This window comes from Meriones unguiculatus, chromosome 5 (assembly GCF_030254825.1).
Source record: "Meriones unguiculatus strain TT.TT164.6M chromosome 5, Bangor_MerUng_6.1, whole genome shotgun sequence".
Taxonomy (NCBI): Eukaryota; Metazoa; Chordata; class Mammalia; order Rodentia; family Muridae; genus Meriones; species Meriones unguiculatus.
In genome coordinates this window covers 14,229,666-14,347,285 of record NC_083353.1, presented here as the reverse complement: position 1 = coordinate 14,347,285, position 117,620 = coordinate 14,229,666, and the positions used below count along the sequence as shown (strand labels likewise).

At 43.3% G+C, this 117,620-nt stretch overlaps 2 protein-coding genes across 3 annotated transcripts; one reads left to right on the top strand and one right to left on the bottom strand.

Moving 5' to 3' along the window:
* The first annotated feature begins 22,782 nt into the window (after positions 1-22,782).
* Positions 22,783-26,961, top strand: Cd8a (CD8 subunit alpha). Its single transcript, XM_021658977.2, has 6 exons — positions 22,783-22,933; positions 23,022-23,390; positions 23,867-23,971; positions 24,130-24,240; positions 24,751-24,781; positions 25,656-26,961. Exons 1-6 carry the CDS (start codon positions 22,888-22,890, stop codon positions 25,705-25,707), a joined length of 714 nt encoding a protein of 237 aa, XP_021514652.1. The 5' UTR covers positions 22,783-22,887; the 3' UTR covers positions 25,708-26,961.
* A 9,514-nt stretch (positions 26,962-36,475) lies between these two features.
* On the bottom strand, positions 36,476-93,618 carry Rmnd5a (required for meiotic nuclear division 5 homolog A). Of its 2 annotated transcripts, XM_021658970.2 has the most exons (10): positions 93,033-93,618; positions 79,470-79,612; positions 64,864-64,998; positions 63,880-63,980; positions 47,232-47,398; positions 46,431-46,596; positions 44,998-45,100; positions 42,213-42,367; positions 40,756-40,842; positions 36,476-39,664 (listed from the first exon to the last, which is right to left on the bottom strand). In XM_021658970.2, the coding sequence occupies exons 1-9, from the start codon at positions 93,172-93,174 to the stop codon at positions 40,779-40,781; spliced, it is 1,176 nt and encodes a 391-aa protein (XP_021514645.1). In that variant the 5' UTR covers positions 93,175-93,618; the 3' UTR covers positions 36,476-39,664; positions 40,756-40,778. The 2 variants fall into 2 exon arrangements, with proteins under 2 accessions (XP_021514645.1, XP_060239534.1); XM_060383551.1 differs by having other exon boundaries at positions 36,476-40,842; positions 93,033-93,616.
* Between the last annotated feature and the right edge of the window lie 24,002 nt (positions 93,619-117,620).

Sequence of the window (117,620 nt, the reverse complement as noted above, 5' to 3'; positions counted from 1 at the left end):
GGCTATATTAGAATAGTTAAAAAGTGGTGGTGCAAGGCTTTAATCTCAGCACCCAGGGAGGCAGAGGCAGGTTGATCACTGTGAGTTCAAGGCCAGCCTGATTTACAGAGCGAGTCCAGGACAGCCAAGTGTACACAGAGAAACCCTGTCTTGAAAAACCAAAACAAGCAAACAAACAAAAAGAGCACAACACACAACAGCTTCTATTACTGCTGAAAAATAACCCTTGAAAAGAAAAAAATAAATAAATCACCAAATAAAAAAAAATTAAAGTTAAAATTTTCCAAATTAATAAATGAATTAACCTACTTTTTGTAATCATGTTGAGAGGCCCCCAGAAGGCCTCAATCTTTTTGGCTAATCTGACTCCATGACAGGCTTCATTTTTAACTTTGCTTAACTAGGCCTGAGTTTCTGCTTTTTGGAACATAGAAAAACGGTTTCTGGAAAAACCACAGCTCATAGTCAGTCAGTTTAAAGGTTAACACATGGGCTTGAGCTAATGATTCAGCAAAAGTTCCAAACCTTTAGCCAATTCTAAATCCCCTGAGTCAACCAATCAGATGAAAGATTACCTCACTCCTTCTGGAAACCTCCTAATTGCCTTTAAATTGAGCATGTGTGCTCATTCCTTAGAACGGTGCCCTAAGTGAGCACACACACACACCCCATGCTGGTAAATTTCTGCAGAATAAACGCTCCTTGTTTTTGCATACAGTGATTCTTGGACCCTAGCAAATGTGAAAAACATCTGTGAGTTTAATCAAGCACTTTCTCTTCCCTCCCCTCTCCATCCCCCCCACTCTCTTTCTCTTTGCACACACAGGCACACAAACATGCATGTATATTTGTTGTCAGAGAAGTTTTGCGTCTAATCTCATTAAAAATGGCCCGACGGACACTTACCGACATGGGCTTCATTTCTTGGTCAGTGCCTACGTTTACTAAGCAGCTGTTGTGAGCATCTGCATTTGACAGCACTTCCACAACCAAGCTCTCACAAGCATAGCACTCCTACTGTTTCACAAACGGGACCCTGATCTTTGCTCAGCCACCACCCTGTGCAGGACTTGGCACCAAGGCCACCCACCACCCGGTGGCACCCAGTGGGATGGTCTCTTTCTACCACAAGAGCCGTGGCAGTTTTCCGTCAGGTACCGAAGGTTCACTAGTCATCCCACTGGGGAAGGCCCCAGCGTTCGTGGCCAGTGCACAGAGGCCACCGGCAGGCACTGTCTGCTCTTCATGGAGCGGAAGGGGAAGCACACCCGACTGATCCGTTAGTCCGGAGGTATCGGTCCCTCCTAGAGAACCCCAGTCCACCAGGTTCAGCTTCCGGGGTAATACACAGGCACTCTTTACAGCATCCTGCATGTAAATACCTCTTGTGATGGGGAACGCACATCCCCCGGTGGCTTCCACTGCACTTGAGACCAATGTCTCCGGGAGAACTTCTTGCTACCACAGAATCCGCACTGATGTGCACACACGTGAGCATTTCCAAGGCCAGCGCCCAACCTGCCGGCTGTAATCTCGCCCCTGTGCATTCCATTCAGTGGGTATTTTTAATTGTCACACTTCATATCCAGCCAGTGTCACACGAAGGTGTCCACGTGGGGATGAAGAGGGTGAGTTAGAACTCTTTGTAGCTGGTTCTGGTAATTCATCTAATTTTCCTGTCATCCTTGCTGTCGCTCCTGCTTTCTCCAGAAGTGTATGGGTGGACCCTGACCCAGAAGTTCTGCTGATTACAGTGTTGTTCTTGTGCTCAGATCCGTGGTCCCTGTTTACCAAGTTTCTCCCAATAGTCAACTGTTTGCAACACGTTTTAGAGTTTGTCTTTCTCCCAAAGCAGTTCAGGGTATTGCCAATGCTCGTGGCTGCCACTAGAAAGAAGTAGATGGTGAGACCCTATCGCTGAGGACTCAACATTTTTCCTCCAGGCCGCAGAGGAATCAGTCGGGGACTCCGCTGGAGCCCCCCTCCTGGAGAGCTCTCATAGTGCCAGAAGGTGCCATGCAGGCCGCAGGGGAGACCTGTCACTAAGAGCCTCACTCATCTGCAGACCCCATGTGCCATTCTGCCACCCTGCTAGGCACAATACACCCATTGCTGTAAGGTGGAGCAAGTGTTACAAGGCAACCAGTTACTTTCTGATTACACTTGCAGCCTTTTCTACAAGGGCAATTCAAGCTGCTGCAAGCCTGGGCTTAGGCCCACAGCCGGACATGCAGAGTTCCTAATGGGGATGTTACTTCTGGGTCTTTTGATCAGTAAAGAGTTATTCTTTTTTTTTTTTTTTTCATTATTGAGACTCATACATTGCTTTCATAGTTCCATCAGCTGGCCACACAACTAGTGGCTGTCTAGCTGGGGTGCAGGGGTGATCCCCTCTCTCCTGATGAACCTTAGATGATCTCCTCGCACACCGCATAGAGCTAGAAAGAAAACTCAGGCCCTCTTACTGGCACCAAGGAACACCACCCAAGACCACACTTCCTCCCTGGTTTTCAAGAGTACATTAACATAAGAAAATGACACTTTCTACAAGCCACCTAAAAACAGGGGTACCTCAACCCGCTTGGTCTACAGATTCGTCAGAGCAAGAGGATGCTGTCTGAGATGTTTCCCTTCACAAGCCCCAGTCAGAGATGACTCCGCTCAGGTAAGAGCTTTGGGTCATGACTAAACGATGCTTTGTGTCTCCTGGAGGGTGGGATCTGCCATGGCTCCATGTCGCATGCTTTTGTAGGTGGCTGACAGATGTGTGCCTGCCACAGTTGGGCAATGGCAATAAAACATGGATGGAGGATGAGCGAGGGGTGAGCAGAAGAGCAGGAAACAGCCCCTTCTGGAAGGCTCTCACAACTCCCGTTTGCGTAAGCATCATTTAGACTCATGCATGAGAGGAGAGAGAAAGTCTCAGCACTTTTCTTTGCTGATGTTGAAGATGCATTTTTTTTTCTTTTGGTTCCCCTTCTCACACATGTGGTGTTGGGGCGACGCTCATCAGCTGAGAGGAAATGGACCAGGCTTCAGTACAGGTTTCCAGGTCCACTACAGAGCCCAGGGCATCTACCTGCTGTGTTCTTTCCTACCCAGCACGTGTCCAGGTGCCCCTTGCCAGGGCAGCCATCGTCTGACTCTAGCACAAGCCCAGGGACAGCAAGCCTTCCACAAGCCTCTGCTTGGGTTTGCTGTGACGGTCATCAATTCAAATGGGGCCAGATCAAACTGACCAAGGAGTCCATTGTGCCCTAGACTTCCAAAAGACTTCAAAAATGGCCTTAAAGGTAGTTGAGGGGGACCTTTGAAGAGACAGCAGTTGACTCCTGGGAGTTGAGGGGAGTCAGGCAGAGCCTCTGTCCCCCAACCTCAGGCTCCCAGCTGCACACCTGCGCCCTTTATTGTGGGGGTGCTTTACAGAGTAGCTCTCCACCCTACACCACCCCAAACCTTTGTGCTTGTTGAGGCAGAGGGAGCAAGCTCAGAAAGGCAGACACACCTGTCACCCCATTCGGTTGGTTTCCAGCCCTCTCCAAGCACCCAGGCCAACTCAGGCTCATTCTTTCCTCTCTGCTGTTCTAGTTTCCTCTTCCCCACTGTCCTGTCACCCTCAAACCCTCACACGAGCTTCCTGAATACTATTCAACCCAACCCATCACCACGCAGTGAGTGCACAACAGATGTCAACATCAACCGAGCGAGCGTTCTGTTTAAAATAAAAGCAAACAGGAGTTTGCGCCTTGTTATCTGAGAGTCAGGTGTGCTTTGGTTTGGTTTGCTTGAGACGGTGTCCCAAGGCTGGCCTTGACCTTGGAGGATGGCAGGTTGACAGGCTTAGAGCAACCACAGCCTGTTTACAGAGAGCTCTGTTTTTCTTTTCTTTTCTTTCTTCTCTTTTTCTTCCCTGTTGGATCTACAGCCTCATACACTACCACCTCATCCTCTACCACTGAGCCCTAGCCCTCACTTCAGAAAACGTGAAAGATTAGTCTTGACAAATATATGGTTCTATTCATAGAAGGTACCCGCGGCCAAATTGATGGAAACAGAAAATACAGCAGAGATGAGACACCCCCGAGTCTGTGTTTAATAAATTTGAGTTCATACTTTCTGCTTAGGGAGTTGGAAGCTGTAAGAAACTCTGTGTCCAAAACAAAGCAAAAAAGGCGGACAGCATTCCTGAGGAACAAGGTGGTCCTTTGGCCTTCAAGCATGCACACACACACACACACACACACACACACACACACTCCCAACTTCTGTGGATGAAGCATATTCAAGTTCATGGAAACAGGAAACACAATAGTGGTTTCCCAGGCTTGCGGGGGAGGGGACCAAGTGCTTCATTAAAAGTTTCTGCTTAAGACAACGAAGAGATTCTCATCTGTGATGGACAGAGGTGATGGCCGCACATGGAGGGAGCCAAGCTTACTGTCACTGTGTTACTTGTTTACCACAGTGGAGGCTAATCTTAGTCTCCTGTGTGTGAGTCCAAAAACAAACAGGACTTGAATTGTGTGACAACCTATCAATGAAGGTACTAACACAGCCAGGCAGTACCTGACTGCCGCTCCAGCATCCAGCCCTGAGAGCTACCGGTGGTAGCTCTGCTGCCCGCACAGCAACCTGGGAAGGCAAGAGGCTTCCTTTGCTTTTTCTTCCTTTTATATACATTGTTTCTTCTTGTGAATTATTTCAACTTTTTTTTGAAGTTTCTTTAAATATAATCAAAGCAAATATCAGGCATGGTGGTGAGAGCCGTAATCCCAGCACTGGGCAGGTGGAGGCAGAAAGATCAAAAGTTCAAGGTCATCATAGTTTACATAAAGTTTAAGGCCTAGGCTACCTGAGACCCTGTCTCAAAAAAAAAAAAAAAAAAAAAAAAAAAAAAAGAGGGAATTATAATGATATACATTGTATATCACTTGTAGAAGTTTAGGAATAGAAATAAAAGAGCAAGGGGACATCTTGATGTTTTTATTTCTTATGTTTTAAAAACATTTTCACATCATTGTAACCACATTGGATGTATGTGTTTATAAAATATAACGTGAGCATTTCCCCGCTGCACGCATGCTTTTTATAATTGCAGTATTATCATTCATGTTAGTGTTTCAGATCGTTGTTGCTCCTTTAGGAGAACATTTCAGCTGCTGCCAAGTTCAAGTCTCTGTGCACTCCTCCTCTGCTGAGCCTAGGATTCCTTCCGATACAGCAGACTTCCACGTTGGAATGACTGGGCACAAGGGTGCAAACATCTTTATAGACCGGCTTCATCTTATGAAGTATTTTTGACTTTTAATTAATATAATTTTGGGACACAGCCCACTACATCTCCCCACCAAGGAGTTTCATGTCTCCCTGACTGATCCTTAACTCACAATGTAGCCAAGGATGACCTTGAACTCCTGATCCTTCTGCCTCTGCCTCCTCAGAGCAGGGACAATAGATGCACACCACCATGCCGGGCCTGTCTTCCATGGGCTAATTTGGAGTTTGCTGCTGAGCGGGTTGAGTTCTTGGTGCTTTGGGTAGTGATCCCTCGCTGGACTCACTGCAGTTACTCTCTCCTGTCCTGCAGACTGCCTCCTCATCACTCTCTGTCAAAGCTAATTTGTTTAAAATAATTCATTTGTCAATTTTTAGTTTTGTGGCCTGTGTCCTGGGTGATATTAAAAAAATATCCCCCCATTTTTGTATTATAGACTTTTGTTGTGTGTGTGTGTGTGTGTGTGTGTGTGTGTGGTATGTATGTACGTATGTACAAGTGTGCCACGCACCTGTGTAGCATCCGGAAGATGACTTTACAGTGTCGCTTCTCTCCTTCCGCCTTTGTGTGGATTCTGGGGATCAACCCCAGGTCCCCAGGCTTGTGCCTCAAGTACCTTTACCTGGTAAAGCCGCCTCACTGGTCCTAAGTTGCAGCTTTTTAATATCTGCTATCAAATTGCTTTTCTGGGAGACTATCACTTCCTCCAAGTGGGAACTGCCTTTTCAGCGCTGATACTGCCCTATATAAGACTGTCATGTCTTTCCCTCCATTCTTTAAATGATCAAATACGCATTGTACAAAGTAACAGCTTTCCTTCCGGCATTTTCATGTTTGTATCATGTTCTTTGGTCTTCCCATCCTCCACTACCCTTCCTCTTTCCTTATATAACCCCTTCTCTTTTCATGTTGTATATTTTCTTTTTCAAAAAAAATATAGATTCCTCGTGTTGGCACAGACATATGGCAGCATCTCTCAGAGCCTAGCCTTTTCCTTTTAACGTGATGGTCTCCAGCTCCATCCACTTTCCTGAGAACAGTGTAATTTCACTCTCCTTTAGGACTGGCCAGCACTCCACTGTATACATATGGAGCACGCTTCTTCATCTGCTGCAGCACGTGCAGGTTGCCTCCATATCTTAGCTTCTGAAAATGCACATTTCTGTGTTGCACTGAGGCACATTCCTTCAGGAATATGCCCAGGACTGCTGACACTGAAGCCATAGGGTAGCTAAACTGTTAGTGCTTTGAGAAATTCCCATTCTGCTTTTTATAATGGCCGTCAGCTTTCACTTCTATTAATACTGTATAAAAAAGGCTCCGTTCCCCCATATTCTAGACAGCACGTGCTTGCTTGCTCTTGCCATTTTTTTATATTTTATCTATTTATTCAGCCTGAGTATGTGTGCATTAGCACACCATGGCCCACACGTGGAGTCAGAAGACAACTTGTGGGAGTTGGTGCTTCCCTTCTACCATGTGGGGCCCAGGACTGGACAGCAAGCTTCAGAGCAGGCACCTTTACTGGCTGGGCTGTTTTTCCCTGCCCTTCTTTTTTCCCTATCTTTTAATTTCTTTCTTTTTTTCTCCTTTTTTAATTTCTCTTTTGTCATTTTCTATCTATCTATCTATCTATCTATCTATCTATCTATCTATCCATCTGAGTCAGAGTCTCTCTATGTAACTCTGCCTGTCCTAGAACTCACTATGCTTAGTATGTAGACCAGGCTGGCCCCCAAAGTACAGAGATCTGTCTGCATCTGCCTCCCACATTCTGAGATTAAGTGCATGTGCCACCATGCCTGGCCCTTTGTAATGAAACCCATAGAGATAAGAAAGATGGTGTCTTAGTACAGCTTTGATGGATAGATTGACAAAATCTTAAAAGGGGAACATTTCCCATGTGAACACCCTTTACTTTGAACACACAGACTCATGTGTATAGAGCTAAAGCAGAGGGTTTATGCTTTTAGGCTGTAAACATGGCAGGAACTCGAAATCCAGGCCCCCAAAGTGCTAGTCTGTCCTGTGACATGCTCAGGGACAAAACAGAGCATGGTGATTCTGGGGACAATCTAAAAAATGGATTGTACAGAGTTGCCAAGAGAGGTATGGGCTCTGACCCAAGCCATGAACAGAGCCTGAGGTAGTACCCGAGTCATCATCAGCTTTCCCATGAGGAACAGAGCTGGCCCAGCCCATGACAGGGAGAACAGGCTTTGGAACAAGCCCACCCAGCCAAGGACCCACTATTTGGAGACTTGTGCATGTGGGGGTTACCCCTGTGCTTATGAATGAGCTGGGGTCTTGCTAAAAGAGAAACTGGTTTTCAGAGGGCTCCGAAGGCCTTTGCTTCAGGAGGGCAGCTGTTCCACTTTGGGGTCCACACTGGCTTCACACAGAGCCTCTGCTTGCTCTCAGCTTCTGAGGCCCCTTAGTTGCCTCTGCTGCCTCCATGTGCCTGAGGTTACAGCAAGCCACAGCATGCTCCAGTCTAGGCAGAAGCAGTATGAAACCAACATCAGTGTGACTCACGTGACCCTGCAGGCTTCCCGGTTGCACCCTACCAAAGGAGCTGCTTCCTTTCCTCCCAACCAAATGAGGCAGACTTCATCGATTCTTTCAGCAGATGAGGAACAGGATCAGAGAGGCTCGGGGCATACTGGAAATCACACAGCGTTAATAAACTGCAGAGCTAGGATTCAGCCCCAGTGGCCTGACCCAGGAGTGGCATGTGACGGCTCAGGAGTCCATAAGTCTCATGAATGTGGGAGAAGGCCAGTGTAGCCTTAGGAAAACCTGGAGTTGCTGGATTTGAGGGCAGTAACACAAAAATGTAGTCAATCTCTTCCAGAGCCTGTGACTCAAAGCAGATGGTCAGAGAGAGTCAAAGGCTGCACGGTGCACCTGGCTGTAAGAACAGAGGCAGGGTGCCTGGTGAGATCCACCCGAATGAACAAGGTTGAAGAGTCAGAGAGGATGAGGTCTGACTACACACACACACACACACACACACACTCACACACACACACACACACACACACACTCACACACACTGGAAAAAATGGAAAAAGTCATGTTTAAAAAGACACAATGTATAAATCACAGAGGTATAATTAAACGTTATTTTTTAAAGACTTATTTATTTTATGTATATGTTTTCATGTGCACCAGAGTAGGAAGTCAGATTCCATTACAGATGATTGTGAGCCACCATGTGGTTGCTGGGAATTGAACTCGGAACGTCTGGAAGAGCAGTAAGTGCTCTTAACCACTGAGCCATCTCTCCACTAATTAAATGTTATTATACTGGCTTTTTTTTTTTTAAGTATATAATGTGGCTGGGGCTATAGTTCAGTAGGTCAAATATGCATGGAGGCCTGATTCCCATCCCATAGGGCTCGCTTGCATGATGCAGCACAAGGAGCCCCCTCCTGTCAGGCACTCTCTTCCAACTGAGCTACAGCCCCAGACTCATAATCCTTGTGTTACTTTTTATTTGAGACAAACCTTCAGGATTTGCCCAAGCTGCTCCTGAACTCAAGTTCAAGGTCCAGACAGGCCTTGAACTTGCCATCCTTCTGCCTTGGCGTCCCTTATAGCTGGGACAGCACCACCAGCCCCAGATGAAATGTTCTTGAACCCAAATAGCAAGGACCACCTTTGTGCATGCCACACCGACATTAGCCTTGATTAAGCACAGTGTTGAGTATGACGCTGCGGAAACCAAGCCTCTGGGTATGTCCTTGTTCCCAAAGAGCTTTGACTGAGGAGGAAATGTGCACCAAAATCTGGAACCAAATAGAAGAAGTAAACAGGGCGCAGGTTCCCTTTCTCTGCCTCCTACTGCAGACCCCTTCCATCTCCCACAGCTGGCCTTCCCCAGCCCTCAAACCACAAGCCGAAACACAAACCCTCCCCTGAAATTGCCTTTGTCAGGAAAGATGACCGAGAAGGAGCCCAATGGAGTCAGGGCCTTTTCCACCTCACGTGCACCTTCTCTCTGTTGGGTACACCACAGAAGTTTGAGTTTGTGGTTTTCTCTTCTAAGAAAAGTTAGAAGAAACAGGGTTTCTGGCTTCCTGGTCCTGAAATGAATGGGTTTGGACCCGAGGCCCCCTGAGCGTTCTAGTCCCATAAGGAAAGTATTGCAATATCCTCGCCTATAAACTACAAACATTTACTAAGAAAATGTGCGGGGTGGTGGTGGTGCCCTTAATCCCAGCACTTGGGAAGCAGAGGCAGGCAGATCTCTGAGTTCAAGGCCAGCCTGGTCTACATAGTGAGTTCCAGGATAGCTAGGACTACACAGAGAAACCCTGTCTTGAAAACCCAAAAACAAACAAAGGCAATAACAACAAAAAAGAACACTTATAGCTTTCTCAGAAATTAATAGCTCTAATAAATAAAATAAGGGCCATTGAGGTGCTCAGCAGGTAAAGGTGCTTGTTGCCAAGCCTGGTAGAGGAGAGAGCTGGCTCCCACATGGCACCCTCTGGCCTTCAATGGGTATTCTCACATATGAATACAAGATTTCCTACCCAATCGCTCACACAAAATTTGCCTAAAGTTGTTTACTGCATCAGTCATCAATCAAAACCTCAGTTTCCAAAAAGCACAAATAAAGCTACTACCTCAGGCTACAAAGAAGCAAAATTATATGTGAAAGGAGGTATAAGCAAGAGTTCAGTGAAGCCACAGAACTGGATCCCTCCATTGGTAGAAAGAAAAATGTATTGGGGATCAAACTGCCAAGGCTGCGGGGGAGAGAGGCAGAGAGAAGCCAAATGGCAGAGAAGCAAGCAGATTTTCCGTGGCAGTCGATAAGGTGGGGTCTCTGAGCTGACACAGGCTGGTCAGTTGACTCAGAACTAGCTGTCCTTGCTCAAGGTAGTTGATCTTTGAGGGCAGGTTACGGAAGGCTCCTGGTGAATGGAAAGCTGCCTTATGAGATCTGCTTTTCCAGCGAAGGGAAGAAGCCTTTAGGCCTCTGTTTGCCAGTCAGAGCCCTGCTGCTTGGGCCGCTCTTCTGCGCTTGCTGGGGGGGGGGGGAGGGGGGCGAGAGGAGGGAGACTGCTTTGGACCTAACAGAGGGAGACATCTATCCACTTGGAAATGGTAAACTTGTTTTTAATAACTCTTAGAATAACTAACAAAAATAAAGACTGCAGACTGTTTCAAAATTACTATACCATAACGAAAACATAGATAGGACCTGAATGGCCACCTAATTGAGCAAAATTAGTGAAATAGTGCTCAATTATCCTTACGAGCTTCAGGAAGACATTTACAGATATCGGCTAAAAACTGTGGTATAAGATTGCTTTTAAAGTAGGACTGAAACTGAAATGTTCACCCCAACGGCTCCCCTTAGCTCTGTCAGATCGACCACATCACTTTCATGTCCTCTTTTTCAGAGTCCAGTTGTGTTAACACTGGTCTCATTTTTGCCTATAGTTGGAGTTATTTTCCACCCCAACTCCAAATTGCCAACACAAATCCAACACGGGCCCTGTAGGGCTGACCGCACTTTCATTCCAGACTGATTACCGCCATGGCGGACACTGGATAACTTGTATACAACAGGTAGAATACTCATTTCCCTGAACTTCTGCATCCTTCATAGCCTTCCTCTTTACCACAGAGCTACAGCGCTCTCTCTCCCTCTCTCTCTCACCTTTCCTGACTCCTTAAAAGGAATAATGTTGAAGTAGGGCAAGGTGGCACACCCTTATAATGTCAGCACGTCTTCCTATTGATCAAGAAATAGGATCAGGAGTTCAAGACCAACCTCAGCTACACTGAGAGTTCAGGGCCAGACCGGGCTATTTTACATACTACCTCATAAGAAAAAGTGTTGGCCTGGATCTTCTCTGAATTCACCCCCAGCTCCATATTCTAGACTCTCTAATCCCCTAGCCCATGGGGCACCCTGGTGATGCCCCTCTTTTCTGCCCTACACCCCCTCTTTAAGTTCCAGTTTCTGCCTTGGTACTGCCTGCGGTGCTCTACCGCCGGAGTGCAGCTTCAGGCTGCCAGGACCTGGCTTGGACACTGTGCCCTGGACAAAAAACTTGAATTCCTGTGTCATAGGGACAGGAGATCCAGGCTCTGCATAACCGGAGGTGGGTATTTTAAACCCCACCAAGGGCGAGCCCAGAGGCCTGATGAACCTTCAAGCACCTCTTCCTGGCTGTTGTAATCCTACCTCATCTCTCCAGGCAACGGGCTCGGTATTTGGTAGCCAAGATCCCTACCTTCCACCTGCCTGGCTAGCCTCTTCCCCTTTCTTGGCTCCACATTCAGTCTGCCAAGGCACTGTTTCTTTTGATTCTGGCTCTGGTCACCAGTCCCGTCTCCTGCAAGGTCTGGAGCCCTCTGGCTGGGCTCCTGTCCACCTACGAGCAACCGCGCACCTCTCTGTGTCATCACGCGTCTCCTTTGCCCCCCTCAGCGCAGAAGACTGCAAATCACGTGAGCGCCCAGCACAGAGCAGCCAGCTGCAGGCGCCCAGTCTCCGCGCGCTGCGCTTACGAAGCTGAGGAGGGGGCTTTGGGAAGGTCACAGCTCTGCCTCCGGACACTGGCAGGGACATCCTAAAGGACCCTGCGTGGAAAATGCAGCAACGGAACTGGGGAACATCCAGTAGAGCTTCCCAAGGAAGCCTCGCTCTCCACCCCAACCAAAAGAGGAAGGCCACTGCCACCAGGGGTACCCAGGGAGCAGCCCCCGTCCTTCCTCTTCTTTCTCCTCACTGAGTTGCTCTATTTCTAACTTCCTCTCGCCGGGTCTCCCAGAGAAGAAACAGGCCACGTGTGGCTCCCGCTGCAGGAGTTAGGCCCATGGGCTCTGGAGGGTAGTGGAAGCAGGGGCCACCGCCCCGTGCTCCGCTGTCGCACACCGTCTTACAAAGCTCGTCTCACAAGACACAAACTGCGCAGGTCCTTTCAGAAAGTCACTCGGGCTTGACTCTCACCAATAATGAGCTCACAATTTATAGACTGAGGAAAGGAAACATTTATGCTTGAACTGAGGTCGCTAGCTGTCTCTTGGCCAGAAGCTTGGGTGAAAAGAACCAAGTTTCCACTGACTTTTAAAAGTTTCAATTTGGAGTTAACTGTTTCAAAGACGATGACTTACCTCCCACACAACAAAGAAGAAAGACTGCAAAGAGGGCGCCCTGGCAGGTGTGTGTGTGTGCATGTGTGTAAGCGCGTGCTTTTGTGTGTGTGCGCACGAGCGCGTTCTTTTTCCTGGTGTTGTTTGCCACAACTGTCAGTTGACAGAATTCCAAACAGCTGTAAAACTAAAAGGAAAGTTGAAGACTCATTTATTTGGTTGTAGAAATTAGTGATACACTTGATAGGAAAAAAAAAATCAGATTCGCTAACCACCAAGAAAATTCCTCTTTGGGCTGGGCATGTTGAGACAAACTTGTAATCTCCACACCATCCAAGTTCCAGGACAACCCGGGTGACAGAGTAAGAAAAAATAAAAATAAAAACAACTAAAAATACCACATTTCCATTTTAAGAGCTTTGAATATGGAAGGTATACCTCTATTCAAATATATATCCAGTATGCAAAGGCTCTTCAGATCCTGTTGTCCTGCTGAGACTCCACCAAGCAGTGGGCAAAGGATTCAAAGAGGTGATTTGCGGAAGAGGAAGGCTGAGTTGCCAACAGACAAGTAGCGATATACCCAGCTTGTATCTTGACATACTGGGGAGGTGCAAGTTCAGCTATCCACTCAACACAACCTGTAGTCGCGTGGAAAGAGGGACCATGGCCTCCGTGGGGTGGCCTGTGGCTTGTCTGTGGGGCGTTATCTTGACTGAGGATTGATGTGGGAGCGCCCACCTCATGGTAGGCAGCACGGTCCCTTGGCAGGGACATCTAGGCTGTATAAGAAAGTTACCACAATGCAGACCCGGGAGAAAGCAAAGAACACACCTGACTGCCCTCTGAGGTACTGTCTGGACGTGTAAGCCAAATGAACTCTTTCTCCTCAGGTTGCTTTTGGCCAGGATGCTTTATCACAGCAGTGGGGTGCCAACACAGACAGAACTGAAAGGCAGGAGGAACTGAGCAGTGAGACATGTGGAAAGCTACTCATCCACAGCTTTCACTTAGCGCCATCCGCAGCCTGAGAAACTCTGATATTTGAACCTAAGTGACACAGGCAGGGTGTTGCTTGCAGCATGGTTGTGATGGTGAAAACTAGAACCAGCCCCAAAGATCTGTCAGAAAGGAGCAGGCAGGGGTGGCTGCTTCAGAACCCTCTTGTTTTTGCATTCCGCCTGCCGCAGACTTGAAAGCTCATGCAACCGTTTAGTTATATTTTAAAAAAATGATTTGTGGTGCCAGGCATGGTGGCACACGCCTGAGAGGCAGAGACAGAGGCAGGCAGATCTTTGTGAGTTCAAGACCAGCCTGGTCTACAGAGTGAGTACAGGACAGCCAAAGCTGTTCCCATCCCCATATGGTGGTCCACAACCATCTTTTCTCCAGGTTCTGGGAACCCAATGTCCTTTTCATCTATCTATCTATCTATCTATCTATCTATCTATCTATCTATCTTTAATAAAATAATTGTGGCAAGAACCTGATGTCCTTTTAATTAATTAATTAATTAATAATTAATTAATTAAATGAAATAATCGTGGCAAGATACCTACAAGGTCGCTGTCCTCAATGTTTTGAACTTGGATAGTTAAGCAGCAAACAGACCTACACTGTTACTCAGATGGCCACCGTCTTCCTGGAAGCACTCCTCTTGCAAAAGTGAAACTCTGCCCTGTTGAATGATAACTTCCCACCCCACACCCTGCCTGACCACTACCGTCCTATTTTTCATCTGATGTTGACTACATTGGAGCCATAAGGAACTCAGTCATCTCTTGTGAGTAGTTTATATTACATAACACGATGTCTTCAAGAGTCATCCATATTGAAGCACAGTCCTGAAAACCCTTCCTTCTTAAAGTCCAACGGTACTGTGTATTTTTATTTTATGTGTATGCGTATTTTGCCTGAATAAAAAGCTCTATCTTACATGTAACTGGGAAGAGTGATCAGCTCTTAAGGAAATTGGTAGATCTTCCAATAGGAAAACTGTTAGTATTTATTTAAAAGTGCCATGTATATACAACAGATCTGATATGAATGAGTTTTATTTGGGGGAAGGGAAGCAGAAGAGAGTAAGGGCCTGAGTGAGCAATGAGGGCAGAGAGAGAGAGAGAGAGAGAGAGAGAGAGAGAGAGAGTTAGAGATGGGGTAGGGGGCTCCCGACAGAGAAAAAAAAGCAAAGAAAGCAAGAGAAAAGAGTAGAGAGAACAAAGGTTGGTGGTTGGTTCTTTTATATTCTGGTGCGCAGCTGACCTGCATCTGACAGGTGCATCTGCCACACACCTGGTGGGCAGCACCTGATGACATCATAGGTTGCTAGGCAACCCGGAGGCAAGCTCTAACATTAACATTCCATATTTCCACAGTGAGACTGAGCGTAGCATCTGTGGTTTCCCCTTTTGTTTGCCACGTGCTGTAAGCTCTGAAAATCTCAGTCCTGCACGTAAACAGTTGCTTTGTTACAAGTCACTAGTCTTTTGACTTTTGCCAAATTTTTTGCAAGAAGGGAAAAAGCAAGCATAATAGTGGTCTCTCTTCGAATTTCACTTAGCTTTATTTGTTTATCCTTGTATGCATGTGTGCACCTGTGCACACATTTGGTGTGCTGCACTTGTGGAGGTCAACAGGACAATTCTAGGAATTGGTTCTCTCCTTCACACTGGGCTCCAGGAATCCAACTCAGGGCTTCAGGCTTTCAAGGCAGGTGCCCCTAGACATAGCATGTCTATAGCTGTCAGAGGACAACTTGTAGGTCCCAGGGATCAACCTTGGGTCATTAGACTTGACATCAAACATCTTCATATGCTGAGCCATCTCACCACCACCCCCTGAATAACTATGTCTTGAGGAAATAGTGTGGTACCCGGTATAAACATGAACATGGTCAGGTCTCTTCTTCTTCAAGGGGCCATGGGTCTGGGAGGGGGCCAGGAAGGCTCAATGTCCAGGTGACACGGAGCAGGGCATGCGTGGTCTTTACAGCATGGAATTGGAAATAGTGGGAAAGGACCACTCAGTCTGGGTCTTTGTTTTATTTTGTCTTGCTTTGTTGAGATGGGCTCTCAGATAGTTCAGGGTGGCCTTGAACTTGCTGGTAGCTGAGGGTGACTTTGAACTCCTGATTCTCCTGCCTTTACTTTTAGTGTGCTAGAATTGACAGTTGTGCACTGAAATATAGTGCTTGAGCCGAGTCTTGAGGAAGAGTTTGCCAGCAGAGCATAGGACATTCGACGGCACTGAGGCAGAGTGGATACCAATCCTAGTGAAAACGTCGACTAGGAGAGAGAGCAGAGATGGGGCCATGGGACAAGCGCTGCAGAGCCTTACAGGCAGCATATAGGAGCAGCCAACATTCTCCTAGGGACCATGGGAAGCCCTTTTGGTCCCATGTACTGAACGAGGAAGATGGACTTTCACTGGAAGAGACCAAAATAAAAGTAGGTTGATTATTTCAGAAACAAAGATCCAGATCTAAAAGCACCTAGTTGAACTTAGGGGTCCCAGGTGGGGGAACGTGAAAAGGAAAGAAGCAAGGTTGTTCTTTTTATTATGTGTGTATATATATCTGTGTGTATGCATGTATACATGCATGTGTGCATGATAATATATATCCATGTATATAATGTACGTTGCGTGTGCATGCATGTATGTGATATATGTGTGCATGTATGATATATACATACATATACATATACTTATATGTGTGTGCTATTTTAATTAGGTTTCTATTGCTGGGACAAAACACCAAGACCAAAAAGCAATTTGAGGAAAGAAAGGGTTTATCCAGCTTACACTACCAGGTCATAGTTCATCACTGAAGGAAGTCAGAACAGGAACTCAAGCAGGGCTGGAACCTGGAGGCAAGAGCTGATTCAGAGGCCGTGGAGGGGCTCACTGGCTTGCTTTTCCCTGGCTTGCCAAGCCTGCTTTCTTATAGAACCCAGGACCCCCGCCCAGGGGTGGCCCCACAGTGCCACCAGCACCTCCCCCATGATCACTGATTTAGAAAGTGCCCTGCAGCTGGATTTTATGGGGGCATTTCCTCGACTGAGGCTCCTTTCTCTGTGGTAACTCTAGCTTGTATCGAGTTGACACACAGAACCAGCCAGCCTGTGCATGTGCGTGCGAGTGTGTGATGTATTCTGAGTGTAGTGCAAGATCTCACGAGCAGTGAGTGAGCACGCTCCACAGAGCCTTGGGCTAAGCCAAGGGCTATCCTGGGTCCCTGCCAGGCATTTTATTTAATATTTTTGTTTATTCTTTGAGAAATTCATACATGGGTACAGTGTTGTTCTGAGTGTTATCACCACTCCTGCCCTCCAGCTCTCACAGGCGCCTCCATTCCCCTCTCCCAAATTCATGTACTCTTTTTTCTTTTTTTAATAACCCATAGAGTGTAATTACTGCTGCCCACGTGCACATGGGAGTCCGCCCTCATTCAGTGGCGCATGGTCACCCTACCGGGGCCACATCCCTGAAGGAACCTGACGCTCCCTCTCCCAGTGGCCATCAATCGCCCGCAGCACCTACACTAGTTGTGTGGCCTCGGGCAAGCGCCCCTCTCCCATTAAGCTGGATCATCGTTGATTTTCTCCAGGTCTTGGGCAGGCAACCACAGCTGCCATGAGCTCAGAAAATTGAACTCATAAGGAGAAATACAAATGGCTAAAAGATTTCTTAATCATTGTGAGAATATATATTAAAAGTACGTTGAGATTTTCTCGCACCCTGGTGAGAATGGCTAAAATTAGAATAAATAAATAAATAAACAAACAATGACAAAAATGCTACCAAGGATGTGGGGACGGGGGAATCTTTATTCACTGTTGGAGAGAATGTGAACTAGTGCAGCCACTAGTAAATCGTATACATATGATTTATAATATATATATGATTATTAGAGTGGCTTATAGCCCCTGGTCTGAGCATGCCATCAATAGCTGTCTCCTGACAGAAAGGCAAAGGATCTGGCAGTTGTTCAGTCCAATTAGACTGGTGTCTCAGCGGTCCCAATATGGTGCTGGAGTCCCAGGTGAGTTTTCAGACCAGACTGGAATCCTGAATAAGCAGGTGAAGGGATGGCTCAGGAAAAGAATAGATGAACTTGCCAGTGAAAGTGAGGGCAAGCAGGCAAAAAGCAATAGCTTCCTTCCTCCACGTCCCTTTGTAATGGTCTGTACCAGAAGGTGTGGCCCAAATTGAGGATGGATCTTCCACTTCAAGTAATCCAACCAAGAAAAATCCCTCACAAGTGTGAGGAGGTGATTGGATTTAGTTAATTCCAGCTGTAGTCAAAATCACAAACGAAATCAGCCATCACAGTCACCTCTACTGCTTGTGGGAATTTACCCAGAGGATGATACATCCTACTGTAGAGGCATTTACTTCTCCATGTCCAGGGGTGGTCTGTTCCCAATAACTAAGATTTGGGAACAGCCAAGACGTCCATCAACTGATGAATGGATGCAAACATGGCATTTGTACACAGCAGAATTTTGCAGATAAATGCAGCTCTCGACTCTAATCAGAGAAGTTCATACAGGGGAAGGTGGTTAACACGGAGACTCCCGAGCAGTCCAAGTGAGTAAGTGTCTGTGGAGTGCCCAGCCAGAGGCGGGGCCAATATTTCACACACCCTCCCTGCAAGACTCAGGGGCTGTCATGGGAGAGGGGAAGAGAAGACCCCAAAGCCAGAGGTTTCGGAACCAGTGTCTTCTAGATGTAACAGCACCTGTGACAGGTATCTGTGACTGAGATCAAATGAGGTCCCAACAGTCGAGTTACCGGCACCGTCTCTGCAAACCAGAAGTACTGAGGCAGCTCCAGAGGCCTGAGCCCAGGTTGTCTCTCTTGTCTGCGGCACAGAACCCGGTGAAGGTTGATGACAAGAATCTTTCCCTCTGCTGCACTCTGACTTGCAGATGATTTCACGCCCAGGTCTTAAGAACATATAGACAAAGCTCACACAAGGGTGCCTTAGTCACTTTTCTATTGTTGTAATAAAGCACCATGACCAAGGCAACTTATAAAAGGGAGGGTTTATTTGGGGATCAAAGTTCCACCAGGATGGGAGTCCATCCCATCATGGTGGGGATCAGAGTGGTGCCCAGGCGGGCATGGAGTTGGAGCAGGCGATGGGAGCTCGCATCCTGGTCCACAAAGAGGAAGGCGAGAAAGGACACCCTGGGAAGTCTTTTGTAACTTCCAAGCCTTTGCCCAGTGACACCCCTCTCCCCCAAAACCATTCCTCCTAACCCTTCTCAAACAGCTCCACCGCCAGATGACCAAGTATCCAAACAGAGGAGCCTATGTGCTCATTGTCATTCAGACCAGCAAAAGGGGCCACTCATCTACTCTCTCCATCAGATCCCAAGAAATAAAGGGTCATCTATGGAGCTTGTCTTTAATCCCAGCACTGGTGAGACGCAGGCAAGCAGATCTCTGAGAATGTGAGCCTCGCCTTGCCCACCTGGTGAGTGAGTTCCAGGCAAGCCAGAGCTACACAGTGAGAACTTGTCCTTTAACAATGGGAGGAGACACTGTGTGACAGAGTACAATCATTCCTCTTTGTGCCACCCCTTTCTTCCAACTACGCCATGTGAGTACCACAGGATGGGCGCAGGAGATCAGTCACTGTGATGGATTGGCCCAGCCCCAGCCTGCACACCTGGGCTACAGAGAGCAAGCACCTCAGAGCATATGTAGTCACATCAGCTCTGCTGCCTGCTACAGGGCGGATGTCGTTGTGGTTAACATTGAGAACACACCGGCTTCTGTGAAAAATATTATTGGGGTCACGGAACCTCTTTGGTGGGTTTGACATGTTGCTTTGGCATTCCCCTCACCTCGCATGGGGCTCTGTACAGGGGTGGGTAGCTGAGTTTCCTTAGCTTTAAGACTTGAAGACCTCTAAACCAGCTCTTGCTTACTTCATGGAGACTGAATGGAACGAATATTTTCACCCCAAATCCACCCATCATCACACTTGGGGACCTGGCTCTGAAGACCCACATAACTGAAGGTTGACTGTAGCCCTCGTCTAAAAAGGCATACTTTCCATCCTCTTTCGTATTCTTCTGTCTGTGCCCTTTGGCCAGCAGGGTCCTGTGACCATCCTCCTGGAGAAGGAGCAGTGACCAAGTAAAATAGGAAGCTGTCATCTAAGACAAGATTTGTTGTGTGGGCGGCCTAAACCTACCTGCTTCCTTGTCCTCGTTCATGCAATGTAAGTTAAGAGAAGCACGGCGTCTGCCCAGCCACACACACAGCCACATACCACCTGCCGGTAAATATACACACTCTACATGTACTCATACTCACAGCCATGGCATGCACACACCCTCGCTGGTCGTTACAGTGGTTTTCCCTTCTCTAACTCCTCACCTTCCACTTGAAAGCACCAGTGAGGCACCAGTGAGACAGTCACTCGCTGCCAAGCCTGACAGCCTGAATTCAAGCCCTGGGACACACACAGCAGAAGGAGGAAACTGACCCCCAGAAGCTCCCTGTGACCCAGAGTGCTGAGGCATGTGAATGCACACACACACTGAAGAAATAAATATATTTTTTGAAAATGAAAGGTGCTGCGTGAACTTTCTGATTTCAGAGATACAACGTTCCAGGAATAATGTACCTCTTCATGCCACACCTGGAGGGCGCAGTAATCTCACAAAATGGGGAACTGCTTGAAGGCCCACTAAGAGAATGAAATTATGCATCATCTGTGTGGCGTATATCCACGCAAAGGCACGAGGTGCATCTACAACTTCTAGCATGAAACATTTTTTCTCTTCTGTTACCGAGTAAGAAAATTGAAAACATAGATTTGTAACACTAGCTTGGTCATACACATTTGAAACGATAAACAGCTGCGCGCAGACAACCGCCAGCGTGGTTTTGGAAGAGATGCGATCTCTCTCTGTGTTCATGTCTGTGCTGTGCACAGCTGCAGGTGTGTGCAGGAGTGGGGAGGGCCCACGGACCTCTCTTTCATTGCTCTCCACGTCACATACTGGGACAGGTCTCTCAGTTGAGCCCAGAGCTCACAGATCCTGCTAGTTTAGCTAGTCGGCCTGCTTCAGCCATCCCTTGTCCCTTCTTCCTGGCAATGGGATGTCACGGGTGCTGGGGATCTGAACTCAGGACTTCATGCTTGCACAGCAAATACTTCACCCACTGAGCCATCTCTCCAGCCCCTTTATCTAACATGTTTTCAAAATAATAGAACTCAGGAGGGAGGGGACTATGAATAATATAAAATGTTACAGCTACAAAAACAAAAAGCCAATAACCACCTAGAGAGAGAGATCGAGAGAGAAATGGAATAAAGTCTGTAAGACAAAATAGAAACTAAAAAAGAACCAAACAACAACAACAACAACAAAAAAAAAACAATATATAACTCTTGTAATCTAAAAAGCCACTTTAGTGCCGGTGTGATGGTTCGGTAGGTACCTCGCTTGCCATGAAAGCTGGGTGACCTGAATTTGACCCCCAGAACCTATCTAAAAGCAAAAAGAGAAAATAACTCCAAAAATCTGTCCTCTGATTTCTACACTCATGCTGTGGCATATATGTTAACACACACGTTCACACACAATAATAATAAATTTATACTTTAAAAAACTCTAAAGAGTAGGCACTTGGATGCTTTAATAGTAGGGAGCGTTGAAGCCGAGCAGTTTTTAAAAATCCATCCGATACTTGTTTGCATATATCAGCTATATAGAGCTCAGTGGCTCCAGCCTGTAATCCTGTCACCCTGGAGCCTGAAGCAAGTGGATTACCATGAACTCGGGGCCCGCTTGCACTATACAGTAAGTTCCAGGCCAGCCTGGGCTCCAGGGTTGAGACTGTGTCATCATACAGAAACAGCAACAAAAAGCAAACATCTTCAGAGAAGCGTAGTCGGTGAACACAGGTTAGGCTGTGACATCAAAGATACACACCACCCAACACTTGTTCGTGGAAACTGACATGGTGTCTCAAGCCTGCCACACCAGCAGTCTGGAGGCTAGAGCGAACAGATGACCACCGGGCAGAACTCAAGTGTGTCCTAGAGAATGTCAGGCAACTTGCCTCAAACTGGAATCCAGCAGTAGCATGTGAGCTGCGCCCTGTGGGGGATTCTAAATAGGAAAACTTCCCCAAGCGAAAACCGCGGAAAATGGAGAGGAAAGTACATCCCCAGACATGCAGCTTTCAGGACAGTGACAGGCAAGAAGGAATAAAGTACATGTGTGCACAGTCAGAGGAGGGCAAGTACCTGCACCCAAGATCCACCCGGGACACACACAGGCACACACGCGGGAGAGGAACGAGGTCCAACAGCGTGAACACTGTGCTTGCCAGGCAGAGGGCAGCGAGGGCTTGGAAACAGGAGTAAGTATGCAATGAGGGAAACACCTGTCTGAGGCTGTGCCTGCAGGCACATGGCAAAGCCGGAGACAGCAGCTTAGGGAGAGCCAGCACCTACCCAGGCTAGGCCCCAGCCACATCAGGGAGTTGTATTCATCTAGCTGTGAGCCCGTGGGGTGTCAGATTGCCTGGACAAAAAGGATGGTCACAGTATGTGACAGGATCATGGGGCTGGAGGCAGTGTGGTGTGGACGCAGTTGCCATGGTTCTAAGAAAGGATGAGACTGTATGGTGAGTTTTGCCCCTGGGTGGGAGGCCAGGGAAGGAGCTTGTCAGCAGCTAAGAGAGCCCAAGGTTCCAGCTGAACCTCCCCCGGAGATCCCCCCGGAAGGAAGGTGCCACATTCTGGTTAATGCTCCATCTGCTCTGCTGGAATCACTGTAGCTTCTCTTTCCACTCAATCTCCAGTCCTCATTGTACAGGCAAAAAGCACAAAGGAGTGTAAGGGCCAGCAAAAGAAGTGGGAAGCAGGAGGATCTGGAGTTAAAGGCCAGCCTTTGCCACGAAGTGAGTTTGAGGTAAGCTTGGGCTACCCAAGACCCTCTCTAAAACTGAAAGAAGAGTGGGCGCTCCTCTCTCCTCCTGCCCTGTCCCTTGCACTTTAGTTTATTAAGATTTCATCTTTCAGGGTTGGGCATTTAGTTCAGTGGTTGAGTGCTCGCCCAGCAAGTGCAGGGCCCTGGGTTCGGTCCTCAGCTCTGAAAAACAAAACAAAAACAAAAACCAAACTAATCTTTCTCTTTTCTCTTTTAGCCACTCTTGCAATAAAACAATTCCCAGGGGCCCCTTTCCATGCATTTTCTCTCCCCGAAACCCGAGGTTTCCACCTGCTCCCAGCTGCTCTGCAAGGCTTCTTTCTCAGTGCCCTGGCCCCTGGGAGGTGATAACCACGAAAAGGAGGCTAACTTCTTAGGGGGGACTTCAGGTGACATCATATCCTCAACTGCGAAATCAGCTCTGTCTGCAGCTGGCTAAGGGTGCAATTTCCTCACCCACCATGCCCCGCTGCTCCCTGGCCCCTCCCCTAGCGCCCTAGCTTGACCTGAGGTGCTGGCGAGGAGCTCACCATGGCCTCACGGGTGGCCTGCTTTCTGTCGCTGACCCTGCTGCTGGGTGAGTTGATGATCCCGGGGAGGGCAGGGGCGGGAGCACATCGAGGGATGGAGACTCACTACTCAGCCTCCTTACCTGGCACCCGCAGGTGTGCTCCCTGGGCTCCAGGGTTCTGGATCTATCAAAATATCGTCAAAGGAGTCGGCCGTCCAGCTTGGCCAGAAGGTGGAGCTGGCATGTGAGGTGCAGATATCCACCTCGCAGGGATGCTCTTGGCTCTTCCAGGATGGCAGCTCTGAACCCCCTAAACTCAAGTTCATCGCCTACGTCTCTTCGATGGGCCAGCCCAAAGGCATTGATAAGCAGGACGCGAAATACTTCTCTGCCAAGAAGACTGGCGACAAGTACATCCTCACCGTGAGCGGGTTCAGCAAGAAACAGGAAGGCTACTATTTCTGCAGCTCCATCAGCAACGCGGTTGTGTACTTCAGCCGTCTCCTGCCGGTCTTCCTGTCAGGTCTGGACGCTGAGACATCCCCCCCCCCCCCCCGGGCGTTAGGGGTCACATCTGAACATGTTTCACACACAGATGCCCTCCCCCCTCTTAAACGGGCTACCTCCACACCGTGCCCATTTCACAGACCAGAAAGCTGAGGCTGCGTGCCCGGTGAGATTGGAAGTGACTCTTACTGCTCTGGATCTGGGATGGGGTCTGGAGGCGTGTGTCCCCGTCCCTATTGACCCGAGGGCAGAGCCCTGGGATTGACTCCGGTGTTGGGTTGTTGGAGGGCCACGGCTGCTAAGACGGACGCCCTGGCCCAAAGTCACACTTGGCCCCACGTGCGTGAGCAGTAGAGTGGTCCAGCACGCATCCAGGGCTCTCTTCTTCCTTTAGCAGAAAGCCAGGAAGAGGCTCCTGGGTAAGGCTAAGCGGGAAAGGCCTGGTTTGTCCCCCGCTCCAGCCTGACCCGCAGGCACCCTGTCGCCCCACAGAGCCGCGCACCTCTCCGGCGCCGACAACACCCCCGCCAGTTCCCCCTACAGAGACACCCCGGCCCCTGCGACCAGAAGCCTGCCGGCCCGGGGCGAGTGGCCCAGGTTAGGTGACCTCGCGGTTCGTGGCTGGGGTGGGCAGACAGCCTGGGGGTGACTCGCCAGGGAACATCCTGATCCTGGAGGGAGACCTGGACGGGAGAGGCGCGGGGCGGGGGCTGTCTCCGGGCGCTTCTAAATCCCACCCACTCGGCTCTTGTCAGCGGAGCGGAAGGGACTGGACTTCGCCTGTGATATCTACATCTGGGCACCCCTGGCCGGGCTCTGCGGGGTCCTTCTGCTGTCCCTGGTCACCACTCTCATCTGCTACCACAGTAAGTCCTGCGGAGGCCCCGCCGGGAGGGGTCTGCCCACTCTTGTGCGGTGTGCTCGCCCCAGACAGCCCTCGTGGGAGGTGAAGTTCAGGTTGGGGGAGGGGGCTCCGGCTGCCCTGCGGGACCGGTGCAGCTGCTTCTTTCCTGCAGGCTGGAGTCAGCCAGGCCACCCCGCCGCCCTTTCCACCCCCTGGGAACTTAGAGCTCTCTTCCAGGACCGCCTGGAGCAGCTAAGTCAGTAGCTAGCACAGCCAGATGTAGCCCTGAGAGCCGCTGTGATCCTTCTGCCTCTCTCCATGTGGAAGTGCTGGGACTGCAGGCATAGGCCACCAAACCGAATTTAAAATGTCTTACTTTAACTGAAATATGTCTTATGTTTAACTGAAACTTGAGGGCAGCCAAGTAGTGCGCACTCCAACTCTGAAGAGCTGTGATGCTCAAGTGGCTGGAGCAGACGAAGCCATGAGGGTCGCTGGAGACCGCATTCACTCTCTCTTCTTCCTCTTCCAGGGAACCGAAGGCGCGTTTGCAAATGTCCCAAGTGAGTATTCTTTGAATGCCAAGCCTGCTCACCCTGGGCAACCATGGTCCCAGTGGCCCTGGCTGCCCAGTGGCGTGACAGGCGGTTCGGGAGGGGTCGCGGCAGTGAAATCCTGGTGGCAGGGGACCGGGGGTCAGCCAGTCCCTGATCAGGGAGGAGCAGAGGCTGGTGAGGTATTGAAATTCGTTCCTGAGAAAAGGAAGGAAGGAGGGCTCACGGTGGGAGAGCGGTGAGGCTGTGCGTTGTGTTGTAGGGGGATGGACTCAGCATAAAGACAAAAGCCTGTGGCCGGTTTTTATTCTTTTCATGATCTGGAGTGCACTTGGTTGCTTCTGCAAGACAATCACTTACGTTTACTTTTTCTTAACTCTCTTTTTGAAACGTAAAACAGAAAAGCCTGCCCTCTCCCTAAAATCAGAAGCATTGCAAATCAGCTTCCCAGGCCTTCCCAGGTCTGAGTCTCAGTTGAAAGGTCCAGGAGGAGCTACTTGGGTCTCTTACCTAGTAATGAAACAGCACAGTGACCTCACGCGCATGGACTTTGAGGTTCAGCAGAGTGGGGTGCACCTCGCGCCCTTCTGGGTCCTCGGTTTGGGGCTATGGGGATAGAGTCTCACTTTCCAGGAAAGTTGTGTGACACTTTCCAAGAGTTGTGTGACCTGAGGCAGGTACTCTAACCTCCCCTGAGCAGCGCAGCCCCCTGTTTTGGATGCAGGGAGAACTAAAGAAAAGGGTAGCTGAAATCATGCACCCATTCCTGCTGCCGCCCTAGGGACAGGTTCTCAGGGCCGTCAAAAACAGGGTGCATGTGTGTGCTGGTACTACAGTAAAGGTTCTTGCTACAATGATGGTCAGTCCCCTGCCTCTCTTTCAGGCCCCTGGTCAGACAGGGAGACAAGTCCAGACCTTCAGAGAAATTTGTGTAAAATGGCGCCAGGAAGCCACAACTACTACATGACTTCAGAGATCTCTTCTTGCAAGAGATCAAGCCCTCTTTTTTCAGTATTTCTGCCTTCTTCTATACTGTTCTCTGTATTATCTTAGTGGGGGTGAGGTGGGGACAGTCCTTTTTCTGTATGAATTCACTTTGACACAAAACTATATAATGCCTACAAGACACCACAAGGGTGGCAGCACTTGTCACGGGAGCACCACAGAGTAAAGAGCAGACAGTAACACCCAAGCTAGTTCTGTTCTTAGGGTCAGTGGAGCTGGAGGCCTCAGCACCCACTTGATGATCTAAATCCCCTGTCTGCCCATCAGATGGAAAAGACTCAAGGTCAGAGGTGGGACCTGCAGGATCTGTAGGCCAGGAGGGAACCCAAGCTGGAGGAGCCCCCAATGGCTGGTGCAGGGAGCTTGCCTCCACCCACTGAGTTCAGGGATGTGCCTGATCGGTGAGCCTGTAGCAGTGTGCCTGTGGTGTGCTTTTGCCTCATACCACAAGGGAGGGAGCAGTGTGCACCTGTGATCTGCTCAGCACTGGCTGGGAACGTGGGACCCAACATAGCTAAGCCAGGAGAACTGCCTTTCCCAGTGCAACTGAGCACCAGCGCTCCTTGCAAGGAAATGGGAGATGGCAGGCAATCCAAACTCCCCCAAGTGGATGGCTATGGGAAATCCTGGGAACCACCTTCCTCTGCACAAATCGCTGAAGATCATGGCTGTGAACCTCCTGAGAAGCTATGTTTCTCTCAGCCCTTGCACGGCAGAGGGTGAGATCTGACAAATACAGCATCAGGGAAGCTGTAGATAGGCCCTCACCCGTTTTTAAACATGTAGACTAGGCTGTGCTCGTGGGGTCACCAGAACGGTGGGTTCAATCCCTACCAGGGTTCATTTTATAAAACATGAAATCCTTGGAGAGCATTCCTTAGCATCCTCCTGGAAGGCAGATGTGAGGATGAGGCAGAACAGATGTGGGAGAAAGGCTGACCCTCAGCACTGCTGCCCCGCTGTGAAGTTCCTTACAGTACCACATAAGCAACAGAAGCCACGGAATAAAGAGCCTGAAGGAACTAAGTCACCCATGATCTACAGTCTAGCTGCTGTTATTGTGTACCTGGTTATTTCCTGTGCATATGTATGTAAGAAAGGTATACCCCCTGGGGTTTACGATGGGATTGTACAACACTCTTCATAAGTGGATTTAGCAAATAAACATTTATAACATCGTTTAATGGCTAAATAGCATTTCATCATTTCATATTTCATAATGGCTAAATAGCATGGGGCTGTGCCCCATCTACTACATAGCATTAAATTGTTTTAAATTTCTCTCTTCGTTTACACTACTAAACTTTGCACAAATGTCTGGGTTTTATTTTTATTTGTTTGTTTTTGTTGTTGTTCGAGAAAGGCTCTCATGCACTCGTGAACTCCCTGCATAACCTTCAATTTCTGATCCTTCTGAGTGCTGGGACTCCAGGTGTGTGCCACTATGCCCTGCTTGAATGGCGCCGGGAGTATAAGCTACACAAACGTTCTCCCAGCTGAGCTACACCCTAGAGCCCTGACAGGTCTTTCTCTAGGGTATACACCTGAAAGTAAAACTATCAGGTCAGTCTCCTTTACCCTGTACCATGTCACATTGGTCAAAATGGACTGATCAACTTTCCTCTTGCCTTCCTTTTAGTATTTCTCTTGGTGACAGATGAGACAATTTTCCCACCATCAAACACGAAATCTTCACTTTTTGGTTGAGCTAAAATATACATGCTGGGGTGGAGGGCACACAAGTCTTAAGCTCGTCACAGGGTAAGAACGTCCACATCCTCAGAACTGGGTCAAGCAGAAACCCACCAGCCACCACCACCAAACGTAGCGTCCACTACCAGGCCCCCTGCTAGGGATTGCGTCGAGGATCTTACATACCAAGTGCATGTTCTCTACCACTGAAGTGCATTGTCCAGGTTAGCCCCAAACTCCAAGGTCCAAGCGTTCTTGTGTCTCCATAGCGTCCCACCACTGGTCCCTAACAATTGCCTTTCTACTTCCTTCTTAAACTAGCACGTGCAGCGATGCCTTCCTTTTATAACACTGCTGTGTGTTGGAGATGGCATTCTGCTCTGGCCGCTGCAGCAGCTGGAGGTCTTTCTTTCAAAGACCTCCACTCAGCTGAAATTGGCATACTCTTTTTAAAAACTTTTTATTAGGCCAGGCATGGTGGTCATGACTTACTTTAGTCTCAGCACTCAGGAGGCAGAGGCAGGCAGATCCCTGAGTTCAAGGCCAGCCTAGTCTACAAACTGAGTTACAGGACAGCCAAAGCTACATAGAGAGATCCTATTTGGGAAAGAAGTACACCTGTTTTGGTACATTTATGTATGTAAGTATATAAGTATTTACCTTTTTGTGCGTGTGTATGTAGCAGAAGAGCTACATGGCGTCATTGTGGAGGTGAGAGGACAATTTACAGGATTTGGAGAGTCCTCTCTTCCCTTCCACCATATGGCTCCCATGGCTTGAACACAGGTGGTCACATGCGACAAGTGCCTTGACTTGCTGAGCCATCTCACTAGTCCTGAAGTTGCCATTCTTGATTTCACTGCTGAGAAGAACTTCAAGATGGGCTAATATAAAACAGAGTTGGAGTTTACTAGGAAGAGATTTAAAGACAGATGTAAAGGGGGTTAGCAGAAAGATGTGCTCAGAGAGTGGGCGCTGCACACTCAAGAGCAGACATGGACGTCTCCAGATTCACATTTTAGTGTCGCAGAGACCCTAGGCAGGATTTTGGAGGCTCAAAGGATTTTTGTTTTGTTCTAGAGACAGGGTTTCTGTGTGTAGCCCTGGCTGTCCTGGAACTCACTCTGTAGACCAGGATGACCTTCAACTCAGAGATCCGCCTGCTTCTGCCTCCTAAGTGCTGGGTTATAAAAATACCTCTTGCTTTCAGAAAATGATCTTTCACCTGACATTCTGACCAAGTTAATAATATGCCTGAGATCAAGTCTGCTTCAGCTTAACTAGCCTTTAAGAAAACAATGTAGGCAACCTTGCTATGCATTGGACATCTACATAATCCATTTTTTACAATCTAAGCTCAATGCAGAGCTTTAACTTGGAACTATATTCTCCTATGCCCCTGACCCAGAATAAATGTGTGTGTATGTTGTACTAATCATTTACTGAAAGCAGCCGGTTAGAATAAATGCACCTTAAAAACAAACAAGTATCCACCATAAATGTTGGAAGACACCAGTTGTAACCTGTAGTTAGAAGTAATGTTTGTGATTTTGAGTGATAGTCTGGGTCAATAGATAAAGTAACTTCTTTCCTTGTGAACTATAATAAAAAATTAAGAAATTCATTCCTTTCCCATACCATGTTTCCCATGCTGTTCAATAAATATAAAGCAAAGAGTTTTATTAGGGACAGGCTGAAGACAAAGAAGTGGAGAATTCAAATTTGGGCTCACTCTTGGTTTAAATTACTCCAGGAAAAAAAAAATTTTAACCTCTAGTGTGATAGCAGCACAGTGACCATTGATGTAGGTGCTGGGACTGAACCCAGGTTCTCTGAAAGAGCAGCAAGTTATTCTTAACCAGAGGCATCTCTCCAGTCCCCAAGGTAAACAGTAATCCCATCCAGTGGCCTCAGCAATGCCCGGGGATCTCAGAGCCCCAGGATAAGCCAGGACACCCCTGCACACCATCAGAGCTTGGCCTGAGTTGGAGTGAGGTGCTAATCTCAATTACACAGCCCTGCCAGACTTTGTTCTTAGAACAAAAACAAGCTTAGGGAGAAAAATTCCTGACCCTGAAGCCAGAGACCACTTTCTTAAAAACATCATCTTAGAGGGTGTGATTTCTGAGGCCAGGCTAGCCTGCCAAGGTCTCAAAGATCACCACTATGATAGGTGGGCTGTGGCTGCCCACGACAGGAACAGCGTCAAATCTGGCTGCTTCTGTAGCTCAGGCCTTAGCAGCAGCAATAAAACAGGAGAGGTCTGCTTTAAATGTGGAGAAAAGGACACTGGAAAAGTGAACACCCAAAAAGACCCTCCACATGAGGAACCCCAATGCCCCTAAGACAGTTTTCCCCTAGTGCCACAAGGGTTACCACTGGAAAAAATAAAAATAAAAAGACTGTCTCACCTGTTATAATAAAGATGGCAAACAACTAGAGCCTTTGAACTTAAAAAGGGGTCAGCCCTCAGCCCTGTTACTGAACAACAGTAAGAGGGAAAACTGCTTCCATAGAGGCCTTATGGGTGTCCAGCATCTCAGAAGGCTCCGGGACAAAAAGCATCATAAAATAGATAACAAGCCATTAAAATGCCTTACTGATACTGGGGCAGACAAGACAATTTTAAGACAAGAGATCCCACAAGACTGTCAGCTAATCCCTGTATTAGGACCAATGAAAGTGATGATGTGTATAGCAGATTTTATATGAAAGAGGTTTATTAGATGGAGATGAAGAGAGAGAGAAGAGTGAGAAATGATAGGGGGAAGAGAGTGAGCAACCCAATAGAGAAAGGGGAGAGGGCAAAAGCTGAGAGAAAGACAAAGGGGCTGGTTGGTCCTTTTAATATAACCATGCCTGCCAGATGTGGCTACCTGTCCGGTGACACATGATGACATCACAGGTTGTTAGGCAATCCAGAAGCAGGCTGCCTAAATACTAAGATTCCTCCCTTTTTCTATAATTAAAAAAATGAGGAGCTTGGGCTGCTTCTCATGTAAGACAAGTTAAAGTATACAAATTTAGGTACATTGGAAGCAGCTCTTGGTTGCCATGCAAGGGGTTAAGAGAAAGAGAAAAAAATAATAGCAACAAAATGGCCAGATTACATGGTTAAGAGGAGGGAAAGCTCCTGACCTGGAAAGTTTAGGGTAGAGGGTTGCCAGCCATGTAAGGCAGCAGGTGGGGACTGAACAATGCTGGGAGAACCAGGAGCTACTTGTCCTGGGCCTGAAGCACACCATTCCAGCCTTTTGTTAATAATAAGTGAATATTGGGTGTAGATTCTCTTCTAGCTACTTTCTATTGACACTGGGGGCGCTGCAGGGAGGTCAAAAGGCTGAAATGCTGGCCAAGTCCAGGAAGAACAGGCTGTTTTGATGCTGTCCAGGGTCTGTAAGAACATCCATGGCTGGGAGGGAAAGTGCAGGTCCAGCTTGATGGAAGTCTGTGAGGTCAGACTGAACACTTGTGGTAGCTGCTTTGGCACTGTGTGGATGTTGGAAACATCTGTGTCTGGCAGAATACTGGAACATGTATACAGGCAGAAGACAAAGTTAAATAGGTTATGGAGAAAATTCCTTTAGGTGTACATTTAAAACTTTTGGGAGAGCGAACAGAGGTGGAAGGTTTGGATCAAAGAGACTTGAACATGGGAACCTCCATCTACCCAATCACTGGCAGTAATTAAAAAGGCTTTGCTTTGGATCTGTCAGCTAAGGAAATTGAGGCTAAGTTCGGTCACAGAAGTGTGTAAACTTAGAGGCTCTTAAAGTGGGCACTAGGTGTAGAAATCTGAAATTCTCTAGAAGAGAACGAACAAATGGACTATTTCCGTTGGAAGGGTAGGAGTCAGTGACCTGCCAGAGGCATCCCAAAGGCAAGGTTTGGCTCAGTAGAGTATGGTCCTACCTGATCCAACAACTCATCAGCGTTGGCCAGAGACCAAGGGCACAGCTGCCACACAGTTTACCTAGCACTAGGATTTTCATAGACAAGCGTGGGGGGTGGGGGGTGGGGCTGTGCACATAGAAGGGGAAAATAAAAATCTCAACCAAAGGAAAGAGGAAGTCCTAAATGGAGGTCAGCAAAATGGGTCAACCATGGCCAGTGAAGACTGTGGTTGGGGGTTCCTCCATCTCAGAAGGTACTAGGAAATTACTAGACGCTCAGGGGTCAATCTTCTCCTACCAAGAGAGGCGTTTATACTGACAATGAGGGGACCACCAATCCATCCAGTGTTGCATGTAGGAGATAGCAATCAAGTAGTCAGGAAAGGGAAGTCCCAAAACCCGGGAAAGGGGAGGAATCCCACCCTCTGAGATAGGCAATAAGTACTTATCTAGAGCCCAATTGACCTGAGAGGTGAATTCAGGTGGATTTCCTGCAGCTTAGAAGAATTACTTTTAAGTTTTATGAAGGAGATAAAACTTTAGAGATGTTAGTATCGCAACTGGAATGTGCACTGAAATATACATTGTAGAAAAGGCAGTTGACATACACATTTGTGTTAACAGCGTAAGCATTCTTTAAGGTGAGCTCTGAAAAGGCAGAAACCTTTTGTGATGCAAAAGGGGAAGCTCACTTGATCTTAACCTTTAGCGTAAATACACATTATGGAGATTTAAAATCTTGAGCTTGGAACCATGATAGTGGGTGGTATAGTGGAATGTTTTTGTATTAGAGTTAGATTAATAAATCAGAGCTCTATTGATAAAGGCCAAAGCTCTGGGCAGTCAACATAGCATAGCAACAGGAGGAAATATTAAGCCTTTTTACCTATTTAGGATACCTTAAATCATCTTAGCCCTTGCAACTTTTATATCTTGTATTTACCAACCTTAAGACACGTTCTTAGACCCTCAAACATTTAAAACTTGCATTTACCAACCTTAAGACACTTTCTTAGACTCTCAAACACTTACAACTTGCGTTTACCAACCTCAAGACATTTTCTTAGACCCTCAAACAACAATTTTTTTTTTGGGGGGGTGAGCCTTTGTATTTAGTTATTTACCATGAGACATAGGTGAAACCTCTATGAACATTTATGTCCTTTAGCTAAAGGATGGTAAAAGGTTCCATTCAGGCCTGTTTCCTGAGTCTGGCAACAAGGCATATTGTTTCTAGGCCTGACAATAGCAACTCTAGGACTCAAGCCTAAGGCCTGGTCTCCTGCATATGAAGAGAACTGAGAAGGCATCAGAAGTCTCCCAAGACAGAAGTTGGCAACAAGTCCATGGGACCCAGTGTGAGGCCAAAACAGACCTGCAATGTTATCCTGGGCTGGGCGAGGGTGGTAGAGGTCGCTGAATCAAGGAGCCATTTGTCCTCCACCAGGCCAAGGAGCTGGAAGGCTAGAAGTGTCTGTGGCTCTTGTGCTGGCTGAGCCTCCATGTCTGGGCATAGAGGACGAAACTGCATGGGAACATTCTAAGTTCCAGAGGCCAGTCTGCTGGCAGGCACCAAAGCTTGAGGCAGCTGCAGGCCCAGCATCCCCTTTGGCTGCACTGGAAACAGTCACCTGGTGGAATTTACTTTTGGCTATACCCTGGCAGGATGGGGCATTGCAAACCTTGGTTTGCTTTTTGTTTTTTTTCTGTGTGGGAATGCCAACAGCCTCAGAGCAGAAGCCAAGGTCTGAAGCATAGCTTTTGCTGTAGATGAGCCTTTTGGGAAGGCTCTTCCCTTATTATGTTTACCAACTCCTGTATGGTGACTCAAGGACCATTCTCTGCTGTTTATTAAAGATGGCAGTGAGACCATGTTTGTGTCTGTAGGACTATAAATATATTTTTGGACATGTTAGAGAACTTGATCATCTATGAGATGCCTGACGATTAACTTGCATTCACTATGGAGCCTTAAAAGTCATACCTATAGTCCATTAAAGTGAGAGCATAACAGTTTTCTGTATGATTTAGTACATAAAACGTTCATAGCTTATAAGAATCTAAGGTTATACTATAGATTAATAATAATACCATTTTTAGAAAACAAGACCAAGCATATTTTAACCTTTTGATAGTAAAGATATAGCACAACAATCAAGTTTTAAAATAAATAAATGGCTCTAAAATTAATAGATCTTAATTTAGAGTATTGGCAAAAACTTGAACGTAGTAACCTGAGTTATGAGTTTTAAAACCAACAGTATTATAGAACAGTATAAAGCAATTTTAAAATTACATTTGAATTTATTATAGCTAACTTTACTAGCCAGAAAGCCTAGTGGTGAATCTCAATCATAGGTAGCTCATGGCAGGAGAAACAGCACTTATTAACTTAGGAATTGATAAAGACATAGGCAGTTACACATACATTTTAAATTAGCTTAATTTGAATAGAGCTTTATAACTTTGAAATTTTAGCATTATTGAGCCAGGGTTGAATTATATATATTGTAAACCATAACTCTGAATTTTTAGAAAAATCCATATTTTAAAATGAGGCTTATTGTTGTCCTAGAGAATTAATTATGATTAAGGAAGTCTTATAAATGAGAAAATTATATAAATCATTAGACAAGAATTTAAAGCATTTAAAAATATATATATTAAGAGCAGAGTGTACAGAAATCAGGAAGAAAAGATTTTTAAAAGCTTGGAAGTAGCACCTTAGAGGTCAGAAATATTGAGAGCCAGTCTTTAGAATGCATGGCTTGGAGTTTTGTAGGAATAGGGGAGGATCAAGCGCATGGAGGGGCTTCTCTATTTCGAAGTCAACATGGAGGCTTGCCATGTGCAGTGCGCAACTGTGGCGGCACAGTGAGACCAGGTGCTAGCTGGTGGTCAGGGTTGTTTCAGCCTGGTTCAAAACTGTGTGTCTGCGTGGCACAGCTCATTTCAAGTCTGCACAACTGAAACCCTTCCTCTGCAAGATGGCCTCTTCTGGCAGGCGCTTTGCAGGACATTTGAAATATCCCCCTTGGGGCCTGAGGCAGTGATACAGTTTAAAGCCACCTGTGTGTGGGCAGGGTCAGTAGTTAAGTATTGCTTACTTAACAGCAATAGTTTAGGAGCAGGCTGTGTCTGTGCATGAAGCCGCAGTTTCAGTGTCTGGCGTGAGTGTACTCGCTGTTTCCCGGGCCTGGGAGCACCTCGGATGCCAAGTCCAAGCAGCCTTGAGCAGAGGAACAGGTGTGTGTGGTAAGGGCAGGGCAGTTGAGAGAAATCTGTTGCAGGCATCATGGTCCAATTAAAGAGGTCCTGGCATGACCAGACCAGGTGCTACCAGGAGAGCCCTTCATGGCCGGAAGCACCAATGAAAACGATGATGTGTACAGCAGATTTTATATGAAAGAGGTTTATTAGATGGAGAGAGGAGAGAGCAAGACATGATAGGGTGAACGGGGGGGGGTTCCCCAACAGAGAAAGAGGAGAGGGCAAGGGCAGAGAGAGACAAAGTGGCAGGTTGGTCCTTTTAAGGAGCATGCCTGCCAGGTGTGGCTACCTGGCCTGTAACACGACATGAGAGGTTGCTAGGCAACCCAGAAGCAGGCTGCCTAATTACTAACACCCTGGGCCCCAACTTGCAGGCATTCGAGTCTGTTCCCAAACATTCATCACTAAACAAGCTTAAAGACAGGAAGACGCTGTGGAACTACTGGTCTAACATGCCCTCTAACAGCCTACATAGCCACCAATCTTCTAGGAAGAGACATCACAGAAGTTCTAAAAGTGGTTCTCGCTACCCAACCAGGAAGGACTCACAACAGGATAGACGATCATATCCATAAAGAAAATTATACCCCCAAAGCCTTTAAAACTCTCCTCCACATCATCCCCAATTCTTAGGCTGCTGTTAAACAGCAGCTTCTATTCCAACACACTCACTCCTCCCACAGTCCATGGAACACCCCTGTGCTCGCTATAAAAAAAAAAAAGCTCAGGGTGAAGACCACTACAAGATTTAAGGGGAATAAAATCATGCAAGTCTGGGATTCTTCCCAAAGGGGGTGCCCTATGTCAACCATTCCTTCCAATGTCCCTCTATTGGCAATAGATAAAGGACTGCTCGCTCTTTCTTTCTTCCTTCCTTCTTTCTTTCTGGTCCTCTTCTTTCTGGTCCTCAACACTGAACGCTTTGCGTTTTCATTACCCCCATTAACAACTCTGGGCCAGCCTCAAGGTATGGACAGTTCTTCCTCAGGGAATGACTAGCAGCCCCACCCTCTACCAAGAGGCTGTGGCTGCTGTAACTATCAAAGTATTTAATATATACTATTGCATGGATGACATCCTGGTATGGGGAGATTATTTCACAACCTGCTATTTGAGATGTAACTGCAGCCATCTTTGTACTCAGCTCTATTTTGTTTCTAAGTTCAAATTTTTAAACTTCCCAACTCTGCTTCCTAGAAGTGGTTGTTCATAGTTGGCACTAGCAGACCCTGCCAGAGGGTCAAATTGACCTTATATTTTACTATGATTCAATAGTGTCATAACTCATGTCTTATCTATTCACTTAGCTTCCTATTAAACACCTGGCTACACTTTGGATGTACTCTTAGAAGAGCCTAAGCCATGCCTCACCTAAAGGTTAGATGATAACACTTTGTCTATGTCTAGTCAGCAAAAAACATATTGCTTTGTACATTTAGCCAAAATGTGTCACTGCCCTCCCCATGTCTTTTGCATTTGGCTCTTTCTATAAAAACCCTGCTATGAGGACTTGAAGATGTCACAGTTAGGCTCCCGAGTCCTTATTGTGACCCTGGATCAATCAGCCTGTAAAAGGCATTCCAAGGAAAGTTCACAAACTGGTTCCACAAAAAACTTTTTAAATGTGCAATTCTTTAATTTTAAAAAATATACACGGGAGAAGCCATGTGTTTTACATAGGAATACACACACATTAACAAACCATTTCTTATAGTTTTCAAAAACTCTATTGTATAAGTTCAAAATTTATAAATTAAACATATTAAGTTAAAATGAAATCCCTGAAACTAGTGAATATGTTAGACCCCCCCCCCCCGAAAATCAAATGAGCAGAGAGTATCAGTCTGATTTGTTAAATAATGTTTATTGTTACCTTTATTGCCTATAATCTAGAAGATGCAATTTTATTGTGCCTTTGCAAACAGGATACATCTCTTAAAAAACTGATCAAAAATTTCCATACATATAGCTCTATATGATAGATTACAGTGCAACACTATTCATAATTATAGAAACACCATAGAACCAGGAGCACGGGGTAAGCCAAAGGAATACAATCCTGAGCCATCTGAGCAAGATGATCTGGTGAATCCTTAGTGTAGGTTAGAAAACATGGCGAAGAGATACATGCACACTGCAGTCATGAGTAAAACACGACAAACAGCAGTCGCTTGCTAGCTCTGGGGGTGATGGTGAATTTCCACACATGCACACTCACTCACACTCCCATCTCCTTCTGCTTCCCTCCAATCCCAGTACATTCGCTGGAGCCCCTTCCCAAAAGAAATGTTCAGGCACTAACTACTACAGAACCCCACACCTACCTGGCTGTGAGTAGTTTAAGTCTGCTACTAAAAAGTGTAGGTGTCCACCCATACCATGGAGCGAAGCTGTGCTGTAAGCGAGGATAGCTGCTTTTGCCTCTTTGGAAGTAAATGAAGCATATGCTTGCTACAGTTTTAAAATGCCTTAAAAACAAAACGTTCTCTTGCTACATCTTAAAGTAAAATCAACAGTGGAAAATTCACCCTAAAACTAAATGCCTCGTCTGCTACTAATAAAATACATTTGCCACTCTGTTTTTGGTATCTACTCAATTATAATTCAGTATGAAAAGTTCATGACGTCTGTACCTGCTTATGGTGAACTACAGTACCACATACAACCTGTCAGCTGGTAGGCTTACGAAACACCAAGCCTTGTATGTGGTCCTTGCTTAATGCTCCCTCTTCGTGTTTTACTCTAGTGTTAGCAAAGATAACATACAGACAGTTGAATGGTGAAAAATATTTGGTTTGTCTTCACCGTACATCCTAGAGAAGAACCAGAACAAAGCTTGCCTCTATCTTCCCTGAAGAGAACCTGAGTCGGCTGACCACACGGACAGTGCAGCTGCCAGTCCACTGTAGGAGAGCTTGAGCCGGGAAACCAGAGGGCAGGTGCAGTCTACCAGCAGCTTGTGTTGTGTGGATAAACCAAGCACTCTTGGCTTTTGATACACACTGTCCCAAAGGCTGACACCACGGAGGTGGAAACAACACATGACATAAAGATTCGGAATCTGAGCTGTACAGCCTGTGGGACTGGCCACCTGGAGAGGAAGATTGGGGGATCCTCACCCCCACATGATTTGGTGTGGGTTTAATGTCTCCCTACACATTAGCTGCTGTAGAAAAAGTGAAACGAAAAATTTACTTCATAACTTTCTTATTTTCAATTAAATGCTCACACACTCACAAAATACACACTATGAATATGAGGTGGCTCTTTTTCTTCAATTTTTTAAAAATAAAGAGGCACCAATACCCGTTCATTTATGTATTAAGAGTCTCATATAATCATCAATAGAATAGAAATGGCATCTGTGATGATCACACAAAAGAGAAATAGATCAATGAAAATCTTAGCCACTGTGGAGAGGCTCTGTCTATACCAGAATCCAAAGATTTGCTAAGAAGGTTTTATTGGTTTAGCAGAGTCTCAAGGCTGCCTTTGCCCACAACCAGGAAAGGAACTGGCTCTCAAAGAAGCCATTCTGGGCCATTTCCAACGCCTGCTATCTGTGTGACTGACAATCTTTGCCTCTAGCATTACCTTCTCTAATAAGACTCAACAGAGACAAATGGCACCCTCCTGCATGTCAGCATGACACCAGTGATGGCATGGTTCTGTACCACCACGAAGGAGGTTCTAGAGTCAAGGATCCCAATATTGTATGTCAGCATCTTTGGTCAAGGTCTGCCTTCTTCAAATTCACCTCTGCTGCAGTCAGTCTCTCACAGATAAAGTCCACACATTTAAAGAAGAGCTTCAGACCTAATTTCCATGGTAAATTGTAAGGTCAAGTTTCAGTCTGGGGGGCCCTTGCCCTGCCTGCCCATGGGGACAAGACCTCACAGAGGAAGCTGTAAGGTCAAACACAATGTTAAAAATGTTAAAATGTTAAACACAATGTTAAAAATGTTAAAAAATGTTAAAGCTCATTCTTTTTAAAGTTATATAAGCTTCACAAGAGACTGTCAAATGAGACTCCCAGCACCAGGAGGACCAGGCGGAGCCTCTGTCCTTAAAACGGCCTGAGCCAACAGTGTGAAGGGTCTTGCTTCCAGAAGTATTTTCACCAGCCTCAAGAGCATGTCTGTATCACACAAACTTTACATGAAGTCTAAATGTCGTGTATATATTTGAGGTGGGAAGGTAAGAATAAGTTATAGGGGGAAAAAAACCCTAAAAACCAATTTGGCTTAGTTTAAAAAAGATTGGTTTAAAAAAAAAAAAAAAGTCTGTCACTCTAGAATTTAATTCAAGGGAAAAAATATCCATAGTAAACGAGTTTATACCCTCAAAAGGATACTGCCTGGCACTGTGTCCGCTCTCCTGCAGTCTAGAAGTGTTTCTGCTCTTCCTTGCACTGCTTCATGGGGCATGAGGGATTTTACAGAGCATCCCAATAGGGAAATAGAAGTCATTGTGAGCCAGGTTGAGTTTGAACAAAGCATGCACTCTGAGCTGGATCAATCATGACCCCAGCTAACCTACACAGCACACAGTAGCCATCAACATGAAACTGACCACATGGCCATTTCACAGGCTTTTCTGCAAGTATTACACTTTCCCTTCACAAGCAAACGCCAGCCCTCCTAGGTAAACAATTCAGGAGAAACTATCCAGGCTAGTATATAGTACACCACTACGAATGCTGGCAATTTCTAAATATCTTAGCACCAAAGCTGTTACCCCCATTCCCTTAAACCAATTCCGTCTGTAGTTTGAAATAGAAGAGTCACATTTCTTGTTGCTTCCGTGTTTACAACTTTTTTCATTTTCTCATGAAAGTATTCCTATGTTGATGTTCAGACCTACATCAGATGAAATAAAGGTGGTGATGTCTACACAGCACTCTTCTCAAGACGAAGTATTTCGTGGGTTTAAGTCAGAATTACGTCCACAGAAGTCTTTTCCATGAAGTTCCTCATATAGAGAGTAACTCTTACACACGGCTCTTTCTGGGCAGTGCGTTAAATGAAGATACCTCACAAAAGAAAAGATCGTTATCTGTAGCCATCTGATTAATATACAGGTTCACAGTCAATGAGATGGGACACTGCAGAGGAGAGGCATGAACAATGCACTAATTAAACACAAAGCAGCAGGAAGCGAGGTCCGCAGGACACAAAGTTGCTAGTGTCTATCCTTAAGGACCTCAAGTCTGGCAACTGCATGTAGAACTGGAACATGCTTCCTCCCTTCCACAAACACAACGTTTTATGCTGGTGCACATATTTATATGCACAACACTGCATGTCTGTGGTGATAAACTAATGTGATACCAGCCAAATCTTAAAGGCAGATTTCAAAAGATAGGGTGCCAAGACAGAAAGCGTATCTCAACTTAGTAACACCCTAACTTCAGAATTCTATTTATTAAAAAAAAAAAAAAAAAGCACCTCTTGGTAATAAAAGAAAAAAACCCAACAGTAATATCTTTCATTCTCACATCAGCCTGCTAAATTCATGATGGAATTTTAAACAGGCAGCCTACTGGGCTATAGACTCAATTGCATGCGTGCTGACTTTGGAGCAGAGTGGAGCAGAGAAAAACATCAAAAAGCTATGCAAATTTGGAATTTATCACAGCTTTCTTCCTTAAGCCAAAAAGAAAACAACAAAAAAACCCAAATTTGTTTTATGACCACAATTCAATTTGTCAAACTCCTATGAAGAATTTTCATTTAATTATATATACATGAAAGAAAGTTCTTCCACAAACACTCTCAAGCTTACAATTATCAAGAAAATTACAGAAGTAAAAGCAGGAGAAATATTAAACACATGTCAGGAAGGTCAACTTCTGTTTCTGCTTTGCAGTTAAAAAAAAAAATCACCATATAGTAAGTACAAAAACCTGCACTGAATGACATACTGCTGGTGTATTTGCTTGATCAGGAATGAAGACCAAGAGTGAATAAAGCCCTGTGTGACGCCCAGCTGGGGCTCTCCCTCCACGCACACTAGCATGCCGGCAGCTTCTGGAGCACAGCTTATAAACGGGGCAGTCCTTGAAGAGCTGCAGTCAATGGAACACTCTTGTCTCGAATGTACCCATAATTCAGTTTCACTTACAAATTGCAAACAAACTCATTTCTTCAGAAAAATATCTGTTTGGCATCTCCTGGACTCTGCTCCATTGGGCAATATGGACATTTTAATCTAAACACAAGATAAAAAGACTAAGTCAAGGAACAGTATCAGCACTGAGCACCCCATTTCTACTTAGGTATAGAGAGTACATTTTAGTACCTGTATACACACCTACTGCGTGTACAAAGCACAGCTCACATGTTTAGTTTGCCTGGAGGATTAACTATGCTCCTTAACATAACTGCCAGCCAAGATTTGAAGGGTCACAGAAAATAAAACCTAAATCAGATCCTAACCTGAAAGCCTCTTTAATACTTAGTAATCAGTGGAAACTGTTCTGCTGGTAAAATAAAGCTCTACTTTAGAAGCAAACCTAGAGCTCCACTAAGGTTTATATTGCACTGTCCCTAAGTGAATGTCACATGTGTCGACTGTATATGCTCTTAGAGCAAATCTGTTGTGAGCTCCCAACCCTGCATCAGGAAGAGCCCACATGCCTTTCGGTGACAAAGAACATTGGCTCCATGTGAACAAGGTCACGAGTGAGCTGCACTGCCTGAGTTTCTGTACGATCTGGGGAGAGTTATAAACAGTTTCCGTCAAGGAACAGACTTCCCAGGAAAGAGACTTCCCACAATGGGAACATCAGGAAAACTACCCTAACTGCCTAAATTTTGTTTTTGTTTTTTTTTGTTTGTTTTTTTTTTTTTGCTAATTATCTATAAAAATTACAAATGTCTATGTACTCTGAACCATGAGTACTCTGGTAGGAATTTATCACATGGATAAATGGATAACATACTCTGGCACTGTATGCTAATTGGCTAACTGGCTAAGTAAGCTAATTTCCATACTACAAAGTAGTCTACATTTTGGGAGGAGGTGCAGAAATAGGCTGAAACAATCTCATGTAGCTTAGGACCACCCCTCTACCTTGACATGTAGTTGAGGATAATCTTGAACTCAGGGTCCTCCTGCCTCTACCACTCAGGTGCTAGATTATTAGCATGCACCATCATGCCGTGCTATTCTGTTAACTTTAACAAGAACACAAAGAGTTCTTATGCAGCACATAAAAATACCCCAAAATAAATCCCCAAGTGAGAAAAGGAAAGCAGAGAAGGGTGTACACAGTAGGTTATAAATCACATCACCAAATCCTTGAGCAGCTTAAACTAACCAAAGATTAGATGTAATCCACTTTCTGTGAATAGCTAAGAAACTCGTTTTTAAATCTAGTTATGGTTTAGCATGGTGGGGCACTCTGGAGGTCTGAGTTTGAGGCCAGCCTGGTCTACAGATCAGCCAGGACTACACAGAAAAACCCTGTTTTGGAAAACCTAAATGAATGAATGATTTTAGGTGCATTCATTTATCCTTATTACATCTTATCTTCCTGTAAGATGATTTATTTCATGTTTAAGAAGTCACATACTTACTTGCTACCATTAAACATTTTATTCAGGGCATCTCTTGATATAATATGGCCACAAACCAATTTCATGGGTGGATTGTTATCTGTTGTTTGCTGACGAAGAATGGGACAGGCAAATATGGAGTGATACCAGCACTTTTTACCAAGGTCCACTTCGATCTGTTCCAAAAAGAAAAATACACACAGGCTAGTTAAACTTCCAGTCTGCAAAATTACACTAGTTTGTAAACAAATTCTGAGGTCTGAGAGAATCAAACCTGCCACCTCTGAGGTGACTAGGCAGCAACTCACAGCTCGGTCTGTGAGTGACCACCACTAAGCCACATCCTCGCCGGAATACCTTGAAATGTATCAAAATAGATACCAAGGGAGAAACCACCAGACTCCTGGCTGCTCTGTGGCACTCGGTTAGGTGGTAAATTCAGTGCAACAACCCTGCCACGAGCAGTCCAAATATAGTGATCATCTGTGTGAGCTTCAAATCTGAGCTTCCTATGTGATAAGTATGAAATGGTCCAGAGAAAAGCTCAAGCAGGGAGGTAAACCAAGTTATTTAAGGCCAGCACCCCAACCTACCTCCTGACACTCAGCCCCTGTGCATGTGTTCAAGTGTTTTTTTGTTTGTTTGTTTGTTTTTGTTTTTTCTTTTTGAGACAGGAACTCGGCCAGGCCCTGAACTTGTGATCCTCCTGCCTCAGCCTCCTAAGAGCCTGGACTTAGACTTAAGCCAAATCTCAACAGTATCTTTTGTGATATGCACACTCAAGCTCATGGCATGCTATCAGCATCGTGCTTTTGCCAAAAACACACATGAAAATTTGAAATCATCGAGTAGTTCGGCTGCTGTGCACTAGAAACTCTACAAACACACCATTTTTGTATTTTTGTATTTGTATCCCTCCTCCACAATCTACAATAGCTATTATTCTGAAAGTCCATTCCTGCCAGGTGTGAGAGCACACACCTTTGAACCCAGCAGAGAAGAGGGATTTGAGTTTGAGGATAGCTTGATTTGTACAATAAGCTCCATACCAGCCAGAGACAAAGACTATATATAAGATTCTTTAAGGAAAACTGACAAAGAGTAGGGGTTGGAATTCAGTATGCACGGGGAGCCGAGTTCAAACTACACAAACTACAGTACCACAAAGATAGTGGAACACACCTGTAAACCCAGTGCCTGGGAGGATCAGAGAAAACCCAAACTGCACTACTTACTAAGAGTATTTAAAAAAAAAAAAAAAAGCCAAAGCCAAAAGTACATCAAAGCAATCATGAGGAAATTACCAACCACTACCACTTTTTGCTTTCCCAGCCCCAAGTGCACACGGTCAGCTGGGATTCTACAGATTGCTCTGCATCAGTGTGTAAATTTCAGAGATTCTCACAGCTGGAAGCTGGGCACCTGCTTAAGGTATCAAGGGTTTTGTTTGTTTGTTTGTTTGTTTGTTTGAGACAGGGTTTCTCTATGTCACCTTGGCTGTCCTGGACTTACTTTGTAGACCAGGCTGGCCTCACACTCACAGAGACCCACCTCCCTCTGCTTCCCTGAGTGCCGGGATTACAGGTGTATGTCTGAGCAGCTGGCTCAGGAATTGAGTTCTTGCATGTGCCCAAGCAGCAGCAACAGAGCAGAGCGCTGCTTATGCCCTGATCATGTGTAGTACTGGAAAGGCACCTGTGTCTTTAGTCATAGACTATCTTCAACAAGCTCTTGAAGTTGGTGCAACCAACTGACCAGGCAGGCTTACAGCTGAACGAACAAGGTAAATACAGGCAAACCTGTGTGCAGGTACGGTAAAAAAGAAGCCAGCCACGTCAAAGCTTAATTCAGCCCTCCAGGGTCTGTGATACGACTGTGTCAGGAATGGTAACTGCTTTAAAGTCTTGGTGTCCACTGCGCAAGTGCCAAACAGAACACTCGCACCTGACGTAGCCACCACCACGGCGGCCACGGTGCCCTGCTACCTTAGGCTCCAACAGCCCCAAGAGAGGGGCCTCCTGTAGCCACCACCACGGCGGCCACGGTGCCCTGCTACCTTAGGCTCCAACAGCCCCCAAGAGAGGGGCCTCCTGTAACCACCACGGCGGCCACGGTGCCCTGCTACCTTAGGCTCCAACAGCCCCCAAGAGAGGGGCCTCCTGTAACCACCACCATGGCGGCCATGGTGCCCCTGTTACTTTAGGCTCCAACAGCCCCCAAGAGAGGGGCTCCTTTATAGACAAACCGAGCTCAGAGCACAGTACTGTGTGCTAACCGAATGCATGGCTCTCCCGGTTCTGATATTTGCACTCTTCAGCTTGCAACTGCAACTGGAATTCAAAATTTTGAATACAGTCCTCCAATGATGGTCTTCAAGTTGATTTTCCTGTTTAGTTTTTTTGTTTTTGAGACAAGGTCTCACTTTGAGGCCCTGGCTGCCTTGGCACTCACTATATAGGCCAGACTGACCTCAAACTCCTAAAGATCTGCCTACCTCTGCCCTCTGAGCACTGGAATTAGTATCACCCCCTCATAACTATTTTAATTTTTATTAGTTAACTGGCTTGTTTCCTTTTTAGAGTGGTGCTGGGGGCTGGACTCAGCCTCAAGCCTGCTAGGCAAACGGTCTACCACTGAGATATACTCTCAACCTTATTTTTCAGTCATGTTTACGTGCATTAAAATAAAAACAAAAAACCCTGCTGAATGGCTACATTTTTTTTTTTCTGGTTAGGAAGAGCACTTTTATCTCTTAAAACGTACATCTTCTACAGCAGCAAAGGTAAATAACTTGCCAAGAACTCACAGGTAACTCGTCTTTCTGGTTCCAAACTCCAGTGCACTGCCTCTGCTCAATCACAGCCTTGATGTTAATTAGCGCAGGCAGGGCCACACAACCTGCTGAGAAACTGAGGGCAGAAGAGGGACATTAGTGCCAACTCTCAGAATGCCACAGCACAGAACCTGGCAAGTGGATCGCGCAGAGCAGCTATTTCTCTAAAAGAAGAAGAAGGAAAAAGTATTTTCTCCCTGAGCCTCCTGCTATCAGCTATTGGCTACATTTCCTGTAGTTACTAAAATAATCCCTCTACAAACAAAACCTAAAACCTTAATGCTACTCCATAAGTCTAACCAGTATGGGAGACATAAGGAAAAAGAGCAAATTTTAAAAAGATAATTTTTTGATAGGATGGTTTCATTTCTTCTTACTTCCTCGGTAATTTAAAAAAAATTACAGGTTTTGCCTATAAGAAGAGAGGCAGCTCTGGCATTCAGTGCTGAAAGAAAGGAGCCGTCATTATAAGAAGCATGAATCTCATCAGTTCAAGGAGGGCTGAGGAAATTACAAGGACTAGTGTCAGTATGCCTCCAGACACGGTGGTTTTTGCATTTACACTTAAAGAACAAGAAACACTTCCAAGCCTGTCTTTTCTCTGTGTATGATTATGTAAGGGTATATGAATTAAACTTTCCAAAGTTTTCCCTCCAGTTTACAATATAAAAAAACTACATTGTCATTACCAATTTAATCAGAAAAACCTTTACAAACTGAAAGCCAAAAATTTCAACCTGGTCTAAAACCTTGACCTTTATCATTGTATCAAAAAATATACATACTTGGCATCACATGCTTTTTTTAATGTGACAGCTTACGTAAATTAAAATGTAGTGATTAATTCATTTAAAATTGCAATAAACATACTACATATGGAGTGTCTGTTACGAATTAGTTCAAGTAAAAACTGTATCCTGTAACAAGACAGTTCATAACTCACAGCTGCTTTGTCTCAAGACAAGCATCACACTGTGATGGGAAACTAAATGCCTTATATAAATACCTACTGGGTCACACCGAATGCTAAAAAGATAGAGACCCAAATATCAACTTAAAGCAAGTCTTTACTACCTACCAAAGCACTACAGAACCCAGCGAGCATTTCCCAGGCAGGCAGAAGGGTAGCTAGCGAGGAGCTGCTGCAAGTCCTGCTGAGGCTGGTATCAATGCCCCCACAATGCAGACCTTCATACTTAACTCACTTCCATTTCTGCATCATCTGCACGAATGTCAGCAGTGAAAGAGTTCTGGACTCCCTGGTTCCCTGATCACACTTGGAGAACTGCTGCCCCCCAACTGTACCAACTACACACAACACAACCTACTGGTTTAATCACAAAGGCAACAGGAAAAGTTGCCCAGCATAGTGCTCATTTCAGAGCAACCAGGGCCCAGCCCCTCACCTGACACTGAGAGGAGACTCCACGGAGAGCCCCAGGAGGGCACAAGCATCCCGGGTAAAGATGTCACAGATGTCAGCCCACTGGTTTGCATCAAGTAGGTGAACATATGGTGAATTTTCAATCCCTTGTCTCAGGTACACAAGGCTCCCCATCAATATCTGAATGTCTAAAAGAAAAGGCACCAGCAAAATGGAAGTGTGCATAGTCATGTCTAAAGTACATGTGAATAATAGGTTGAGACAGCTAAATTCATCTCTATTCCATGTGGCCTATCCTAAAATAATGTAAACACTCTGGTCCGTAAGTGTAACTGCAAAGTTTCTCCCTCTAAATTAAGGATACCGCATGAAGAGAATGAGAAAAGAAAAGCACTGAAAATACTGAACTTCTAGACTTACGCTGCCACGTTTGCTGCCACGTGGCAGCAGCCACCCCTTGGTCCTGCGGCGTCCGCACAGTAAGGAGTCCCTAACTCTGCGCTCTCTGGCTTCAGGGCTGTGCTACGGCTCCATGTTTCTACTGCCAGTTATCCCACCAATGTTACCTCATTAGAAAATGTGTGTGCGGGACACAAGTGACGGCTACTGGCTCCTTCCAAACCCTAAAGATCTCTACCTCAAGCCATGCTGGTGACGTCATCTGTATTGCTAGCATTCTGGAGGCTGACATAAGAGGATCACAAGTATGAGACCACCCTGGGCCTCACAGACACACTGTCTCAAATCGCTGTGCTCTCCCCACCTTGCCCATGCTCCTTCCACAAAGCACAAAAGAAAAAAAGCTGTCTGACTGCAGACTCACCTTTTTGATGATTTAGGGCAAATGGCTGGAAATTTTTCGCATATTGTAAGGCTTCTCGCTGATTTGTAGTTCCGCCCATTAACAAACTAATAAAATACAGCCGGTGTAGCTTAAATTCCAAGGAGCTGTTTTGGGCTATGAGCATTTCTCGGTTTGATACCGCCCACCTAGAGCAACAGAAAAAGGTTTCAAGAGTAATCAAGGGCATGAACAAGAATTTTAAAAACTGGTTGGCATGTACCATAAAGAAAGTGGGTCTGGTCTGCCATCTTGTGGGAGGCTGTGGTAACATCAACCATTAGGAGATGCATACACAAAGGAAACACACTGTTAGAGGACAATTACTTTTTTAATAAGGTGTTACTGTGAGACTGGCTCTGGCATGTCTCATAATATGTTTGGATTTGAAGAGGGTCACATTCTGTAGTATAAGCCTTGAGATTCACACTTAGATTGCTCAGAGCCACTCTTTTTACTATTAACCAACATGTTTATAGATTAATCAAAGTTCTGAAGGGGAACCTCTTTGTAAATTACAGTCTTCCATTTACTCATGCTTTCATTCTTTCTTGGGGGCACTCACATCATGACCTTCATGTGGAAGTCAGAGGACAGCTCATGAAGTCATTTCTTTCCTTTCACTGTGCGGTGGAGGGCACTGAACCCAGCTGAGGCTTGGTGCAAGTGCCATTACCTGCTGCACTGCCTCACTGTGGCCTGAATCTCTACAGTTACATCTTGGTCAGACTATGCAACTCAGTTTAGCGTTAAGCCAGCAAAGGCAGAGGTTATGGGTGCAGCTCAATGATGGAGTGCTTGTTTAGCTTGTTTAACACAGAAGGGCCTGGGTTTAGCCCTAGCACTGCAGCATAAAAATACAACGGACAGACAAAAGCAGCAGACAGAGATTTCTTCAGGTTCTTGTAGTCTTTTCAAGATTCATCTTCATCTTCTGTGTTTGTCCTGTGTATGTGTGCACACCATGTTCGTGTTTAGGTGCTCTCAAAGGCCACAGGAGGGCAGCTGATCTCCTAGAACTGGAGTTACAGACAGTTCTGATCCGCCATGTAAGTGTTGGGAACTAAGCCCAGGTCTTCTGGAAGAGCAAAAGGTAACCACTGAGGCCTAGTACTTTCAGAAGGAAAAAATAGGATATACACATGCTATGTCCACACATGTAAAAAGTAAATGGATAGATGCAATGTTACTAAGGAAAGCGACAGTATTCTGTTTTGAAACTCTGAAGTACTGTCTGAGTGAGGAGGTACCAGCAGGGACTAACTCATCTTCAACTGGGACTACCATGTAGATAAAAACAGGAACCACCGGCTGTTAAAATCAAATTTCACAAATGTGATAAGGAAGATTCATTTCTCTAAACATTCAAATATAAAACTATTCTTTAACTGACATCTACTTGAATATTTTTCAACTAATCCAACTCACCAAGGACCACTAGAATCTGAACCAGGAATGAATAAAAACTGTGAGTAAGCTGAGCTGGGGATGTAGCTCAGTGGTAGAGTGCTTGCCCACCCAGCATGCACAAGACCTCTTGTTTGATCCCTAGCACAATGGAGGAGGAAGAACAAAATCTGAGTAACTCCTATTACACTGTATGTAATATCACCTTCCTTTTTTTTTTTTATTAATTTATTCATTTTACATCTCAATCGTAGCCCCCTCCCTCATCTCTTCCCGGTTCCACCCCACACCTCTTTCCTCCCTCCCCCTCCGGAAAGGGGGAGCCCTCCTCCCTTACCAACTGACCCCAGACTATGAAGTCTCATTAGGACCACCTGCATTCTCTTCCCCTGTGACCCGGCAAGGGCACCTCACCCGGGTAAGTGACTGAAGACCAGGCACCAGAGTTCACATCAGAGGCAGCCCCCTACCCCCAGGTGACCTACACGGAGACTGAGCTGCTTGCCTGTTGGCTACATCTAAGTAGGAGGCCTGAGTCCTTTCCAGACATGACCCTTGGTTGGTACAGTCTCCACAGAGCTCCGGGGCCCAGATCTGTTGGCTCTGTTGGTCTTCTTGTGGCACAATATCACCTTCCTTGACGAATAATTTTCTGGCAGCACTCTTGTCCCCACCATTAGCTTTTTAAGTTGCCTAACACTAATCAATGAATGATAATTTGAGTGAATGAAACAGAAACAAAACAAACAGACAAAAAACCCAACAGTGTTTTTTCCAGAATCCTTCACCCCAATGGTTCAACCAATTTTTGACATTTAGGCTGCACAATGGTCAAATTCAAATTTTTGTAAAAGTAAAGGCTTTTAATCTAAAGCAGAAGTCAATGTGCCAACCACATATATGTACCCTTTTGACCTTGTGACATGATGTTGTTATATTTAAAGTTCACGCTAAAGAACCAGCAATGGAGGGATAACGTGTTTTGTTTTTTTTTTTTTTCTGAGATTGGCTGATCATGTTTAATATTATATATTCTAAGTCCATGCACTTTCCTGAAAAATTCATAATTTCACCTTTCTTCTATTTATGGTTGTGTGTTTAGCCTCTAACAGCTAAGCCATCTCCCCAGCCCAATTACACATTTCTTTAGAGCTGAAAATATTATACACTATCTATGTCATGCACTTTCAATATTCATTTCTCTTAGACTGGGTTGGTTCCATCTTCTAGCTCCAGTAATAAACATGGGCACAAATTACCCTGTGGTACAGGGTTCTTTGTGTATACGCTCAGGTGTGGAATTCAGGTTTTAAGCAAGTTTACAAATGTTGTGTTCCACACATGAAGCCCAAGGGCTGTGTCAGCTCTCTGCTCACAGCTAAATTTCATCTGAAAGAGACTGAAGCTCCTCTACCTCGATTTTCACTTTACATCACAGCTACCTACAGGCTGAGGATTCACACTAACGTCCCTTTGCTGTTGTCAAAGGACATGTAACTGTCACAACCCTTTAGCTACTGCATTGTCCAGACAAGGAAACCTTCTGGGCCTCTTTCATAAACAGACTTCCCAAATAATGCTACTTAGTGACTAAGTCAGTGGCAGCGCCAGGGACAATCACCCACATCAACATTCTATTCAGCTTAGTGTGTGAAAAGGCTTGGTGCACTTAAGGCTCTGTATGTATAACCTCATAAATACTAACAGGATTTCACTCACATAGTTCGTTCTCCCTCAGGAGTCTGCTCTGCTGCTCCCTCTCCTCTCCTAACTTTGCGGGATGGGTGTCTACTTCTGGTAACAATGAAAGAAAAATGCATCTGACCAAATCTCCCAGCATGTTGAAGGCTACAAATACTCTCCCTTCCAGTCTTCCTTAGGAAGACTTTCTTCACGTTTCCTTTTCGTTTCTCTTGGGAATGACTAATAATACTCAGCCCTATAGGTACTGGCTTAATGGGAAGCTATTAATAGTATACTCCAAATGTCCTTAAAATTCAGAACGGCAAACACCACAAAATCTAATTCAGAAAAAAAAAAAAAAAAAAAGGCAAGCAATCCTGTAACTTCAAAGTGGAGACGATCGATCACTAACAGTTTATTCAAGGTTATCAGCCCAGTCGGTGTGGCCCCAGCCCCTCACTGGCCCTCTCAGCCTTTCCTCCTAGCCCATCCTTTTGTCCTGCTGACCCAACCCACAAAAGCACTCTCAACTAGGGATCCCACACCATTATAATTAACTAGGATCCTGAGAGGGCAACAGCAACCAAAGCATGAAACACCCATCCAAAAAAGACAAGAGCAGATAGCTACACCAAGAAACAACGCCAATAATCCGAACTCTAGATGCCTACTTCAGAGCCCCCAAAACACAACTATGAACAGCAAAGACAACAGGTCCCCTCCATAAACAAACAAACCTGTTGCTACAGGCCCCGAGAAATGTAATGAAAACACCAAATCTACAAATAATAGAAACTGAGGAAGGAGAAGCCTAAATCAAAGGCAAATAAGATATTTTTTAGCAAAATCAAAGAAGAAATTTTCCCCATAATAAAGAAGGTGCCTATCAAAGTATAAACACACAAAGCAACAAATAGACGGGACCAGAAAAGAAACTCCCCATGACACATAACAATCAAAACATTAAACATATAGGAGAAAAGAAAAGATGTTAAAAGCTGCAAGGGATAAAGAACAAATCACATATATAGGCAGGCCCATCAGAATATGACTTCTTAATGGAGACTCTGAAAACCCAAAGGGCACAGACAGATTTCTTTAAACTAAGAGACCACAGATGCAAGCCCAGGCTCCTACATACACTATAACTATCACTCACTACTGACAGAGAATGAGCAACATTCCACAATAAAACCAAATAAGCAATTTCTATCTACCAATCCAGATCTACAAAGGGCACTAGAAAGAAAACCTCAGTTTGCAGAGGTTAACTATATTCGATACACGAAGAATAAATAATCCCAGAACAGTTAACCAAAAGGTGTGGATGGTAAATAACCCACATCATACAACGAATAACGAGAATCAATAAACACTGCTCACTGATAGTTCTCAACATCAATGGCTACAATTCTCCCAATAAAAAGACACAGACTAAGAGACTGGATTCAGTTCCCAGCACCCATTTGGTGGTTCACAATCATCTGTAATTCTAGTTCCTGAGGATTCAATTCCTTCTTCTGACCTCCAAAAAGCAAAACCAAGGATGCACATGGTGCATAGGCATACAGGCAGGCAAAAACACACAAAATAAAACGAGTAAGCCAAAGAGAGAGAGAGAGAGAGAGAAAGGAAACAAGAGAGAAAAAGAGGAAGAGAGAAAGAAAAAGGAAGAGAAAGAGAAAGGAAGAAAAAGAGAGAGACAAAGTGAGAAAGGAAGAAAGAGAAAAAGAGAGGAAGAGAAAAAGAAAGAAAAGAGAAAGGAGGGGAGGGAGGGAAGGAAAGAAGGAAGGAAGGAAGGAGAAGAAAGAAAAAGAAAGAAAGAAAGAAAGAAAGAAAGAAAGAAAGAAAGAAAGAAAGAAAGAAAGAAAGAAATTTCTTTTGGCTGCATCCAAGAAATACACTTCATTAGCAAGGATAGACATCACCCCAGAATATTGGGAAGAAAAAAAAAGGAAAAAAGCATTTCAAGCAAATAAACTCAAAAAGCAAAAAGGTGTTTTAATATCTAACAAAACAGACTTCAAACTCAACCTAATCAAAGAAGACAGGGAAGGAGATTATATACTCGCCAAAGGGAAAAATCCACCAAGATGGTATGGCAATTCTAAACATTTCTACACCAAACTTCATAAAATAAACACTGCTACAGCTAAAATAACATATTGGCCCTCACCCGATGATAGTGGGAAACTTCAATACCCGACTCTCACCAACAGACAAGACAGGCATCTAGACTAAAACTAAACAGAGAAATGTGAAGGTAAATAATGTCATAAATCAAATGGAACCAGCAGACAGCTACAGAACATTTCACCCAAACACTGAAGAATATATTCTCAGTAGCTATTGGAACTTTCTAATATTGAACACATACTAGGAAATAAAGAAAATCTCATCAGATCTCACTATTGAATGGAAAATGGGTTGAAACAGAAATCACAAAGAAAATTTTTGGAACTGAAAAAAAAAAAAAAAAAAAAAAGAAAACAGACCAGGTGTTGGTGGCCGACGCTCTTAATCTCAGGACCACGGAAGCATTTGGATCACTGAGTTCAAGATCAGCCTGTTCTACAGAATGGCAGGGCTACACAGAGAAACTTTAGCCCCAACTCCCCTCGGGGCAAAAAAAAAAAAAAAAAAAAAAAAGTTCTAAGAGGCAAGTTCACAGCCCTCAGTGACTACATTAAAAAAAAAAAAAAAAGCCAGTTCTCATAATAGTAACATAACACCTAAAAGCTCTAAAACAAGAAGAAATAATATTCAAAAAGAGGAGACAACAAGTAATAATCAAAAGGGGGCTAAAATCATGAAACAGAAACAGGAAAACAAATAAAACCTAAAAAAAGAATCAAGGAAATGAAAACTTGCTTCAACTAGAGTGACAAAATCTTGGTCAAATTTACCAAAAGACACAGAAAAGAGAGAAGAGCCAAATTAATAAGATTATAGAAGAAAAGAGGGACATTATCACAGACATTAAAGAAATGCAGAGAATCGTAAGGATATACTCCAAAAATATCTGTACGCCACCAATTTTGAAAAAACTAAAAGAACTGAGTGAAGTTCTTGTTCTTGAAACACAATTTAAACCAAGATCAAATAAGCAACTTAATCAGACCCATAACCCTAGTGAAATAGGAGCAATAATTAAGTCTTACAACCAAAAAGAGCCCAGGGCCAAATGGATTCAGCTCAGAATACTACCAAAACCTTCAAAAAAGAATTGATGCTAATATTCCTCAAACTCTTCCACAAAATGGGAACTAATGAAGATTAATTCTTTTTAGGTTTTGATATCACCATGAGATCATGGTGATATCAAAACCACACAAACGCCCAACAAAAAGAAAAATTATAGACCAATGTTCCTTATGAACAGAGGCAAAAGTTCTCAAATTATTTGCAAACCAAATCCAAGAACACATCAAAAGATTATCCACCACAATAAAGTTGGAGTCATCCCAGAGATGCAGGGATGGCTCAACCTAAATCAATAAACAGAATCCACCACATAAACAGACTGAAAGACAAAAACCACATGATCATCTATCTCATTTTCTTTTAATTCCCCCTCCCATAGGGTTTCTCTGTGTAACCTTGGCTGTCCTGGACTCTCACTGTAGACCAGGCTGGCCTCAAACTCACAGAGATCCACCTGCCTCTGCCTTCCTGAGTTCTGGGATCACAGACGTGCGCCACCATGCCTCATCTATCTCATTAGATGCAGAAAAGGCCTTTGACAAAACCCAGCTTCTCTTCAGGATGAAAGTACAAGAACATACCTCAATACAATAAAGATGAACTCCAGCAAGCTCACAGACAATATTACTTAAAAGGAGAGAAATTTAAAGTATTTCCACTAATATCAGGGATGAGGATGTCCATCCCCCCACACCTGTTCAATACAGCACACCTGAAGGCTCAGACACAGCAATAAGACAACTGAGGGACAGCAAAGAAGTCAGAGTAGCTTTGTCTACAGATGATACGAGTTTATGCACAAAAGTCCCTCAAGACTCCACCAAGAAACTTCTATAGCTGATAAGCACTTTCAGCAAAGTAGCAGGATAAAATAGTAATGCACAAAACCAGCACCCTTCCTATATACAAATAACTGACAGACTGAGAAAAAAAATCAGGGAAATAGGACCTTTCACAATAGCCTCAAAATTAAATAATAAACACACAAACAAATAAATAAATAAAAGAATCTTAGGATAATTCAAGCAAATTAAAGACTTGTATAATAACAAGTTTAAGACACCAGGAGATGAAAATATCTCCATGCTTATGAATCTGTATAATTAATATTATAAAAATGGCCACTCTACTCAAAGCAATCTACAAATTCAATGCAATCACCATCAAAATTCTATCAAAATTGAAAAAAAAAATCTTCAGCTTCATATGGAAATACAATAAACCCAGGATAGTTAAAACAATCTTGAATGAAAAAAAAAAAAAATTGGTAGCGGTATCACCACCCCAGATTTCAAGCTGCATTTACAGAGCTAAAGTACAAAAAACACCATGGTACTGGCATAATAATAGACATATTGATCACTGAAGACCCAGAGATGATTCTGCACACATACAGTCACCTTATTTTTGACAAAGTAAAAAAGCCAAAAATACACACTAGACGGCTGCACACAAAAGTGTGCACTTAAAACCATGTTTATCACCCTGCATAAAATCTAGCTCCAAATGGATCAAGGACCTTAAGACCAGACACCATGAATCTGACAGAAATGGAGAAGAGGGTTGAAATCACAGGAAAGGACTTTCTGAACAGCACAGCAATAACACAGGCACTAAGACCATCAATTAATAAATGAGACCCTATGAAGCCAGCAGCTTCTGGATAGCAAAGGACACCATCACTCGGGAAAAAGTGGCAAGCTACAGAGTGGGAAAAGATATCTTAAACAACTACATATCTGATAGAGTTAATATCTACAACATATAAAGAACTAAAAATAAAACAAAAACCTGAACATCAAGAAAACAAATATCCCAGTTTAAAAATGGGATATAGAACTGAGAAGAGAGTTCTCAAAAGATGAAACACAAATTGGCTGAGATACACTTGTAGAAATGTTCAAACATCCTATTCATTAGGGAAATACAAGTTAAGACAACTTTGAAATTTCATCTTATTCAATGGTCAAGATCATAAAACAAATGCCAGCACATGCTGTCGAGGATGTGGGGAAAGGGGATCACTTACTTATTGCTGGTGAAAATGCCAAAATCGAAGTGGCAACTCCTCAGGAAGCTGGGGATTGATTGACTCAAGATAAAGCTATATCACTCTTGGGCATAGACCTGACTGGCTGGTTTTGTGTGTCAACTTGTAAGAGAGGAAGTACCCTCAGTTGAGAAAACAACGCCATGAGATCTACCTGTCAGCCATTTTTCCAATTAGTGATTAATGGGGGAGGGCTCAAGTCACTGTGGGTTGAAGATCCTTTCTATAAGGAAACAGGCTGAACAAGCCATGAGGAAGCAAGCCAGGAAGCAGCACCCCTCCATGGTTTTTGCATTAACCCCTGCCTCCAGGTTCCTGCCCTTCCTTAGCTCCTATCCTGACTTCCTTTGGTGATGAACAGCAATATGGATGTGTAAGCCAAATAAATCTTTTCCTCCCCAACTTGCTTTTTTGTCATGATGTTTGTTGCAGCAATAGAAACCCTGAGGAGGACAGACCCAAAGAACCCCACATCCTCCTACAGAGACATTTGCTCAATCATGTTCATTATTGCACTATTCATAATAGCCAGAAATTGGAAACAGCCTAAATGTCCATCAGCTGATGAATGGATAGTGAAAATGTGATATATTTACACAATGGAATATTATTCAACTGTTAACAAAGTGAAATTTGCTGATATATGGATGCTAACCAGACTCCAGAAGACAAATATATATATGTTACATGTAGTTGTTAGCATTTAAGCTTGTGATTTGTGTGCTACAATCCAAATAAGCACAAAGGTTAGGTACCTAAGTTGGGCAGTAGTAGCACATGCCTTTGATCCTAGCACTTGGGAGGCAGAGGCAATCGGATCTCTGTGAGTTCGAGGCCAGCATGATCTACAGAGGGCTTCCAGGACAGCCAGGGTTTGTTACACAGAGAAACCCTGTCTCAAAAACAAAACAAACAAACAAACAAACAAAAGTTAGGTACCTAGTAAGGGGCCAGAGAGGATCTCCCATGGAAAGGGATAATAGAATATAGATATAGTATTATGGAGAGACAAAGAGGAGACTAGAAGAGAAACATTAAACAGGAGGAGAGGTGGGAGAAAAGGGTAAAAGAGAATACAGGTTGGGACGACTAACACTAAAAGCCATTTGAAAACCATTTAGAATCCTATTATTGTAGAAGCTTCCTAAAATATATACATACATGAAGCTGGAGCCACCAAATAATAGAGGAAACAATGCCCCAACCAGACACTCCTGCAGTGCCAGGAATGGATTACTTTTTCTTGGGTTGTTGGCCAAAGGGGCTCTATGGAAACTCCCAAACATCACAGCCTATTGCCAAAGCTACTGTTTCTTTTCCACAACATGATGGTAATAAGACTCTATTGCAGAAAACAGGCTTTACTTACATTCTTGAACACAGAGAAATTAACGGGTGCTCTACTACAAACTTCACCCCGACCGACTAACTAGTGGTCATGGCACTGAAAGGTACTCTGCATGCTATGTAAGAACAAAAGTAATCACTAAGAACAGAAGTATGACCCAGCTACAAACCCTGAGACCTACAAAGGTGATCTGCCTACAAGGTATGCTAGTGGAATAACAGCATAAATGTTATAGGTGCAACCAACCATTCCATGAGATTCCGTATCTGATACTGCTAAAATGGCCAAGAATCAGAGAGCTACTACTACTCTGCTACAAAAACAGAGCACTGAAAAGACTCCTAAGAACACAGTGCTATTTACAGATCACTGCCTCACTCAACAGACATCACAGCTCTTTCAGTAGCCAGGAATGACAACAAGCAGACAGTGAGGTAGAAGCCCCAGGACCAGGTGTAGTTAGCCAACACAAAATTTGTCGACTTTTTGTTTCTCTTTGCTTTGTTTTGGCATTTTTTGGCATGTTTTGGCATCTTACTGGTCTTTTGCTTGTTTGTTTAGATTCCTTTTTGTGTTTTGGTGGTTCTTGTGTTCTTATTTTTTGGTTTATATTTTTTTTTAAGAGAGAAAAAAGAACATAATACATGGGTATGGAGGTTGCAAAGATCATATAAAAGTTGGGAGAGGGTGAAAAACATGATCAAAATAGAGTGTATACATTGTTTTTATTTTTTGCAAATGGGATGCGTATTTTCAAACAGTGAAGTCTTGGTTATTGGTTAACTTCATCATAAGAAGAACTAATGTTTTCTTCATCTCAGAGATGATGTGTCTTTGACTTTTTTAAAAAGATTTTTTTAAAATTATGTACATATATGTACACAAAAGTACAGGGTCTAAAAGAATGTCAGATTAGGGGGAGACAGAAAGACCTGAAAGGGACAGGAGCTCCAAAGGAGAGTAATATCTGGGGTCTTTTCTGAGACTGATAATCCAAACAAGGACTGTGCATGGATATAACCTAGAACCCCTGCATAGATGTAGCCCATGACAGCTCAGTATCCAAGTGGGTTTCTCCCTAGTAAGGAGAACAGGGACTGTCTCTGACTTGAACTCAGTGGCTGGCTCTTTGATCACCTCCCCTGAGGGGTAGACAGCCTTAACAGGCCACAGAGGAAGACAATGTAGCCAGTCCTGATAGGCTATGGTCAGATGGAAGGGAAGGGGGACATCCCCTATCAGTGAACTTGGAGAGGGGCATAGGAGGAAAAGAGGGTGGGATTGGGTGGGAATGAGGAAGAAGCTACAGCTGGGATACAAAGTAAGTAAACTGCAATTAATATAAAAAATTAAAATAAAAAAAAGTGTCAGATTCCTGGTGTTGGAGTTACAGATAGTTGTGAGCCACCCAATATAGGGTGCAGGGAATCAAACCTGGGTCCTTTTGAAAAGCAGGCCATCTCTCCAGCCTGTCTTTGTCCTTTTTCTAGATATTTAAGAAACCATAAAGAGGGGCAAGATTACTCAATGGGCAAAGACACTTGCCACTAGAACTGACAATTCAAATTCAATTTCCTGGGTACACATGGGGAAAGGAACAAACTTGCACACGCTCTCTCTCTTTCTCTCTCTCTCTCTCTCTCTCTCTCTCTCTCTCTCACACACACACAGATGAAATAATATATTAACTACTTTTTCTTTTCTTTTTTTCCTCTTTTCTTTTTGTTTTGTTTTTTGAGACAGATTTTTTTCTGTGTACCCTTGGCTGACCTTGAACTCACAGAGATCTGCCTGCCTCTGCTTCCCTGACTTCTGGGACAACAGGCATGCAGCACCATGCCCAGCAATCATTTTTCTCTTAAAGGACTGATAGTTATATGTGGTGGTACATGCTTGTAATCCCAGGCCTAAGGTTAATGTCAGTCAGCATGGGCTACACAGTATTAGTTAGAAATTTAGAAGAGGGAGACTAGAGTATTACACGTGTGTATCTACTTAAAACACAAACAAGTTGGTCACTGATCCCAGTACTTGGGAAATAGAAGCAGTACAGTCAGATATCCAAGGCCATCCTAAGCTCTCTAAGACTGTACCTCATTAAAAAAAAAAAAAAAAGTATTACAACAAAATAGCAACACACACACACTTAACTTTACATGAGGTTCTCAGACATTTAGGCCCACTTTGTTCCAATGATGCTAAGCCCTCGGTAGGACAGAATTAGATAATGTATATTCTTTTCCTGAGGAACAGGCTTGGAACTTCCTATAGCCTTTCAATGGTAGTAAATTTGAAACAGGTGTTATCACCTGGAATGTTTCCTCTTTTCTTCCGGGCTCCCTATTGCATCCTTTTCTGTGACCCTGTCACACCTGGCACCTCTTCACAATGTTTTCTGCAACAGGAAATCAGTCCATCCTGGCCTTGAACTTCCTCTGTAACAGAGGATGACCTTGAATTCCTGATCTTCTCACCTCCATCTTCCAGATGCTGGGACTGCAGGTGTGTGCACCATGCCCCACTCCTTTTAATTAACTTCTCTTTAATTGATGTGCTCTTTCTCTATCATTTAGTGTATAGACAAAATTAGTTTTAAATGGATCACCTTTCTTCTTTTATAGACCAATTAATTGGGTAAGAAGAAGAAAATCAAACTCCAGTAGAAAAAAAATCCAACTTGTTCAACCTTGCATGCCCTTCTTTCTGCCTCCCCAGGAGCACCGCGTCTCCTCTACTGTCTGTGGCTACTGAGAGCTGCCTGGAATGAAGGCTGCACACCTGTGAGAAACTGTGCACCGAAGAGCAAGACATGAAAACCAGAAACAACTTTAAATTAAAAAAATATATTTTATATGTATGGATGTTCTGCTTGCATGTATGTCTGTGTAGCTGTGCATACCTGGTTCCCAAAGAGCCAGAAGAGGAGGTCAAATCCCCTGGACCACAGTTACAGATGATTTTTGGACATCATGTGGGTGCTAAGAACCTCCCCTCCTATCTGTAAGTCACAGACTCTCACCACATAAGCTGTCACCATTAACCTTTTCATGTGCACACATCTGGATAAGTCTTCAATGGTATAGGTATTTTATATATTGAACTCTGCTAAGTTCTAAACCATCTTTCCAGCCTCAACCAGAAACTAATCTTTGTATCCTCAGTTTGTAATTCAAATCTCTGACCAGGTGCTACATTTTATTTATTCATACTAGAGTTTCTCTTACATTTGATGAGGATTTTCTTATCCGTAAGACCATTAATCAAAAATTGTAACATGAAAACACAAAGGCAGTCTCATCTCACATCCTTTTGCCCTTCCTTTCCACTCCTACCTAATTTCTGGCCTGTGGAGACTCAGCAGCTAGCCTGGTACTGTTGATAGCCTGTCCCATAGAAAACCCTACTGTGGCATAAACTGAGGCATCATTTTCCTCTCTCTCTTTATATTTACTTATTTTTATTTTATGTGCATTGGGTTTTTGTTTGTTTGCCTACAAGTATATCTGCATGAGCATGTCAGATCTTAGAGTTACAGACAGCTGTAAGCTGCCACATGGGTGCTGGGAGTTGAACCCTGGTCCTCTGGAAGAGCAGTCAGTGCTCTCAATTGCTGAGCCATCTCTTCAGCCCCTCATTTTTCTCTTATATGTGAAAAATTCTGCAACCTTTACTTTTCTCTCTTCCTCCTTCTATACCATTTAGTTATTTTTGGCTCCTCAAGTTGTACCGTGGAAGGTTTGCAGTAGAAATGCTCTCACAGGTCCTGGGAAATCATTTTATGGTCTAAGATGGTCAGATAGATCAGCAGTAGTGATCCTTAAGATGTTCCCCAGGGTCAATAGGTTAAGTAAAATTCAGGTATAACCTCAAACATCTTTTTTCAAGTTAAACACACTAACACACACACACACACATACACACACACAGTCAAACAGTATGCGACCAACTGTACAATGGACACACACACATGATATATGTATGTATGTGTGCATATAACATTGAAGACTTATCTAGATGGATGCACAAGAAAAGGTTAATGGCGATGCCCTATGTGGTGAGAGACTGGGTGACTGACAGGAAGGGAGGTTCTTCATTACATTTTTACTGTACTGAACTTTTTTTTAAAAAACCTGTCCCGTGTATTTACCTATTTGCAATAATTAACCAAAACACAATGATTAAATATAATAATAAAATATAAACATAATAATTAAACTCAAACATAAAAGTTTCATATAAAACAAAGACTTAATGTAATGTTCTTAACAGATGGTCAGCATCAGGACTTTAACTTGTGAATATTAAAATTTTTCTACAACAATCTCTTGCTGTGTTTCCACACTCATGACAGACACATTAAATCACCTTCCACTTGGAGTTGTCTATGAGCTAGTCTCAGAGCCACAGACAACCCCAAATTCCTAAAAGCCCCGTTCTTAAGTGCAGTTTTCAAAAGAAAATAAAAACAAACCAATTTCTAAAAGTACAAGGCTAAAGTCAGATCCCAACTGCTTCAACTCCACCAAGATAATATTCTTCCTGATGCTGCTCTCTGGACATGACACTGCTTCTGAATGTCAGTTACTGGCTCAGCTTCAGCGTCTACAACCACTTAGTATTTCCTCCTCCAAAAGGAAAGGTTGTGAGTTCACAGCTCCCAACTCGGACTAAAGCAGTTCGCACAGCCACACTGTAGGCAATTAATGCAAGTTAGGCGAACACCCTAAAATACAAATGAAGAAATGAATACCACCTTGAAGAACAACTAATCACTGTAGAACTGGGAACTCAAGACCCTTTTATATCTGGGTTCCCTCACTCTTCTTCATCTAAGAGTAGATGCCAAATTTTGTGCATAAAAGATGCTTGGTTAAATTTAACTCCTAGATATGACATGATCAGAAAACAACCAAAAAAAATACAAACACAAAATATGCCAACTATGTTTATCCCAGCACTTAGGAACCTAAGAGACAAAAAAACCACAAGTTCAAGGCTAGCCATTGCTACGAATAACAACACCCCTCCCCGAAAAAAATCCAAACTAAAACCAATAATCCTCATACACACTATAACACACACCTTGCAAAGAGACAGTTAAAAAGAGACCTCTAAACAGATCACTTATATTTTTAATTTACACACATTAACATACAAACCTTCTATCTGTTCATCAGGGATAGTTCTAGAAATATACGAATTTTCAAAGAACAGTAACCTCCACTACAAACCCAAAATACAAACATCACATGGGTTATTCTCAAACATTAATACTGATTTCAAATATTCCAAGTCTTGAAACACCAAGATGCTTCTCTGATTATCTTGTTCTTTATCTTGACTTTATTGTAAATATCCTGGTAATTGTCACACTAAAATTTTTACAGTGGAGTCAGACTTTTTTTCATGGGACAAACAAATAACTTGCTCCCTTTTTTGTGTGACACATGCCAAGACCAACTACTCTACATTTTTAAAATTAAAAAAAAAATTAGAAAATGACAAAAATCTCATGTAGCCTGAAAAACCTAAAATACTTATGATTTGGCCCTCTGTGCAAAAGTCTGCCAGCTGAGTGACTTCTCCACTGCTGTGAAGAGACACTATGACCAAGGCAACTTGTAAAATAAAGCATTTAATTAGAAGCTTCCTTACAGTTTCAGAGGTGAATTCATGACCATCATGGCACAGACCAGCAAACAGGGAGGCATGGCACTGAAGCAGGAGCTGAGAGCTTTCCTTTGATCCACAACTGGGTAGGATGTAGGCTTTTAAAACCTTAAAGACCACCCGCAGTGACACACCTCCTCCAAAAAGGCCCACACCTCCCCTAACAACACACCTCCTGATCCTCACAAATATGTTAGGGAATGGTTTTGTGCACTGTATATTCAAATGCTGATTTTTGTACCCAGAGATCTGGTTGCAGTCTGGACACTGCCATTGCCATTTCTAAGAAGCATCATCTGTATCAATGTTATATAAAAATTGTTCTCCATCACCTCTGGTTGGTTAATAAAGAGCTGAAAAGCCTATAGCTGGGAGGAGAGTTAAGGCAGGGTTTGTGATCCCAGGAAGAGGAGAGCCAATGAGGAGACTGTCATGGGGACATGGATGGAGTAATAACAGCCACGGCAAGACTAGGTGGCAGATAATGGGGCAGGACACGTGCTTGGGAAATAGGGCAGGCCAGCATAGTCAGGTTAGACCAGAAAATGACCCGTTCACAGTAAATTATCAAAATCCACAGTAATTCACTTGTGCATTACTTTGGGTTTAATCCATTACACCATGCAGACCCAAGAACAGTGATCAGGGCCAGGGGCATGACTCAGACAGTTCTTGCTAGCTTGCTGCAGAAGCCTGATGACTTGAGTTCAATCCCTGGAACCCATGAGGGAACTTATTCCCAAAGTTGTCCTCTCATCTCCAGACATACACTGTGACACCCATGAACCTGCATTACCTTATCTTTGATTCCTGACAGTCTTCTGTGTCTCTATCTCTCTCACACACACACAAAGATCTTTTATTCAGAATTTTTGCTTTGTTCATAAATATCATTAACTCCCATAGCCAACTAAATCATGGATCAGAATGATAGCACAGCACGAAGCACGTTACAGAAGCTCAAATACCACACAGAAATTGCCAACACAATGGTGTTTCAGTTATAATTCTTGTCTACCCAAAGAGGTGTTGGTAAGAAAACCCTTTTCTCTCTTCTGAAAACATGTTCAACTGTTAGGTTAAGCAGGCTTGTGTTCTCTTATTATACAGCCCATATTTCGCTTGACTACAAGAAATATCAGTGTTCTTTCTCAAATCCTCTCAAGTCTACTCCAGGTAAGACAGACCTATCTAAATAGCTAGCATGTATTTCACAAATGAATTTTCTTAAGAGAGATCTCCTCATAGTACCTAAAAACATAACTTACTCAAGAGCAGGCCTCAGAACTCTGACTTTTAATGCTTCTAATATTCGATTTAACTCCACAAATGGTTCTTTCTGACTTGGGTCCACAGACAGACCAGATTCCTGAAAGGAAAAAGCAAAACAACAACAACAAAAAATTGTTAAAAAGTGTTTTCATTCACAGTAGGAAAGGCTGATTTACATATAAAATACAGAGGTGTCGTCATTTCCTTATGACATACACCTCTGTGGCAGAAATGGAGATGGTCCCACCGCTATGCTTCTGTCAAATCTGAGCTAAGCACATGGCCATGGACTACAGCTGGGTGTGGGTGTGGTTCTGCATGTTCAGGCCAATGCATAAACACATTCTTCCCTGAGTTACAAAGTGTAGCTGGAGGTCTGGCCACAAGAAGAGAACACACTGGAAACTGCAGAGCTGTAAGGGGACTTCATGCTGTCCTATCTGACAGAAATAAGATGAGCAATGCCCATCTTAAGTAAATTTTAGTTTGAAATTCATTTGATATAGTTTCACTACATCAGAAAAACATTAATATTTTTGTTTCTTTCCTCTTCTCTATTATATTAACGTTCTTTATTAAAACAGAAAATAGGGGCAGCATAAATGATGCAAGCCAGTAACTGTAGCAATGAGGAGGCTGAAACAGGAAGATCAAGGCCAGCCTGGGTCACATATGAATAGCATATCACTTTTGATACGTTGACTCATGACTAGGAACCAACCTAACAGATTAAGAATAAAGAAACAACACTTAAACTTTGAGTGTAATTTCTTAAGGAAAGGACAGTTCAGGTATTAAACTGCAGTACTAAAATTTCTAAGAACTTAAAAGTTTCCCAGCAAAAGGACTTACCCACGGCAGTTAAAATATTGCAAATCTATCTCTAGTTTAAGGTGCACACAGAGTCCCACCTGCAGACGCTGCGAACTGCACAGCACTACCCCATTGGCTTGTCCTATGCCTCGATGGCTCAGGCTTACCTGGCAGAGCTCCTCAGCTACATCCAGCATTCCTTGTCGGAAGAAATGTTCCACCATCACCTCATTGAGAAGCCTTTGGCTGTCTGCTTGCCAGCAGCCATCTATTCCCACACTGCTAATGTCAGAATCAAAATTCTGGGGGAAAAATACAAAGAAAATCATGTAGAGATGACTTTATTTTTTCACTCCACCTAACATAAAGAAACAAAGGTCTACATCTTTGGTATTATCAGTAAGTACCGAATTCAATTCATCTACACAATCATGGGCAGGAATTTTCCTAGTGTAGCTTTTAAATCTTCACTCTTCGGCATCACTGCTAGAATGAACAAGAACATTTAAAAAGGTTGGAAAACACGCTGGGAAAATATACAGACTTAACCCTGGCTTCAAATAAACCACTTTCTGGGCATTGTACTCAAGCAGTATTTTCAGAAGCATGCTACGGTAATCTGTTAAAAGCATGCTCAATACAGCACTGTATGAGATGTGAAGGACAGAAACACACACACACTCACTCACTCACTCATTCACTCATACACACATCTCCATCAACATAGGACTGCTAGAAAACTGAGGTACAACTCAACAACTGCAGTTTCTGAGGCTGGGACTGAAGAGACAGGTAGTGAAAAGAGCAGCTTACTATCAGTAGGCCTACTCTTGAGCTATGGATACATAGTTCTGACCCCACCAAGCATATTACAGACTTTGAAAACTAAAGTAAGGTAGACTGGCTGCTTAAAAGGACACAATCAAGACAACTGTGGCTGGGCCATAGTTGTCCTTTAATCCCAGCACTTGGGAGGCAGAGGTCGGTGGATCTCTATGACTTTGAGGACAGGCTGCTCTAAAGAGTGAGTTCTGGACAGCCAGGGCTACACAGAGAAACACTGTCTTGAAAAACAAAAACAAAAACAAGACAACTGTGAGCCTAACTGAAACTGCAACCCACAAGAATGGCATTCCCACGGAGGGCAGCCCAAGTTTGTTTGGCATACGAGGAGTCAAGCACAGTCCAAATGATACAGGAGAGGAAGTGAGAAGCACCAAGTTCAAAATGCAAATGCTGAGATCCAAGACTGCCAAGCTACAGAGCCCCTATGGAAGTCAGAAAACAGCTTGTCCTCTTTCTACCAGATGAGTCCTAGGGACAGAACTCAGGCTTTCAGATTCTTTGTGGCCTGAACCCAACCTCAGGGCCCAAAAGTCAAAGCTCTTGAAGTATCAAGGACACATAGTAAAGAATTAGAACTCACTAGAGACACCAAAAAGCAGATACAAGGTTGCAGTGCAAGAAGCCAGCATATGCTACTATACACCTATTATCCAGTTTGAACAACAGAAAAACTAAATTTAGGACAAAACCAAATACAAATGAACAGAGCCCCAACAATCAGGAAAATAACAAAAGATTTAGTATGTGCCATCAGGGAACCAAAGGATGGAGAGGGGGGAAAAATGCCAGGAAAATACGCTCAGATACAAGAAACTTAGGGAACACCAAAAAAGGACAAGCTCAAAGAAATCCCATTCCAGAGCATAAAAATACTAACATCTAAACAAAACAAAAATGAAGCAAAGCCCAAGGCAACCAGCCGAGAAAAATGGCCTGTTGAGCTGAGGAGATGGTTCAGTAGGCCTAAGCCTGGTTTAGATCCCAAGCATCCACGTAAAGCTGAAGAGCAGCACACGTCTCTAATCCACGGACTCCTGTGGCAAGACAGGAGGCGCAAACAGTACAAACTCCAGAAGTTCAAAGGCCAGGTAGCCTGGCACACACAGCAGGGAAGAAGAGACCCTATCTCAAATAAGGTCAAAGTTAAGAACATCTGAGGTTGGTGTGTGCATGTCTAAAGATGTAAAAGAAAACTGACCTGTTACAGAAGAACTATGATGTTAATGATTATTTATTTCTCGACAGAAACTATGGCATTTAAAAGGGTAAACTAGAATCAAAGGAAAAGGTCAGTACTCCAGAATTATATATCCAGTGAAAATATCCTTCAGAAAGGAAGATGAAGCAAGCATCCTCATTTTGGCAGATTTACATCAAAAGCAAAGAAAGAAGCCAGGTGGTGATGGCACATGTTTTTAATCTCAGCACTCAGGAGGCAGAGGCAGGCAGACCTCTGTGAGTTTGAGGCCAGCCTGATCTACAGACCTACTTCCAGGGCAGCCAGAGCTACACAGAAAAACCCTGTCTCAAATTGTGTCATTGTCTCAAAGTTTTCTCTCTGGTTTACTTTTGCCTTCTTTGCCTTGCATAGGCATTGCCCTTAAAGTAAGTCTCTACTGCTTAAATTTTAACTACACAAATCAATGAGACAAGATCATCTGGATATAGCTGAAATCACAATTCTAAGCAACTATTGCTTAACTAGCCCAACCAATGATACTAATCTAATGTACAGAATATATATATATATAATATCTATCTATCTATCTATCTATCTATCTATCTATCTAATAGACAGTAAGTAAACCTGCAACAGCAAAATGCAAGCAACCTATGGTCTCCAATGACCAAAAGAGTGTTCTTTTTCAAAATTGAGCACATTTTTCCATAGTGGTCTTTCCTGGTTTTAGGTGTCCATGCAGAAGCCCAAGTAAACACATGAAAATCTGGAGTCACTCAGGTAAAATGAAAGCCAAAACCACTGTATTATTATGTCTTAATTTTATATCATGTACCTTTTCCTCATTTTTAATTTTTATTTACTCTTTGACAATTCCATACATGTATATATCTATATCATACTCACTGCCCATTTACTCTCTTACTGGTACTTCTGGACCACTTCTCCTAGTAAGCACCTCCTATTTTGCCTTTTCTAATTTTTTCTTATGACCCAGGAATTTAACTGGAGTTATTTGCATGAACTTGAATGTGAGGTTACTTATTGGCGTATGGGTAATCTAACAATGAAGAAAAATGACTCCCCTTCCTCTAGCAGCTACTGAGTGCTAAAAACTCCTCAGACGGGAGTGGGGCCTCGGGAGCCCTTCCTCACTGTTACTTCCTAATAGAAATCTCTTGTACTAGAACTTAACCTAAGCCATGGAAAACACAAACTACCCAGCACTAAAATGATGCACATATGAGCTTATGGTCCACAGCACTAATGAACCACAGTCACCTAGGAGTTCTGAGTTTTACTTCTATATATCAGAGACTATATTTGAGAGCTGATTTATGGCAGGTCATCGGGACTTTCAATCAAGACAATTTATATGTGTGCTGTCTTTAACAACTAGAACATTGCAGTGGCGGTATTTTGCTTTTCTTCTGGACTCAACAAGAAACCCACAGAATGATGGAGCTATTTTGCTCCCCAGAGGCCATTCAAATGAATAAAATAATGGGTATCTACAGATGTAATTTACTTCAGACTCAGAATCTGCCTATAATTCTCCACATGCCTAAACTTACCTAACAAGCAATAACCACACTGACTGAATTACACCCTACACTGATCTGTGAGCAAACACAGCCCCCAGAGTGCTAGTCTAACAATTACTTCTCAGTCTTATCAATCTCCTATAAATTTGTCATCAGGTATTTAATTCCCCAGGAAAGAAAGAAAACAATCATGGAAAATAAAATTGCTTTCAAAGATATTTTTACTTCTTCCTTTTTTTTCCGAGACAGGGTTTCTCTGTATAGCCTTGGCTTTCCTGGACTCGATTAGTAGACCAGGTTGCCCTTACACTCACAGAGATCTACCTGCCTCTGCCTCCCTGAGTGCTGAGATTACAGGTGTGTGGCACCGTGTCCAGCTGTTACTTCTTAATATATATTATCAGTTTGCTTGTTTTTTGAAAACAGGGCCTCATGTAGCCCAGGTTGACCTCAAACACAGTATGTATTAAAAGATGATCTTGAATGTTGTTTTTAACAAAAGGTCAAGCGTTCAATTTTTACCAATAAAGACTCAGGAATGCTATATGCTGGGTTGAAAGCCTGCTAGCTCAGAGAGGCAGAGAAAGCACCTAGCTGACCTTCCTCCTCAACCAAAGTCCCAAAAGGAGCAAAAGGAACCTCTCCCTTTCCACACTGTCTCAAAAACTCCTCAAACTGAAAGCGCCTATCTTCTCTTTCCTATTAGTTTCTCTAGCCATCCTCCTGGTTTCCTCTTAATCTCTATGGTTTTTCTCTTGGTTCATTCCCTGTCAACTGGTTGTTTGCTCCACCTCTTGAACTATGGTTGGTTTAATTTAATCCTGTCTTGGACTAAAGGTATGTGATAGGGCTGACCCACACCACAACTAGAGGTTTTTCCATTAACAAAACAATCTCAGGGTTTACAGTGTGATCAAATATCCTGCAACCCTTGAACCCCTGACCTCTGGCTTTCCTCACATTGCAGAGACTATGAATACACAGACACCATGCCTAGCATACTATAAGAATTTTAATAATTATTGATGATTTCCCTGCTGAAAGACTACATTTCCCAGATTCTCTTGAGTACTCTAGAAGGCATTTCTGCCCACATCCCATCTTCCTCTGTAGGCATTTTGGCCATTCAAACATGTGGGTAATGAAGATGGACTCTTGTCGTGACACACCAAGCCTCTCTCTTTCCTCCTCCTCCTCTCATGCTACAGCTGCTTTTAAAATAATATAACAGTTACCACCAACGATATCTGGTCAAATAATAATAAAATTCTTTGGATAATTAATTTTCTTGAGATACATACTAAAAATACAAGTAGATTACTGAGAACAATTTTAAAAGTCTAGTATTTAACAATGTTATGAAGTTTTACAAGGATGACCTTCATATCTTTACTTTCTTAAAGCTTACTAAGGTTAATACTACATGGGTCTAAGAAAAACAGGACAGCCCTTACAGTAGGAGTCATCTTTAAACACACTGTAACTTTGTAACGTAGTTAGTTGCTCATCTTGGAAAGTAAGCAAGAACAATGTGTGTTTCTGAGCTCCCTTCTACCACTGGATTTTCACTTTAAACAACTAAGAAGGAAGACCGGAAAACCTTTCAGTTTATGTTCTGGTTGCACATAAAAAAAAAAAAAAAAAAAAAAAAAAGCCAAAATTATAAATGGATGTTGAGGGGATGAAGTACAAGTCAAAGTCCCTTTGCTATCACTGCAGCTTCTTGCTCATTATTGCATCAGAGTTGGCATTCCTTCCAACTTCTGGTTACTAGGTGACCAAACACATTTACAAGGCTACCCAGAAATCGGCAACACTGTAAACCAGCAGAGGCACTAATGTGAAGAAAACCTGTCTTACTTTAGCTTTAGTAAAAGCTTTACTTTTTCTTCATATTCTTAAGACAATGCTAACCAACTATACGTAGCACCTGGGAAGAAGGGGTCAGAAGATCTTGCGTTCAGAATCAGCCTGGGTGACATGGCAAGACCCTGTTTCAAAGTAAAAACCAAATAAGCCAGGACTGGTGGTGCATGCCTTTAATTCCAGTACTTGGGAGGCTGAGGCTGGCAATCTCTGAGTTCAAGGCCATCCTGGTCTACAGAGTAAGCTCCAGGACAGCCAGGTATACACAGAGAAACCCTATCTTGAAAAATAAACAATAAAGCAAAGAGAAGCCTGGCAAGATGTTCTTACACAGGGAGGAAGGATTCAAACAAGAAACCAAAAAGGAAAAGCAAAGTGTGTTCATTTGTGCAGGATGCAATAAAGCTTGGAAAAAGAAATACACAACTCACTAAATCTGGAGACTGAAGGATGGAGAAGCACAAAACTTAATCTTGAAGCCATGATACCTAAATAGCCTATCTATGCTCTCTTTAGCCACCTCATGAACACAATCAGCTAGGTTAAAAGAGTGGTTTCATTAACAAATCACAGTTACTGAGCAGTCCACGATAAAATAGTATTTGCTTTAATTCCAAAACACCAACGCATGGTGTTATTTTCAAGCTTCCCAACTACTTTGAAAAAAACCTGGCATATGAACCCACTAATAGGTTACTGTTGCACCTACAAGGAAATGGTTTTCTTTCTCAACATCTAGGTAATCTGGGTTAGTAAGAGAAAGCAGACTTCAAAGGACTCTCAACAGAGTAAGGCGACCTGGACTGGGAGAAGACGACACTTTCACACTCAATTCACAAAGATTACATTCAGAAGAGTATGGAAGTAAACCCTCCAACTGATAAGATAGACAATTCAACAGGAAAACCACAGACAAAAAAGGACATGAAATTGACAAGAGGCTATCCTAATGGTCATATGTGACAAGATGCTCCACCTCAAAAGATAGAAAAGGCAAAGTGAGTTATGACCAAATACTATTTCACAGCCATCTGCTTAATTTTCAAATACTTTAAAATCTGGCAATTTCAAGGGTGATAAAAATAAGGTGTGGTCTGCCACACACCCTGAGCAGGACTGTGCAGTGGGAACATTTGACTAGCTTCTGTGGAGCCGAGGATTAGGTACAGGGCCTCTGGGGAATAAGCCTGTACTCGGGTACAGAGGCAGACCCAGACAGCAGTACTTCACCGCTCTGGCTGGGAGATGACCTGGTGCAGCAGCAGCAGCGGCTTCCTGGTGCAGCAGCAGCAGCAGCGGCTTGGCTGGGGCTAACTCTAGATGCCCACGCTATGTTTTACTGACACCCTACTACCTCCTCTGCACAATACGCATGCTCGCACCTCGGCTTTACTTTTCAAATTGAAGAGAAAGGTAGCCTCATGCTGGTAATCTTTTATTTATGAGCATAGAGACGCGCTGAGCCACACCACACGCTGCACTCCGCGACCTCCTGTCTGCCGCTCCCCCATCCCTCAAGGATCTCATGTGCCAATCTGCTATCCCACTGTTTCTTATCAGAACACAACAGAAATGGCTGTGACATAGTCTCCCAAAGATGGCAAACATCTTTCTCTATCTACACAGAAAGGAGAGAGATTCCTGTGCACACAGCAGGTACTCCTGAGGCACTGAAGAGCACTTCTCCCCAGGGATTCTAGTTGAGAGGGGTTCCTTAAAGTTCAGATCTAAGTTTGAATTTCAGCTCTCTGCATTCGCTCTCTAGCTCCAACATAAACCTCAGTTTTCACATCCATCCTTAGGATGGCAGTTGTTGGGATTCACCTAAACAGTTATTCAAGAAGATGTAAATAATGTACATGAATGTTCTACCAGTATTCATCCAACAAGAAATCTTTACCATGCAAAAGGGGAATGTGAGTCAGTCCTTGCCACCAATTCTGATGCCACATTTAAAATAATATCCACTAGAAAACACGAACTTTCAATATTTTATTAGTGTTGCTGTTGTGTGTGTATGTGATGTGGCTGTGAAAATAGGGGGATACACGTGTCCATGGCACACACGTGGAGGGCAAAGGGCAGCTTATAGGAGGAATCAGATCTCTGTTTTCCATCATGACTTCCAGGGATCAAACAGGGTCACCAGGCTTGTTCATTTGTGCAGTTTTATCTGCTGAGCAATTAGAAAATGTAAACAAAACAACCATATAAAGTGTAACAAATTCACCAGGCAGAGGTAGTTTGAGCCTTTTATCTCAACACTCAGGAGGCAGAGGCAGGTGGATCTCTGAGTTCAAAACCAGCCCAGTCTACAGAGTGAATTTAAGGACAGCCAGGGCTACACAGAGACACCTTGTCTTGAAAAGAAAAAAAAAAATTCCTTAATTCAAAATCACTTAAATTGGATATGATAACAAACCTGTCTAATCTGAGAACTTGGAAAGGAGAGGAAGGAGGATCCTGAGAAGTTCAACACCAGCTTAGATTACAGAGGTGAGACTGTTTATCCTAAAATAACACTAACACTCAGTCCACTTGAATCTAGTTTCAGCCTAGATTTATTTGCACAATTTACTCTACAGGTCTTTTTGTGCCTCTTGGCCTAATGTGCCATGAGTACTAGACTAAACCCAGTACTGTATCTTCAATCTTCCTGATCAGGTAAAGCAGAAATCCTACAGTCCAGAGGAATCCTCTAAACCTGCCTACCAAGCGCTAGGCTTTCTTCTGAGTCTTGTACTATAATACAATCAACGGTTATCACCTACATAATGCAGCTTCATTCAATCTGGAACAGGATTTTATTCATTTTTTAAAACAGATGATGTAATATGACAGATGGCAAAGAAAGTAAAACTCCACTCAGCTTCTCTCTGGAGAGCGGTTTTCAGGCTAAGAGGGGCGGAGGCAGTATGGTTCTACACATGTGCTGATGCTCAGCAGGCAAGGAGCCAAAGACCATCCAGCAGTTAGTCAGGATGCTGGGTCCAGACAAAGACTGCTTTCTACCCAAGCAAACTGGCTTTAAGGGAAGTGGTGGGCAGGAGACAGCTTCAGTCCTTCCTCTCTCTTGGTACCTGTGCTTTGTCTCCCACCTCAGACCAGATTCCCTCCAGGACCACCCTACACTTCTCAGCCTCATATCCTCCAGACTCTGTGTAGAGTCACTACTGCTGAAAGGAAATGCCATGGCCAAGGCAACTTGGGGAAGAAAGGGTTTATTTGGCTTACACCTTCACGTCACAGGCTGTCAGGACTCAAAACAGGGCAAGAACCAGAAGGCAGGAGCTGATGCATAAGTCATGGAAGCTTCCACTAAATGGCTTGCTCAACCAGCCCAGGAGTCACACCACCCACAACTGTTAATGGACTCTCCTCCATTAATCACTTGTTTAGAAAATACCCAGCAGGCTTTGCCTGCAGCTTGACCTCATGGAGGCATTTTTTTTAAATTGAGGTTCCCTCCTCTCCAATGACTATAACTTGTGTCAAGCTGACATAAAACTAGCCAGCACATTCCCTTCCCTAAGGCTCTAATGAAAAACAACAAACCTGAGAGGGAAAAAACCTGAAAATTTCCACAGCACAGTGTAGACATCTGGCTGGGAAAGATCCATCCTCAGATCAAGCACTACGACCCAAGTGGACAAGAAACAGGCTACAGCAGCTCCTACTAAAACCATGTGATTCCAAAAGCAAGAACTTCCATTGTGACCACAAAAGTCAAGGTAATTTACTACACCTTAATAAATCTCAGCATGGCAGAATGCATTTTTTAAAATTACTCTTAGTTATTTGAGGTAGCAGGTAGTTTGGTATGCCTTACTTTATCCTTAGGGAATGCCTTCCTTTCCTCTTTATAATTTGGTCAGCTACCAATTCCCTTTTGCTAATTCTAAAAATCTTTTCAATATATACATATAAAATTACATCTGTACTGCAGAATTCAACTTAGCTTTTTATTCTTAATAAGAGACAATTATCTAGTCATCTTAATTTCCTTGTTTCTCTTCTTAAATAACACTTCTCTACCACAGAAAGATGTATTCATCAGGAACTAGAGCTAATTTAAAGTTAAGTCTATATTCAGGTCACCCACTCATCTCTACCACTGCTTTTCCCTAAGCACAAGATCTAATTGTTGTTACTTTTAAGCTATTCTTGAAACCAGTCATACTGACATAAAAGGCAGTTCCATCTGATTACCTTAACTATTTAAAAATATCACCTATCTCATGTTTTATATTGTCATCCTCTAAGAGAGCATCAGCATTTGCCTTCCCCAATGTTAGCTGCTCCACCTAGTGACAGAAAACCAGTCTGGGCAACACAGTTAAACTTTTTAACCATCATTTCACCCCAATATACTGAACTCACTGCCATACCTGACTGGTGCTTGCTCTTTCTTTCCTTTTTCCTCTTTCCTTCCTTCCTTCTTTCTGTCTCTCTTTCTTTCTTAATTATGTATACAATGTTCTGCTGGCATAGTACACCTGCATGCCAGAAGAGGGCACCAGATCTCATTATAGATGGTTATGAGCTACCATGTGGTTGCTGGAAATTGAACTCAGGACCTCTGGAAGAGCAGCCTGTGCTCTTACCCTCTGAGCCAATTCTCCAGCCCCACCTCACTGAATTTCACGTAACATTTAAACAAATTCTCAGTTAAAACATTTTCCATAACCTTGGTCTGCCCTCCAGGCTGTATACGCAGGGTATGCTGTTTAACGTCTCAGAAGTCAATGAGAATAACATACTAGCATCAAGGGACACAAAATGCAGATAAAGCACTCAACTCAGTATCAGAAATATATTCTACACTAGTGACAGCTATGGCCCCAACCCTGAGGACTCCGTATTTTCATCCTATACATCAAGCTAATTCTCCCGTTTTCACCACCTTATTTGTTTCCTTTTGGTCATCTGTTGGATAAAATTCAAGATGGAATTCATAATCCCTAATTCTTTACCAACCTCATCTTTCCTTAGTCTCAAGAGAGCTTACCGTAACAAAGCCAGTCCTTCAATATTTAATGTGTTGCTCTTTTGTTATCTATCCTAACAGAAAATCTCACTTAATCACTTTCTTCTTCCAAGTCATATTTAAGATACTAACTCTGCAAACCTTAGATTAGCTAAAAGTACAATTTTTCCGTTATCCAAGTGTTCCATGAACACTTTATTTGCCTTTGAATTTTTTCTATTATTTTATGTGTTAAGAAAACCTAGGGGGCTGGAGATGGCTTAGAGGGTAAAAGCACCGTCTGCTCTTCCAGAGGTCCTGAGTTCAATTCCCAGCACCCACATAATAGCTCACAACCATCTACAATAATCTGGTGCTGGTGCTTTCTTCTGGCATGCAGGTGAACCTGCAGATACAACACTCAGACACATAAAATCTTTATAAAAAATAAGAAAAGAAAACCTAGTAGTTTTTACAAGACTAGTTAGGATCCCTAGCATATAAGTAACATATACTACTTTTAGCTCTTGCCTATAAAACACATCATTTTAGAGGCTTAAATCTCAGTATTATTCATTTTAGCCCTCCTTCACCCCCTCATATAACCCTAAACAGAATTTTCACAAAGTAGGAGGTAGAAAATAAAAAACAGCCTAACATACCATTTGGTTTTTTTAAAAAAAGAGTGAATTAAATTAAAAACAAAACAACAATCACAGAATCCAAGGGCTAAAACACTTTAATAGCCAACACATTAAAGTAAAAACGTCAATGTTTTATATTCACAATAATAAACAGCTAGAAAATTCCTTTGATAATACAAACTTCTGCTTACATTTTCAGGGGAAAAAAGAATACTAAAAAGAAAAACAAACCCTTAAAACACTGAAAGTAATAAAATTACCACTTAAGGCTTTAAAGATACACTAAAGTTTCTCACCCCTACCAACTTGTCAAACAAAATATCCTAAGCATACAGAAATACTCACTACAAGTGACACAGGCTTTTGGAAGAAAGGATTTTAAGCTCAACTGGCATTGTCTGTGACTTTGGCTCCCATCCCAAGTCTTCTGAGAAAGGAATCAAAGATTAACCTGAAGGTTCCATCGCAAACTACAATGTCCCAGGTCTTGTTTATACAAATATACATAATACACACTTTGTAGATAATGTCTGCCTGGTTGGTCCTTTAAACGTTCATTTTCCCTTTATGAAAGGCCATAATTTATTTTCCTCTATGTCGTTCCAAGACACTATGTTTTGAATCTGTAAAAATTACAAACTCATTCCTGTTCATGGGGGTTAACAGTCTAATTTTTACCTAGAACTGCTCACTGTTAGTTGCCTTTTAAAGCAATAACAGATCTAGCCTGCTCCTAAGGAGCCAACTATTCCCTGTCACCTTGCAAAGGGATGAGCATGTGTCCATAAAATGGCACTCACAGGCAGCTAGACAGCTTTCCAGTCTATTGCTCAGGTCAGCTTGACTTGATATTCCCAATTTTTTGACCACAAAGGTTTCAGCTTTATCCTATTTACTCACCACCAAAACCTGAATGTACGCCACTTTTACAGCAAGCTTCCCAGAGCCTGCATACATTTGCAAACTTCAAGTTAAGTGTGTAGGACTTAACAAGCCAGCGGAGTCTTATGTAATAACAGCTTAGACAGATTCTTCATATATGCATAAAGCCTCTTCACAATATCTAGGAACATCCACTCGGAAAACAACTTCCTCTCCAGGCAACACAGTGGATGCCAAAAATACAGGGAGTATGTGCTGAAGGATGACTGAAAATTGAGCCCTACCACCTAAGCCTTTTTCCATGGCTCAGAGCTACAGCAAGTAGTTAGAGCAGTCAGGAACTGCTGTAGCTTCCTATGCTGGACGAAAAGAATCTTTGTAACTAGAACCTAAACTACTTTCCTAAAAACATAAACAAATTTCATTAAATAAATTAACGATCCTTTTTCTTTCAGCATTGTAGTCACTTGAAGTCCTTATAACTTCCAAGTACATGAAAAAAAAATCTTGATAAGAAGCATGTTTCAACTATCCTATCCTAACCCAAGTCATAATATAAATTATTAACTATAAATAGTCAACCATTCTCAAACAGATACTCTATTTTTAGCACCAAGTACATCTTACTACTTTGCTCAGACTCGTCAAAGTATTTGACAACCCTTAAGGATGTTTGTAAAAACCTACTTCATCTGGAGGAAGCCTCACACAGCAAGTCACATGCAGGAAAAGGGCCTAAGAGCAAAAGAGAATTCTGACAATAATTATGGTAAGACAACAGAAAGAAGGTAGTTAGCTGGAAACACAGTATCCTGCCATGGTGGCACACATACAAACCTGAGGTCACTGCTGAGACCATCCCCACTGAATCCAAGCACTGGGTTCTTGTCCCAGCTAAGACTGGCCATCTTGGACATTAGCTCTTCTCACTTTCATGACACTCGGGTCTACTGCTCATATGATGCCTGCCCGGTACTAGCTAAAGGGAATAGCAGGTGCAGTGACCCAGCAGACACCCTCAGGAACTTCCAGGACCCCGTCTGAGCTGTCAGAAACACATGTATGCTCTTGTCCATAAAGACCTGAAGCCTCTTAAGCAAACCCAATGGGTCCTCACCCATAGGTGACCTAAGGCTGTCTCTCAAAAACCCACCACTCCACACACACCAAAACAACCACTTTGGCTACCAGCTGACAACTTCCAGAGCCACAACCCTGATGTGATGACAAGCCTTCTACCACAGCTATGTTCACCCACATCAAGTTACCAAACAGGCTTTAAGCTTCAAAGGTTTTTCAGAGCATGCCCAGCCTGTGCTGGTGACTGCCAACACTAATCCAAGACCCGACGGGCTGCTAAACCTTTCCAAGTCACACACTCCCCAGAGTTCCTGCCACTTGCAACCCTGTATACCACACCTACCAGCAAATATCTTTCTTTAGAAGCTGTCCTGATTTAGGCACTACTAAGCCTAGCCTTTTAATTCTTTTACTCTACAGGGTAATCTTTTTTTATATGTATTTTATTTATGTATTTATTTATGTTTTTAAATGGATGAGTGCTGTCTGCATGTACACCTACATGCCAGAAAAGGAGATCAGATCCTTTTACAGATGGTGGTGAGTCACCATATGGTTGCTGAGAACTGAACTCTGAAACCTCTGGAAGAGCAGCCAGTGCTCTTAACCTCGGAGACATCTCAGCAGCACCTCTAACAGGTCATTTCTGACAGTGGGATTGCTTATGGTTTCTTGGACACACTCTCCAGATTACAGAAGACTCTATGTTATGCTGCCATCACTACACAGAGGTTAAGTGACTCCGGCATGTTCGGTAGGTATGTTTGTTATAAGGAGATCTCCACAAAAATTCTGCCTCCTCTTTCAAAAGTTTACAACATATAAACAGAAATGGCCATGGCCAGTCACACTCTCCCTAACAGGTGGAGCAGTCAGAGACACCAGAAACCTTGGGCAGTTCCTCTCGACTGTGAAGACCATGGGTAAAACAGCTTCAAGTGCTAAAAACGAAAACTGCTTATGAGTCAACGAAGGATGTTGACAAGGATGGCTTTATTCAAGAAATGTCACAAGAAAAAAAGAATCACCAAACAAAAGTAGCTCACCTGGCTCCTTAGCCACCAAATCTTGAATAGAAGAGAACACACACACACACACAAAAAAAAAAAAAAAAGAAGCAGCAGCAGCAACTAACCTGCCTACAGAAAGACAAGAGTTAGGGTGAGGTGGGAGGGACAGATACAAGCGTGTTATTCTAATCATCCCACAACAGCGACAGGGTCATACCCAGGGACTCATGTAGGAAGCAGCAAAGCTTACTCCTATAAACAAACTCCCACACAGTGGCTTTCAATTCTTCTGCAACTTTATTCATCAGGACTCTAGCCCTATAAGCAAATGGAACAGTAAAGCTATAAAAGAAAGAATTTTATGGGTTTATTTTTATTTCTGTTTCTCAAACAACAGCAATAGGGTACTTTCAACAAGGATAACAAAGTATACACGACCTGCAGAAGTTATCAGAAGCAAAGAAGAAAGGAATGGCATAAACTAAGTTGAAAGAGCAAAGGGTATCAAAATTCTGGTAAAGAATGTTAGAAACACAAAACAGTTCGTCTGTGGCTAGTGAGCGGGTCATCAGATAAAAGTACTTTCTGCCAATCTTGATGACCTGAGTTTGAAGCCAGGGACCCACATAGTAGAAAATGAAAACAGACTCTCAAGTTGTCTTCTGACCTCTATTTGCATACATATACATACACACAAACATAACAAGTAACTAAAATGAACTTTAAAAACAAAAACAATTTCTTCAATTCCATACCTTATCAATGGCTTTTCCAACTCGAGAAACACTGCTATGGATGTCTTTGTGGTCAGAGGCCAACTTCTGGACAGTGTCCTTTATTCTTTTGCAGCACTGTGTCAAAACAAGTGAAAGTGTCCCTGATAATTCAGCATCTTGACCTATAAAAAAAAAAAAAAAGAAATATTAGTCTCACTAAAGCAAACTCCACAAAGACAAGAAAAATCAGTAACTTTTTTGAAGTCAATGGTCAGAGTCATAGTTGTCATTTTTCAACACTAAGAAATAACTGAATTTATTTTAAAAAAATAAAATTAAACTTTTACTACGAAACAAACTATTTCCCCAATATGAGTACCACAGACTGTGAACTATACCAACTAGTATCAATATTCATGTCTAAGAGAATCCACTATGGGACAGTAAGAAAGCAGTGAAAATGACAATCAAAACTCCTTGCCCTACAACTTACCTTCTGGTGCAAGACACAATGACATAATAAAGCAAATGAGACAGTATGACAAAAGATCACTGCTTGGGGGGCTTGGATAAGAGAGAGGTGTGTGGGATAAATCAACCACAAAAACAAAAATCACAATAAACGGACATGGCAGATTTGAGTAAATGAAATAACTGGCTACCTTTGGAGGAGAAGAAGCATTCCAATAGGCAACAACAAAAGCCCCATTGCAGCTGCATGGTAGATAATGCCTACAACCTTAGCACATAGGTAGGCTAAGGAGTTCATGACTTTGGGCCAACCTAGGCAGCCTCACACAGAATACACATACCTAGAATACTGACAGAGGAGTGAACAGGCTAGTGTGTCTAATGGTGACTTCTGGCTAGGGAAATAGCAAGAAACAGGTCCAAGAGACATGGGCTCCTGCTTTTTGTAGGTTCTCTTTGTGCTGTAAAGACTGATTTTTACCACGAGTAACAGAAGGAATGAGCCACTGCCATGTTTTAAGCAGAGAAGGTAAACATTTTAATATGACCACTCTGATTGATAAGAAGAGTGCAAGAACAGACTCAGGACAGTAAGCTGGGAAGCTATGGCAACAACCCAATTGACAGCTGGCAATGGCTTGATCTGGTACTTTCTGACTGGTTAGAATGAAGGGAACGCCTCAGCTGTCTCCAAGCTTTTAAACTGAGCCAGGTACAAAGATGGTATTTCCTACAAGTAAGATGAAACAAAAATGAACACGTCTGAGTGCCAGGAGAGACAGAAGCTAAGCTGGTAGTCGTTAAGCTGTAGCTGCTGTCCAATGCACACACATGCAGACAGCTGGTATGCAGACCTAGAGGTCAAGGTCAGAGTCAGAACTAGAGACAAGTTGGTACAACTATGGTATACAAATGACTCTTTCGTTGTGTTGTTTTTTGTTTGTTTGTTTTTCGAGACAGCATTTCTCTCTGTGTAGCCTTGGCTATCCTGGACTCATTCTGTAGACCAGGCTATCCTCGAACTCACAGAGACCCGCCTGGCTCTGCCTCCTAAAGTGCTGGGATCACAGGTGTGTGGCCCCAGTGCGGAGGCAGTGACTGAAGGATTGATCCCTGGTGGTTGCTGGCCAGACAGTGTAACTGAATCACTGAGCTCCAAGCTCAGCCTGAGACATCATGCACACATGAAGATGGTTCAATAGCAACGAGCCACCTAGGTGATGATACACAAGGGGCTGGGCCATCTATAAGTACATGACACTGTGCACACCACAATGAAACTCCTTTACATTTCTCAGAACACATTCCTGCAATCCAACAATGCCTGACTATCTGGAAGCTCAAGAAAGTATTATGGGGTAACCTGAAGGAAAGCCCTGTTCAGAGAGGTTCCACTAATGCACTTTCAAATGGATTCAGTGGAAAGCAGCCAAAGATACAAGCAGGCCTGAAAATCACTAAAATGACCAGACTGGCTGAGACAAGATCAAACTTCTAGGATCTAATGGGAGTCTTAATGTTCTTTTGATCTTTCCATGGAAACACGAGCTACTTCTAGAACCTTCCTGTGAAAGAAATTTAGTTAGATTTACTTCCTAGATATAAAAGGGAATATTAAGACAGTATTTTCACCATAATACTTGTCTATGTTGGTCACTTGTCACCCTGGGTGAAGTACTATGTTCACTGCCTTGCAATACGATGGATTCCCTGGGCCCCACATGCATGCAGCGGCACCTAAGGAGGCACTGCTAGCATCTACAGTGACAAGTGCATTATAAGGTCATGTATACCATGACTTAAATGAATAAGCATGAGCATCAATTAGTACATTAAACCAAGCAAACAACCATCACACACAAAATGGGTGAGTTAAAAATCATTTTTGCAGGGATGTAGCTCAGTGATTGGGCACTTATCTAGCATATAGAATCTCCAGTACGGAGATGGAGGAGGTTCTTAAAGCCCCTTGAATGTAACAGAATAGCACCTTTAAAAATAAGTAATATTTGTATTATTATTGTCACTGTCATTGCAGTAGTAGTTTTTAGAAAAGATGTCACTGCAGAACAGGCTGGCCTCACAAGAACTCAGTGACCCTTCTGCCTCAATTTCCCAAGTCCTGCTACCTCACCTGGCTAGCACCTTTTATTTCAGAAATAGATTTTAGGTTTATTTTCAGAAATTTAAGTCAGTGTCTCCTCAGAAACCAGACATTCACCAACTAAACTAGACCTAACTGAGCTGACATCATTTTTGTGATGCCTAGCTAAGAGTCCAAGTCTAGCTGTGGCCTTCCATTTCAGGATTTATGTCCGCTAGTTTCACAGAAACTGTTAGAAAAATGTCTGTTTCATCATTATCCTGTGCTTCCTAATCAAGGCTGTACACTTTGTTGTAAACACCCATCTACCATTCTCTTGAAGTTAACTGAAGATAGAAAGCATGGTATCTAATCTCTAACATTTAACCATGATGACTGGTATTTATTTAACTGGCATTCAATAACTTGTTTTGTTGGTCGTGGAAGCAGTTTTTTTGTTTTGCTTTTTGAGACAGGGTCTTGTTTTATAGCCCATACTGGCCCCAAATTCACATTCCTCCCGATTCTATCTCCAAGAACTAGGATTATAAAGTGTGCATCATAACACCTCTATGCTCAATAGTCCTTTAAAGAATGAATACAAAAATAATAAACGCTACATAAATCTCAATTTCAAGTCCAGCATGAGAAACTCTGTGTGGTATTACCAACATACTCTAACCTGCCAGCAGGTTCACAAACAGCAGTCTGCAGATCCCCTGGCCTCTTGTTCACTGTCTCCTACATAACAGCACTGTGGCCCACATTTTCCAAATGCCAACATAAGCCCAAAAATAATAGTAGAGTCTCCCTTTCCCAGTGAAATCACCAAGAAAACCCACAGAATCTTCACATGCATGCGTGCACACCCCTTCTTTCCTCCCTCTATCTCCTAGAACTATTAGCCTATGTGTGCACAGCAAGTCCTCCTCTCTCAAAACACCTGCTACCATCACGCAGTGGGAATGTCACTTTTGAGTTAGTGTCTTCATTTCTAAAATAAAAATATCCCAAGTTGTGTTAAAGAGAGTCACTCATCTCAGTTTCTGTTTATCGAAGTACATCCCAGGTTGGTGAAATAGCTCAGTTTGTAAAGTGCTTGTTGCCAAGCCTGATGATTTTGATCCCTGGAATTCACATAAAGGTGGGAAAGAAATGACTCCATAAAGTTGTCCTTACCTCAACACACACACGTACACACACACATGCACGGAATTAAAATTTCTTTTAAAAAGTACAACCTAATATCTGAAAATAGTATATATCTTAAAAAGATACCTCAGAAAGCTAACTATAAAATTTCTAGTTATAGCCTGGTTTTGATAAACTACCAATGCATTTTTAGTATTTTCTAGCATTTACTTGTTCTGTATTTCTCATTACTCATCACAAGCTAAGAAACCCATGTGGCCAACTGTGGTAATATTCGCTCACATTTTAACCCACCTAAGTTCAATCAAGTCAAAGATAATAAAATTGACAACTAAATTCCTCCCCAGTGTTTGAACTCTCAAGTTTGTCTGAGGTTTATTTTCCTATGCAGTGGGGTGAGGCTAGCAAAACCGCACAGAGCACGCACTGCTAACAAAATAAAGCGCTCTAGAAGCACGGCGCAGTGAGCGGCATCCAAATGCAGGAGGCTGAACATTTGCTCACCAGCTAACACAGTTCCAGTTAGGTCGATAAAGGCGTTACTGTCCCACAGAGCACAGGCGCCCAGGAGTCATATGAGACAGAGAACACAAAACCTGAGCGGCAAAAAACATACTGCTAATACCCGAGAAAATTATGACTCAGACTTTCAAAAAGTCTAAAATCTACCGCCTAAGACAAAAATATTTTGGTGAAAATAAACTGTAGATTTTCTAGAAATCACAGACCCTTATTTTTATATTTTTATGAATATGCTAGAGGCATACTATAGCTTATACATTTGAACTCTTCTAAGTTATTTGCACTTTAACAAAATGGACAGAGATCTTGACAGAATTAAATATAAAACAAATTAGGAAAAAATTATGATGCAGAGAAAGAAATTACATTTAGAAAACATAAACCTAACTACGCCTAAATGAAAACTCACACATAAATTTGCATTCCAGAATTCAGAAAAAAATAGTTTCTAAAAATTAGAACAAAACAAATTAAAAACTGCACAAGTAAGGAGTACTTGTCTAACATACACAGAGTCTTAGGTTCATGGGATGGGAGATGCATCCACTCATGGTCCTAGCATTGGAATGGAGGTTAGGTAGTGAAGGACAGTCATTAAGTTAAAGGTCATTCTAAACCACCTAGCAAGTTCCAGTCTAGTCTAGAACATGAGACTGTCTATGGATGGATGGATGGATGAACGTTTACAGTGTGAATTCAAACAAGTCAAAAGAATATTGGGTGTCATTCAGGAAACTAGAGGGGGTTGTTTTTATGGTATCCCACTCTTTTAGAATATTTTTTCTTTGAAACCTTGTGTTTTTGTTTTTTTGAGACAGGGTCTCACTATGTAGCTTTGGCTGGCCTAGAACTTACTATGTAAATAAGGGTGGCCTTGAACTCACCCTGGGTGAGTTTAGCTGGGGCTAAAGGTGTGTAACACAATTCCCAGGTTACAGTCTCAGTATTTAAAACTAAAATAAAACCAAAACAAAACCCCAAAAATGTCAAAAGCAAGGGGGAAAATGATGAAATTTAGGTTCAACTAACATTTGAGTGTCAAAGCCTTGGCCAGCAGTGTTCCCTCATCTTACTAGTTTCTAAAAAGATTAAGAACTTTCGGATGTGAACAAAAACAGAGGAAAGACATCAGGATTTATAACTGACTCCTAAAAAGTTACCTGTTGAAGTGAACATGGCCCTTCTTGCAAACTATTGATAGAAACTTGAAAAGCTAAGCCTGATGTTAAAAATAACAAGTGACCATTTCATAGCATTGGTAACCTAAATGTGGCAAGGAGAGCGTTCTTGAGAGCAACCTGAAGGCCTAGGCTACAGATGTTCAATAGTAGGTTTCCAGACCTAACCCAAAGGAAGGGGCAGACTCATTCATCTTTTTTTCTAGATTACACTGGAAACAAAACTTTTAGGGTTATACTCAAGATTAGCAAATCTGTAAGGAAAGCATTTTGGTGTTCAAGCCCTGCCTGACCTTTTAGAACAAGGCAGTGAATTCAGATAGGTATTCTGAGCCAGGGATGTTATTAAAGACCACAACATCAGATCCCAAGTCTAGTGTATTAAAACTAGGCAGGAAAAGTTAATGAAGTTTGTATTTAAAGGTTCAAATACAAGGTACAAACTCAACAGTGTTCTTGGAGCAGAGAACTGACCAAGACTTTCAAGGGTGGGTGTGGGAGACACGACATATGACAAGAACTACAGAGTAAAGGCATGCTGGCACATGTGCTTAAATGTCTTGTAGATGCTTCCTATTTTTTCTTTTTTTTTTTTGATGTTTCCTATTTTTTTTTCTTTTTTTTTGATGCTTCCTATTTTTAAAGACCCCAGTTTCAAGATACAGATACTTACTCTCTAAGTATCTCAAAAATCAATGATTAAACCCACTGAAACTTTTAGATCTGGATTTCATAATTAAAAAAAAAAATCAAGCTCAGGTTTCTCCTCCCACTCTTTCAAGCTTTTTCTTTTTTCTTGGTCCCATAATTATCTATTTCAGGTCCTGCTTAAAACTTTGGATTAACCTTTGATTTTTTTTTTTTCCAACCTTTCCCCCACTCTACCAGACGCCATCCCTGAACAAGTCCTGGCCACTCTCAGACACCCTCCTTCCATTTCCACCACTACTACCCAGAGACAGGCCCATGTCAGCACATCCAACCTCAAGCTGAGTACTATGGGCAGCCCCAACCACGACCCTGCCCCATCCTTACTGAAATGTCACCTAAAAACTCAATGTGTCTTTCCTGTTTCTCTCTTTCCCTGGTGTCCACAGCTTAATACAATGTCTCCAATTTAGTTTTAATGTTTTTCTCCATTGCTTCACCCATTCCCTTTTCTGCACCTTTGTTCTTAATCCCCTCGAGGTTCTCCATCTCATCTTCCCACTTGCCACATTTCCACGTGTTATTAAAAGAAAAGTAGGAAGAACCCTGTCCTAAACGACTCCTTTCTCTACCATTCATTAGCTCATGGTCTATATGGAGGGTCTTGAATTACAAAGCACTGTTTTTGTTAAGATTCATTCCAGTCTCATCTCCCTACCTACATACCACATTCACAGATACTTAGAAGACAAGCTATTTCTGTGTATTTCTGGGATACCCCCTGACCTGTGTTACTATCCAGAATTAAAAAGACACCTAAGAGATAAAATAATCTTAGAAATGGTTTTAATCTAAGTCAAGCATCAAAGTAAGTTAAACAAGTCCCTAAAGGTGCATGAACTGAAACCTACAGACAAGGTCATTTTAGCAGCTCAGTCCCCCGAATGCTATGAATGCATGTGACACAGGGCTAACACCGGGCAGTAAAGGATGGGGCGGTCACCAACACGTCTCAGGGAGCACCACAGCTGACTTAGTCCAGCTCTTCCATTTTCATCAATGCACGATACGGGCAATTTGCCTTTCCTGAGCTCTTCTTCCTGGCTACCTGTCTCCTGACCCAGGCAGGATGAACAGAGCTCAAGGTGACCAGGACCACAGACTCCACTCCAGTTACTGATTAAGAAGAAAGGACACAAAACAAGAAAGTAATACTGGGAAATTTTGCTGGCCATGTTCCTGTCTTTTGCGTGTGATCAGCCATCTTCAACTTTATGTGGGGAAAATGTATCTGAAAATTCAAATAATCATGGAAAGCATAAATAACAGATGACAAGACATCCTGATGGCATCTTTTGTGTCTTAGGAGCCAGCCTTGCTTAACTGGAGCCTATTTAGTCAGAGGTCAAAAAATTTCACTTTAAGGGTTCCCCAATAATAGGAACAGGGACCGTCCCTTACATGAACTCATAGGCTGGCTCTTTGATCACCTCCACCTGAGGGCAGAAGAGCCTTACTGGTCCACAGAGGAAGACAACGAAGCCAGTCCTGATGAGACCTGATAGACTAGAGTCAGATGGAAGGGAAGGAGAACCTCCCCTATCATTGGACTTGGGGAGGGGCATAGGAGAAGAGGGAAGTGGGATTGGGAGGGGTTGGGGAGGGTGCTACAGCTGGGATATAAAGTGAATAAACTGTAATTAATAAAAATAAAATAAAATTTTTAAAAAAGAAAATAATTTACTTTAAGATTGTTACGCTAATCCGAAACACATAAAATACTGGATAACACACAATTCTAAGTGACTAGCATTCCAAATAATGAAGAATTGTTTACTCCATAAGCCTAGACAGGAATGGCTAGCCAAAGTTAAATCCACTTCTAAGCCCAACTGGAAACACACTGACCTTTTGTTTTCCTACTTAAAATACAAGCAGCTTGTAAGCACATCTATTCTGCTTTTACTGTGCTTCAACAATGGCACAATTCTCCACCCAAACTTTTAATTATGACCCACTCACATGCTACTCTCCACACTACGTGTAAGAGCAGACCACACCACTCAATTCAAAGCTCAAAAGTCATTCTTCTCTCAAGAGTATCTTACTAATACTTAGCACAACTTCAACAAATGGAGTCTGGTTATAGGATCTACCAGGCCCTAACTGATTACTTTTACCTGTAATTTATACTTGACACAGGCAGGTCCGACTTAGCACATAACACTTCTACATACAAATACACATACTTTTCAGTATGTATTTACAATGTACACAAATCAGTTCCTAAAATGAAAGCTTATGCACATTCAATCTCCAACCCCTGGTTTCCATCTACTAATACAATAGTATATTAGACCTAAATAGTATACATTTAGACGATGGTGGTCTGAATGTGAGTTTAAAATGTCACATCCATAATTTTTTTCTATTCACTTGCCTAACTACACTCTCAAACTTAAAAAAACAAGGAAGAGCTTTGTCACCAGTGACAAAACTTTGACTCACTATTAATATTAACATCATATTGGAGTCATAGTTTAAGCTTTACAATTACAAGTATACACACTGACACTAGTTCTAAGATGCTACTATATGGGTCAGCAAGAAGGCTCAGCTAAAGGCTTGCTGCCAAACCTGATGACCTAAGTTGTACAAGTTGTCCTCTGTCACCTGTGTTCTGTGACATTCTCCCACACCTACACACACACCACACACCCCAAATAAATAAGTAAATGCGAAAAGTTGCATAAGATTCTTTTATGTGTTATCACTCCAAACACAATAGTGTCTTTAATCAACTCACAAAACATGATTATAGTAAGTGTAGCTACACAGCCAATGCTATTTTAAAAACTGACACATTACCCTACTGCCCCCATTCTCTGAAGTGCTGGGCAAGCAATCTACCACTGAGCCCCATTTTGGATTTTTTTTTAACTTTTCTGAAAACTAGCACCTTTGACTATCAGTTAGACAACAACAAGGTGCTGCAACAAGAACAGTGGGGAAGCGTGTTCCCAGGGAGCCTATTTTATTTTGGATTCAAACAATCTGCATCTATTATCTACTCAAACAAATAAAATTAAGATTAGAAAAAGCACGAGCAATCCTTTTAAGTGCTGGGATATATAACATAGCTCAGTGGTCAAGAGCCTGCCTAGCAGTCATAAGGTCCTGGCTTTGATTCTCAGTACAGCCAGATTCCTTTTGGTAATAGTATAAGAACAACCGAAAAATAATATGCCTCACCCTTAACTCTTCCAAGTATAATTTCCCCAAATATATTTTAGGCAATTGTGAAACTGTTACAAAATTGTTTCAGTCTTTTGTTTGTTTGTTTTGTTTTTTCGAGACAGAGTTTCTCTGTGTAACCTTGGCTGTCCTGAACTTTCTTTGTAGAGCAGGCTGGCCTGGAACTCACAGCTATCAGTCTGCCTCTGCCTCCTGAGGGCTCCACAGCAGTGTGCCACCCAGCCTGGCTGTCAGCCTCATTTTTGCTCTTCATTCCATCACAAAATGCTAACAACAACAAAAATGTAATTTCCACTAGGAAAATGGTAAAAAGGGTGGGGAGGAGAAGCAGAATTATCACAAGCCAGATCAGTAAAGGCAAGGTGTGCTTTTATTACCCCAGTCTATGACCTCACCAGCACCAGTGTCTGGAACGAAGGGTAAATCTACTTAAGTAAAGCCACAAGTCCATGTACAAACTGAGTAAAGCACCACCACATCAGCATCACCCATGGGCCTCCTGGAAAAGACCCCCAGCCAGCATCAACAGTGATATTATGCTGGGGCCAGTTTCTCCCTTCTGAGACAACTTCCACTGAAAGGTGGACACAGCTAAACCCAGGAGTGTGCACCTCTCCCTTCAGGTGAGGATTTGATGAACATGAACTTCAATCAAAAAAATTCAGGCTAAGCAGCAGAGCTCAATACAATTCTTGAACTTCTGACAAAGAAGGTTAAAAAGTGGTTTCACTGTCCCAGCCAAGCATACAGGTCCTTGTTTTCCATTTGCCATGAATAATCATGTCTATCCCTTTCACCTTGGGCACCCCACTGGGGCCCATCCTCCTGCCTTTGTGCCCTATCCAAGGCAACAAAGAGAAGCCTCTGGCATAGGCTTCATGAAAATGAATGGCCCAGTTCTGCCAGATTTCCCTAAGCTCTCTAGCCTCTACTGACCCTTCAAACTGCTATTACCCACCTTAGCTGCCCTAGATCCACCCAAACTCAAAGCCTGCATTTCCTTCTCACAATTCTACTCCAATATTATTCTTCTAGCAGTAGTGGGACATTAAAAAACAAAGAAAAGAATAACAATTGTTCCCACCCCTTTTCCAAGCTGATGAACTAAAGATGTGCCTATCCCAAAACAACCTTATTCTCCTTAAGTATATGCATTTAGAAAGTTACATTTTAAAAAGAGATAGTGGGCTGGAGAGATGGCTCAGAGGTTAAGGGTACTTGGCTGCTCTTCCAAAGGTCTTGAGTTCAATTCACGACCATCTATAATGCAATTTGGTGCCATCTTCTGGTGTGCAGGCATGTATGCAGGCAGAATACATACACCGTATACATAATGAATAAATCTAAAAGTAAATTTTTTAAAGAGATAGCTAACAGAAAAATTTTACATGAATCAATTTTTAGGTTGCAGAGCAGCAATTTAGAGCTCACAGCAGGACTAATTCCAGAGCAGTCCCCCAGGGTGGTATCTACCACCTGTCAAAGAGTTTACTAATTCCATTTAAGTACAACCAGTTTCCAACACAAATTTTCTAACCATATTCATTATAGTTGTCTGCTATCCCTTTTGCCTCAGACATGCCACTACAGACTCAAAGCAAACCTAAGAAATTATGTCTTTAAAGTTGGACTAATCTCCCAATACTGGTAAAAGATGCTTCTGAAACAGGAAGTCGCCTACCAATGATACAATGATCCAATCTGGCAGGTGTTTACAGTCCTCAAGGTTCTACTTTACTCGTGCTCTTCTCTCAGGAATATTACCTACCAGGCATAAGCTTGGAGCATGAGATCCAGAGAAGCCTGACAGAAGACCCCAATCGGAGCCTCTTGCAGATCACAATAGCCTTAAAAGAGGAAGGGAACCTGCTTTCAGGTGTAACTTTGAAAGGTGCATACTTAAAGATTCAATGTGTCCACTGCCCATCACCTGTATGAAACTTTAATTTAAAAACTAACTGCTTCAAGAAGCCCATAGCCAGCCACCCCTGTCCAGTGGTGCATGTCTGTAATACCAGCACTCAGGGGAGGCAGAGGCAGGCAGATCTCTGTGAGTTTGTGCCCAGCTTAGTCTACACAGCAAGTCCAGGACAGCCAAGGCTACACAGAGAAAACCCTGCAGGGGTCAGAGCCCATAACCAAATCCAAAGCATGTTTATCTTCACTCAAAAGAACACCAAAAGAAACAAAACAGACTACCTTAGAAACCGGACCTATTTGTATGTATTTCTTTCATGTTTTTAACTACCTTTCATTACTTAATCCTATTAACTTATTAAAGGAAATTAAGACATGCCATTGAGGACTGGCATTTGTTACACAGGAATGTAACAACAAAAGAGGCTGAAAGATCAACAGAACAAGCACAACTATGTGTTATAATAGCACTGTATACTGTGGCTGCTATCCCTCACACCATAGGTTTTGTGAAAAGTTCCCCTACCAAGCAAAGAGACCTAAAAAGTTGGCAATTTTTACAATCATTTTACCCATCTGGGACTGGCTATAATTTTCCCTAAAACAAACCTCAAAATCACATCTCTCTCCTATTATGTTCTCTCTTCTGGAAGGGACTCTGTTTTCCATCTTTTCTCTCTCAAATAACCCCTCAATCTTGGATCTGGTTTCCAAAAAGAAACAGTTCTTCCACCTTTCCAATTGTAGACCCTATATTCATTCTCTTTCCCTACTGCCGTCTTCCTTTTTGGTGAAAAGACAAAGATGTTCTCTGGAGAAAGATGGTGTCTTTAAGGACTTAATTAAAACCACCTTGGATTGATAGCCTCCCACTTCAGTATGCACTGTATTTTCCTTAGCCTGAAATAATCTGGTTTGTCCATGAAAGAGTCAGGTAGTGACTAAGAAATCCCTCTCTCTCTCTCTCTCTCTCTCTCTCTCTCTCTCTCTCTCTCTCCTTTCTGCTCTTTTCCCATCTGCTCTACCCTGACTGTATTTAGAGCCTAAGATCTTTATCTCAATCCCACGATCTTCTCCACTGTCCTCTTAAAAGCATCTGAAAACTGAGGTGGCGCACCGGTAATCCCAACACTAGAAAGATGAAAACAGGAGGACCATAAGTTCAAAGCTGGCCCAGGCCACACTGTGACACTCTACCTAAGAACACCAGAACACCACACACAATAGAAAACAACCAGTTTTAGTGTCAAATGTACTCCCAAGACATTTACTCTATCTTCATTAAACCCTTGAGCTTTATCAAAAATTCACCAGATTTCCTCATACCCCACCTTTTTCCGTGTGATCAACTGTATCACCACCACCAATTCAGTCCAATAATAGTTTCACATGCTGCCATCAACATGTTTTCCATATATTTATAGAAAAACGATTGCTACAGTTAAAACAGTCCCCCCCCCCGGTATTAATATTTCAACCATAATGGCTTCAGCTTAGCCCTTTCTCAGAGTTCCAAAGTGAAAACTGTCAGAAGTTGTCAGACTCCTTACCTACGGAGGAGCAGTCACCCTCAACTGAAACGTCTGGGAAAGGAAGGTGTAGAGGAGAGAGGCAGGGCTAACATCACCTCAATCTCACCTGCTACGTAGGCATTTCTCCCTCGACTAGCAAACATCCCTTTAATTTCTGTTCTCCCCAAACAAACAAGAGACCGGCCTCTTGAATGAATCACTATATTACCCCTCATTCAGAGAGACAGCATCGTGGCTCCAGAGGACCAGACCTTTAGTATTATTTTTAAAACACGAAATCCTTTCTCAAGTTAGCCCTGGCATCTAAAATCTAGGCACAACACTTTTTACGGAAAGCCCGTCTTCTGAAGGGATTATTAACAAGTATACACTGGACCAGGTAAGGCAAGTAACTAGCAACTCGACAACTGCTGCGCCGGTCTCCACAGAGTGCTGAACGGTTTCCCGGCCGGCTTCCTAGGTATCGGGAGTTCAGAAGAGCTGTCTGTCCGCCCCAGTCCAACTCTCAAGTTGCAGGGGGCGACTGATGCGGAAACTCATCACAGCTAAGAACATCCAACTCTCTAACCCCAGGGCCACCAGGAAAAACTCTCCTGGCAGCGAGGAGGCCTGGGACGGCGCTCTTCCCCGCCCGCACCACCTGCGGCCCGCAGGACCGCGCCAGCCCCCGGCCGGGCGTGAGCAGCCGGGCGCTCCCCGCCCCCAAGGCCACCGCGTTTCCGGGGGGGTCCGCGCGAAGGGGCACAGTCGCCGCGGCCTGGGGACCGGGAGGCGGCGGCGAGGCAGCGGGGCGGCGCGGGCGGACGCCGGCAGCGCCGGGCCCCGACCCCGCGGCCGGCCTCACCGTGGCTCTGCAGGATCTCGTGCTTGAGGCCGCCGGTGTAGTCGATGAGCTCCTCCAGGCCGCGCTCGCACAGCTGCCCGTAGCCCGAGAACTTGTGCAGCACCTTCTCCAGCTCGCGCTCCACCGTCACGCACTGATCCATGCCGGAGACCGCGGCGCCCGGCTCCCCGGCGCCCGGGGGTCCGCGGGGCTCCGGCCCGGGCCCCTCCGAGGCCGCGCGCTGCTCCTCGTCCCCCAAGGCGGCGGGCGGCGCGGGCGGCGAAGGCGAGGCGGGCGCGCTAGCCGCGGCGCCGGGGGAGCCCCGCGCGGCCCGTGCCCGCCCGCCCCATGGCGCCCCGGCCCCGCCGCTCGCGCGCGCTCGCCCGCCCTACCCGGCGCCGCGTCCCGCCCCGGGCCCCCCGGCTCGCCGCGTTCGGCCGCCCCCGGCGGCGCCGCCGATTGTTTTTGTTTTCACGGGAACCGGCCGATGACCTGGTTCTCCGGGCGGCACCAAGAGCCGCGGCCCGGGAGGGGGTCGAGCCTCCCTCACGAGCGGAGGAGGCGGCGCGGGCCGTACCACGCGCGGGCTGGGCGCGGGGTGGCCGGGGCGCCGCGGGCGGAGGCGGCGCCGGCGTTCGGAAGGTGTGGGCCGGACCCGAGGGAGGCGGCGAGGGAGCGGGGCGGCGCGGGCGGAGCGAGCGGCGCAATTGGCCCTCGCGGCTCGATTGGGAACTTTAGCGAGAGCGTCAACTACGCGGCCGGTAAACAAGAGGGTGGAAACCGTCCCCGGTCGCTCCGCCTCGAAGCGGAGGACTGACCAATGGACGCGGCCGCTAGGAGCGAGACGCGCATCTTCCAATCGCTGGCCGAGGCGTAAGGCTTCAGCCAATCGTGGGTGAGGGGCCAAACCAATGCGGTCGCTGTTGGAGGGGGGAGGCCTGCGGCGGGGAGCGCGGAGCTTCTCCTCCCGGGGAGCCGCCTGGGGAAACGAGACCGAAATCCACAGGGCTGTCTCCTTCGGGACTTCGCCTTATTGCAATATGTGTTATCTCCGAATGGCGTCTTGACCAAAGTTTCGGCCCAGAGGCCCGCCTCCCGGGACGGAAGGCAGTCCGGCCGCCTTGAGGCGGAGGGCCCGGGTGGGGTCGCTCCCCGGTGGAAGCTGGCGGCTCTTAGAGCGGCTCCTAACTCCTCCCGGCGCCCCTCGGCCTGCCAGTGGCCCTGCCTGTCGCCGTGTCCACGTGCCTGGCGTCTCGGCGGCGGCCGCGAACAGGCGTTGGCGAGCTGGGCGAGCTGGGCGACCTGGCCCTTGCTCTTTGCCCTGGTTTGCCGCGGGCTTCTGGCCTTGGCCTGTGTCCCCGGGAGCACAGGCTTCTGTCCACGAGCTCTTCAAGTCCCTGCCTCACGGCCTCTGCACTTGGCCATGGCTGGGCCTGGGAGAGGCCGCCCTCCTGGTTCTGAAGTTCCAGCTTGCTTGTTCATAGCATTCCCACCTCCACCATGATTGTGGCACCTCCGCCTTTCCGAATTTTCTCCATCAATCCGCTGTATCTTACGGCGTCATTTTTTTTTCCCCACATCACTTGCCAAAAGCCAAAATAACAATTGTTTGGAGTTTTGCTTGTACCACTTAAGTAAAACTGTGAACTTTGCTGTGGCCTGTTTGTTCCCTAGAACACTTCCAGCACCATAATGGACAATCTTTAGTTCCATTAGTTAAGGTGGTAATCTTTTTGAAGTTCAACTTCTGTTTTTATGATGTGGAAGCAAGTAAGGGAAAAAGCCTTCCCTGGATGGTTAGATTAATGGAATAATGTATATGATGGCCTGTAATGATAACTGGTGCTGGATATTTGGGAGCCTCAGCTGTTGGTATTTCAGGGCTTCTTCCTCATCTTGCCATTTGCTTTTATCCCTCTCGGCAAATGGCCCTGATTCCTGCTTCTTGAAGATAAAAACCGTTTAGCTCCAGCAACCTTGTCATTCTCCTCAAAAGTTTTTCTAGCTACCATCCTTCTTGTGAAAGTGCTCGGGCACCCAAAGGAAAAGAAGGCCTTCGTCCTTTCTAAAACAAGCCCAAGGATGCCTGGCATCGTCTTACTACTGCCTAGAGCGTCCTTGCCTCGCCGTACTTTAGTTCTTCCTGCTTTGGGACTGGACTGAACCCGACTTAGCCCTAAGAATGGACAACCTTCACTTGACTGCTCTGAAGCTGTTTCCCTCTGACTGTAGATTCCACAAAGCGCAGACAAATCTGCACTTGTTCCTCCCCTTTGTCCAAGATCAACTCCCCTTTGTCCAAGATCTCCTTGATAATTTCAGTCACCACCAGCCTCCCCTTTTTTTACACCCCCCCACCTTTTTTTTCTGGAGGTTGCTAGAAAAACTAAATGAGATAATTCATGCAAGCCCTTCAACACAATGCCTGGCGCTGGTAAGAGCTATTATTAGCCACCAATCAAAAATAACAATGACTCGCCATTAACAGCAGCTTCAAATCCAGTGAGCTGCCTGATGCCAGTGTAACCTGTCACAGCCCCAGCCTATTACCCAGCGCTGTCACAGTCAGTGTGAGCAGGGAACAGCTCATTTATGCTCCACCCCACACAGTTCACTTTTCCTGAGCATTCAGCTTTGTCTCTTCTAGAAACAGGACAAAAGGTATTTATTGATAATGCCTGCGCCTGTACACATACACAAAGTGCCAATCCCATGTAGCTACTTAAAATTGATGTGAGATCAAAAATTTAGTTTCTTAACTATATTAACCACATTTCCGACCCTTGGTAAGCCACCCGTGACTAATGGCTACTGTGCTAATGGTATGGAATGAAGATTTTCCTCCCTGTTGAAAGCCTTAATAGTGCTAATTGAGGCCATGAGCACAGGAAAATCACTAGGACTTCATCCAACACCTACATGCATTCTGCCCCACATTTCTAGTGCAGTTTCTAGCTGACTACACCTTGCGTACTGGCCTGTCTAATTTATTGTCAACTTGACAAGGATAGCTATTTGCAAAGAGGAGCCTCAACTGAGAATAATGTGTCCATCAGATCACTGTTAGGCCTGTAAGCAAGCCTAACAGAAATTTTGTTTGTTTGATTAATGGTTGACGAGGGAAAAACCAGCTCACAGAGTGGTACCTAAGACTGAGCTGAGCACGTCAGTAAGCAACACTCCTCCATGGCCTCTGCTTGAGTTCCTGCCTCGGGTTCCTGTCTTCGGGTCATGCTGACTTCCCCCGATGGAGTGTTCTAAGCTGAAATAAACACTTTTCTTCCCAGGTTGTTTTTGTTTGTGGTGCTTTATCATAGCAATAATAACCCTCACTAAGGCATTTATACCTAACTGCATTGGTAGGTCCCAGATCAGAGCTGACTTTTCCTTCTCTTTGAGTTAAATAGGAAAAGTGCCCTCAAGTGTTGCTAAAGGTCCAACTTGAGAAGAAAGATAGTACTTGGAAGGTCGGAGACTTTTATGTTCCCCTTTTGCAGGGGTCTTTTCACCTAGTTCGTAACTGTGTTAAACCTAAACACTGAATTCTTAACAAATGTAAGTGGGCATCATACCAAGAGCTGTGCTCCAGACTGAATAAAAATGAGATGCCAGCTGAGTGGCAGGGCCGTTCTCTCTGCCTGTGGACTGTGACAACAACGTGACAAGCCCCTTCACAGTCCTGCTGCCATGACTTTCCTACTGTATGGCTATACATTTAATTTTGAGCCAAAATAGATCATTCCTTGCATTGCTTTGGTCAATACTTTGTTGCAACAACAAGACAATTAACTAATATAGAGTGGAGAACTTTTGTCTTTTGACCAAATACATATTAGTGTCAAGAAAACTAGAAATACAAATAGGTAAACAAAACTTAGAAATCCCAAGACCTGGGATGGGGGTTTGGAAGTACAGCTTTGGGATGAATTTCCCTGGTTATTCCCATGAAGGCTCCTCCATGTGCATTTTTACCAAAGAGAGATTTCATTATATTTACTGTTTTGTTTTATTGTGAGAAATGGTCTGGTGGGGAGGAATTTTGTTTCAGAACATGGCTGTTCTGGCAAGAGATCACATCCAAAGACCTTCTAGGTCTGTGTGATTGGGCTGGAATACAAACATGCTTTTACTCGAGGAGACAGAGGCAAGCAGATCTGAGTTCAAGGCCAGCCCGGTATTGAACAAGTTTCGGGTAAAAGAAAGGCTTAGATCCAGGTGTGGTGGTACATGCCTTTAATCTCAAACAATGAAGGTAAACTTAGTTTGAAAGTGATGTCTAAATGAGTGGCAGAAAAGGTAACAAATCAGAGAAAGACTTGACAGAATGGGATACGCCCAACTCTCACGAGAAGAGAGAGGAAAAAGGGAAGCTATTTACGGGGCAATGCGGAGAGGAGAAGCAGTTTTACCGAGACAGTGATAGAGAATAGGGTTTCAGAGAGCGAAAACTCTGGTGAAGACCAAATGAGCCACTGAATGATTTTGAAGGAGCCAGGAGATTAGAGCAGAGTGCTTCAGTTAGTTGGAGGCCAAGCAGAGCAATTCAGAGGCCCAGAGAAAAGTCAGATTGAATAAGTTAGTTGGGAGAAGAGTGAGCCAGAAGAGTGAGCTGAGCTGCACCAGCCAGCCCAGAGCTCAGAAAGAACAAGAAAGGGTGAGCTTATTAAGCAGTAAGTCTAAGAGGGTGAAAAACATTCTAGGTTAGATTGTACCTCCTAGAAGCTTCTAGGACTCGGCTTACGTTAGCAGAAGGAGGCAATAAGCCTTCCAGACATCAAGTGGACCAGGAGAATCAAAGTTCCTTTTATAGACAGGTATATCCCAGACTGGACTCAAACTTGTTTTGTAGCCACAGATGAACTTGAACACCTGAACTTTCTGCATCTACGTCTCCAGTGCTGGCACTTCCGGAATTCCACATGTATGCCACCAAAACAGATAACATTTGGTACCCAGGGTTTTCTCCGTTCAACCAACTGAGCCACATCCCCAACTCCATTTCACTATTTTATAAATCGCCTTTGTTGTCCAGTAACAACAAGGAAAAAAAAACAACAGAAGTTTTTGCTTTTTAAATAACTCTTTTGCCTTGTTCAAAACACTTTCTGTACATGCTTGAGGACCCAAGTTTAGGTGCCCACAACCCACATACAGCTGTGTGCAGCAGTGTGTGTCTGTGATCTTGGCACTTCTACAGAGAGAAGGGCGGTTCTACAGAGAGATGGCTTCTAGGAGGATGCCTAGGAGCTCATGGGACAATTAGCTGGTGCACTCAGTGGCAAACCACAAGACCTAATGACGCAAACAAGTTAGGTGAGACCTGACCCAAAGGACTCCTGAATCTGTATCTACATGTGCCATGATATGTGCATATCCTCACACAGGTGAGTACACACATCACACACAACATGTTAAAAGGGGAACAAAATGTCTTTTTTTTTTTTTTTTTTGTCAACTTGACATAAGCTAGGGTTATCTTGGAAGAGGAACTTCAGTTGATAAAAGGTCTCTACTAGACTGGCTGTAGTTAAGTCCTGGTTAATGATTGGTGCAGGAGAGCTCAGCTCACTGAGGGGAGGGTGATGCCACCTCTGAACCAGGGATTCTGGGGTGTCTAAGGAAACAGGCTGATCAAGCCATGGACAGCAAGCATCCTTTCTTCATGGCCTCTGCTTCCCTTCCTGCCTCAGGCTCCTGTCCTGAGTCCTTGCCCCGACTTCCCTAAGAGGAAATAGACCCTTTTCTTCTCAAATTGGTTTCAGTCATGACCTTTAGCAGAGCAATAGAAAGCAAACTAGGATCTAAAAGAAGAGATTGATTAATTCTTAGAATCTGGAAACCAGATAAAAGCAAGACAAAAAAGAGAAACAAAAACTCTAAATTTCATCTTTCAGATTTGAGAAATATCTTTTAAATTTTACTTCCTTAAAAATATTGTTATGCAAAATATACTTTGAGATAAGGATAAGAAAGACCCTGATTCTGATTGTGAACATAAATCAGCAAGGTTTTCACAGACCTTGGAGTAAGTGCTTTAGTTCACAGCTAGAAGGAAAGGGCAGATGACAGCATGTGCTATTAAAAGGTATGTGAAAAATATTACTCTTCAGTATTGCACAAAATCAATTTTCATGGTATTAATTTCTGGAAATTACCAGGAAGACCAGCTTCAGGAGTGAATGAAAGCTTAAGGTCTAGTGGCATGCATCCACAATGTGAATGCTTTCTGCTCCTTGCCTCCGCTGTATAGTCTGGGACGCACTGACATTTGCCAGCTGGATGAATAATACGTGTTTGCATCATGACCTACTCTCTAGGATCAGTGGGCAGTACAGAAAATAACATGTTTCTGCTATGCCAATCTGTCCCTCTTTCTGCTCCACTAACGTTAACAGGCGTTAGGCTGTCCACAGCAGCCGAGCTCTCACTCACAGCACTGCCTTCTGAAGTGGAAATTTCTGGTTTTTTTGAAGACTAAATTTTGTCATGTGACATTTTGTCCAGGTTGGCTTGTGAGAAGGCACATGATATCTTGCTGTGAGCCCTCGGGTGTGAGGGGCGTGACTTTGGCCAGCTGAGACATCCATTGGTGGACTTTGAAAGGACGACATACATAGAGGCCCACACACAGGAGACATCACTTTTCGGATATACATCGCTGTGCTGATCTTCGTGCTTTGACACTTGGCTTAGCCAGAGAGCTTCTCCGAACAATCCAACTGAGGCTTTCGGCTTTCGCTACTTAGTACTGGTTTTTGGACTGGGCTGCTGGTATCCTGGCTATGTTCTGCCCAGTTCACAAACCCCAAAAGACCAGGAATAAACAGACTACGCTGTAAATACAAGAGGTTCTTTTTATTGTAAATTACAAGTTGCAGCTTGGGCCCACACACCCCCACTGCCAAAGCGATGGGAGCCTAGCGTGCTGTGCCCAGGTTAGTTGGGTGATTTAAAGATTCTGGTCCATTCCAGCATGCCCAAGGCAGGGGCAATTCCTGCCTGGCAAGCATCTATTGGTCAAAATGCTACATTTTGAACTGATTGGCTATAGGAAGGTCCCCAGACCATAATGACCTGGTGTCCCTCCCTAGGGGGATGGGCCAGTTTCTTAGCAACTGTTATCTCTAGTGGGTAGGAAAAGAATGCAGTAAGGCGGTCCTTCCCCTTGGGGAATTACTGGACTTCTCCACCCACGTACTTCAGGTCTTAATAATAGCTAATTTATCTTTTGGTCTCTCAGCTACTGAGTCTGGTAATCCCCTAATGACCCATTGACCCTGGTCAGCAGGAAGTAGATAAAAGAAGACTACAGCCATTTTCCCTACTAATCTCCTACCTAAGGTTATTGGGGAGGGCGAGGTTGGAAGGGAGGTAAAGGTGCTTAAGAACCCCAAATAAAGTAGGCTTGGTGGAAAATCTAAGCCCACAGCCTTCACTGCTTTCCAGGCTTTAGTGGTTCTAATCTGGCTAGCATGCAAACACTACTGTCCTCTGACTTCTGTTGAGGATGGCCCCTGGTATCTGGCAGTCAGGCCCTGGAGTGTTTATGCCTTGGGAACCTGTTCCTTTGGGTTGTATTGGTCTGATTGTCTTTCTGTGATCTGAATGTCTTAGTCTCCTGATCTCTTTTTTTGTGTACTTTTCCAGGTAAAGGAAGAGTGCTGACACTGTGACCTTGAAGTAATTCTTTCAATACCTCCCAGCCTCAGTTTCCTTATCTATAAAATGGATAACTTGGGCCAGGCATGGAGACACACACCTTTAATCCCAGTGCTTGGGAGACAGAGGCAGGTGGATCTCTGTAAGGGTGAGGCCAGCCTGACCTACAATGCTAATCTAGGATAGCCAAGGCTACACAGAGAAACCCTGTGTCAAAAAACAAAATAATAATAATAATAATAATAATAATAATAATAATATAAAAATGAATAAAATGGATAACTCAGAAGAGGTCTGTTTGTTCTAACCAACTCTGAACAACTGAGATGTCACTGCTTATTAAGTAACAGGAGATGCTGAACAATGAAATGGGTATGGGAAATTGCATCTTCCCTACTTCTGAAAGCTTTGACTTTGAATCAAGACTTCCTCATTCCAAGAATGTAGTGAAGCCACAGGGGGGTTCTTTGTTTCTAATAATGGCTGCCATCTGGAGAGTGCTTAAACTATGAAATGTGCTCTGTTTTAGATATCTCAGACTAGAGAGATGGCTCAACAGTTAAGAGCACTTACTGTCCTGACAGAGGGTTTGATTCCTAGCACCAATATCAGGTGGCTCACAACTGGCTGTAACTTCAGTTCCAGGAGATTGGATGCTCTCTGGCTTCCTTGGGCACGTGCACATGTGGTTCATACGTGATGAAGAGGCCACATACACACATATGCACTCAAGCATACACACATATGCACTCAAGCAAGCATAAATAACTAAAATAATAAAAATATGTGATTATTTCAAGCAATCATTCAAAGCAAGTAGAAGTTCTATTTTTATCCCCATTTTACAGATGAAGAGAGTAAAGCATAGGATAATTCAAAATTACAAGGTAGGGGCTGGGGAGACATGGCTCAGTCAGTAAGTGCTTGCTATGCATAGCCTGAGGGTCTGGGTTCATATCCCTAAAGACCATATAAAACGTGTCAGGGAGCCGGGCACTGAGGCACATGCCTGTAATCCCAGCACTCTGGGAGGCAGAGGCAGGCAGATCTCTGTGAGTTCAAGGTCACCCTGGTCTACAAATCGAGTCCAGGACAGCGAAGGCTACACAGAGAAACCCTGTCCCATAAAACAAGCAAAACAAAACAAACAAATAAAAAAGTGTGGGGATCCATTTTATTCCTGTCTCTCCAGACTTTTCATCCTACTGCAGTCCCTCCTCCTGTCCTACCCTCACTCTCTGGGGACTCTACCTCTTGGTGCAGACCCCCTGTCCCCCTAGTTCTTTCTCACTGACTCTCTCAGCCTTTCATACTAGCATATCTTCATTGCTTTGTGTCATCCAAAACCCTTAGAAGCACAGAGACCCCAAAGCCACCACACTTTCATAAAATCCATATGAAATCCATATACCTAAATTGGAGCCCAAAACACAAAAATGAACAGTCAAGACAATATCTCCTCTCCAGAAATAATCAATCCTATTGCAATAAGCTCTGAAAAATGCAGCTCAGCTGACAAGGGCTTTAAAAGACTAATTATTGGTACACTAGGTCTTCAATACCAAAAAGAAGAAATGGATAACTCAGTCAAAAAATGTTAAATCCAAAAAGATTCAGGTATAAAACATCCAGGAAATCTGGGACCCTATGAAAACACAAATCTATGAATAATAAGAATAGAGGCAGGGTTCTGGAGAGATGGCTCAGTGGTTAAGAGCATTGTCTGCTCTTATCAAAGGTCCTGAGTTCAATTCCCAGCAACTACATAGTGCTTACAATTCTCTATAATGAGATATGCTGCCTTCTTCTGGTGTGTGGGCATACGTGCAGGCAGAGCACTGTATAAATAATAAATCTAAAAAAAAAAAAAGAATAGAGGCAGGAGAAAAAGCACAGAAAGGCACAGAAAACAAACAAAACAGTAGAAAGAAACAAAACAGTAAAAGAAAATTTTCCCAATCCAAAGAAAGAGATGCAGTGTGGGACAAGAGATGCTACACGAAGCACACAAAACATCAAACAGGCAAAACCAGAAAAGAAAGTTCCCATAATATCTCACAACCAAAGCACTAAACATACAGAACAAAGAAAGGATATTGAAAGCTACAAAGGAAAAAGACCAAGTCACAGAGAAAGGCAGACCCGGTAGAATAGCACCTGACTATCCAATGGAGACTCTGAAAACCAGGAGGGCCTGAACAGATTTTCTCCAAACTCCGAGAGGCCACGGGTGCCAGCCCAGACTACAATGCGTAGCAAAATTATCACTAACAATTGACACAGAAAGAAAAACACAATAAAACCAATTTAAGCAAATTCCATCTACCAATCCAGATCTACAGATGGCACTACAAGGATAATTTCTGTTTTCAGAAGTTAACTACATCCAAGAAGACACAAGGAATAGATAATTCCATAACCAAAAATCAAAAAGCAGGGGTAGGACAAATCCCTACATCATAACAAATAAATCTTCTCATTGATAAATAAACACTTCTCATTGATAACTCTGAATACCAACGGTCTCAATATCCCAATAAAGACACACAGCAACATCTTGGATTAGAAAACAAAATCCATTTTTGAAGGGATAGTCTAGTCACCTGTGCTAGCTTTCAAATAAATGATACAGAGACTTATTAGTAAGCTTTAAGTTCAATAACTGGGCAGATATGATCTATCTTAACTTGTTATGCTAGTCTGGCTATTTCCCAGCCATATGCCCCACGTTACTTGCCATATTGGTCCTGTCTAGGCTGTTTCTGCTCCATCAGGCCACATCCTTTCTCTATATCTTCTTTCTCCCTCACCTTGTGGTCCCTACCAGAAGCCCTAAGACCGGGAATGGAAGTCCCTCCTGTTCTCTCTTGCCCAGCTATTGGCTGTTTAGCTTCTTTATTAACCAATCAGAGTTATTTGGGGAGCAAAATTTACACAACATTTACCAATGTACGTGACAATGCCCTTTTCTGGACTGCAACCAGATCTCGGAGCCCAGAGTTCAGCATCTCGATATACAGAGCACCAGACCAACCCCAACATTATCTTTTTTATGCATTAAAGGAAATTACCACACCATCAAGACAGACAGTACCTGAGGGTGAAAGGGTAGAAAAGGGAATACCAAGCAAACAGACCCAAGAAGCAAGCTGGTGTCCATTTTAATATCTGACAAAGTATACTTCAAACCAAAACTAATTTGAAGATAAAGGAAAGGACACTATATACTCATTAAAGAAAAAAAATCCAGGAGGATATTGTGATTCCAAACATTTATGCACCAAATACAAGGGCACCCAGGTTTTCTTTTTAAAATGTAGAACAGCTAAAACCACATAGTAACACTCACATAGTGATAGTGGGTAACTTCAACACCTCATGTTTGCCAATAAACAGGTCATCCAGACAAAAACTAAACAGAGAAACACTGGAATTAAATAATGGCATAAATCAAATAGACCTAGCAGACATCTATAGTACATTCTACCCAAACTCTAAAGAATATATCTTAGCAGCTCATGAAATTTCTCCAAAACTGGCTACATCCTAGGACACAAAGCAAGTCTCAACAGATGTAAAGTATTTGAAATAACACTCTACATTCTATCTGACCACTACTGGTTGATAAAGCTGGATATAACAACAGCAAAAACAACAGAAAGATTTTTTTGTTTCATCTTTAATTTTTTATTTAGTTTTTATTATTATTATTTTGTTTATTTACTTTACATTCAGATCACAGCTTCCCCTCCCTTTTCTCCTTCCAGTCCCTCTGTCCCCCATTCCCTCTTCCCTCCTCCCCCTCCCTTTCTTCTCTGAGATGGGAGGCCTCCCATGGGTATCAACCCACCTTGGCTTATTGAGTTGGAATAGGACTAGGCACATCATCTCCTATTGAGGCTAGACAAGGCAGCCCAGTCAGGGGAAAGGGATCCAGAGGTAGGCAACAGAGTCAGAGACAGCCCCTGCTCCTGACGTTAGGGGTCTCATGAGAAGACCAAGCTGCACTTCTGTTACATATGTGTAGGGGTTTGGTAGTATCCCAAGCAAGCTTTCTAGTTGGGATTTGGTCTCTGTGAGCCCCTATGGGTCCAGGTTAGTTGATTCTGTAGGTTTCTTGTGGTGTCCTTGACCTCTCTGGCTCCTTCAATCCTTCCTACCTCTCTTCTATGAGATTTCCCAAGCTCCACTTAATGTTTGGCTGTGGGTCTCTGCATCTCTTCATCTCCTGGGTGAAGCCTCTCAGAAGATAGTTATGCTAGGTTCCTGTCTGCACATATAGAAGAATATTAATTCTGCCTAACTGTCAGGGGTAGGTTGCTCTCCTGGCAAGAGTCTCAAATTGGGCAAGACATTGGTTGGCCTTCCCCTCAATTTCTGCTCCATCTTTATCCCTGTACATCTTGTAGGCAGGGCAAATTGTGGGTTGAAGGTTTTGTGGATGGGTTGGTGTCACCATTCCTCCATTGGAGGTCTTGCCTGGTAACAGGTGGTGGCTATTTCAGGTTCCATATCTCATGCTGCTAGGAGTGTTAGCTACAATCACCCAAATTATTGATTCCTGGGGATTTCCCTTGTCCTAGTTCTCTAGCTCAGTCTCATGGACGCTCCACCCCCAGGGGATTCCAGTTCTTCCTAGTTCTCTCTTCCTCTGTCTTCCCATGCTTAATCCCTCTTGATCCTCCCCCGCCTCCCCCCCCTCACCCTGCTCCTACCCTTCCTTTCCCTCCTCATGACTATTTTACTTCCCCTTCTGAGTGAGATTCAAACATTCTCCTTTGAGCCCTCCTTGTCAATTGTAGCATGGTTAACCTGTACCTTGTGGCTAAGGTCCGCTTATAAGTGAGTCTTTACTGGGTCTGGGTTATCTCACTCAAGATGATCTCTTCTAGTTCCATCCATTTGCCTACAAAATGCATGATGTTCTTGTTTGTAATAGCTGAGTAGTATTCCATTGTGTAAATGTACCACAAGTTCTGTATCCATTCTTCGGTTGAGGGACATCTAGGTTGTTTCCAGTTTCTGGCTATTATGAATAAAGCTGCTATTAACATGGTTGAACAAATATCCTTGTATGGTGGAGCATCTTTTGGGTATATGCTCAGGAGTGGTATAGCTGGGTCTTGAGATAGAACTATTCTCAATTTTATGAGAAATTGCCAACTTGATTTCCAAAGTGATTGTATGAGTTTTCACTCCCACCAGCAATGGAGGAGTGTTCCCCTTGCTCCATAGCCTCACTAGCATGTTTTTAATTTTTTGACTGTTGGCCATTCTGAGGGGTGTAAGATGGAATCTCAGAGTCCTTTTGATTTGCATTTCCCTGATGACTGAGGACACTGGACATTTCTTTAAGGGCTTCTCGACCATTAGAGATCCCTCTCTTGAGAATTCCCTGGTTAGCTCCACCCCATTCCCTACCCCCTTTGGTTGTTTGAGACAGGGTCTCTCTGTGTAGCTTTGGCTGTCCTGGACTCACTTTGTAGACCAGGCTGGCCTCAAACTCACAGAGATCTGCTGCCTCTGCCTCCCAGAGTGCTGGGATTACAGGCATGCGCCAACGCACCTGGCTTGTACCTCATTTTTTTAATTGGGTTATTTGGTTTGTTGGTGTTTAATTTCTTGAGTTCTTTATAGATTTTAGATATTAGCCCTCTGATGGATGTAGGGTTGGTGAAGATTTTCCCCATTCTGTAGGCTGCCATTTTGTCCTATTGATGGTGTCCTTTGCCTTACAGAGCTTTTCAGTTTCATGAGGTTCTATGTATTAATTATTAATCTCAGGGCCTGAGCTGTTGGTGTTCTGTTCAGGAAGTTGTCTCCTGTCCCAATGAGTTCAAGGCTCTTCCCCACTTTCTTTTCTATTAGATTTAATATATCCGGATTTATGTTGAGGTCTTTGATTCACTTGGACTTGAGCTTTGGTGCAGGGTGATAAATATTTGAATACTTCTAGATGTAGACATCCAGTTAGACCAGTGCCGTTTATTGAAAATGCTGTCTTTTTCCCATCGTATGGTTTTGGCTTCTTTGTCAGAAATCAAGTGTCCGTAGGTCTATGGGTTTATTTTTGGCTCTTTGATTCTATTCTGTTGATCAACCTGTTTGTTTTTATGTCAATACCAATAAGTTTTTATTACTATTGTTCTGTAGTACAGCTTGAGATCAGGGATGGAGATACCTCCAGAAGTTCTTTTATGTTGAATGGTGGTTTTAGCTATCCTGGATTTTAAATTTTTTCATATGAAGTTAAAAATTGTTTTTGCAAGGTCTATAAAGAATTGTGTTCAAATTTTTATGGGAATTGCATTGAATCTCTAGATTGTAATGGATGGCCATTTTTACTATGTTAATCCTACCAACCCATGAGCATGGAAGATCGTTCCATCTTCTGATATCTTCAGTTTCTTTCTTTAGAGACTTGAAGTTCTTGTCATACAGTTCTTTCATGTGCTTGGTTAGAGTTATGCTAAGATATTTTATATTATTTGTGGCTATTGTGAAGGGTGTTGTTTCCCTAATTTTTTGTATAAAGGAGGGCTACTTTTTTTTTTTCCAGTTAACTTTGTATCCACCACTTTGCTGAGGGTGGTTTATCAGATGCAGGAATTCTCTGGTAGAATTTTCAGATCACTTATGTATACTATCATATCATCTGTGAATAGTGCTTTCTTTCTAATGTGTATCCCCTTCATCTCTTTTAGTTGTCTTATTCCTTGTAGCTCTATTTTTAAAAAATATTATATTTACATTTCTTCATCCTCTTTCTCCTTCCTCCACCCCAATTCCTTCCAAGACTCCAACACCAGGTAGGAGAGAAAGAAGGTTAGGGGGGGGAGAGGAGGCACAGCTCTCTTTGCATACATCCTGCTGTTTAGGGACATAGTTCTTTGGGGCAAGTCCAATCTTCCTTTCAGGTTCTTTTCATCAAACTGCATCAACAGCAACCAGGAGCTGCAGGGGGAGCACCAGCAGACTTCTTTCTTGGAGCCCCTTTCTCTCTCCAGGCTCTGGCATTTATTCCCTCCCCAGAGTCCTCAGAGTTAAACTATCTGCAGCTGGCAAAGAGCCCCTCACAGAGCCCACAGGAGGCAAATAGTCTGCTGCTGTGGACAGTCTGAATCAGTCCCACATCCCACACCTGGGATTAAAACAACAGCATGTTTACATAACATAATTGAGTTCTTAAAACTTGCCACTACAATTGCTCTGGCTAGAACTTCAAGTACTATATTGAATAGCTATGGAGAGAGTCGGCAGCCTTGTCTTTTCCCTGATTTCATTTAATTTGATGTCGGCTATTGCCTTGCTGTATATTGCCTTTATTGTGCTTAGGTATGTGCCTTGTATCTCTGATCTTGTATCTCCAAGACTTTTAACAGGAAACAGTGTTAGATTTTGTCAAAGGCTTTTCAGCATCTAATGAGATGATTTTTTTTCTTTTAATTTGTTTATATGGTGGATTACATTGATATATTTTCGTATGGTGAATCATCCTTGCATCCCTGGGATGAAGCCTACTTTGATCATGATGGATTGTTTTTGATGTGTTCTTGGATTCAGTTTATGAATATTTTATTGAATAGTTTTGCATCAATGGTCATAAGGGAAATTAGTTTGAAATTCCCTTTTTTGTTGAATCTTTTGTGTGGTTTAGGTATCAGGGTGACTGTGACCTCATAGAATGAGTTTGGCAATGTTCCTTCTGTTTCTATTTTGTGGAATAGTTTGAGGAATATTGGTATTAGTTCTTCTTTGAAAGTCTGGTAGAATTCTGTGCTAAAACCATCTGGCCCTGGCCTTTTTGCTTGGGAGGTTTTTAATAACTTCTTCTATTTCCTTAGGTACTCTATGTCTATTGCAGTTGTTTACCTGGTCTTGATTTACCTTTGGTAAGTGGTATCCAGCAAGAAAACCATGCATTTCATTTAGATTTTGTGGAGTAGAGATTTTTGAAGTAAGATCTGATTCTTTGGATTTCCTCAATGTCTGTTGTTATGTCCCCCTTTTTATTTTTGATTTTGTTAGTTTAGATACTCTCTCTCTCTCTCTCTCTGCCTTTCAGTTAGTTCGGCTAAGGGTTTGTCTACCTGCTGATTTTCTCAAAGAACTGGCACTTGGTTTTGTTGATTCTTTGTATTTTTCACTTTGTTTCTAATTCTTTGATTTCAGCCCTGAGTTTGATTATTTCCTGCCATCTACTCCTCTCGGGTGTGTTTGCTTCTTTTTGTTCTAGAGCTTTCAGGTGTGCTGTTAAGTCACTAGCGTGAGCTCTTTCCAATTTCCTTATGAAGGCACTTAGCACTATAAACTTTCCACTTAGCACTGCTTTTATGATGTCCTGTAAATTTGAATATGAAATGACTAGGCATTCATTTTCACTGAATTCTAAAAAGTTTTTATTTTTTTTTTATTTTTTCTTTCTTTTTCTTTTCACTTTGTTTCGTTTTGTTTTGTTTTGTTTTGTTTTGTTTTTCGAGACAAGGTTTCTTTGTGCAACCCTTGGCTGTCATGGACTAGCATTGTAGACCAGGCTGGCCTCAAACTCACAGTCTCTGTCTCCTAAGTGCTGGGATTAAAGTTGTGCAAGGCCACACCCAGCGCTTTAAATTTCTTTATTTCTCCCCTGACTCAGTGGTCATTGAGTAGAGAGTTGTTCAGTTTCCATGCGTTTATAGGCTTTCTGTTTCTGTTGTTCAATCCAGTTTTAACCCGTGCTGGTCTGATAAGATACAAGGGGATATTTTAATTTTCTTGTATCTGCTGAGGCTTGCTTTGTGACCAAGTATATGGCTAATTTTGTAAAAGGTTATGTGAGATGCTGAGAAGGAGGTATATTCTTTTGTGTTTAGGTAAAATGTTGTGTAGATATCATTTAGGTCCAATTGATTCACTATTTTTGCCAGTTTTATTATTTCTCTTTTTAGTTTCTGTTTTGTTGAGCTGTCCATTGTCAACAATAAGAGTGGGTGTTGACTCTCCCACTAATGATGTGTGGGGCTCCATGTAGGATTTAAGCTTTAGTAATGGTTCTTTTGTTTGTTTGGTTTTTTCTTAATTTTTATTAATTATAGTTTATTCACTTTGTATCCCCCTGTATCTCCCTTTCTCCTCCCTCCCAATCCTACCATCTCTCTTCCCCACCTGTGTCCCTCTCCCAGTCCATTGAAAAGGGAGGCCCTCCTCCCCTTCTCTCTGATCCTAGTCTATCAGGTCTCATCAGTAGTGGCTACCTTGTCTTCTTCTGTGGCCTGGTAAGGCTGCTCTCCCCTCGAGGGGAGGTGCTCAAAGAGCAGGCCAATCAGTTCATGTCAGAGACAGTCCCTGTCCCCATTACTATGGAACCCACTTGGACACTGAACTGCCATAGGCTACCTGTGTGCAGGGGTTCAGGCCATCTCCATGAGTGGTCCTTGGCTGGAGTATCCGTTTCAGAAAAGATCCCTGTGCCCAGACTTTTAGGATCTGTCACTGTCCTTTTGGAGCTCCTGTCCTCTGCAGGTCCACTCTGGAAATCAATCTGGCAGTTTCTCAGACAGTTAGGAATAGCACTTCCTCAAGATCCAGGTATACCACTCCTAGCCATATATCCAAAAGACACTCAAGTATACAACAAGGACATCTGCTTAACCATGTTTGTAGCAGCTTTATTTGCAATAGCCAGAAGTTGGAAACAGCCCAGATGCCCCTCGGTTGTGGAATGAATACAGGAATTGTGGTACATCTACACAATGGAATATTACTCAGCGATAAAAAACAAGGAGATCATGAAGTTTGTTTGGTTTTTGAGACAGGTTTTCTCTGTGTAGCCTTGGCTGTCCTGGACTCGCTTTGTAGACCAGGCTGACCTCAAATTCACAGAGATCAGCCTGCCTCTGATTCCCAAGTGCTGGGATTAAAGCATGTACAACCATGCCTGGCTGGTAATGTTTCTTTTATGAATGGGTGCCCCTGCATGTAGGGCATATGTATTCAGAACTAAGACATCATCTTGGTGGATTTTTCCTTTGATGAGTATGAGGTGTCCTTTACTGTGTCTTTTGATTAATTTTAGTTGAAAGTCTATTTATTAGATATTAGAATGACTATTACAGCTTGCTTCTTGAGTCCATTTGTTTGGAAAACCTTTCCCAGCCTTTTACTCTGAGGTAATGTTTTTCTTTGTTGCTGAGGTATATTTCTTGTATGCAGCAGAATGATGGATCCTGTTTTTGCACGCACTCTGTTAGCCTGTGTCTTTTTACTGGGGAATTGAATGCATTGATGTTGAAAATTATTAATGATCAATGATTATTAATTCCTGTTATTTTGATTTTAGTAGTAGTTCTCTTTCTCTCTCTCTCTTTCTCTCTTTATCTCTCCCTCTCTGTGTGTAAAAAACAGAAAGCTTAAAACTAAGGAAATCTGAACAAATCAGCAGTGAATGAAAAGTGGATCAAGACAAAAATCAAAAAGGAAATTAAATATTGTTTTGATCTGAAGGCACCATGAGTGCAGTGTTCACTAAGTTTGGATATAAAAAAAATATATCAGTAATTTACCAACACACTTGAGATCTCGAGAACATGAAGAAATAATGCCCAAGAAAAGGAAGAAATGGTAAGAAATAATCAAACTGGAGCTGAAATCAATGAAATAGAAACAGGCAAACAAACAGAACGTACAAAGAATCAAGGAAAGGAAGACCTGCTCCTTTGAGAAAGTCAACTAAAGTGATAAAGTCTTAGCCAAATTAACAAAAGACCAGAAAGAGAAGAACCAAATTAGAGATGAAAAGAGGGTTGTGTTGGAGTGCATTCTGTGAAGGTTTGTCTCTGGATATTTAACTACTGCTAAGCTGGCAGACAGCTGAGTGCTGTACTACCAGCCACATCTTGGAATTGTTGTTTCTAAGGCCAATTTCCAGCCTCATACTTTGTAAACGTTTGTTCTTCCTCGCTTGCCTATTTGATGTAATAAACATCTGAGCCAATATCTGCGCAGAAAATAAAGGGCAGAATTTCAGGGAGGGGGACTTTGGGAGGAAGAAAGCGAAGGCAGGAGACTTGCTTGTGGGACATGGAGTTACACTGTTAAGAACAGCGGCAGAGAGATACAGAACTAGCCACATGGCGGGCCGAGGGATAAGTTGGGATAAGTTAGATGAATTAACTGAGAGTCTACCCAGAAAAAGGCCTAAGAAGCTCAGCTATAGAAACATTACCACAGACACCAAGGAGATGCACAGGAAAATTATAGACCAATATTCCTTATGAACAGAGATGCAAAAGTTCTCAAATTATTTGCAAACCAAATCCAAGAACACAGCAAAAGATTATCCACCACAATAAAGTTGGAGTCATCCCAGAGATGCAGGGATGGCTCAACCTAAATCAATAAACAGAATCCACCACATAAACAGACTGAAAGACAAAAACCACATGATCATCTATCTCATTTTCTTTTAATTCCCCCCCCCCCATAGGGTTTTTCTGTGTAGCCTTGGCTGTCCTGGACTCTCACTGTAGACCAGGCTGGCCTCAAACTCACAGAGATCCACCTGCCTCTGCCTTCCTGAGTTCTGGGATCACAGACGTGCGCCACCATGCCTCATCTATCTCATTAGATGCAGAAAAGGCCTTTGACAAAACCCAGCTTCTCTTCAGGATGAAAGTACAAGAACATACCTCAATACAATAAAGATGAACTCCAGCAAGCTCACAGACAATATTACTTAAAAGGAGAGAAATTTAAAGTATTTCCACTAATATCAGGGACGAGGATGTCCATCCCCCCACACCTGTTCAATACAGCACACCTGAAGGCTCAGACACAGCAATAAGACAACTGAGGGAGAGCAAAGAAGTCAGAGTAGCTTTGTCTACAGATGATACGAGTTTATGCATAAAAGTTCCTCAAGACTCCACCAAGAAACTTCTATAGCTGATAAGCACTTTCAGCAAAGTAGCAGGATAAAATAGTAATGCACAGCCAGCTGGTAGTGGCACACACCTTTAATCCCAGCACTTGGCAGGCAGAGGCAGATCTTTGTTTGAAGCCAGCTTGGTCCACAGAACAAGTTCCAGAACAGTCAAGACTACACATAGAAACACTGTCTCAAAAAAAAAAAAAAAAAAAAAAAAATAGAAAAAAGAAAAAAAAAAAACAACAAAAAACCTCCTATATACAAATGACAAACTGACAGAAAGAAATCAGGGAAACAGTATCTTTTATAATAGCCTCAAAAATAGATAGATAGATGTTGGATGGACAGATAGATAGATAGATAGATAGATAAAAGAATAATCTTGATATAACTCAAACAAATGAAAGACTTAAATAATAAAACCTTAAAATATTGAAGAGAGAAATTGAGAAAAATAATAGAAGATTTAAAGATCTTACATTCCCATGGATCAGTTTACTTAATATTGTGAAAGTGGCCACACAACCCAAAGCAATCTACAGACTCAGTGCAATCACCATCAAAGTTCTATCACAATTCTGCACAGAAGTTGGAAAAAAAAAATCTTCACCTTCATATGGAAACATCTACAAACACGTACACAAAAGAAAAAAAGAAAGAAAAACAAGAGTAGCTAACACAATTCTGAATAGTAAAAGAACTTCTGGGGTAGAGGTATCACCATCCCAGATTCCAAGTTATATTACAGGTCTATGGTAACAAAAGCAACATGGTTCTGGCATAAAAACAGACACTGATCAGTAGAATTGAATTGAGAACCCATACTGAAGTTCATAAACCTATGGACTCCTGATGTTCAATACCGATGCCAAAATTGCATATCAGAGAAAAGACAGCACCTTCCAAAATGCTGCTGGTCAAACTGGGTGGCCACATATAGAGGTGCGCACAGAGACCCACATTTCTCACCCTGGTCAGTACTTAACTCTAAATGGATCAAGGACCTCCACATAAGACCAGATACCCTAAATCTGATAGAAGAGAAAATGGGGAATTGAATTGAACTCACTGACATCGAAAAGGACTTTCTGAACAGCACAGCAATAGCACAGGCACTACGACAATCAGTTAATAAATGAGATCCTATGAAGCCAGAAACTTCTGTATGCAAAGGACACCATCACTCAAGTAAAGCAGCAAGTTACAAAATGAAAAAATGATCTTTACCCATCTGATGGAGAGTTAATATCTAAAATATATAAAGAACTAAAAAAAAAAATCAAGAAAATCCAATTTAAAAATAGGATACAACACTAAGCAGATAGTTCTCAAAAGATGAAGCACAAATGGCAGAGAAACATGGAAAGAAACATTCAACATCTTTTGCCATCATGGAAATGCAAATTAAAACTACTCTAAGATTTCTTTTCATCTGCCACCAATCAGAATCGCCAAGATCAATAAAAATAAAAACTCATGCTAAAGAGGATGTAGCGTAAGCAGAGCACTCATCCATTGCTGGGGAGGTGCAAACTTCTAACAGCCACTCTGGAAATCAGTGTGGCATTCCTCAGGAAGCTGGGAGTCCTGGGCATAGAACCAAAGGACTCTACATCTTACTGCGAGGACACTTGCTCAACCATGTTCATTGCTGCACTACTCATGATAGCCAGGAATTGGAAACCAGGAGACAAACATGATGTGTCGTCTCTTATTCTGGTTGTTGGCTTTTAAGCTTGTGATTTGTATGCTACCATGCAAATAACCACAAAGATTAGGTATCTAGTAAGGCGCCCAAGGGAAGGGTAACAGAATACAGTGTTCTGGATAGACAAACGGGGAACTAGAATGGGAGCATTAAATAGGAAGGGGGTGGGAGAAAAGAGTAGGAGGGGGGATATGGATAGGGACAACTAACACTAAAGACCATTTGAAAACTCATCTGGAACCCTATTGTTGTAGACGCGTCCTCTAATAGTACATATATAAAAGGAATCTAAATGGAGCACCGAATAATAGAGGAGACACATCCTGAACCACCAAGTGAAACCTGCAGGACTAGAAATGAGTTACATCTTGTTGAGTCACTTGCCAAAGGGCCCCGTGGAAACTCGGAAGCATCCCAGGCTACTGACAAAGCTATGGATGACTTTCCACCATCTGACGGGGATACCCTACTGCTGAAAACAACACTTAACTTATTTCCTTCAATGGAGAAGGTGCCTTGCTAGAAGCTTCATCTCACTGACTAGTGGTAACGGTATCAGAAAGCGCTCTGCATGTTACCCGAGGAGAAATGTAATCTTCAATATCACCCAGCTACAACTTACAACTTACCCTGCAACGTCCGACAGTGACCAGCTGGTAAGGTGAACTGGTGCAATCACGGCACAGATGTTATCTATACCATCAACCACTTTCTCCTTGAATTTAAGAGCCACTCCATGAAATGAAGCCCATACCTGAGGCTGCCAAATGGGTAGGAACTAGAGACTGGCGAGGCCATGAGTCTAGAGGGAAATCTACTGCTATTATTCTGCTAAATGAACATAACTTTAAAATGACTCCTAATGACATAGTGCTATACCCATAGATCAATGCATCACTCAACCCACATCAAAGAAAGCTTCTTGCAGTAGATGGTAATTAACATAAACCCCACAACTGGACAATGTGAAGACAATGAAATAAAGCACTCAGTCCCGAATGGGATGTTTTCATCAAACCCCCTCCCTTAAGGGAAGATGAGGAAAAGAAGATGGAAAGATTGTAAGAACCAGAGGAGGTAGATGACTCCAAGGAAATGGTGTCTTTTGGACACAAGACTGATGTGCATATTAACTCACAGAAACTGTAGAAGCATGTATTAGACCTGCACAGAGTCAAACCTTCCAGGGTCCCTACATCGAGAGAATGTGGTGGTTTAAAATAGGTCTAGTCCCCATAGACTCATGTGTTTGAATGCTTGGCCATAGGGAGAGGCACTATTAGGAGGAGGTGTGGCCTTGTTAAAGGAAGTGTGTCACTGTGGAATAGTGTCTTTGAGGTCTTAAATGCTCAAGCTATGCCCCATGTGAAACACCTCCAGTCTCCTCCTTGCTGCCTGCAGATCAAGATGTACAACTCTCAGCTTCTCCAGCACCATGTCTGCCTGGATGCTGTCATGCTTCCTACCATGATGATAATGGACTAAACCTTGAAAACTGTCAGCCAGTCCCAATTAAACGTCTTCCTTTGTGAAAATTGCCTTACTTATGATGGTATCCCCTTCACAGCAAAAAAAAAAAAAAAAAAAAAAAACCCTCACTAAGACAGAAGTGGGCTCAGAGTCCTTGATATCCATGGCACAGAGAAAAAGCATCTTTTCCAATGGAGTCTCACTGGACATATTAACCACACTTTGGGGCAGGTCCCATGCCAATACAAAAAGAACTCATTGGTCTTTCTGTGACCCTTTTGTTTCGGTTTGCTTTGTTTTGTTTTTGGTTTTTTTTTTTTTTAAATCTTGTTAGTCTTTTGCTGTTTTAATCTTTGTTCTTTTGCTTTTGGGGGGGTATTGTTTGTTTTTTGTTTTTTTGTTTTTTTTGTTTTTCTTTTGAAAGAAAAAAACATGAATTTAGGAGGGTAGAGATCAGGAGAGAATCTTGGAGAAATTGGGGAAAAGGAAAACATGGTCAAAAAATTTTGTATGCATTTTTTTTTTTTCAAAAATAAAAAGTGAGAGGTAGCGCATCTGTAATTCAAGCACTGGATAGGCACAGACAGATTCCTGAATCTCACTGGCTGGCTAGCCTAACCAAATTGGTGGTCTCCAGGTTTTGTGAAAAACCCTGTTTCAAAAAAATAGAGAGTAATTGAGGACTATGTCCAGTGTCAACTTTTCCCTTTCTACATACACATGTTCAAACACACACACACACAAAGATTGCACTGCTAATAAAAATGGTAAAGCTACAATTTTAGTTCAACTCTTTCAGAGAAGGGGCCATGTCAAGAAAGCACATGCTTGTGTATATTTGTGGAGCATGTGCTGTCCAGTAAGCAGAAGACAGTTTGTCCTAAGTCGTATGGTCCTGTGATAATAGCACAGAGTTAAAATTGGCAATTCCAGCTCCAGCTTCTGGACCTCAGGTAAGAACAATCAGCAGGCTAAGCATCAATTAGAACAAACATCGCACCCCAAAGCCCACTTTAGCAGGTTTTATAATCTCTCTCCCCCTCTGTTTCTGTCTCCTCCTTCCTCTCTCTCCCTGCGTAAATGGTTTGTTTGTAGAACAAGGTGCTGTCTCTTCTCACGACTCCACATACTCTCCTCCTAATACATTGTCCTAGCGTTTTTAATATACCTTTACAACACCCAAGTTCACTTTTGCATATCACCATGGCACTTTGGTAGAAGAGTGAGTACTTTAGAGCGGCTTTGGGAGCTTCTCATGGTGAACTGTAATCTTGACATTCAAGAAAAAGAGGCCCCGGTTACACAAAGTTTAAGGCCAGCCAGCTTGAGATGCGCAGCAAGTCCCAGGCCAGCCAGAGCCAGATGAACAAACAAACAAACAAATGACCTCTGGAGGTATGCATGTGCGTACTGGTACACACAAACACACACCACAAAACCATTTAAAAAGTGAGACAAGGGGCTGGAGAGATGGCGCAGTGGGTGGATAAAAGCACCGGCTGCTCTTCCAGAGGACCCAGGTTAGATTTTCAGCACCCACAAGGCTGCTCTTAACCATTTGGAACTCCAGTTCCAGGGGATCCCAAACTCTGTCCTGGTGTCTGAGAGCACCAGGCATACAGTGTGCACAGACACACGTGCAGGAAAAACACCCAAACACATAAAATAAATAATTTATTCCCTTAGTTTCTTTAGTCCTCCCACATCCTAACAGGCCACCTCCATGTAAGTACCATAAGCACATGCGACAAAACAAAGGTCCAAGAATAGCCTGTGATCCGTCACCAAAGAACAGAGAAATGCGGCCCAATAGCAGAAAGCAGTGCAGCAGTCTCTGCCCTGGGCTAAACAGAAACTGGTCGGTACC

What these genes read in the sequence shown, in the direction of transcription:
- Cd8a (XM_021658977.2), top strand. Translation starts at nt 22,888, where the DNA reads ATGGCCTCACGGGTGGCCTGCTTTCTGTCGCTGACCCTGCTGCTGG. An exon ending in GTCGCTGACCCTGCTGCTGG is followed by an intron (nt 22,934 to 23,021) that starts GTGAGTTGATGA and finishes TGGCACCCGCAG; the next exon opens with GTGTGCTCCCTGGGCTCCAG. An exon ending in CGCGTTTGCAAATGTCCCAA is followed by an intron (nt 24,782 to 25,655) that starts GTGAGTATTCTT and finishes CCTCTCTTTCAG; the next exon opens with GCCCCTGGTCAGACAGGGAG.
- Rmnd5a (XM_021658970.2), bottom strand. Translation starts at nt 93,174, where the DNA reads ATGGATCAGTGCGTGACGGTGGAGCGCGAGCTGGAGAAGGTGCTGCAC. An exon ending in TAGCTGAGGAGCTCTGCCAG is followed by an intron (nt 63,981 to 64,863) that starts GTAAGCCTGAGC and finishes TTTTCCTTTCAG; the next exon opens with GAATCTGGTCTGTCTGTGGA. An exon ending in AAAATGTTTAATGGTAGCAA is followed by an intron (nt 40,843 to 42,212) that starts GTAAGTATGTGA and finishes TCTTGTGTTTAG; the next exon opens with ATTAAAATGTCCATATTGCC.